This window comes from Phoca vitulina, unplaced genomic scaffold (assembly GCF_004348235.1).
Source record: "Phoca vitulina isolate PV1807 unplaced genomic scaffold, GSC_HSeal_1.0 scaffold73, whole genome shotgun sequence".
Classification (NCBI taxonomy): domain Eukaryota; kingdom Metazoa; phylum Chordata; class Mammalia; order Carnivora; family Phocidae; genus Phoca; species Phoca vitulina.
The window spans coordinates 2,964,207-3,108,385 of record NW_022589776.1 but is presented as its reverse complement, the minus strand read 5'-3'; the positions used below and the strand labels follow the sequence as shown (position 1 = coordinate 3,108,385).

At 47.0% G+C, this 144,179-nt stretch overlaps 2 protein-coding genes across 3 annotated transcripts; one reads left to right on the top strand and one right to left on the bottom strand.

Moving 5' to 3' along the window:
- Positions 1-42,764: 42,764 nt before the first annotated feature.
- On the top strand, positions 42,765-78,404 carry KIAA0040 (KIAA0040 ortholog). Of its 2 annotated transcripts, XM_032393479.1 has the most exons (3): positions 42,765-42,848; positions 43,121-43,409; positions 74,891-78,404. In XM_032393479.1, the coding sequence occupies exon 3, from the start codon at positions 75,024-75,026 to the stop codon at positions 75,321-75,323; it is 300 nt and encodes a 99-aa protein (XP_032249370.1). In that variant the 5' UTR covers positions 42,765-42,848; positions 43,121-43,409; positions 74,891-75,023; the 3' UTR covers positions 75,324-78,404. The 2 variants fall into 2 exon arrangements, with proteins under 2 accessions (XP_032249370.1, XP_032249371.1); XM_032393480.1 differs by lacking the exon at positions 42,765-42,848 and having other exon boundaries at positions 43,065-43,409.
- A 6,289-nt stretch (positions 78,405-84,693) lies between these two features.
- TNN (tenascin N) lies at positions 84,694-139,211 on the bottom strand. The gene is made up of 19 exons (XM_032393448.1): positions 139,130-139,211; positions 130,834-131,273; positions 129,218-129,592; positions 128,417-128,680; positions 124,713-124,898; positions 123,390-123,479; positions 114,541-114,804; positions 110,919-111,182; positions 109,982-110,245; positions 109,046-109,309; positions 107,345-107,608; positions 104,239-104,502; positions 101,962-102,092; positions 100,770-100,902; positions 100,186-100,337; positions 94,528-94,624; positions 93,455-93,622; positions 88,208-88,371; positions 84,694-85,869 (listed from the first exon to the last, which is right to left on the bottom strand). Exons 2-19 carry the CDS (start codon positions 131,237-131,239, stop codon positions 85,729-85,731), a joined length of 3,891 nt encoding a protein of 1,296 aa, XP_032249339.1. The 5' UTR covers positions 131,240-131,273; positions 139,130-139,211; the 3' UTR covers positions 84,694-85,728.
- Positions 139,212-144,179: the final 4,968 nt, after the last annotated feature.

Sequence of the window (144,179 nt, the reverse complement as noted above, 5' to 3'; positions counted from 1 at the left end):
CCTCAGTTTGCTTTGAGAAATCTTTGTGATTGGAAGAAGCTAAGGTATATGCAGGAAGTCTTAAGAATCTTAAAATGTATTGCTCAAAGACAAATGTTTCCCTATCTTGATTAACAGGTCAAGTAGGCAATTGCTTCTGTAATGTGGTCTCAAGACATTAATCAAAAAAAGGTCTGCCTACCTCATACATTTTCTTCTCTCTGACCTGAAATTCTGCCACTAATTTGCTGATGGAAGGGTCCTCCTTCTCTTTCTATGTTCAGGGATGGAGGGTACACAAGACAATACATCTAAATTCATGTATTCCACAGTTTTCCCAGGACTAAACTTGCTCTGAATTTTTCACATACGTTCAGGAGGGTAGAGGGGGTACCAGGTGGGTATTGGGGCCTCTGGGGAGGGTGGGTGGGAGGGGGAGAGTAAGCATCAGAGAGATAGAAACATTTTTAAACTGGAAAAGACTCCCATCCTAATGCAGTGCTCTGTAAATCAAGAAAGAGGCAAAGTTTGCAATGTCATTCAGCCTCCTCCAGCTTCGAGAATTTCCTTCTCTTAATGAGGCATCTCTCTTCCCCCAGCAACTGAGTGGGAGAATAAGGAGGTATAGGGAAAAAAAGAAAATCAGCGAACAACATCCTCTGTGATAGCCTAAAAGTAAACATAGCAGTTTATTTACATACATGTTAATTTTATACAAGTAATCCCAGAATTATATGCTGCTTTTATGATTTCCTACATGTATATCTGTGGAGAAATACTCCTATTATTCCAGCACCAAAGGAGTGACAAGCCAATTTGAGAATTACAATAGGATGTGAAATATGGGAACAGTGACAAGGTGGTCTCAGAGGTATCTGTAAGCACAGTTGTTAGTTCACTCCTCAAGTTCTGAGTCGAAGCTACAGAGGGAATCTACACAGACAGATTCAGGAGACTGAACTCCCTAGAGGATATGTTTATTCATCCATTTATTCACTCAACAAATATTAAGGAACCTGTACTATGTGCCAGGAATCCCTACTATTGGCTGGTCACTGGCAGCCCAGATATTAGTAAGACTGCTCTTGGCAGCCGTAAGACAGAACATTATAATGCAACGTGGTAAACTATAGTGGTAGAAATGGCAGAGTGTTATAGTACAATTAAGAAATGGCATCCAACTTACAGAATTAGCTAGGCAAAGGGCTGTGTGTGTGTGTTGAGAAATAACAAGGCATGCATATGGAACAAAAGAAACATTCTGTTGCTGGAGAATAAATCATGAGGTGGATGCCAGGAAATAACCTGTAGAAGCCAGCAGAGCAGCAGGGATCACTCATGAAGAACCCTGTGTGCTATGTTAAGGAGTGTGCACTTTGCTCTGTAAATAAAAACTGGGGAGCCATGAACAGAATTCAGTCAAGGGCATATTATAGCCAAACTTATTTATGAAGATGCAATTCTCTGCCAGCTATGTAGAGGATGAATTGGAGGAGGTATGCAATGAATTGGAGGAGGTAGGGAGAGCAATCAGGAAGTCACTGTTGTGGTTACAGGGTGATAAGGGTGATAGGTGGTTAAGGTTAAGAGGTGATAAGGGCCTGAACTAGGGGGGTTGCTGTGGGGATGAAGAGGCAGGAATAGGACTGAGAGCTATATAGGAGGCAAAACCAACCACATTTGGTAGTAGATTGAGTGGGGAGAAGGAAAAAAAAGGAGATGTTCAGGATGGCCCTCAAATGTCTTACTGAATTGATTAGTAAATGGTGGGGCCACCAATCTAGAAAGAGAATATAAGAGGGAGGAAGTTTGGACTCAGCATAGCCATGTTAGGTTGGGGAGGGGGGCACTGAGTGGCATCTAGGTGTAGATTTTTAGCCAGTCATTCAGCGGAAGGATCTGAAGGTCAGGCAGGGGGTTGAGATTTGGGAGTTAATAGCAGCAAGGTGATGATTTAAATCATAAATTTGGATCCAGAGAGAACATGTAGAATGAGAAGAGAGCTGAACTAATGGTATAACTTTATGGAACACCAAAATGTCAGAAGCATCAGGAGAGAAGACTGTCCAACCACAAGAGAACTAAAGGAAAAATCATAAAAAAGAACCAGGAAAGTGAGGCTATACGAGAGCCAAGATTCTAAAGAGATTCAATAACCCACATCAAATGCACCAAAGTACAGCAAAGTGTGAGATCTTAAACATCTCATTGGATATGGTGGTTAAGAAATCATTGGTAAATTTAACTAGACCATCTGAATGGAAATAATGGAGCCAAAAGCCAAGCTGAGTGACATGAAAAGAAATGGGAATGAAGAAGTAGAGACAGAAAGTATAGCCCACTCTAAAAAATTTGCATAAGAGGAGAAAAGAGATTTGTTGAGAGCTAGATGAGGATGTGGATTCAAGGAAATATTTTAACATTGGAGGAAACTTGAGCAAGTTGATAGACTTAGAGGGGTAGAAATAGAAGATACAGAATATAGGGTGATAAATCATGTGACAAATTCCAGAAAAGGCAGTAGGCAACAGGATCTAGGGCACAGGTGGAGAGATTGACCTTGAAATGAGAAGAGAAACTTTCGGGACTGGAAGGGTTAATAAAATATCTGGAATGCTTTTTGCTGCAAGCATCAGAAAATACAATCAAAAGAATCTTAAACAATAAGGAAACATTATTTTATTAAGATGTCAATGAACAGGATGGTTATGGGAAAGGTTGCTAATTCAGTGGCTTAACAATGTCATCAAGGACCCAAGTTCTTTCCAGGTTTCTGCATTGGCACCTTCAATACACCAGCTAACTCCCACCATGGTCAGAAGATTACCACAGTATCTCCAGACTACATTGTTCCATAGAACAATATCCAAAGGCCAGGAGAAAAGAACTATTCCTTAGGCTCCATTTTGAGAGGGAGAAAAACTTTCCCAGAAGCCCCTCCACAGACCTCCATTGAATGGCCAGAATTTTTTCACAATGCTAAGCCAAGACTAAAAAAGGAAGTGAAATAGTCAAAATTGGGTTAGGCTAACTATGATTCATCCACTTGGGCTAGACAAGAGCCCAGCCTCCCTGAAGATATTTGATAGCTATCAAATATCTGTACAAATCAGGGTTCTGTTATCAAGAAAGAATGGGTGAGCATGGCTGTTGGGTAGGCAACCGAAAGTGTCTGCCACAGTGGGGATAAATGTAGAAAAGTTGGTATCCAAGAATAGAAGTTATGCTTAATTTCCTTTATTTTCTTGACTGTCCGCTGACAGTGAGGGAACAGAAGTTAAGTATGAAGTTTGAAGGAATAGGTAGGATTTGAAAGTCATTGAAGGAAATGAGAAAAAGTGTTGACTAAAGACAAAAGCACTACGGGGCAAGCTGAGAAGAGAGCCCATGAAATTTTCAACATGCCAACCAACATCTGATTATTTTCCCAGTATATCCCCTTATTCAGGTATAAGAACAAAGAAGTTAGAGAGTAATAGTACCACTGGTTCTAGGTTGGGATTTTTGGGTGATAAGATAGAAAAATAAAGGATGGAAAGGAACCAAAGATGCTTATGAAAGAGTGGTTCGGTTCTCTGTATAACCCATGGAATCTTGGTTGTATAGAAGAAAAGAGGAGTCATAAAGGTTCAGATAAACAGTGAGAAAATGATGTGATGAAGAAAGAGGATCTGCATATGAGGTCAAAGTTTAATGGGAAAGATAGTGTGAAAACAGGAAATTGTGACCAGAGAATGGGATACGACAGTGTTGCCCAAGCAAGGTTGGTTGAAGAAGAGAGAAATAAAGGGCATTGGAGTTAACAATGTCCAGGAGTTTGGAGGCTGGGCTGCTGGACTGGATGTCTAACAAGTGCTACAATATCCTAAGATTGTGTCTGAAATAAATGAGAATAATGACTGGCAACCATCCCCAAATCATCAGTGAAGGAAGGAAAATAACCAGGAAATAGGCAGATGTCAGTAACCTGGAGGCAAACAACATGGTATGAGTGGGTGGTATGACCTGGAAGGGAAAAGAGCTTTTACCTGAAGACTGATGAGGATTGTCTGGAGGTGGATGTGAGAGTCAGGAGAACAGCCACATTTTTCTAGGAAGAATGCTGCATGGAATTTAGAAGTATGATCAGTTGCTATCAGTGGAAACTGCAGACAAAATTGAGACTTTGAGGAGATCCAAATCTCAGTTTAAAAAAAGAGGTTGAGGGGTCTTCTGAAAGGTCTTTGGGGATATAGAGGAGTGTATGTTAATAACAGAAGGGGGCAGATGTCACCAACACCCCCAAAGAAATCTCAGGTCCTTGATAGGAAGAGATGACAGCCTGACTCAAACTCCATATACATTTCAATAAGTCTAAGATTCCTCCATTTACTGAGGGGAGGATTTCAATGTGGCTTCTATACTTTATAAGACTTCTATACTTTATAAAACATTAACAGTATCATTACTAATGCAAGGAAACCTTCTTATGCCAGAGCAAATAAAAAATAAAGGTGTGAGTTTAGATATGAGAAAATGTGGCTCTGAGCAGGAATTTATATGTTTCTGCTAAGCTGGCTCCTGCTCACTCACTCTTTGTCTTTCTTCATTTGCAATTTTGGTTTCTTTTCTCATTATGGTCACTATTTACTTGACAGATGATAGAAGGCCAGCTGAGGGTGGAGTACCATTAGCATATAAACAAGATTTTAAAATAGCTGGAACAGAGAAGGACTTTAGAACCTGCTAATCCTCGGAGTCTTGACCTCAAAATAATCAGGAGAAAGTGTACTCGGGCAATTCTCAGCCAGCTTTAAGAATGTCCCTGCCTTGCCTTGGGTGACCTAGGGTGAGTCATCATTTAACTTGGCTGCAAGCTGCCACCAGGTCTTTTATTTAGCTCTATTATTCTAAAAAGATTTAGTAGCAAATACGTAGTACTTGAAGGAAATGTGGAACAGTGTAAAAAGTGAGGACTTTAAATTCAGACAAATCTAGATCTGAATTCCAGTTGCCAGACCCAACTTTATTTCCCTTAGCAAGTTACTTGAACTCTGAATAGGAAAAGTCTCCACTTAAGGTAAGTCAGCTGTGGGTCAATTTCTTTATGTACATCCCCAGATTATTACCAACTCTACCTGCCTCCTGGGGTCAGCCACCCCCAGTGGTATAGTCCAAGCCCCTACCTAACATACTAAATTAGAGAATTCTAGTATCCTTTCCAGGATTTCCAAGGTGGGCGCAAATGTTCTTCAAACCCCCGCTGTCAGCTCATTCCTTACCTCCCCTCACCACCTCCCTCCTGAGATGCTGTCCCCTCTCCCTCCAATGAGAAGTAGACAGGGCCCCTCCCCGTTAGGCCTCCACACAGCACCAACACAAAGCTTTTCCTGAAGGTTTAGTGCTAATGGAGGCAATTAAAGAAAAGGAAGCAGACTGAAGTAAAACATTACACACCAGACAAGATGGCATCCCTGCTAACCCCATTTTGAGCCTGTCCTATGGCGACCGTGGACCTGGGATCTCAACCTTCCATTGTGAGCTTTCCCTCATCCTCTCGGTTCTCTGAGTTCCAGAGCCAAAAAACAGACATTTTCTGTTACGTTATGATGCAGGGCACTTTCAGGTCTAGTTGGTCTCACCTCATCCCCCTGCACTTTGCCTTCAGCAACCATGAAGGCCACTTTAATGTGAGTTTCTACTCTGGGCTCCATCCCAAATAACACAAAGAGACATCAGAAGCTTTGAAATGGCAATTTTTCTTGCACATGTTCCAGATCACAGGTCTGGTCAGAGATCCCACTCCCATAAGTAGCTCCTGTAAGTGGAAAGGAAGGGAAAAATTATTATCCCCCCAATCCTTACAAACTTCTGGGTCCTAAGGTTCTGGGATTCTATCTTCCAATTACACATATATCACTTGAAACCTTCACAACCACATTCTAAGACATGTATTATTATCCCCATTTCACAGATAAGGAAATTTAAGCTTAGAGAATTAAAACTATTTTCCCAGTTTCACAAGCTAAAATGTAATTGAGTGAAGATTACACTCAGTGTTTGGACTGCTGCCGCCTCTTGGAAACCAGCTCTCATGCAAAAGTCCAATTAGCTTGAGGTGATCATGCTGTGAGGAAGCCCCGTTTGCCATGTGGAGAGAGAGAAAAGCCTCACAGAAGAGCATCAAGGAACCAGGCATGTGAACAAAGCCTTCTTGGACCTCCCAGTCCATTTTAGGCACCAGCTGAATGCAGACGAGTAAATGACCCCAACCAACATCACATGGAACAGAACTATCTGGCCAAACCCTAACTGAATTCCTTATCATTCCCATTTTTAAACCTAAAAGGTTAGAGGCCTTTGGGAGGCTCCACTAAGGAAGGTGGGTCACTCAGAAACCAAATTTGTTTCTCACAGACAAATTCTTCCTGAAGAATCTACTGGAGCAATGGCCAAAAATACATAGCCCTTGTAGGAATACCCAAATGTACAGCAGATTCTGGCTGAAAACTGCCCCAAACCATGGTTTTGAATTTCAGGGGTAAAACCCTAATTATGTCTCTATCCATTTCATAGTTACAGTGTATGTGTGTGTGTCTATGTACCTATGCTTAATATCTTCTACATGGACACTGCTAAGAACTTTAGAAGGTAGCCAAGAAATACTCTATAATGGGGAGACTACTGACTCCACATCAAAGAAAGCAATTTAACTACTTATGTTCCATTTCCATAAACTTGAGAAATGGCTTCATACATTCATTCATGTAAGATATGTTCATGAAGCATCCACTTTGTGTCAAGCGACTGTTCTAGGCCCAGTGGATTCCACCACAAAAAAGGGCAGCCGTGGCTCTGCTCTCAAGGAAGTTCAACTCTAATGCCAGGAAGACAAGCAACAAATAAGGAAATGATTCAATAAAACATAAAGGGGGGGGGTGAGGCAAGGTAATAATAAGAATTATGAAGAAAACAAAGTGTGAGCCAGGGGTAGAGCATGACAGGGGTTAGGCAGGGTATAGCAGGGAGCAGTATCTACTTTTAAGGTCCTCTCTGAAGAAGTGACTTGAGCAAAGACTTGAATAAATCAAGCAAAGGAACTGTGTGGAGAAATAGAGGAAGAATGTTCCAGGAGGAGGGGAAAGCATGTGTAAAGGCCCTGAGGAAGAAACAGGCTTGGGCTACTCAGGACAGAGCAAGTGGGCAGTGTGGCTGGAGGGAGGAGGGGAAGGAGGAGATTGGAGAGGTACATGGGTCACATGGTAGAGACCTTCATACCACAGAGGGGAGCATGGATTTTATTCTAGCATGTTGTGGGAAGGCATTGGAGGACTCTGAGCATTCATGCTGGCCTGCTGTATGACAAATAGACTCTGGAGGGAAAAGCGGGGAAGCAGAGGAACTGTTGGAAGGTTATTGTGATTGTCTGGAAGAGCAATGATAGTGGCCTGTGCCTCGGTGGGAAGAAGTGATAAGATTGTGTTTTGAATGTAGAGTACCTCAATTACACATACACAATTATTATTCAGATCGAGCTCCTCAGCTCTGAGATTTGGAAGCATTTCCATTTTTTAAACTGATGACTGAAAGAGCTGACCGGGTACTTCATCAATGCCCTGGAAGACAATGTTTGGCATGCCAAGCCTGCCCCCTGCGTGCAGAGACACCCAAATCACCCAGACAGCTTTAGGGCAAGGAGACAAGTGGATTTTATTTGATCCCAAAGGAAAGCTCCATATAACCATGTGCCAGTGATGACTGTTGCTTCTCGGCCTAGGCAGACAGATTGGGTAACTTTCCAACCAGTCACACAGCTGCCCAATGAATTTGTCCTATCTGCCATCTTGGAGAAGATCTCCAAGGACATGCTCCTTGGAGAACAACATAATTAAACTTTTCGTAGTCTCACCAATACTCCTTCACATGCAGAACTAGTTCCTGGGAAAGAGGAGGACCAATTTGCATCAGAAACCCAGTGTCTTCTGGGAAGTAACCTAGACTCCCACAACTTTCCCCCCAAGATTTAAAATGAGAGAGTGGCTCCTCAGTGTCACAGTCGGTTACGCATCTGATTCTTAGTTTCTGTTCAGGTCTTGATCTCAGGGTCTTGAGATGGAGCCCTGCATCAGGCTCCCGGAGTCTGCTTAAGACTCTCTCTCCTTTTCCCTCTGCCCCTCCCCCCCGGCGCGCTCTCTCCCTCAAATAAATAAATCTTAAAATAAAATAAAATAAGGGAAATGGCAGTAGCCCTGACCATGTTTCTTCGGCAGAAGAAGATTCCAAGTCCCCAAAGAAAACAAGGCAAAGGGACACCACGCTGGGGACCCAGGCTCATGCAGGAGCCCGAGGTTCATGGGGCTGGACCAGTTCTGGGATAGCACGTGGCTGTGGCAGAAGGAGTCTTGCAGCACAGCCTCCAAAGCCATGGTAGCACTTGGGAATGACACTTGGGAGTAGAATGTGAACTTAGAGAGCTGTGATTTTGGAGCTCAAGCATGGGGTTCCTTGACAGTAGTGACTATAGTCTAGACCTGTGAAGACATCAGAGCATTGGCAAATAGTTTTCAACAGTGGTGCCACATGGTAATGAGACAAACAAGCAGCATGGGACCGATCAGATGCTGCCTTATCACCTCCTATCTTTAAAGCATCTCTGGATCCCTTTGGACTGCATGAGCCCCTAGTCTTCGCAGACAAGAAAGAGGGAAAGGCCTCAAGATGAGATCCTGTACTTCTTGGAGGTGCCTGGGTGGCTCAGTCGGTTAAGCGGCTGCCTTCGGCTCAGGTCATGATCTTAGGTTCTTGGGATAGAGTCTGGCATTGGGCTCCTTGCTCAGCTGGAAGCCTGCTTCTGCCCCTCCCCCCTGCTCATTCTCTCTCTCTCTCTCTCTCTTTCTCTCTTAAATAAATAAATAAAATCTTTTTTTAAAAAAGAGATCCTGTACTTCTTAAAAATAAGAACAGATGAGGACCTTAGTGATTAACTGGGGAAATAAAAAGCACCATATATCTGGTAACAGACGTACATGTGGTATGGCGTGTGGTGTACCATGTATATGGTAAGGCATGCATATGTATACCTTACACATATGATTAGAACGTACTGACTAACAATCATAAAAAGGTGGCATTACTACATTTACTTGCAGGAAAATGGGTGCTTTTATTTACTTTTTTTACTTGTATTTATTTTCAAATTTTCTACAATGAGGATACATTACTTCCTCAAAAAAAAAAAAAAAGTAAAGCAAATATAAAGAAGAGAATATTTAGTCTACATCCCTCACCCTGCCAGACAAGTGTCCCCAGAGGTGACCCCAGGAACCTATAACCAATGATGACTTCTGGGTGCTTTTGTAGCCCCTATGGATGGCCAGAGGTGGTGATTCTTGGGCCAGAGAGTAGCCAGAGCCCACCATCCCCTCAGCAGAAACACTGGTCAGATTGTTTTCTGAGCTGAAGGGAACTTCCTCAGCCCAGAACAGGACAGGACGAGTGGCAGGCCCCTCCCCAACCTCCTGTCATGGGTCAGGGCTCCCTCAACAGTCCAGGTGGCCCCATGAGGTGACCGCTCAGGGATGTCAGGCGGGGATCTCCCACACAGATTCTCTGGTCCCACATGTGTACTTTACATAGAGTTTCACTTCAGGTACCAGGTATCACACCCAGAGAGCAACAATTAGACCTTCCCTCGTGTGATTTGCATGCTGCAGCCTGGCCTCCTGGGGCTACTCCACTGTCACAGACATTTATATATTCTGCCTTCACAGGGTCAGAGCTCTGAGCTGAAGGCTGAGGGGCACACAAAGATGATAACCTCAACCCTGTCTTCAATGACCCCCTGACCAGAGGGAGACAGGAAACCTAGAAGAGCCTCCGACACAGGTAGAACGCACTTAAAATAGAGATGAACAGGTAAACTTGTGACTGACTTCCTCCCATGCCAACAACTACTTCTTCCATCTGGTACCAGGTCCTTTCTTCAAGCTTCTCTCAGAGGAGCCCCCTTGCATCTGTTCCCACTACTTCTGCAACGGTTCCACTCTCACCAAGACTCACTCACCAGGCTCTAACAACCTTTCAATCCATTCGCCATGTGTTGCCAGAAGGATCTTTCAAAAATCCATGTTTTCCCCCCTCTCTTCATTAAAAACAGGCAACAGGACTCCACTTTCTGCTAGGGAGTCTTAACTCACTGGCATGGCATTCAGTGCCTTGCCTAAGATAACCTATTGTTCCAGGCTGAGCTCTCTCTTTTGCTTTCTCTTCCTGCCTCCAGCCCCCCAGCAAACCCCTATAGCCATCTCCCACCTGCCCCACCTCCCCCGTCCCAACACACACATCCAGAACAATAACACTAGACTTACCAACAATCCTCAAATACAGCACAGGAAGATCCCTTTCCTTCACTCTGCTTGTCAGTGTTCTATTCATTCTTCAAAGTGCAATTTAAATGTCTCCTTTTCCATAGAGCCCTCTTCAGACCTTGTCAGAATTAATCCTACCTGAGATCACAATAGCACTTTGCTTATATCTTCTTCATTGTACTCATCATATTATGCTTTGCCATTCTCCACTTAACCTTGGGCTCCCAGAAAACAACTATCACATGTCACTCCACTTTGTACCCCTCACAATAAAGGACCCAGCATACAGCAGATACTTGTTTGCTACTTATTGAATGAAGAACCAAGTCATTCTTTTCTGTTTGCAATACTATATATATATGTATTTAAGAAACATCATGGCTCAAGCAATGGTCCTCAGATCCTACAATGGTTATGAAGTACTAATTGGTCCAATAATTAATATCCTGATATAAATCTTTACAATTTAATTTTGTTCACTGAATTTACTTACATTGATAGCTCTCTCATTCTTCCTGTAAACACACACACACACACACACACACACACACACACACACACACACTACTGATTCTGTTGTTTCCCTAAAGAATCCTGACTAGTACACCAATCCACCCTCCACAGGCCAGAAAACTAAGCAATTCTTGCCAGTTCAGAGGGCCTGGCCCCAGTGGATAATGCACATCAATCCAGTACAGTTATTCATACAGGAACACTTTTTCCAAAAGCCCTTGCTGTGTCTTCCACCTGGAGGGACATCCATCAGTGTGACACTCCTGGCCCTCTCCACTCCCCACTCACCTGGTTGGTGAGCTAATGGAGGAACCATAGAGAGCCGCCCAGCCCCTTCCCCATCTTCTAGTTCCTCCTGCCTTTTTCCACTCTTAGTCTGACCTGGGAAAATGTCCAGCTATGTCTGTAACAGGGTAGGCAAGTCTGCGCAATTCTGTGCTCAATTTGTTTCTCGCTATAAGCTTCGTCGTCCAACTTAGCCTCTATCAGTAATGAAGGTAATACTTTCTCTCCATTCTTACTGTTCTGTTTACTATGCAGAGCCCTGAGCAGAGAGGAGGTCCCCAGCCAATGCACATAGCTTGACTTCATAGTTCACATAAAGTGTATCTACCTAGAGAGTAAGGCCTCACTGGGTCCTGGGACATCTCCTGAGGGGCCTGGAGTGACAGAGCTGAAGCAGCCTCGAGGTTGCTAGTCCAATCTCTCCTGGTACTGGGGGCGGGGGGGGGGGGTAGGGAGGATTACTATACTTGCTGCTGCCTGTGGGAGTTCTAAGGAGCAAATAAGAACATGTACGTGAATATTTCTGCAGTCCATCCTGGTATGTGAGTGCAAGGTGAAATTATTTTTGTGGCTGTTGTAGTCCTGCTGATGTAGGATCCCAAATGCCCACCCAGGTAAGTTCCATCAACTATTTCTAGACAACTATTTCGCGGGAGCTGTCTTGCCTGGGCTTTACCGACATTTGGATCAGCTACCACGTGGCCTCCACATCCCACCAGACGTTCAGGTACCTGTGGCTAGATATGGAAGAGAATGTTTCCCCTCCCCGCAGGGTGTTACAAAGTTTTTCAGGACTCCTGAAGCAGAAATGTTCCTGCCCAATGCCTTGTGCTGTTCATGTGAACTCTTCCCATTTGTTCTTCAAGCTAATTCCCTGCCTCCCTAAGGCAGGCGGGCCAGGGCTGGGACAGATTTGCATGACAGATGTTGGGCCCACACCGTACCCTTCAGAAGCATAAAACCCTGTTACCAGGTCAAAGTTGTGGTGCTTTGTTCCCACTTTTATAGGACAAGGAGTATTCTAGGAGGTTCCTGAGTCCCTGGCTGAATCACTGGACCAATTTTCCAGAGATGCCCAGACACGTCTGAATTCCAGTGGTGGACACAGCACACCCCTAAGGCAGTTATGTTGCTGCCTTCAATAAAAAGGGCCCTCCAAACCTCATTTCCTGGCCAAGCCACTTCCAAACCTGACCTCTGGGCTCCTCTCCTCTGTCTCTCTCTGCTTTACTCACCCAAGATGAGGGGGTAGTGTGCTAGGGCTGAGTTGTAAAGGAAGGCACAAGGATGAGTCAGCCTGGGGATGTTTTCCCTCTGTCATCCAAGCAGATGATGTATTTTATATTTTGCCCATCGTCAGCAGACTCGAGACCTTTATCCTGTGCCATGTGCACTCACCTCCCTTGTGAAGGAAACTTTCCAGCATAGAGCGATCCCCTGGCCGCGGGAAATCCTGCAGCCTTAACTTCATCCAGGTGGCCACCATGTCTGCGGGCTGGGGGACAGAGAGCGTGTGAGGTGGGTGGTGCACCTGCCCCCCTGCTCCGTACGTGGCGGCGGCAGCACCAGCTCCAGCTGCAGGCTCCACTTGGCGGGGAATTCCCTGCACAAAAGTCTCATCCTGTCTGCCAGTGCGAGCCAGCTCACTTCCTTCTGGGCAGCTCATTCTCTAGGGAAGGCACAGAGAAGGAAGGCTGCGGAGGAGAAGGGTGTTTAGGGCACGAAGAGTCAGGAAGGGTTTAGTTCTCTTCCAAAAAAGGACTGAGCCGGCAGAGCCTGGAAACTTCCCTTCCTAAGCCAGGGGTGGGGAGGACGTGGTGGTGGATGCTGTAAAGGTGGCGTGGATCGTCCCTCATCCAGACCGTAAGAGGCCTCTGATGCCTTAACCTCGTCCCCGCTGCTAGAACACATGTGGCAAAGGCTGTGGCCGTGGATTTCTAGGGAACGCAGCCTGGGAGTCAGCTGGACCCTCACCCTGGCTGGGCGTGCAGGGGCTGAAGCCAAGAGACGCATCTGGGAGGATGCTGCCAGAGGGACCCCAGAGAGGCCAAGGGGACCCTAGGATGAGGGGCCTGTGCTGGTGTGAGGTCTGGTGTTATCCTTTCCCCAACACCCTGCCCAGCTGTCTCCCCCGCTTTGACAAAAACAAAATGTCAAGTAATGGGGAAGATATTAGTCAGTAAACATGGTTGTATGAGAAATGTCACATAGCTTTATTTACTTCCAGTGAATCTGACTCCAGTCTGGTGGGAAATCCAACCGTTGTTACTGTAGCCCCCATACCCCCCAGAATTGTGCAAAGGGCCCCAGGATGCTTCTGCTGCCCCAAATATTCGAGAGGCCCCTGCAGCCCACACTGGTTATGGCACTGCGCCCTCTACAGGACCCCTTGAAATCTAACATCACTGTGACTAGAAGAGGGAGACTGAAAGCCTGATCCCCCTGGAGCCTGGGGTCTTGCCCCCTTAGGTGCGCCATTCCCTCCAAAACCTTGCCAGCTCCCCAGAGACACGGTCAGGGAATGGAGCAGGGGCTCCCACTCTTTGAGGGGCTCTCTGGCTACCACTGCTTTCCCAGAGAAAAGGAACCTCTCCCTCTGTCCCCTCACCTCTTTCCCTCAAAGGTCCTCGCCCCCAAGAAACCCCACATGGTGTCTGAGACCTCAGACTGGAAGCTGGCAGGACAAATAATCCCTCAGATAATGATTTATTTGCCTACCACAGTATTTTTAATTTTTTAAACTGTTGCCACATTAGAGGATGACACTCAAAATACGGATTTCTGACTCTTCTGGAAAAATCAGAAAATATGGCAAATGAGGCCCATTTGATGGGGTCCACCCATCCATTTCCTGAACACCTGTTAGGTTCCAGGTGATAATCTAGGTCCTGGAGCTACAAGGGTGAACAGAACAGATGAGGTTCCAGTTCCGGGGGAGTTTACATTCTATTTCATGGTGGGGACATAGAAACAAACATTGACTGGGGGCGATGAGAAACAAGCTACAAACCAGTGATAAACAAGATCCTTTCCAACAATAATGAGGACCGAGAAGAAGATATACCAAGGTGTTAGTGGGGAGACTAAGAGCTCATTTAGACTGAGAAGTCAGGGCAGCTTCTCCATGGAGGTGTCGTTTGAGCTAAGACCTAAATGACGAGAAGGAGTTTGGCACATGGAGATCTATAGGAAGAGCAAGCCAGGCAGGAGAGACACCAAGTACCAAAGCCCCATGCTGGGTATAAACTTGACTTCTAGGAGTGACAAACAAAAGGCCAGTGGGGCTGTTTGGCTGACATGAGAGTTGTGCTTTAGGGCTTGAGTTCAGGGAAAGAAGGACACTGAGGAAGGAAAGCCTTTGCAGAGGAGAGAAGGGAGTCCTGGAACAATGCAGCAGGTTGGGTCTAAGGAGGGAGGTGGCCAACTAGGGACACTCTCACCATGAAGAAGCATGGCCAGTGGATTCTAGAGGCATTAGCATTTGATACGGAGTTTTAAGCTTCCCTTTTATGGGTTATAATTTTCTTGTGGTAGCATCAAGTCCTTGGGAAAAATTATCTACTCCCTATCACCCTGAATTAGCTGTTTTAGGAGATACCGTCCAGGCTGTGTTCTTGTTTGGAGGGCTAGACCACAGGGAGCTCTAGGGCAGTGGTTAAAACTAGGCCAAGGTGATCAGCGGAGCAAGTCCAAGTCAGGAGGAGCTGAAAGAAACTAAAATGACTTCAGGGACATGGGAGCACTCTTTGGTGATTTTCGGAAACACTTGGGGGAACAAGAGTCTTGAGACACACAAGCTGGGGACTCCGACCATGGCATCTGGATACTAATGCTAGTGACCATTGATGGCTGGAAAGCGTCTTGACAGAGAAATAGAACTAGGCAGATGGATGAAATTAAGATCATACTTGGAAGACTTGAATTGGATCTCTGACCCTAAATGCAAACCCTTCTTTCAAGAACTCCCTTGGCTAAGTTATCTCAAAGCTGCAATAATTAGGCTCCTGAAAACAATGAGCAGAACAGCAGTGTGTCCCCGCTCCTACTTGGCTACATGGCTCTTCCTGCAGGCACCACCAAAGGAGGGTCCTCCTGTGGCCAAGCTTGCTTGGACGGCCTGACACGTCTCCCCGATACAATGCCGAGGGTGAAGAGGTGAAGGAAAGCACAGCCCATGGGCCCCCTGAAAGGCCCGGCATGGGAAGGGGGAGGGGCAGGACGATGTCCCATCTAGTAACGCATTCCATGGGCTATGGTCTAAGGGCTTGGGCTGCATCAGTGATTCCTGCCCTTGTGGAGCTGATATTCTAGCAGGTGAAAACAGGTAACAAATAATAAAAGCACAGCAAGTAAGTCAATTATACAGCATGGTGGGAAGAGAAAGGTGCTTTAGAAAGAAAATGTGGCACAAGACGAGGGAAATCAGGAGTATTAGGAAGAGGGGCCATTGCACGTTTAATGCGGTGGTCAGAATCAGGTGACATTTGGGTGCAAACTGAAAGAGGTGAGGGAGAAGAACATTCTTGGCCGAGTGAAGAGCCAGAGCTAAGGTCCTAAGATGGGGGTGTGCCTGATGTGTTTGGAGAATAGCAAAGAGGCCAGTGTGGCTGGGCTGTGGGAGGTAGCACAGGGTACTGTAGGAGGGGATGTGGTGAGGAGGTGACACAGGCCACGCCATGCGGGACTAAGCCACTGTTAGAACTTGGAACCCACCAGCTGAACAGAAAGTGCCGTAAGCGCCATTACAGTGGGGGCTGCGCATTGTCGTCTCTGAACACCTGGCATAGCCCCTGTCCCCAGCAAGTCCTTGTTGCGCGACTCACTGCATGTGAGATGCACCCTTTATGATGGCCCCGTGTGTGGGCCAGAGCTGAGTCATCACCACGGGCCCCTCTTCGCCCTGCCCCACACTTCCATGCCCCCTCCGGCCCTGCAAGCGTCCCTGATACAGTATCAGTCACTGCCCAAAGCCATGTCCTTATCTGCCCTAAAGGGACACATCACGTGTTTCCAGAGACCATATTACATAAAATTCTTGGAGAAAAAGGGCTGGGAATGCAGGTCCGTGTGACCTAATGAAAAGAGCCAGCCAGTCAACCTTACCTCTGGGCCCTCCATCTCTGATTCCACCTTTTATGGCTTTGCTCTCTGCAGCCTGCTCCCCTTCCTCCCTCCTCCCTGCTCCCTCCCTCATCCCTCTCCCTCCCCCTTCCCTTCTACCCCTTTTCCCCCCACCCTCCTCTCCCTTCTTCCTTTCTACCTCCTTTTCTCCCCCTTCCCTTCTATCCCCTCCATCCCCTGTCCCCCCTCCCCTTCCCACTGAGTCTATTCAGTGAGCCCTAAAGGTTTCCTTAGGAAGGAATTCGGGCACAGAGGCAAGACAGGTATGAGGCACACTAATAAGCATGGGAGGTGGGTATACTCGTTCCATTTTCACGTGATGCAGCACAAGCAGGCAGACCAAATGTTTCCCAGGGCCTGACTGTGTGGGGCCAGCAATGGAGGAAAGAAAGGAGGGACCACAGCCTGATCTGCCCCCACCCCCTACCCCACCACAACAGACCAGGGCAGCTCAGGTCAGCCTGTTCTTGGGGCACCTGTCTCTCAGGAAAGAGTAGAGTGACGGCTCTGGGCCTCAGGGCTGTCCACCAGGGAACCCGATAAGACTGCAAGGGGAACACTGTATTGAAGCTTTGCAAATGCTTCTCAAATTATCAGGCCCCGCCAAAATCTTGCTTTGACTCTCAGGGTTACAGTAACCACTCCCACCCATCACATTTACAAAAAGAGCTCTTGCACCCCCTCAGTTACTCTGTCTGTCCTTGGGCACTTGCCAGTCGCACAAAGCAATCGGACAGAAGCCTGCACCTGCCAGCCCTGCAAATGCTTGTGTCCCCCACCCCTCCCTCCACCCCTCCCTCCCCAGCCCCGAAGAGCACAAACAATGCCAATGAATATAAAGGTGCTCCAGAAAGGGAAACACTAGACGAATGACCTTGGCTCAGAGGTGAGCAGGGTCACCATGCTCCTTAGAATATACATCTGTCTGAATCAAACCCCGATTTTATATCCTGGGGGAAATCTAATACGTGCCTTGAGATCTCTGCAAATTGCAAGGGAATCTCTATTCTCCTCGCTCACCTCTGGCTCCAATTTCCTGCTGTCCCTGAATTCTCATTCTCCGCTCTCCATAATTCTGCACCTTCTTTGCCCAACCCTATCCTCTTGCCTAAAAGCAATTATTTTTACAAGCATTGCGCATTAGCCGAATTTTTACTGACGGTTTGTAGGTCACGAGGGATGGGTTACATTTGCTCACCGCTCAGCAAGCAACCTCCCATCTGATACTAGATGGCCCGTTTTTGGAACATTCTCTAGGGATTTCTCACCGGCCCTGCCTTCGTGGGCAGCACCAAGGCCTCTCTCGCCCTCTCTCCTCCAGGAATTCTTCCGACTCCTCCCTCAGAGCAGGGTGGCTCCCTCCTGGGCTCGACACATCCAGAGCCCATCTGTGTGCGCCAGGGACCTGAAACCTGCTGGCTCCTTTAGAAATGCCAGTTCTTGCAGACACTTGCTTTAAGTGGTGATCTTTTTTCTTTGTCTCGCCATGAAAATCATTATTTTAATTCCAACTCTTCAGCAAGCAAAGGAGAGGTCTTCTATTTCCCTTTATAAGGTCACTTCCTAATTTGTAGCATTCTCTGCCTCCTGTCCTTGAGGCCCAAGCCTCCAGTCCCATTCATGGCTAAATAGACTCTGCCACCTTGGAACTCCACTGCCTGCCCCAACAGCACCAGCACACAGTGCTTATAAATAATGTAAGTAATGTCTTGACGTTACCACGTCATAACCACTGCAGACGCCTATGTGGCATAAGCCAAGGGGCTTACCTTGGGTGCTAGGAGAGCCTTAGGAAGCCAGGCACAACTACAGATTGTCCATGAAGCCCCTAAAACTGTATGCAGCCACGTGCATTCTTCTGCAGACAGGGTTTATAACTTTAATAAGATATTACCCCCCCAAAATGTTTTAACCATCTCAGGTAGCCTGTGAACAAGACAGAGATCTTTATCAACAATGCAGGCTGAGGGGCTAATGTCACCTCAAACCAGGTCACTATTTAATTAGCAGTTAGGGAAAGAGGAGAAATCATTACGAAAAGACATACCTTTTCAAAAATCGTTGCTCTGAGAGTTGTTAAAAAAAAATCAGCAGGAGTTAAGGAGCAGGGAAAATAAAAATACAAATTGTTGTTTTTTTATGGAGAGTTTTTAAAGATGTGATTCAATAAGCTGATGCCTAACAGCTAATGCCTTTTCACAGACATCCACAAATTCTGAAACGGAGATGTTTACTTCTGTATTTCACATTTTGAAGAGTCTGGTTTTATAATCTTAAATATTAACCATAAAAACAAAGATGAAGCAGATACATAGATTTATTGTATTCATTGCGGAGCAACTTCGCTCAGATAAAACAACTGCAACAAATGAGCCCAAAGTTAAGGGTGGATGGAAGCCTAGAGCCAATTAAAACTAAATGGGAAAGAGATTTAAGTCTGAAAATTGAAGATAAGGGTTGGCAATTATCCTGCCATCTAACCAAACACATAACTGCTACTGTTCTGGATGGCTTGATGTATTTTTAATTATCATATCAAGCATTTGACTCTTGTTAGAAAAAATGAAATTGACCATAAAAAAAAAAAATCAGCTCTTTCCCCCCATAATTCAGACAGAGAAATAGCCCTTTCTGCCCACACGGTGTGTGTCTAAAGAGGCACAGTGGTGTGGTACCATTAAAATGGTACCATCAATTACAGAGTGCTCACCATCGCCTGATCTGTGTTTACCTCATATTAATTCTCAGTTGAATGTGGAAATGTTTAGTTTTGCCTCATTTACATTGTTAATAGTTATACACTAGATTATAAGGAAACAGATGAGACAGAAGGCCCTGAGAGAGTGACACAAAGCTGAAAAGGCTTCGCTGAACTTGCCCAATGGAAGACAATACTGCCCTTAGGTTCCAAGCAAGGGGGCCCCTGGCCTGGACCTGTGTGCTAAGGGGGCTCCCACACCTCACAGCACACACACACACACACACACACACACGCTTAGGAAGATCACGTGAATGCCTCTGGCACTTGGGATCTAGTGCTTGGGACAGACATGGAGCAACCCACAATCCCAAACATCTACTCTTCTTTCTAGCACCCTTCTGCCCCAGGGAAATATTTCACATCTCTTGCCCCTGTCCTCCAAACAAAAGGCAGCTGCATCTGAATGCCATGAAGGTTTGTGGGTTTCATCCTGCAGACACTGACCCAGGGGGAGAAGTTGAGGAACAGAGGCATTTAGGTGTAAGAGAAGAGACAAATTAACCTGTCAGATCCTTCCTCTTGGTATAAACGCAATACTTCTTGCATACTGAATGATTGTTTCCTAGTAAGTACCAGGTGTCTCTTATCTTCCTTCTCTTTGTATTCTAATTTGAGGTTCCAGATGTATTCACAAATGATCACAGTATTGGCAACAGATGCAGGTAGCAGCTGAGGAACATTTTGCAATATTAAACAAATCATATAACCCTTAAATTTGTGTGTATGAGTGAAGCGTGAAACCAATATTTTTACTGGTAACTAAAAGAATATTGAATATTAAAGCTATACATTGTTTTATTTTGGTAAAAATACTTTTAAATATTTAATTACATTTCAAAAATTCCAATTAAAATTCAACTTTATTGAAAATATTTACATTTGATATTTCTTCAGGGAACCTAGAGTAGACATACTTTGACATGCCCATTCCTTCCATTATGTACAGCTAAAACCCTGAATATTATATGTAAAATAAAGATCAGAAGACTCTGAAAGGCAAAGAGAAGGCAGACTGGCTAGAGACGTCAGAACCCAAGGAATGACAGTGGTCAGTGCCTTGGATTTTCTTTTTGCCTCATAAATTCCACACTTGGAGCTAAACAACCCAGCAACTCAGAAGCACCAACAGGCAGACAAAACAAGTCCCAACAGAAACCACCTCTCTGTCATCAAAGGAATAGGAAAGGAGCAGCCTAGCAGACTGGAAACTTGTTAGACTATCACCACTCTAACCCAGCCAAACTCCACAAATATCTGCGGCCCCATTCATGCCAGAAAAGTCCAAGTGGGAGCCTAGACTTTCCCTTCACAAGACCATAATGAGGTGCCCCCAACACACTGGGTGGTGTCAGAGAAAGTCAAGTATGGTGCCTGGACTCTCATCCTCAGTAGCCAGTAATGAACTCCCCCCACCCCATGGTGTCCATAGAGTTCACGCTGAGAGCCTGGACTTCCGCCCCCCTCCAACAGAAACAAGAAGCCCTTCTTCTTCCCCTCTGAAAGGCCTAGTGGAGAGTCAGGACTTTGACCAGCACCCAGTAGTAACAAATCCACCCTAACTGTAGTCTGTAGAGGCTGGAACTCCCACCTCCACCTGGTAGTAACAAAGAGTAGGCCCCTCGGAGGTCAGTTGTCCACAAAGGATAGGTGGGGAAACTTGACTTCTACCTCCACCTTACAGTCATGATGTGATGACTCCCCAAAAAAGCCAGCAAAAACAGGTTTAAATAAAATCTAGAATCTCAGAACATAACAGGAAAATGTTCAAGTTTCAACTGAAAATCATTTATCGTATCAACAACCAGGAAGATCTCAAACTGATAAAAGACAAATAACAAAGCCAACATTCAGATGAAAGAGCTGGTAGAGCTACTCGACAAAGACTTTAAGGCACAGCCATGATAAGGTGCTGCAGTGAGCAATTACAAACATGCATAAAGTAAATAAAAATATAAAAGTATATAAAAAGAGAAGATGTCCACAAAGAAATAAAATCAAAATGGAATTCTAAAATACATTCACATAACCCACAGGAAGGCAGGAAAAAGAAAACAGAAAAACAAGAAAAACAGAGAGAAGAGTGAGAAAACAAAAAAGACTTCAACCTATAAATAACCATACTAAATGTAGATGATCGATTCATCTTTCTCCGTCTGACTTACTTCACTCAGTTCACACTCTCTAGGTCCATCCATGTTGTTGCAAATGGCAAGATCTCATTCTTTTTTTTTCTTTTTATAGCTGAGTAATATTCCACTGTATATATATACCACATCTTCTTTATCCATTCATCTGTCGATGGACACTTGGGTTGCTTCCATATTTTGGCAGTTGTAAATAATGTTACAATAAACATAGGGTGCATGTATGTGTCTTTGAATTAGTGTTTTTGTTTTCTTTGGGTAAATACCCAGTAGTGGAATTACTGGATCATATGGTATTTCTATTTTTAATGTTTTGAGGAATTTCTGTACTGTTTTCCACAGTGGTTGCACTAATTTCATTCCCACCAACAGTGCACTAGGGTTCCTTTTTCTCCTGGCCAACACTTGTTACTTCTTATCTTTTTAACATTAGCCATCGTGACTGGAGCGAGGTGATAATATCACTGCAGTTTTGATTTGCATTTCCCTGAGGATTAGTGATGTTGAGCATCTTTTCATGTATCTGTTGACCATCCCAATGCCTTCTTTGGAAAAATGTCTATTTAGGTCCTCTGCCCATTTTTTAACTGGATCTAGTGCTAGGCAAAGAATTCTTAGACTAGACATCCAAAGCACCATCCAAAAAAGGAAAACAATAATAAATTTCCAGGGATTAAGGAGTGAATGGGGGAGAAGTATATGGTTATTAAAGGTCAACATGAGGGATTCTTGTAGTGATGGAAATGTTTAACTGTATCAGTGTTAATATCCTGGTTATGAAATTGTGCCATAGTCTTATGAGATAATACCATTGGAGGAAACTGGGTAAAGGGTACATGGGATGTCTCTATATTATTTTTTATAATTGCATGTGAATCTAAAATTATCTCAAAATAAAAAATTTAATTAAAGAATTACATTCAGGGGTACCTGGGTGGCTCAGTCGGTTAAGCATCCAACTCTTAATTTTGGCTCAAGTCATGATCTTAGGGTCGTGAGGTGGAGCCCCATGTCAGGCTCCATGCTCAGGGTGGAGTCTGCTTGAGAGTCTCTCTCTCCCTCTCCCTCTGCTTCTCCCCCCACTCATGCACTGTCTCTAAAATAAACGAATATATAAAATCTTTTAAAAATGTTAAAAACTACATTCATTATTTGCAATTTGGTTTTTTCTTTTAAATTTATTATGTAATTATAAATTCTTTAAAAAAAAAACTTTTCCAAAATGAAACAAGATCAAACCAGAGAGGGAGACAAACCATAAGAGACTCTTAATCTCAGGAAACAAACTGAGGGTTGCTGGAGTGGTGGGGGGTGGGAGGGATGGGGGAGCTGGGTGATGTGCTATGGTGAGTGTTGTGAATTGTGTAAGATTGAGGAATCACAGACCTGTACCTCTGAAACAAATAATACATCATATGTTTAAAAAAAAAAGAAGAAGAAGATCGTAGGAAGGGAAAAATGAAGGGGGGGAATCAGAGGGGGAGACGAACCATGACAGACTATGGACTCTGAGAAACAAACTGAGGGTTTTAGAGGGGCGGGTGTGGGGGGATGGATTAGCCCAGTGATGGGTATTAAGGAGAGCACGTATCGCATGGAGCACTGGGTGTTATACACAAGCAATGAATCATGGAACACTACATCAAAAGCAAATGATGTAATGTATGGTGACTAACATAACATAATAAAAAAAAACTTTTCCAGTAGCATATATGAAAAATAATATTAAATTTTCACTTTTAAATATTTACTTTCATTGATAACTTAGATAAAAACACACTCAAATGTCATTCCTCATTTAAAAATCTTTCCATGGCTTTCCAAGGTCTATAGGATAAGAACTCCTTAACTTGGCATTCAAGGCCATTTTTGTTCCATCAACCCTTGACCATCAACCTGGACTCATCCTCTACTGCTGCTCACCTGCCCCCACTCCTCTCTCCAACACTTGCCTGCTTAAACTTCCTTAATGTGCCTTGCTGTTTCATGTTTTTTGCTTACTCTGCCCCCCCAAACACCTTCATAGCTTTCAAAACATCAATACTTTATATCCTTCAAGATTCAGCTAAATCCACCTCCTCTAGGAATTCTTGCTTCTTCCTCCCTTAAGCCCAGGCCAGAGAGAATTTGCCCTCCTTCTGCAGTCACACTGTAATTTGTACATCTGTCTTGGTATCTAACTCTCAGTTGCTTACATGTCTTTTTCCCTCTTGTAGTCTGTGAGCTCCTTGAGGATAACCACCTTTGCAGTGCTTCAAATCATGCCTGACACATAGGAGATGATCAAGCACAGGTTTATGGAATGAATGGTTGAATACCTAGCTCACCTGACTCCCCTATTCTGTTGGTTTCCTTATTCTCCCTTTTTCTCATCTTTCCCCCAATAAAATTCATTTCTTTTTCTTCTGAAGTCCTTTAGACTTTGTTCACAAGACTAATATGGAATAGGGGCGCCTGAGTGGCTCAGTCATTAAGCGTCCGCCTTCAGCTCAGGTCATGGTCCCAGGGTCCTGGGATCGAGCCCCGCATCAGGCTCCCTGCTCTGTGGGAGGCCTGCTTCTCCCTCTCCCACTCCCCCTGATTGTGTTCCCTCTCTCGCTGTGTCTCTCTCTATCAAATAAATACATTAAATTAAATTTTAAAAAAGACTAATATGGAATAAATGCATGATCTTGTAGTCAACTGTGTGGATGCTCACCTAAGAGCTCCTCAAGGATGGGGATTTTTCAAACACACTTTAGACACATCAAAGAGCTCAAAATTGATTGGTAAACAAATTGTTCAACTGATTGAATGAAGAAATCAATGAATAACCTCGAAATATCTTGTAAATTACACAGTGTAGATTTTTGTTTTTTTGTTTTACTTTGCTCCAGGATGAATTACAGAGAGAAAGAGAGAGAGAGAGAGAGAACAGAAAGATACATGAAAATCGTATAAAAAGCACAAACAAAAAAGAATGACTATGTGGCTGGAATCAGGAACATCACTGTGCAGCTTTTGAGTTTGGGGTTAAGTCTTGTGAATTGTCCTTTGGAACTGATGGAAGGAGGGAGGGTGAGAAATCATCACATCATTTCCAGCTGCTTAGGAAGGAACCCCAGTTTGAGTCCTATTTTTCATGTATAGGGAAAAAAGAGACACAAAGACGTGTCAAAATCATCAAAAGGCACATTTTGGTTTTATGCACAGTCCCAGCCTTGAGGAATTTACAATTGTAATCATTCCAAATGTTTTCCTTTAGCGTAATTTAATGAAATAAGAAAATAATGCATAGGAAACAGTGTGGGCTTTAGCCCAGACAGGCCTGAATCCAAGCCCTGGATTGACCCTCTGCCAGTTACAGCTGCCTGTCCTCTGATTCTGTTTCCTTAGCCATAAAGTGCAGTATCAGACCACCTACACGTGGAACACATGTGGGATCAAATAAGATAATGTATGTAGACTGTGGAGCATAATTCCTGCCACGTAGTAGGCCAATAAATTATGACTGTCTCTTTCCCCATCAGAAGAACCAATCTCAAGATTATGAACTTCCCAACACCTTCAAGTGAAATATTTTTCTCATTTAGACTGTATTAGAAGCCAAAGTTGTAACACCAGGAGAATACTTAAGGAAAGTATGATGTGTGTTAAAAATGCTAGATACCCTGCAGGGCTCTCAATAAATACTTATTGACTGACAAATGTATTGTCAGAGAGCATAAAATCACAGAGATGGGAAGAGGTAACAGCATAAAAAGGTAATTTGGAATCAGCACAGGATAATGATTATACCTCAATAAGTATTTTATTTCTTAAAAGCAATAGTAAAGGAGACTGGAAATCATCTGAAAAAAAAAATCAGGTTTTCTTTTACAGCCTCAAGTTTATATGAATGCCTACGGGCACAGTACCCAAAATGCTGGTATCTTACAGGCAAAATTGGAAGCAGAAGTACTCCAGGTATCAAGGGGCATATGTATTCATGATATCCATTGTCATGTCTTTCTACATGACCCAAGGAACAGGAGACCCAGTTATCCTATGTACCTTGACGGAAGCACCTGCTAGAACACTTTCGAGAGTGTCATCACCTCGGAAGACAGGGTTTACGTAACCAATATTTACTGGGCTGTATTTTGTGCCAAGTACCATGCTGGGTTCAGGAACACCAAATGGATGGATCACAATCCCTGTCCTCAAGAAGAGAGGTGGAAGGGGTACCTGGGTGGCTCAGTCGTTAAGCATCTGCCTTCAGCTCAGGTCACGGTCCCAGGGTCCTGGGATCGAGTCCTGCAACAGGCTCCCTGCTCGGCGGGAAGCCTGCTTCTCCCTCTCTCACTCCTGCTTGTGTTCCCTCTCTCGCTGGGTCTCTCTCTGTCAAAAAAATAAAATCTTTTTAAAAAAGAAGAAGAAGAGAGGTAGACATATAAATAACTAATTTCAAGTAAAATGTGACCAGTTATCCTTGAGGTATGTCCAAGAACATATGATAGCACAAAGAAAGGAGTGGACCATTTAAGCTGAAGGATTAAGGAAGTGTTTCTCAGAGGCAATAACAATTGAGCTGGACCTTAAAGGATGAAATGTTTGCGATGCCAACAGAAGGTGAGGGCAGTCCAGGTAGTGGGATCTCTTGGACAAAGTCTCAAAGTCCAAATAAAGGGGTAAAATCAGGAAACTCAGGGTAGTTCCATAAGAACTGGGTCATTTATAAGCCATACATAATGTATGTATATATAATACCTCACATAAGATATCTTATCTTTGTAAAATTGGCAACAAATAATTATTCCCATTTTGTTGATGTGCATACCATGAACTTATATTCCCTAGTCCATGAACTCATCAGGTCCACCTAATATATATATATATTATTTATTTGTATTTATATTTATATATTTATATAATAAATATATATTTATTTATTCTTAGAGGGTGGGGGAGGGGCAGAAGGAGAGGGAGAGAGAGAATCCCAAGCAGGCTCCACGCCCAGCATAGAGCCCAATGCAGGACTCCATCTCACAACCCTGAGTTCATGATCTGAGCTGAAATCAAAAGTTGGACACCTAACTGCCTGAGCCACCCAGGTGCCAGGTTCACCTAATATTTTTAAATTGAATACCTGTACTTGTTCTTGGTTATAGATCATTAAATGGCCCTTAGACATTGATGCCTTGCTCCTCATAAGTTTTTGAATTTATACAAGACCAGCCGCCCACAATTATGAAGGTCCTAGGGAAGGATAGGAAGAGAGGAGGCTGAAGGATAAAGAGACACAACTTCCCAGTGTGGGCATCTCAATGACCCGACAAAATATCCCAACATCCTGGAGAAATAAATATTTCACAATGGTCAGAAATATGATAGGACTGTGAGTAGTAAATGCATCAACCATATACATTATGAAACCTAAGCCATAAGTCCTTGATTCTACAGTATGAAAATAGAAAAATTTTCATTGCAATAAACAATAAAAACAAAAAAATAAAATAACTAAAAACAAAGACAGGACATGCCAGTTTATTGCAAGACCCTTGACACCCAAGGCTTTTGTGCTACTACAGATCATCTTATTTATGCTACAGAAATAACCGATAATGCTGCCCACGGGCCTGCACTGCGGGAATCACTAAATGATCTCAGTATGTTTTCCCACTGAACCTGAGATGAGGGGATAAGGTGAGATCAATGAATAAAGTGAAAGTGTGTGTTGTGCTGTTGAAAACAGTGCTTTTTAGGCATCTTCAAAATGGCCCTCTGGTTACATTAAAATTGCCACTTCAAAATGTCATCTACCTAATTTCATGTCTCATGCCTGCCAGAAAAATGCTTATGTGACCTTTCCTAAGGTCACATAATTTCTCTGGGCTTCTAACTCCTCTCCTGTAAAATGAAGACTTGGACCAGATAACCTCCAAATCAGTTCCCGTGCTGACAGTTCATAATTCTGACTTTCTTTTTACCCCACATCTAGTTATCCCAAGCCTCTATCTGTACTCACAACCAATTGTCTTGGGCAGCAGAGATTTAACCCCAGCCCCCCAAGGCACGTGGGTGGATTCTTGGCCCAAACAGCACAGTTCAGTTGAAATGTCCCCATGGGCCCATCTGGGCAGTGTCTTTGCCCCCCACCTCGGACAAATGTGTGCTAGATGTAAAGCGGCCAGACGATGATGACACCTCTCATATTGCTAAGTTGAAGCTCAAGATACACCTTGCCCACTGTGGTTTCATTTCCTGCCAGGAAACAGAGCTCGGTGCTGCAGATGGGGCCTAAGATGACAAATGTTTCTGAGATAGGTTCTGCGTTCACCATGGTTTCCTTTGCTGTGACATATGGTAAACACCACAGAGCCTTCTTTTTGTGGGGTCAGGCAGAAAGCACAATTCGGATGAACATCACCTTGGATTTCCTACTTATGGATGAAGTGAGTGTGAAGTGTACCGTGGAGTTTTGGTGTTAGGTGGAGCCCCCCCCTCTGTCCAGCCTCGTGGAATTGACAGGTAGGGAGAGAACAGCCCCTTCAAGGGTTCCAGCCAGGAGGCGACAGGCCTGAGGAGCACAGGTGCACTGAACAACCCTCCAGGAGGAACACAGAGTTGCCCCAGGCAGAGCCCACCCCTAGCTCAGCAACACGGGGGACAGCCTTCCACGGGGGCAGGGAGCTCTGTCTGTATATTTGTAAGGGCATATAAGGCAATGTTTAAAAGCATGAATTATGAAGGGGGCACCTGGCTGGCTCAGTCGGTAGAGCACATGACTCTTGATCTCAAGGTTGTGAGTTCAAGCCCCACGTTGGGCGTGGAGCCTACTTTTAAAAAAAAGCATGAATTATGAAGCCCGAGACCCAAGTTCAAGTTCCATCTCTGCCCCTTAACCACCTCTGTGACTTGAGCGATCCAAGCCTCAGCTTCCTCATCCATAAAACGATGCTAATAGTGGAATCTAATAATCAGGGTCATTGTGGGGATTAAATAAGACAGTGAATGTAAAGCAGTAAGATGTGGTAGCTAACACACAGTGCTCTGCTGAGTCATACTTGAGCCTGAGATGGAAGGAAAAATCAATACGACTGAACCTGTCTTTATTTAAAATCTTGATAGCTTGTTCATCATGAAATCTTTGCATTTTTCAATTTTAAAAAATCGCATTAAAATATTACTTGATTGTTGAGGGTTTTTTGCCATCCCTTAAATCTTGCACATGCCTACAAATTCAGTAAATGTTGCTTGTTATCATTTTACTATCATCATACAGTGACTGCACAGCATAATTTATTACTTATCTCATGTCTTGTATTAGTCATTGTTTCAAGTGCTTTATGTCCTATTTTCCCAACTAATTTGTACCCTTAATAAGGGCAGAAGTTATGACATATGTCTTTTATGCCTAACACTGCTGAGTACATAAGAGATTCAAGAACGTACATGTCCAGCTCTAGCTTACAGCCTATGGTAGACAATCCACCTCTCTGTTGTGCTCAAATTGTGTCATGTGTTCGAAGGTTTTGTTCCGTGATCCTTACGGCAGGGATGACAGCGGCATTATCCTATGGCATGTCTGGCACAAAGATGGTGGAACAAAAATCAAAGAACAGGCAGGGACCTTTAAGTTTATCTCATCCCACCTGCTCACTTTACAGATAAAGTATTTGATGCCCAAAGAAGTTGGATGATGTGGCCAAACCAATCAATGATAGCACTGGGATGAAAATTCCGTTCTCCTGGGCTTTTTCCACTCCAGTGCTTTGTGAATTTTCTTTTCTCTCTCTATTCCTTTCAGCATCAAGTACAGAGCTCTGCATGTAGGAAAAATTCAGTAAATGATTTAGATTATTGATTTCCAGAACTTGAGTAATCTTTGCTTAAAGGGGGAGTATGGAGTCATTGACTGGGAAAGTGTACGTGTATTTAACAACTCTCAATAGCCCCTGGCTCAGTGCAGCAAGGAGGTTGAGAGAATACTGGATTCAGAGTTAGACAGCTCTGAGTTGAGTCCTGGCTTCGCTACTTCCTAGCTATGGCACTTTGGGTAAAATTAAGTTTCTTAACTTAATTTTCCTCATCCAAAGCATGAACATAATAATGGTACTTACCTCATAGAGTTGTGGAAAAATTACCCAAAACAAAAACACGTAAAGGGCATGGCAGACTGCCTAACCATAGTAAATGCTCAACAAATACTAGGGATTATCACTATTCCAAAAATAAGCCCAAGAGTTAGGTGGGCTATGGGCAGATGGATAGTGTTAAATGTACAGCTGTGTGATATACTCATATTTTTATATTATGGTGGATTAAAGATTGTGAGTGGGGAGCTAAATAATCATTGAGCACTTACGATTATGCTAGATCTATCCCATAAAGCCTCATAAATAACTCTAATACCCATTGTATTCTGTGGGATCTCAGTTCCATATATCCATGACAGACACTCCACCGCCTCCCCTCACCCCTACTAGCTGCCCAGCTCCTGAAATTTTACAGAGTTCCAAAAGCACCAGGAGCCCAGACCAGTAGACGATAAAAAGGGACCTGTCGTAGACTCAACAATACCTCACTATGATGCCCTTTTTGTTCCATTGCAAAAGAAAACAAACTATATTAGCAAGGATGCCTGATCAATAAGCAGAAGCCCAGATATAGTAAGACACTCCATGACTTGAAATCCTGCCAACACACGCCCGGTGCTGTGAACAGTGGACAGAATAACCCGGGGAAACCAATCGCACAGTTCACTTCACACAATACCTCACCTACGTTTCCTGTCTTTTCCCCTCAGGACATAACAAGACTCTGATCCCAAACTTACACGACTTCATGGGAAGATGTGAGGTAGAAGTCTGTATGAAAAGCAATTGGGTTTTAGTACTTAGAATTTGGGGGGAAGAAACAGACTTGGATATCCCAAATTTCCAATCAAAGACCACAATATTTTGCATCTTGGCAGCATCTTTATTCCGAAATCCTCACACTGCTTCGACTTGTCTGGCATTAACATCCCAAGGAAGCAACTAAGGGTTCATGGAAGCCACAAAACTCTAAAGAACACTTAATGTTCATGGCACTTTGGTAGGAAAAATGAGGGAAAATACAAAGAAAACCATTTCCATCCTGGGTCAAATCCTCCATGGGCACGCTGAAAGTTCTCTTAAAATTCAAGGTTTCCCCAAAGCAGTGTGGTATCCTAAATTGGATCCTAAAACAAACAAACAAACAAGGACATTAGTGGATAAACTGGTATTAAAATCCAAAGGTTCCATAGATCAATGAATAGTACACTATCCATGCTAATTTCTTAGTTTTGACAAATGCACCACAACCACATCAGATGTTCACATTCGGAGAAACTGAGTGAAAGGTATTTATCTTTGCGATGCTTCTGTAAATCTAAAATTATTCCAGAGTTTATTCAAAATTTTATTTTTGAAATAGCAAAAAAAACAATAATAATAGTAAGTCAAGATTTCTTTGCAGAAGAGATTTTGTTTGATGGGTGGGAAGGCTAGAGATTATTATTCTCTTTCCCCAGTGAAAAGTATATTAAAAAGACAAAACCTCCAGCCTTTGACTAGAGATCAACCAAATGATGGTGGCCAATTCCTTTTCCCCTCAAGTTAATACGTTGGGAAGATAAAGAGAGCTGGGCTACTCTAGGATTTGGGCTCTCCAGTCTGTAAAATGGAGAAAACGGTCTCTCTCAAGTGTCCCCGTTGGGAATACAGGATACAATGGATGCAGAGCCCTTGACATGTGTCAGGACTTGGGGGAGAGGCATTTAGTTCCCTTTGCTCCTTCTCCTTCTCAGGACAGTCCACAGGCAGTGCCTGTCAGCCTCCTCTGGGGGGAAGGAGGGCTCCTCTGTCTTGGTCAGCAGGGCTCCCTATGCCGCTGGCCTCTGGAGGAACTGCCAGATGGCTGAGCACCTGGACAGCGAGCTGCAGTCTCTCCCTCAGCCGTCCTTCTAGAGAGCAGCTCCTATCCAGCCCTCTGGGAGTAGTTCTGTCCTTGTCCCACTTTCTAAAGAACAGCCCACCCATCACTCTGTGGGGATAGAGAAACAGGACAGCCTATCCCTTACTTATCGATTTATTTTTTGGTAAGAGTGAGAAGGGAGACAATGATCCATGAGCTGAGGCTTGGAGGCCCAGCCCCTGCCCCCACAGAGTATCACCAAGCCAGGTCACATGGAGGCTCATTTCTACAGGTACCTTGCTCCCCTTGTCTTGACTCAACTTTAAGTCTATCCATATTGACTTACTGTCTCTTGTTTCCAGGAAAAACTCTTTTTTTTTTTTTTAAGATTTTATTTATTTATTTGACAGAGAGAGAGACAGCGAGAGAGGAACACAAGCAGGGCGAGTGGGAGAGGGAGAAGCAGGCTTCCCGCTGAGCAGGGAGCCCGATGCGGGGCTCGACCCCAGGACCCCGGGATCATGACCTGAGCCAAAGGCAGATGCCCAATGACTGAGCCACCCAGGAAACTCTTAAATTAACTAGACCTTACATTGTGTGACTGTGTAGAGCCCCTCCGTTCTTCCTGGCATTGTCTGCCCTTGCAGATCGAGATGTGGTGAAAGTCCCAAGCTTTTATGTTCTACTTCTATAGATTGTGAATTTCTTCAATAATCTCTATTCCAAATATTCGGCCTTATTATCCTAGCAACCATTCAAATGTCCCAGAAATTTATAATGTTTCAGTGTGTATTCCCTCCCGATAGCCTCATCTACCTAGAGGTGACCACACCTGCCAGCCCCTGGAGGGAATTCAGAAGCGTATCCAGTGGTCAATGTACCCGTTGGGTATTCCTGTATTATCAAGGACATTTCTCATGCTCTTTGGCCACGTTAGCGTCTGAGCCCCTTCTATGTTTGGGGAGTCTCTCTCCCTGTGGCAGAGCTGGTCTATGGAGGTGAGCGATGATAGGTATTTGCTTACTAACCTCCCCACGGCTAAAGGAATGACGGTGAACTAGACTCCACCAATCATCTCTAGTCCAGACTTTAAATTGGAAACTAATCATACGAAGGAGCAGAAGTCACCCAGAATCCGTCCTGGCAACGCAGACAGCTCCATCCAGTTTACTGATAGACCAGCGATACCAGCCCCGGGGGCAGTTTGCAGCTTTCACTGCGGCACAGGGACGGTGTGTGTGTGTGTGTGTGGCACGCTGTGTGTGGCACAGGGACAAGCCTCGGCATCTGGGCTCTGCAGGAGCAGCACGGGGTCCTCACCAGACCAGTTCTCCCGCACAGTCTGGGTATTTCCCCTGGCAGCAGAGCCCCTGAGTCTGGCCCTTTGACCTTCCTGGAAATTCTACGAGCCAGGGCCTATGAATTGGGATTCACAGGTCAGCACCCTGTGTCGTCACACAGGGCCCCAGGCTCAGCATGGTCTCGTGCCTGGTTTAATGCTCTGCTGTCCGTCTTCCAATTCTTAACATTTTGACCAAAAGGCCTCGTATTTTCTTTTGGTGCCAGGGCCCTGCAAGTTATGTAGCCAATCCTGCCGTAAGCCAGCTAACATGCTTTAGGTCAGGGAGTTCTTAACCTTTTGTGTGCCGGCTAAAGCCTATGAAGTATATGGAGAACGTTTTGGTTTTTTAAAGATTTTATTTATTTATTTGAGAGAGAGAGAGAGAGAGAGAGAGCACAGCAGGGGGAGGGGCAGAGGGAGAAGGAGAAAGAGACTCCCCGCTGAGCACAGAGCTGAGCCTCCCTGGAGCCACCAGCCTCCTCAGGGCTAGACCCTGAGTTCAGGACCTGAGCTGAAGTCAGAAGTGTAACCAACTGAGCCACCCAGGTGCCCCCAAGAGAGTTTTTAAATGCACAAAATATAATAGCCAACAATTCTGAAATATAATTAGAAATTTTTTAAAAACAAATATATGATAGCATAATATCTGTGTTTCTTTTATTAGTACATTAAATAAATCTAGTGGTAGGTCTAATAAACCGCTCTTATCCAGAAGTAGTAGTGAGCATAAACAATATTTTGAAATGTCTGCAACAACTGAAATTGACTTAAAAATATCTATGATTTCAAACAGTAATAAATTCACAGATCAGATACCTGGTTTGTTATCCGCATTCAAAACTTACAGAAATGCTAAACTCAGGGTTTTTTTAAGATTTTATTTATTTATTTGTTAGAGAGAGAGAACAAGCAGGAGGAGTAGCAGACAGAGGGAGAAGCAGGATCCCTGCTGAACAAGGAGCCCGATGCAGGACTAGATCCCAGGACCCTGGGATCATGCCCTGAGCTGAAGCCAGATGCTTAACCAACTGAACCACCCAGGCACTCCTGGAAATGCTAAATTCAGTTTAAGACTAACCAAAAGAAGTGATTCATCCAAGTCACAGAGCCCCTAAATTTTAATTACAATTTAATTTTAATTTAATTTTAAAACTAAATTAAAATTTAATTTAAATAAATTCTTTTTCTGCTTCAATCATCCAAAGTCATTACTTTGTTGCTTACAACAGAGAAGCCTGTAGGATAGAGGTGCCCAGTGTGACCCAGGCTCTAGGACCAACCCTGAGTTTGCCAGGCTTCTCCACAAAAAAAAAAAACAAAAAAAACAAGCAAATATAATAGTCACAGTGGCTCCAGATGAGTCAAAGATGCATCCAACACAGCCCTGCCCTCAGCTATTAGATCTTCGAGGAGAAAGTGTCACCCCAGGACACTGTCTGCAAATCAGGTGACAAGCTCCACATGTGCGGTATGAACCAAGTGATGTAGGTGGTCAAGCAAGTGGAGATCCCTTCTAGCTTGGAAGATAACTATTAATAATAGTTCTACATTATAAGAAGGGAGATAAGGACGCCTGGGTGGCTCAGATGGTTAAGCGTCTGCCTTTGGCTCAGGTCGTGATCCCAGGGTTCTGGGATCGAGCTCCACATCTTGCTCTCTGCTCCGTGGGAAGCCTGCTTCTCCCTCTCCCACTCCCCCTGCTTGTGTTTCCTCTCTCACTGTCTCTCTCTGTCAAATAAATAAAATCTTTAAAAAAAAAAAGGGAGATAAGACACATAGTAGGATAGTCGTCGCTCCAAAACCTCCAGCAAGCTAACAGAATGTGGGAGTTCCCTTCCTCAATTTCCTGAATCCTCACACAGGAGTCTCTGTTCTAGCCTAGATCACCCAGGCTTTTTGCCTCTTAGCCCAGTGTCCTTTCCTCTGCCCATACCTCTCCTGTCATAACTAAAGGGGAGGCTGTCTACGAGAGGGAAGTACATTCATGCAGATCATCTAAAAACCAAGATACCCACACCCCAAATTGTGTAGAGCAGGTGTCAGCTAAGAGAAGAGAGGCTCAAAAAATAAAACAGATCGCCAGATCCTCTGGCCCCCAAATAGGTTTCGAGATCTGAGCCCCCAGCCCAGGACAGAATTCATTTGGCTGGTGACCAGCACACAGAGTCCTTCCCATTCCTGCCTGGGAGTTATGCTCATAACAACAGCAACAGCCGGAAAAGGGCTTCACGAACATAAAAATAAACAAACTTTCTATTTTTAGCAGGGCTGCAGCTGTGAGAGCTTCATTATTTGCATTTTAGCAGCAGCATTCTGAGGGAGGAGAGGCAAGGGGAGAGGGGTGGGGGACGAGGACAACTGGGAACGAGGACAGCAGTCACTCTGGGAACCAGATTTTTCAATGCTGAGCCCAATTACACACAGGCCACAGAAACCAATGTCCAGCCTGGAAGTCTCTGGAGTCTGCAGGTCTGGAAAAACTGGATAGGGTCAACCAGGAAGCCGGCCCATGATTGGGCTCTTTTCTGGCCATATATAGAAATAAATAATCTTCTACCCACATGGTTTTTAGAGCCACAGAAAACTGTTGCCTAGTGACTCCATCAGAGGAGTAGAAGCTCACTTGTAAGCACAGACCTTTCTCGTCTTAACTCAGGCTCTCAGAACCTGTGGGACTCTCACAGGAACTCAGCTCCAGCGTGTTCCGGGTTTAAACACTGTGTCCAGAATTCTCGATGAGCCTGCAGCGTTTTCTCCTGCCCAGCCCTCACTGACAGCTGACAGCATCAGGAACTTGACAAAGGACAAGCCTAACACTGGAGGTGAGGAAGGATGGAAGCTATGGTTCTTCTTTTCTGTTTCCCTGGAACAGAACCAGGTGTTGTGAGAAGGAAGTGTTCCAAGGCCACCACAGAGGAGGGGTGGAAAGGTCCCTTCCTTACGATAAATGTCACAGCAGCTTTAAGAAAAGTGTATACCTGATCTGATTTCAGAAGAAAGTCTCTTTGCCCATGCTAATCCCTTTAGCCATGCCATACCTTGACCCCATGTCATCTTTAATTATGTTCTTTTCCCTTTTCGTGTCCCTTTTCGTGCATCGTCCCAGCTATATTTTCAGCCCATTGTGAGGAGATAGAATTGCAGACCCCAAAGCAGTCCTGAGGAAAGAAAGAACCCAGTGCTTCTTCAGCTGCTTACAAGGAGGTGAATTCTGAGGAATGCTTGGAGAATGACTCCACAACCTCCCAGATTTGTCCTTACAGCCAAGGGGCTTCCTTCACTGGCAAAGGATTTCCTGAGAGCTGTACCACCCGTGCTCATGCAGAGCTTGCAGCCCAGCATGGGGGAGAAATAAACAGGTAATTTCCTTACTGTGGGCAGGCTCTATGGTGGGTCAGCACAGAGTCCCTTGGGAATACAAAGGCCTGGCTTTTTCCTCAGTCTTGGAAGAGTCAAGATGTTTTCAGAGAAGATGGTGGCTAAGCTGGGACTCAGGCAAGGTAGAGATTGGGTAGGGGTAAGAATATCTCTTCAAAGGGTCCTCATCTAAGCGTAGCTCTCAAACAATATGGCAAGACATAGAGCAAGGCTAAAATAGACAAGAACCAACTCCAGCACTGCGAAGATAGTTGGTTTCTACCTGCCAGTAACATTTATCTTGTTACCCAATAACATTACTGAGCAAACCAATTGTGGTCCAATCATAAGAAAGAGTATCATTCTCTATTTGAACGTGGATGTCCACAGCTAACAATGTAAGCCCTAGAACTTGGGGTTGAAAGAGACTGTATGGACTAAATCTCCAGGGATAGCAATCCCTTCCACAGCATCCCTGACAGGTGGTCACCCAGCCTCTGCTTGAATTGTTCCAGGGACAGAGAGACCTCTGCACTGATCAAGGCAACTAGTTAGTTAGTTAGCTAGTTAGTCAGTCAGTTAGTTAGTTTGTTTGTTCATTTGTTCCTTTTAAAGGCAGGAGCTAGAGTATATAGTGGCCTCCTACCAGGCTGGAGTTTCTGACTCTAGTCCCTCAGTCTCTCTACACTGCATTAAATCCTACAAAACACCACCAACCTGACTTTTTTTGAGAGTGGTCTGTCCATTGTTCAAATCTGCAGTGACCCCCAACTACCACCATACAAATTCTAATCTCCTGCTTAAAGACTAGAACAGCTCATATCAAAATGTAACAATGGTTATCATTGGTAACCAGGTTTATAGATGATATTTTGTTTTTCTCCTTCATACTTTTGAGTCTTTCCCTAGTTTTCTGCATTAGAGAGAGAGAGAGATTGAGAAAGGTTTATCAAATAATTAATGTAATTTACAGAACAGTCCTACCATTTATTCCTTTTCTACACCTTTTTCTATGTTGGGTTCAACCTAGCAACCTTTCACTCTCTTTCCCCATCTTTAGATTCTTCTGCATCTCTTAAATTCTGCCCAACCCAGCTTTATCAGGAAGGTTTCCATGAATGCTCCAGCCCTTACTTCCCTTAAATCCAAATTTTAAAACATAGCACTTTGTTATAAGCAGTTTTCTGATATCTGCTAATCATTGCATAGGTCAGTTTCCCAGTAGAATGTAAATCCCTTAAGGGCCATATCACAGTGCCTACCTAGCACAACCCTGACATTACTGCAGATTCTCCCTAAACAGTTGGCTATGGCTGGCTGGATGGCTGAAATTCCACTAAGTTGCATTTATTAGCTCAGTTGGTTAGAAAACAGCTAATAATTGTCTTGTGTCATCTCTTCCTATGCTTCTCAAACTGGGGTGGGGGTGGGGGGCACATCCCTGGAGGTATAGGAAAAGTGTGTCAAGTGTATATAAAGCCACAAGATATCAAATAATGTCTTCCTAAAGCAACAATTTCCTACCCTTTAGGGCTACTTTGGTGGAAATTTTGAGAAGCACTTTGTAGCCTATGCTTTTCCAAGAGCAGGAATTTTCCAAGGCAGATATGCAGATTCTGCTTGAGTTTATCAGTTCAGGCCTTGCTTCTAGATACTTTCAGATGACCAATAGGTCTAACACTCCACCAAGAAAGGTTCCTGGAATGCATCATTCATCCTGCATACAACAGCATAGACACCACTGGCCTAGGAGCCAGAACACCTCGGTTCTTGTCCCATTATGCAACGAGGGTGGGCAACTAGCCTTTTCATGCCCCAGCTTCTCATCCACCCTGCCCTCCTAATAAAGGTCAGGTTAAATTAAACAATACATGTGAAATAATGTCTCTGTAAACTGAAACTTACGTATAAGCTCCAAGTATTATTACTATTGTTACCATCCCAGAATCAGTTCATTTGGTCCCACAGACACAGAGAGCCTGCTTCCCCAAACTGTCCAGTTGATTAAAGTGGGTAGCAGTGGAGTTCTGAATCCAGAAAGTTCTGGGTTGAAGTCTGACTCAAGAGTAAGCTCCACCACACTAGAGCCTGATCCGTTTTTGTATATCTCATGTTTTTCATTGTACTGGGAACATACATGTGCTGAATAAATGCATCTCTATTTCTTGGAATCTCTACTTACCATTTACCTGATCTTTGGAAAAATTTTGTTTTAATTTTCCAAATTCCAGTCTCCTCTTCTATTAGACTATTATAGTATCTCATAGTGTTATGAGAAATGTAAAGGCAATGGGCCTACACTGCTTAGCACATAGAAAACAATAAGTCAATGGTAGTAAAAATAGAGAGGGTGAGTGTATTTCTGCAACTTAGTAAATGAAGGCTATCCCATTATTTTGTGTTTTTGTCAGCCCTTCCGTTTACCTATTATGAAAGAGCCAGCCTAGGGAGAGGAAGTTTGTTGGTGGCAACGTTGAGGTTCTGAGTCACTGAACTAGTTAAGGAAGCAAACTTCAAAGGCACAGTTACTTTATGGGCCCTAGAGGCAAGAGGAATGAACAATTTCAGGCTTCACAAAAACTTCTGCCAGAATGAATGTGCTGGGCAGGGCAGGCTGGGGTTTCCCAGACGTCTCGCCGACAAAGTGGCAAGAAATGTTTTATCTCGTCTGTGTAAATGCTACATGAAACCCACACAGTGGGCTCACTCAATAAATCGATACATAAACCCGTCCCCAAGAGAAGAGCAGAAGACAAGGGGGAACCACAAAGAGAGGCAAAATGAGAACTCTGTGGGGCTCTCCTCTGGCCCTGAGACCCCTGCCAGAAAACTGGAATCCAGAGGCCTGCTGCTTCCATTTGAACAAAGCCAACGCTGAATCACAACAAAGAGTGCCGAACAGGCAGCCACAGGGCGGTAAACATAGCTTCCAAGACACAACTCTGGGGGACTATGCACCAGAAGCAGAAAAGGAAAACTGAGCTCCTTCACACCCCAGAGGCATAAACAAAGGGTTTTCTAAGCAAGCACTTGCCCCCCACCCCATCAGCCCTAGTTTTGGAAGCCATAGGGCAGGTGCTCTGGCTCTGGAATCTACAGGAACCCTACAGAAAGCGCAAAGCGCATGCAGTGGGGGACATGGATGCATGGGGAGACACGTGGATTATCAAAGGAGACATCCAAGAATTTCCGAAACTTTCCCCAGTGCCAAGATTTGGAGCTACCGCCATAATAGTATTTTTCCTGGCATCCCGGATACAGCATTGAAGGCATTTTGGATGTTGCATTAAAAAGAGTTCCTAAGAAAAGTATATCGTCACTGCTCTTTTTGGAGGAGCTTTCATAATCAGAGTAATTTCTGTCAGAATTCGACAGTTTAGAAGGGAAGATCTGAACAGAAATCTAATCACAAGAGGTAAATATAATAACTGGTATGAAAAAGGGCTCTCCGAAGTCCAAAGCCAAAATGAAAAAGCAATGCCTTTTAAAAGGGCTGTGAGGGAAGCTGGTGGGGAGCAGAGGAAATGCTTTCTTAGAATGGCTATAATTAAGCTGGAGAACTTGCTGGGTTTTGGATAACCTGCTAAAACTGAAACACGCACGAGACTAAAAATAAAAGACGGTATCTGCAGAAAATACTTGGCTAAGGTAAAAAGCACAGGGTTTTGCTGCCTTCGCGAGGCAAAGGCCCCTGAGACTGGAGACTGGACAGGTAACACTGGCACACTGCCAACTGGCTCAAAGCCCAGCTCTAGCGAGGCCGAGAGCCCTTCCACAAAGGGCTGTTGTCCACAACGACCCCATATATGCACAGTGAAGGGCCTCCTGGGCCACCCCGAACTCCCCACCACATGGAGTAGATCTTAGCTTCGGGAAGCTCTCCTTTATGGCTCTGCCATTCCCACGTCGGTCCAAACCCTTCTGGAATCCATTTTAGGTTGCCAGCTTGTGCCACCTCTGGGAGATAATCCATTCCATACATTCTTTACCTGCTATGTGGTGTAGTATTTCCGCTGACTTGTCTTGAACTTGCCCCTCTCGTGGTTCCAAGGTGCCGCTATATTTCAGGATCTGGTGAACAAGTCTGTGCTCATCTTATCCACACCATTTATAGGCGGATCATTCCCTCTTAACAGCCTGCACCTTGTCAGAAGCCCTTCTGACTTCCAGTCGGTTCCTCAGAGCGTCCGGGCTGCCATTTGGTGACTTTCTGGAGCCCTGTTTACACTTCTAGACCCTCACCCAAGTGTCACAGGTAAGAATATACCACAGTTTTAGGGGAGAGTAAGATTCTCAATGTAATATTTTCCATACCTGAAGAATATGCCCATTTGGGAGCAGCACTGTCCTGGGCGCACACACATTATCTTCGATGTGGCTTCTAGACTCAGGGCATTTGCAAACTGGTGGGAGAATGTGGATTGATGCAGCACAAGGTGGACTGATGTTGCCCAGTAGTGCAAGCTAACCTGGCTAAAACAGGGCATTGCCAAGAAAGAAAAGCAAGTGTAGTCAGTCCTCATCTTCCTAGCAGGCTATGGTTGGATACTAAATACCCTATTGATTTTCACAACACTGAAAGGGAAGCCTTTTGTCCCCAACATACTGATGTGAAACCAGGTGCTAAAATTAGTGGGGGATGATCACTCAAATTTCTAGTCTCAGTTCACATATCTGCTTATTTTGGCTTCTCTCTTTTTTTTTTAATTAGATGTTAATGCTCTGATTCACTCCATTTAGAGCCCACTAACCCCTTGACCACCTTCAAATATCTCTACTGAAAACATGAGAAATAATGAGGATTAAGCAAAATGTAACAGCACTGCGGTTGCCCAAGGCCATTTATGAGTTCATCGAAGTAAGGATTTAACTGCCAAGAGAATAAAATAGTAGGTGGGTGCTCTAACCTGCCTTTTAGTAAGGGATACATCATCTACCCAGTGTGAGAATATGTGGCCAGCTGCCCACTCCTTTTCTTCACCATAATTGCATCTTCTTAGTAGTGTTAGCCCCTCAGCAGACCTTGCAGCCTTAGCAACCGAGTATGAGCCAATCCGCCATCTTGCTCACCCATGAGTCACTGATTTCTCTGCCCCAGAAGCTGTTGGCTTTCCTTGCTTAACTGAGACATCACAGAGATACCACCTTATGGATAGGATTCTGATTTTCTTCCTACCATTTAAAACCATGTCCATGAAGCCCTCAGCTCAAGCCAATTGTCTCCTCTCTGGTTTGGTTTCTTCCTGTTTCCTTTCAAAGGCAACCCTAAATAACTGCCACTTAGGCCATAGCCAATCTGTAATGTTGCTCTAGATTTCCAGAAAAGTATTTTCTGCAGCCTTCCCTCAAAAGGACTCATTGCAGGGCTGAACATTACCCTTGTTCAAGCGTGGAATTCCTTCCCAGAAGGCGATTTCCCCCTCTACTTGATGGCATAGTAGTAAAAGGACAGAGTGGGGGTTCAGAAACACTGGAACTCAAATCTGAGCTTCACCATCTATTAGTTCTATGACACTGAGGAAGTTGCTTCACTTCTCTGAACCTGTTTCCTCATAAAAGGAGAATACTACATCTCATAAATGTGTTGTGAAAGATTCAATGATATGTGTAAAGCACCTGACACAGTATCTCGTGTCCTTTCTTAAGATGGAAGGAAATATCCATTCCCCAATCCTTTGACCAGCATTCAAGGCCTCACTGCCAGCCACCCCACCACCCCCGCCTGGCTTCCTCAGTGCCCTCAGGCTCTGCACCCTGGCTTTTAAGTTCCAGGGGTCTTAGAGAAACCAACTCTATGTAGGTAGACAGTTGCAGGCTCAGAGTGTGATCACAGATGGAGCTTTTGGGCAGCATGGTAAACCCATCGACTGAGGGAAGGTTCTCAGTCTGGACACTTCCAAGCAGCCTTACAAGCCCAATCTTCCCATTTCTGCTGGGACTACTTGTTAGCCCACTTGCTTCTAGAACCCACTTTCCCCCTTCTTGTCCAGATCTAGACTGAGTTCACTCCACCTGAATTTCTGGGAAAAGAGTCTCATCTAATCTCCTTCTGTTGTAAGAAAACATTTTTTTTTTCTTTCCCTAATCATTTTTGGTGTTTCTGACCGAAGGGCTGGGTTTTCTCTTTGGCCTTGCAACTCAGAGCCATTTGGCTTCTCCAGCACTAACAGAAAGGGGTCTCTTCTTCCTCAGTCGAAATAGTTGACTGCGGGGCGCCTGGGTGGCTCAGTCGTTAAGCGTTAAGCCTGGGATCCAGCCCCACATCAGGCTCCCTGCTCAGCGGGAAGACTGCTTCTCCCTCTTCCATTCCCCCTGCTTGTGTTCCCTCTCTTGTTGTGCCTCTCTCTGTCAAATAAATAAATAAAATCTCTAAAAAAAAAAAAATAGTTGACTGCAAGAGTCATTTTAATTCCCACCTGCAGAGGAGGGCAAGACCCTGCTCAGCACCTGGCACCTGGTCCCTGAGCACCTGGCAAATATAGTCAAGCAGGCAGCACCCCAGGTCTATGTCATGGAAGGACTTGCCCAGATGGCTCTGAAGAGGCCCCTCCAGGGCAAGATCCTGGCATCATCCTCCCCCCTAGCCTGCCCCCCAGTAACCTTGGAGACACTGAACAATCTCCCTGCCAAGGGTCATCAGAAGCTTCCTGTCTGGAGTCCTGCACCCAACCCTGGCACAGGCCCTTTCATTTTCTAGAGTTCCAGGTGCTCCAAACTGGACCCACAGAAATCAGAATAAAAAGTGAATGGGGGGCAACTGAGGATAACAAGGAAGAACCTCTGAGAACTTTGTCCAGGCAGTTTCCCCCTCCATCTCTGCTCTGACAGCTCAGGATGGTGCAGGGTTTTCCTTACAGCCTTCAGGGAGCAGCACCAACACTGTGTGCACCCCCCCCCCCCCAGGCATCCAGCGGGTGAATAAGGCAGCTGGTTGTTTTGTTCGTCCAGATAAGGCTTGGGAGCCTTCACCCAATCTGTCCCATGGTCCCCCTCCCAGATGCCTTCCACTCTCCTGCCAAAAGGCTGCTCTCTTAGGCAACGCTGGGCTGTCTTCACCTAAGCCGAGTTTCCCCGGAATTGTCTCAGGTCCCAGGAACTTGGTGCGTCCGTGAAATGGACTGGCGACGGGCGTGGCGGGCGGGGAGAGCGCGGGTCCCGCAGGAGGCGTGTTCCGGCACTGGTGGGGCACTAGCCCGGCGTGGCGGGGCGGGGGCGGGGGGGGGGCGGGAGACCCGGAGGAGGGCGCTTCGGGGCGAGTGCGCCGAGTCCAAGGGCACCGGCGGTCTGTGGGCCCGGGAGGGGAGCTGGGGCCGAGCCCAGGCGGCGGGAGAGAGGGCGAGTCTGATTCAGGAAGTTGTGTCTCTGACATCAGGAGCAGGACGGAGTTGGAGTGAAACCTCAAAAATGCGAGGCGTCGGCCCGAGGGAGGGCAGAGAACGCAGACGGTGCCTTCCTCCAGGAGAGCGGCAGGTACGCGCGGCGCCCGGCCCCCGCTGAGCCCCCGACTCGGCACCTGGCTCCACGAGGGGGAGGGGCGGGGGGGACGGGCTTCCGCACCGGGACCTTGACCTCACCCGGGACGCGCCGCTGTCAGACGGGCCGCGCGCGCGGGAGACCCCTGAGCCACCGCGCCTGCAGGAAGCCCTCCGGTGGACTGAAAGGTGAGTCTCAAGACTGTGTGTTTGTGTTAACATATCTTAAGCTGTGTGTGTGTGTGTTAATATATTTTAAGCTGCGTGTGTGTGTTTTAATACATTTTAAGGTGTGTGTGTGTGTGTGTGTGTGTGTGTGGTTTAAGTTGCCTTCTGTTGGGAAGGGAACTTCCAGCTCACTTTCGTTCTTTATAAGGATTGACCAGCCCCAGAGATAAGTGAGATTTAAGGATCGTTGGTCCTTCACGACTCTGGTTCTAGTTTGTTTCCCTTCTTTTCGAGGATTCTCAGCAGGCTGACATCTGCTTCTGGGCTGAGTCTACATGGGTTGGGGTTGGGGGATTGGGGTGGAGTTCTCTTAGTCCACTTGACAATGCTGCTGCCGGTAGGAGCTTCGAGATTCTACTTGTTACTGAAAAAGTCAAGGCCTGAGACCCACTACAAAGCACCTCAGTGGCTGATGTTTCTCAGTTGTTTTAAGGAAAGCCAAATTTTCAACAGGGCTAAGAAACCAGCCGAAAAGAAAATATGGCCTGGAGCCAGGAATGGGAACCTGTCTGCTAGCCTCTGAGCCTCCCAGGGATTTACTGTGACACAGATTGCTTCCTAATTTCTTTGAGTCTCTAAATGGTCCCACTCCCAGCCCCCCAGCTCACCCGTGAAGGTAGAGGACACAAAAAGACCCGTTTTCCTAGTATGTTTAAGAGCTTCCCAGCATACATTGTGTAATAATTAAATAAACTATATACGTTAGCTGGTAGGAACACATGTCCTGCCTAACCGAAAGGGAAACCAACCCACAGGAGCACTGCCCTAATTTCACAGAGACGGCCGGCAGCCGGCATGCTGGCTACCTTGCCCGACTGCTCCGTGGATTCTGTTCAGTGAGGACGGGGAGGGATGGTGCGCTTGAGAAGATCACTCCTTCCTCAGAAGCACCTTCCTTCAAAGCGGTTGCATTTCATTCACTCAGCTAAAGTTTGTAAGAATCTGAAGCTAATTTTAAGGAACCCTCATTTTGAAGTCCGGATGAATAATGGGAGAGCCTTGAGTTATAAGGAACAGGTCTGAAAAGTACCACTGATGTGTCATTTGTCAAGTTCCAAAGAATTTAGCAAGGGTCTTACCATCAATCTCCTACTCTGATGTGCCTCCCCTTTGCCCAGTGCTGGGCTAGCAAGGCAGCTGTGCAGGGAAATCTGATTGAGTCCTTCATTTCCTCTGAAATTCTGGCTCCCCAGTCCCACCCAAGATACAATCTAGGAAAGAAATACAGGACAAAACAAATGCTTCTCCAGCCTCCATATTTTGTCAATATTTAGCCGGTAGAATAAAGAGAGAATGACTTCTGCCCTTTTCTATGAATACTAAACTCAAGAGAATAATAAACACTCAAAAAGCTAAGTTACTGACTTCATCCATTCATACAATACTTACTATACCTACTGTGTGCCAGGCAGCATGCCAGGTCCTTGGAATCCAAAGATAATGAGATCGTTTCTGCTTTTGAGGACCCACAATCTGATAAATGACGCAAGATACAGAAACAAACTATAGTTCAGAATAATACACGTTATAGTTGGGGCGCCTGGGTGGCTCAGTCAGTTAAGTGGCTGGCCCTTGATTTTGGCTCATGTCATGATCTCAGGGTCCTGGGATGGAGCCCCGCATCGGGCTCCATGCTCAGCAGGGAGTCTGCTTCAGGATTCTCTCTCTCCCTCTGACCCTCCTCCCATTCTCTCTCTCTCTCTCAAATAAAGAAATAAATCTTTTTTAAAAAAAGAATAATACACATTATAGTTGTAGTAGCTATGGGACACTGAAATGATCCAAAGGAGAGAGTGATAAACTCCCCTAGGAATTATCTGGAAGTCAACACTGCAGGAATGATGGATGAGCAAGGTGTTGGAAATGATTAGGAAATGATTAGGGAAAGGGTATTTCAGGCAGAGGAAAGGGTATATGCAAAGTCAAGGGCACGTTGGAAGAACTGCAAGTAATGGGGGTAACTTAACTATCCCAAATGTTGTGCATAAAAGCAATGTTGAAGGTGGCTAAGGGAGCCTGTGAATAACACTATCAATGAGACCTTGTTAACACTGAAGAGTCTTGGATTTGGCCAATAGTGATTGGCCTAGAGATATTATTTTCATTCCATATGGTGAATCCCAGGTGACTCTCTCTAGACTTCCAAGGCCTTCCCAGGATGCCTTGCGAGATACCTAAAATGTCGGAGAGTATCTTGTGTTAATGGCACACAGGCAGTACAGATGCATTTAACCAAACAAGTGAATCCCTAGAAATCACTTCACCATATAAGAAATGCATACTTTAGTTCAACTCTAAGATCTGCCAAGACCTCTCCAGAACTCATACCCCAAGTCTAGTAATTGCATCTGTATGGGAGAGTCCTACCATCATTAGAAGAAGAAGGATGACTTTCTCAGATGAATTCTAAACCCTGATAGAATAGTACTTTAGGTCTGGCTGCCATGGCCCAGATCAGGAAATTATGTGACCCAGTATGGAAGGAAAAAACCTTGAACTTGGAACTAGACACACATGGGTTCAATTCTGGCCTTGACCACTTATTAGCTTTCCTTGGACAAGTCTTTGAATCTCTCAGCTTCATCTCCCTTACATGTAAAATGGGGATAACTGGGGGCATCTGCATGGCTCAGTTGGCTAAGCGTCTGTCTTTGGCTCAGGTCATGATCCCAGGAGTCCTGGGATCGAGCCCTGCATTGGCCTCCCTGCTCAGTGGGAGCCTGCTTCTCCCTCTGCCCCTCCCCATGCTCATGCTCTCTCTCAATCTCTCTCTCTCAAAGAAAAAAATAAAAATCTTTAAAAAAAAAAAAATGGGGATAATTGTTACTCTCCAGGGCAATAGTTAGAATCAGAACCAAATTGAAAAAGAAAGATACATTTACTGTGCTCCATAAACTGCAAGTTTCTATAAAAATGTAAGTTGTTTTATTATTATTACTAATCTTTCCTCTTGAAGCTACCAACTAGACAGATTGTGTACGTGTAGGATCTGGGGAGTATTGTAGGCCCAGACTTGCAGCTTTTTAACTATATTATAAAAGTCTCCTTCCGTCATACCAATGGCATGCATCTATTCCGGCCACTTCTTTTACTCCTTACCTCCAGTAGCCAGAGCCCAAAGAAGTGAGTGCTTTACTAATGTTTAGGCAATTCTTGCACAGCACGAGGACTCCTGGGAGCTCATGGCTGAAAGCAGCCAGGATTCCATTTGTCAGGCCGTGGACCCAACCCCAGTTGCACTGAGTCCACTCAGAGGGGATGCTTTTTTCCTGATGGTCACCAAGGTGCTGGTTAAACCAGCACTGGCCCTGAATCTGAGCATCAGGTGATGGCTTGAGTGGATCTGTGGTCTTCTTTTGTCCCAACCAAGGAAGCCTGACATGGTCCAACCCCTGTGAAGCTCAAATTTGATGCCAACATCCGAGCTTTCGACTAAACAGACTTCTGAGAAGGGCTGGCTGTTGATGAGCAAAAGGAAATAACCACAGGCTCAAAGACTTCAAGTGGAAAAACACTTAGAAATGAGCCAGCCCCACCCCTCACTTCACAGATGAACGAACTCATGTTCAGAGAGGTGAAGTGTGTTCCCGGCTCAGCAGCTGATGAAGGGGGGGTGGGGGGACCAGAACCCAAGCTCTGTCTCTCTCCACTCAGGAATAGCAGACACTCTCTAGGGTTTCTATCATCTGGACCTTCTGTACGTCGTGCACGAGGACACACACAGGCACTCAGACACTGGCAGCAATGTAAAATGAAAAGGCCGCACTTGAAGGCTGAGCCTTCCCCGACTGGCTTCCAGGGAAAACCAGGAGCAGATCTTCCAGAGTAGAGGGCAGGTCTCCTCTTTAAGGCAATCTCCATACCACACCCATCCCTTCTGTTTCCTCAACTTCTGTCCTTAAATTTCTCAAAAATTTCCAAATACCGGGGCACCTGGGTGGTTCAGTCGGTTAAGCGTCCGACTCTTGGTTTTGGCTCAGTTCACGATCTCAGGGTCGTGAGACCGAGCCCAGTGTCAGCCTCTGTGCTCAGCATGGAGTCTGCTTGAGATTCTCTTCCTCTCCCTCCTCCTCTGCCCCTCTTCCCTCTCTGTCTCTCAAATAAAATCTTAAAAAAATAAAAATTCCCAAATACCCCTCAAAAAGGGAGATAGCACTGGGTGCCTTAATTAACCGAAACCCCTTTAGTGTTTTATTAAACTTGTCATGAAGATGGTTTCGAGACCAGTAGGCAGGTCAGCATTAAACATCAAATACTGATTCACACTTTACTATTGCATGAGAAAGGCTCTGGGTGAATAATAGGAGCTCAGGAGACTCATCACAGGCACTGTAAGAGAGAGAAAACAGTGGCAGATAGACTTTTTTTCCCTCTCCATGCAGCAAGAGGAAAATCAACAGCCAGTTCTTTGAAGGGCAATCCCCAGGGCCACAGAACAGCTCAGGTTTCTGACTTTTCCACCCACATTGGCCTGAGCCATCTGAGCAGAGCACCACCTGGGGACGTGAGCGGGCCCCAACATAGCTGAGTTCCAAAAGGAACCTCACACAAACACGACATTTCTTTCTCGGGGCAACTCCCAAAGGGCCATGGCAGTGTCCAAACCAAATCCCGGCCCCTGGCAAGAGACTTGCTCCCACGATTGTAAGCAAGCTGCTCCATGGAGCTTGTTGCTAAGAAATGAAAGAAAACCTAATCGTTGCTGTATTTCTCGGTCAAAATTGCAGATTGTTTCTTGTAAGCCATCGCAGACTTGCCTTTGCTCTTAACTGTCTACAATTTCTTCCCTCTAGGATGTTTTTCAGTTGACTTTTATTCTCCTCAAATACACTCCTGATTTCAAAGCTGGATAGGCTTAAGGAAAGCCCATCAACAACTTCTTTAGTTTTCCAAGCAAATCATAAAAGAAAATTGGCAGAAGAGAGGGAAAAACTATAACAGCAATAAAGATAGTTGCATGTTAAAATACTTTTAGTCTTCAAATTGTCCTGAGAACATAGGACACAGGTTTAGAGGTAGGTGCAGAGGCTGGGGGTTAAGGTCAGTGGAAGAAGCAGTGGAAACTCTGAAGTTCCATTAGCTGTAGTGTTATGGGCACAGAATGACACACAGTGGACATGCTGTGTCTTAACCTGCATGACATGTGACTGTGGCCACCGTAAACAGAGAAGAGAATGCTTCAATGCAAGTCAGGAGCTTGCTTTTCTCTCCCCGACCCAAGTGAGGTCCTGAGTCTCTGTGCTTCTGGTCATGGTTTCCTAATTCTAGCACCTTCTGCAGCTCTACCAGGGGGACAAAGTATGGGCTTTCAGAAGCCCTTCAGCTTGAAAAGCCCTGGCCCTAGCCTAGAGGCTCCATCAGGCCATCCATGCACAGTGACCTAAAATCCCCCAGGCACTAACAGAGGGCAAAGTCACCTTCCCGATGATTTGGGACTGGGAGAGAACAAATGTTCAGCCAACCTTTGTTGGTTCCCTCACATTTTTAGTGTGCATGCTAGGCTCTCAATAGCCATTTGTTGAACAGTGGTGCTAAGAATTTGAGGCATGCAATCTGACAGCCCCCCGCCCCACCCGCCAGGTTGCTTTATGAGCACATCACAATTGTTTACTCAATGTTATGGGACAGAAAAGTGGCAAAGCTGAAAGGAAACACACCACTTTTAAGGCCAGCCCTGCAGACTTATCCCATCTGTCAAGCCCGTTTCTTGTAAATGACTGAGGTTTACACGCTCCCCTCTCTCTCTACCTTCCACTCGCGACCTGAAACTTTCCCTCCCGCCCAAGGCCCACCAACTGCTGAGTAGCAGTAGCCAGCCCTGCACGCCAGTGGTCTAGATTAAAACCTCCAGGCCCACTGCCTGGGTGACCCACACTATCCCATAATGAAACTGCCTCTGGGAGAGGGGACCCCATTTGCACACCACACCATCCAGACATGACCTGCTCTGAGCTCTCCTGGTTTCCAAAGGAGAAACTCAGTTCCTGCCCTGTGGGGAGATTTGGCCCAACGCCTTCTCTGGTTCAGACAAAAGGCAATGATGTGCCGAGTGGTCTCAGGAGACTTGGTGATTTCCAACTACTGTGCCCTTGGTAGATTCGCACAAGGATATTATTGACCCCTCTGAGGAAAAGCTGCTTTTTACTGTGTTTGCAATGGACGAGTGGCACAGATTTTCACAGCTGGCCACGGAAAGAATATCTCACTTCCAGACAGAGACACTGCATCTCCCCCACCCTCTCTGGGATAAAGGAAGGGGACACGGTCACAGAGCATGTGCCACATGAGGAAGGAGGTCTGATGTCCCTGACTGACATTTTCCAGGAATAAGTTTTCAGTGGTTTAAAAAATAGTATTCCTTCAATAACGAATACTTAAACCATTGAAATATGTGGTCATTCAACATTTGGTATTGTAATGAATGAATAAATATACACTAAAGACAACAATCAATGCCATTTTCTTAATTACTAATAGGAACTATACCATTTTTTTTCCATTTACCATCTATTAGCTTTCAAGAAATTTTGCATTATCTCTTCCCACTTTCTTTTGGAAGGTAAAGTTCACATTACATAGACTTAACTTTTTTTTGAGAGAGAGAGAGACTGAGTGCACGCAAGTGAAGGCAGGGGCAAAGGGAGAGGGAGAGAGAGAATCTTAAGCAGACTCCACACTGAGCACGGAGCCCAACGCAGGGCTCCATTTCAAGACCCTGAGATCATGACTAGAACCGAAATCAAGAGTCAGACGTTTAACCTACTGAGGTACCCAGATGCCCTGAACTTAACTATTTTAAAGTGAACAATTCAATGGCACTTAGTACATTTGTGATGTTGTGCAACCACCACCTCTATCTAGTTCCAGAACGTTTCCATCATTCCAAAATAAACCCCCATGCCCATTAAGCAGTTACTCCCTGTTACTCCCTCTTCCCAGCCCCTGGCAACCACAAACCTGCATCCTATGTCTATAGATATATCGATTCTAGATATTTCATATAAAAGAAATCCTACAGTATGCGGCCTTTTGTTTTTGGCTTCTTTCACTTAACATGTTTTCCAGATTCATCCACGTTGTAGCCTGTGTTGGTGCTTTGTGCTTTTTCGTGGCTGAATAATATTCCATCGTGTGTAGACATCAGTTTGTTTATTCATCTGTTGAGAGACATTTGGGTTGCTTCTGTCTTTTGGCTGTTGTGAACAAGCATGTACAAGGATTTGTTTGAGTACCTGTTTTCAGTTGTTTGGGATACATTCCCAGGAGTGGAATTGCTGGATCATCTGGTTATTTTATGTTCAACATTCTGAGGAACTGCCAAACTGTTTTTCCTTTTTCCCACATTTTTATCAGCGTCTTTTCTTGATGATAATATGCATATTAAGTAAGCATACTTTCCCATCCCTAGGCTTTTATTTGTGGCCTTTGATCTTATGCTTCAATGAGAGATAGAAAATCCTGCTCCTTGTTGTCCTAGAGATGAAGTTATTTGGATGCTTGAGAAAGAAAATATTTGGATAAACTATAAATTCTTCTTGGTATAGTTTAGTTAACGACCACACTGTCTCTGGAGCCTGGTCTGTATCGCGCTGGGCATTGTGGGAAGCACATCACCGACTTCCTCTCACTCAGTGGTCAGGACAGCTCAACTCTTAGGCCCATTTTACAGATGAGAAAACTGAGCTCTCTCCCAAGAGCGGAGTGCTCTTCCTGTGGCTCCAGAGTATTATCCATTGGCCTCTCCTACAAAGGAACTCTGCAGTTTTCCTGCCAATAATGAATCAGGAGCTCACGGTCTATTTCGGCAGATGGATAAAGAGGTGGTTATAGGGCGCCTGGGTGGCTCAGTTGGTTAAGCAACTGCCTTCGGCTCAGGTCATGATCCTGGAGTCCTGGGATCGAGTCCTGCATCGGGCTCCCTGCTCAGCAGGGAGTCTGCTTCTCCCTCTGACCCTGCCCCCTCTCATGCTCTCTCTATCTCATTCTCTCTCTCAAATAAATAAATAAAATCTTTAAAAAAAAAAAAAAGAGGTGGTTATAACACAGCATAAGAGATGCTATGAGAGGTGTCACAACAGGGACCCCGGGACCAGAGGAAGACCACTTAGCCCAGCTCCGGGAGACAGACTTCCCAGAGGAGATAAAATCGAAGTGTATTAGTTTATGTGTAAACTTTTGTGACCTTTGGTAAGATTTGACTCTCCCCCATCACCCTTTGGCAGCACCACTTGGTGATTACATTCCCAGTGCGTGGGGCCTGGCACACGGTAGCTGCTCATTGAACACAGGCTAATAGACACGTGTGCTTCTGCAGGAGGAATTTCCAGCCCCTGTCACACTTGCGTGACTCCAATACCTTGGGCCTACGTTCCAACTCATAGGCTTTCTCAATTCAAATATGGCCCAGGGACCAGGGGAACATGAGGAAAGGCCTAGAATGGCTTTTGTGGTTCTCTCTGCATCTGCACAGGCTCCATGTCCATGGGAAGAGCAGAGGAGAAGGAAAAGAAGGCAAGAGAGGGGGAGAGGGGCGGGAGGTCGTGCAAAGGGCATTATGAAGAGATCTTGGCATGCCCTGGTCAGGAGGCTCTAGGGTTGCATGGGGTCCTAAGGAAGAAATGAAATGAACTGGCAAACCACTTTGTAAAACCATAATTTCTCCATCCATCTCGAGATTGTATTGTTGCTTCAGTGCTTCCTAGCTGATGGCTGTGCTGTGTCTGAGGTGATTCACCTCAGCCCCAGGTACAAGGAGCAGTAGCTTCATGGGAAGCTCTGTCTCCCCAGCTGGTAATTCTTGCTCCTCTGTACCAGGGATCATCCGCGCGATCTGGCTGCCGTCACTAGCCTTCGGTCAGTCACCTCTGGCTCCTGTTTGCAAAAGGAGAACTATAAAAATCCTTCGGAGGCCTGGAGGCCTCGCTCTAGAATGCAGAAGCTGCCCCAGTGTGACTCCAGCTACATTTCCATACACGTTTCTTAAAAACTTGGTGTGTGCTTGACACGACGCTAGAAGCCCTAGGGAATTTATTTTTTTTAAAGATTTTATTTATTTATTTGACAGACAGAGACACAGTGGAAGAGGGAACACAAGCAGGGGGAGTGGGAGAGGGAGAAGCAGGCTTCCCGCTGAGCAGGGAGCCCGATGCGGGGCTCGATCCCAGGACCCCAGGATCACGACCTGAGCCGAAGGCAGACCCTTAATGACTGAGCCACCCAGGCGCCCCAAAGCCATGGAGAATTTAAAAAACAAAACCAAACAGCAAGCAGGCACAGATCCCACCTTCCACCTAGAAGGCTGTAAGCACCTGGGAGCAAATCCTGCCCCTCTCGTGCGTGGCTATGAGCAACAGCCTCTTCCCTGGGATGAGAGTCTGTCCCGGGATCTCTGCTCACCAGGGCCACCACCCAGGTTCTGAACTGTGCCACTGTCAACATCCCCGATACCCACTTCATTCCCTGGTCGGCCGCCTTTCCAGGCTCTGATCGACTCGCCTAAGCCATAAACTGCTGCTTTGGGCTCCACCCCAAGTGTGAAAGCACAACGCTTTACAAGACCTTCTTGTTCTGCACAGGGGGGTCCTGGACCCCTCCACCTGCTGCAGCCCAGCCTGTTATACCACCCGTGCCCTGGCCCAGCAGAGGCCTCTACAAAGCGCATATAAGATAGCAGGGCTCAGGGCTGAGCATCTACTGTGTGTAACACGAAGCAAGGGGGATTCCTGGAGGGAAACTCCAATAGCTTACAGATTGAGTGGGACCGTGGGCCTGGCACAGCTCTGTACCTGACGTACCCGGTCATCTCCTCCTCGTCAGGGAAGGGAGGCAGGAGAGGGGGGACGGAGTTTTCAACTATGGTGATCTCTCTATAAACCATGATTCTGGAGAAAGCCCCCAGGCCACCAAATCCTTCTCTCACCCCTAGCTCTAGGGGCTTCACACAGGCCCGTCTTCGCTACGGTTCCACAGGCCAGAGCATTCCTCCATGACTCTGCCAGAAGTAACAAGAGGCCTCTTTCCACGCTAAGCATGTCGCCTCTGCGTCCCTGCGCGCCCTTGAGCTCCTCACCGTCGGATCGTTGCAGGGCTCACAAGCCCGGACGCCCCGGGGGCCTGGTGGACGAAGCTAACATTTATTGAGCAACTACTTTGTGCCAGGCATGGTTTTGCCACATTATACAGATTATGTAGCTCATCTGATTTCCACAGCAGTCCTGTGCTGCCCCACGTCTCTTCTTACCTGCACTTTACTGTTGAGGAAACAGAACTTTCTGAGGTCAGGCAGCTAGTGAACGGAGGAGGGGGCAAGCTTCGACACCCCCCCCCAGCCAGTGTCCCTAAAAGAGTACCACAGGAGATGTGGGGGATGGGGACGATGTGCTGTGGAACTAGAAAGCCACAGATCAAACACAATCTGGCCGCTGGTCACTGGTCACATCTATCTCGTCGGCTTCCCGTTCGCAGCCTCTGACGTAGGATTTGCCCCTCTTGAGCAAACACCTCATTTGGTTTCACGGACCTTGTGCTAAACATTACCAGTATTGCTACATGGGTGGGCTAACTACTGAGGGTGTGTGTGTGTGTGTGTGTGTGTAGAGAGAGAGATCCCTTTGAACTTGTGCCAACTGGAACCGGCTTTGGTTACCCTTGTGACCCCGGATTTGAAATCGGGATTAGTACCACATTTAAGAATATAGAGAGGAATAAAGTGTGGCTGGAGTGGGGAGAGAAGGAGGCTGAAACTCACTAGCCTCCTCAAGTTTTCTTACACAATAATCTGCCTTTAAGGGCGAACATGGAAAACACCGTCTGAAGGGCCTTGGGCCCAGCACATCACCAGCCACTCCCAGCCCTGCCCTCGGGCCTTCAAGTCATAATAGGCGAGGAGGCCTGGGACAGGAGAGAAAGTTTCCCTGCCGAAGGCCTCCTCCTCAGGCCCCAACCCGGAGGGACCCTCGCCCTGGGGCCCTGGGCCAAGCGGCTCACTGGACTGGCAGGGTTAGAGCCCCGGGCTGGGAGACGTGCTAAGGGAGGGCGGGGCTGGAGCAAGTTGTTTGCGTGTTGCCATGGTAACAGCGGGAGGTTGGAAGGCTCCGAATCCGAGCCACCTTGATTGGATTCTTTCTCTGAGCCAGCTGTGCTTTCTCCAGTAGCTGGAATGCCTTTATCCCCATCCTCACTGCATTTAATCAACCTGCTCTCCCTGCAGATGCCAACCCCAATCACACCTTCCTTCAAGCCTTGCCTGGATCTCTCATGGAATTAACAGCTTCCTCCTTGCGGCTCCCTCCATAACCACTTGTTTGCCTTTCCCTTTGGACACTTAACTAGTCCTGCTTCGTGGTTCTTCTTCTGTGCTCCTCCATTTCCCCAACAAAAAAATAAATTCCTGGAGTTCACGGTCTACATCTTTAGTTCAGCTTGGAATTCCTTCTCCAGGAAGTTAGCAGGTTTCTGCTTCTTAGGAGGCAGCATTACCTGGAAAAGCCTAGAAAGGAGAGAAGGTCCTCATGCACAGGGTGGCTACTGAACATACGTGCACTGAATTGAATTGTCTGCTGCAGTCCTGCACAGTGGAGATGGTGGTTCTTGGCCCCAATTGTGTCAACAACGCAGGCTCGGGGAAGGAAGGAAAGAGCTAGCAAGGGGAGTCACTCCCTCTAGGAAGAAACAGGGAGAGGCTTTTGCAGGAATAACAGTGATGTACGTAGTGAGTGCTACACACACGCATACTTTCTAGTCAATCGGCTTGGCAACCAGAAATTACCAAACGAAATGATACCAATTCATGAACACCAAAGTGTGTCAGAAAGACACCTAACCAGGGCATTTCAAGAACACGGTGATAGGTCACAAGGTTCAATATGGCACCCTGTGAGGTCAAGTGCACTCTCCATCTGGCCCAACGGTCTTTAGAAGCAAGCTCTCACTGCTGTCATCTCAGTTTCTTGGCACTGATAGCCCAGCTGGAGATTCAGAAATAGCCATCCACCAAAAGAGGCCTGCAGAGTCTGCCGATACTCTGGAATGCCCAGGAGCATCTGGTATGTAAGCACACTCTGAGCTCAGGTTGAAAGCGTTCTCCAGACCCAGACTATGGAAAATCCAGTTGGTGGATTTTCTTCCAAGTATCTTCTTCCATCTGACCACAGTGTTGTGTGTGAACCCAGAAAACAGCATGGCAGAGAGGAACACGCCGTGGATATTTGGGGGAAGAAGAATTACCACATCATCCTTAATCATCTATGAGACCTTGGGTGTTTAACTTCAGTGAGTCTGTTTTCTCACCTATAAAAATGTCCATTCATTAATTCAGCAAATATTTTCCAAGAGCAAACATGTCCCAGATGCCACGATGGAAATAGATTCTGTCTAGAAAGGAAGAAAGATGATTAAATCAATAATTAGCCAAAAGCAGGTAGGGGCTATGCTTAGCAGTATGAGGACAGTGAGGGGTGCAGGGCGGGGACTCTCACCTTCATGAGGTCATGGAAGGCTTCCCAAGGGGCACCATATTTCTCCGAGACTTCAGTGAATAGAAACCAGGAGATTCGGTGGTAGTGGCTGGAGTGGGATTGGGGGAGGGCTGGGGGTTCCAGGGACAGAAGCTTGTGGAGGCCCCAAAGCGAGAGAGGGACCACAAATCTCAGGGAGTCTGAGAAAGTAAACTGCAGAAGGGACAGGTTGCCATCGTTTGCTCCTCTCTCGTGGCTTTGTAGGAGTTGGTGCAGTGAAGACAACATCCCACCGGGAAACCAGAAGACTGCAGCCCTGTCTGCTCTTGGTCGCTAACCGGCTTTTCAATTTCAACAAATTTTGACCAAATTCCTGCTCCTTAGTTCATTCATCTGTGAAATACGGCAAGAAATTCCTCCTCTCCTCACATTACTGTAGATTGAGTAAAGAGATGTTTGCAGAAGCCCTTAAGAAATTAAAATGAGCTCTAAGTGCAAGGTCTTTGATAGGACTTACCCAGTCATAAATAAATGCAAGCCCATTTGGGCATCAGTTCTCAGACTCGCATTAGGGTTTTATCCCCCCCCCCCCCCCCCCGCCCCACCGCATTCCCAAGGGATCACGAGATAAATAGTAGTTTCTTTCCGATGGGTTTGGTGATATTTCATTTCAGTTCATAATCGGATTTTGTGCAAGAAGGAAAGTAGGCTATTAATAAAACTTTTTTTTTTTAATTGTAATGTTTGTGATGACTGAGCCTGGCTGGTGAGGGCAGACTGCCCGCGAGCCCAGGGGTGGGGGCTGACTCCCGCATCATCCCCGGCTCCGGCCACGGCACACCTCCAATGATGAGAGGGACCGGGTTAAGAGCCTGTGACCTCTGAAACCCTGACACTGCTGTGTCTTCTCTGTTCCCCAACTTCAGGGCCTCCCTGGTACCCATTACAGCGAACCTATGATCAGCTTCAAAGCCCTCTGCAGTCCCACCAACCCTGCCTGTACCACCTCGTTCCCCCACTCTTCCCCAGGGGGGTTTCTGTATGTGCTGGCCTCTCACCTGCACTCTTGCTCCCCCTTCTAGCCAGCTCACCCCAACTTCTCTTTCCCCACCCAACCATCCGACCCTCCCTGTGACCAGGACATCCCATCCTCACAGGAGTCACCTCAGCCTCCGACTCCGGGGTGCAGGGGCCCCCCCCTTCAGACCCAAGCCAGCATTGATCCCTCTCCCTCCTAATGGTGTGTGCACTTTGGCATTTTCTGCTATTTACTTTAGCCTTTAACTGCCTTTATTATTTTTGAAAATTATACTTGGAAGAGCATTTTCAGTTTATAAAAGAGCTATGCATATTATTGTTTGGCTTTCATAGCAAGCGAGGCTGGGGGGGGGATGAAGTCAGTGGGATTATTACCTTCCCAACTGTGAAGGGAAGGGCCCACGGTTGGGGGGGGGGCAGGGACTTGCACGATCTCTGGTCCCTGACCTCTCCCAGGGTAGGAACCTCCATACACCTCTGTGCTCCCCCCAGCACCAAGTTGATCACATAGTAGTTACTTAACTAACATTTCTTGAAATGAAATCCATATGCAACTTCAGGAAAAGTAATTCAAATGGCAAATTTTATTGATGGCAACAGCTGCTGTAAGTTCTGTAGGCTGAACAATATGCCCGCAGCCTTGCTTTTATTATGGTGACCCCGTAAACAACCCAAGGGAGACTCGCACACATTCCATCCAAACCTCCCCACCCCCACCCGGGGTCAATCCGAGGGCAGTCACAGATACAGGTACCATTCCCTCTGCTCCCACCAAGCAGCTGGGGCCCCAGGGCCTCCTGGCAAAGGATGGAATGTGCTTGTCAGAACTTGCTCAGCAGGGCGGACATGCTCAGCCAGCCCTTGAAAACCAGGGGTCATTTGGGCAGAAAGGGGATCCCGGTTGCCCAGCACCAGTGCACAGCCAGGTGAAAGAGCCGCCCAGGTGCGAGTGGGGTGGGTGGGGGTCCATCCATCCAGGGTGGGGTGGAGGTGGGAAGACCTCCCAGCATGGGAGCCAATGTCCCAAGAATTTCAGGCCACTTTGACTACCTGGCAGAATTGAGGTGTGGTGTTTTTTGCTATGTCCCAACATCTGCCTGGAATGATACCGATTATGACTGTAAATATTTGTACAGTTCCCAACAGCCTAGGAGCACGCTCACATACATTGTCTGTTTTGACCTAAGGACCCTGTGAGGCAGGTGGTGACTACTAGCTATTTGTTTCCTTCAGAAGGTATGTTCATGCGATCAAACCTTCAGTACCAGAGGAATGAGAGAAAAGGCACTCTTCCAGCCTGTCCCCAGTGTCCTTCCATCGAGGCAACACATATTATCATTTTCTTGAGTATTTGTCTGGATTTTCCCCCATTTTAGAGATGGAGAAACTGAGGCCCAAAGTGACTGAATTACCTCCCAAGGATGCACACTAAGTCACAAGTGGGAATTTGAGCTGACTTCTCCTCCCACAGTCTATGAGCTTCCCCTCCACTCACGGCTCTCAGCCTGTCATTCTGCCAAGAATTCAGCTCCTATGAAAACCTACAGGAGCATAAACAAATAAAACCAGACAAAAGTCAAAGCCAGAACTGGGCAGAACTGCCTCCCCTGTGAGGACCCTACAAGGACACCTGCCTCCCTCTCTGGCTGCTCTAAGCCAACTCCCTCCCTGGGACCCCCCCCCCCCCCGCCCCCGGCCCAGTATCTTCTTACCAGCAGAGACAGGACCACACCCTCAGACCCTTTGCTGTATCAAAGTGTTTCCACACAATGTCCTACTTCTTCAAGACCCTGATACTGAGTTGGTCTGAGTTTAAAAAAAAAAAAAAAAATGTATTCTGGGCTGCTTATGGGAGATAAAGCTTAAAAGCTGGTGCAGAGCTGAAAGCAGCCCAGCCCCCGGGCCACCCATGGAGAGCTCAGCTCCACGGCCTCGCCCACCATGCCTGCACTCCCAGACGCCCCATGTGTTTTCTAGGGGGTCTTCCTGAAAGCTCTGAGGTCTCCAGGCAAGGATGGAGCAGAGGTGGTGGGTGGGGAAGAGCAAGAAGGGGGGTTGAGGGAAGAGGGGTGTGTGTGTGTGTGTGTGTGTGTGTGTGTATAGTAGTATCCACGCCTCCCTGCCCCCCGGACAATCCCCAGCTTAAGCAGTTTCTTGGACCCTTACTCCCAAATCGCATGTTTGCAGTACCTGTAGCCTCCTTTGGGAAGGGCATTCCAGGGGCCAAGAGGAAGACATTTGGGGGTGAGGGCAGGCAAACGGAGAAGGTTAGGGGTGGGGTGAAGCCACCGTCAGTTCTAGAATTTCTCTATAACAGGAGTTTAGGAATAACAATCTATCTGCACAAAAACACCTAAGCCGCATTTGATGAGACCGAAACAATGTCAACTGTGTCAAAAGAAGAGGGTGCTGTTTGCAGACTCCTGTGTCCTCCGCATTCACCGACAATCAAAACTGTTTTAGGGGCGCCTGGGTGGCTCAGTCGTTAAGCGGCTGCCTTCGGCTCAGGTCATGATCCCAGGGTCCTGGGATCGAGCCCCACATCGGGCTCCTGCTCAGCCGGAAGCCTGCTTCTCCCGCTTCCACTCCCCCTGCTTGTGTTCCCTCTCCCGCTGTCTCTCTCTCTCTATCAAATAAATAAATAAAATCTTTAAAAAAAAAATTAAAAAAAAAAAACTGTTTAAAAAAAAAAACCCACAAAACTCTCCATGTGACATTAGTGATGCAGATAAAAACCCATGCAGACAGGAAGTGAGGGTCCATCTTCCAGGAGCATGAACTCCTCTGCACACCTCGCCCTCCGGGCCGGAGCGTGTGGCCCAAAGCCTGCGAGTCTGAAATATTCCACACTGTGCATTCCGCAGGGGTGAGTTATGATTGGAATGAGAGTATTTCTGCTTACTCCCTCTATGATTCGGACTTTATGTTTCCAGCCTTAATATTATAGTAACGTAGCTTTTGGCTTGTAATTGCCCTGAACTTTTGTGAACATCAAATGGAAGGAGGAAATGGAAAAGAAAAGAAAATCATATCTGTATTGCTTTTAAGTTGCATAATTGTATATTTTTGCCACCCCATTAGTTTTCAACTATTCCAGCCTGTAAAATTCTCTTCCACCACCACTAAGAAAAATAAATCAGCCAGTCATTCAGGTCTGGCTGCGAAGTGTGAGAACGCGAAGTTCTCTAGTATTAAAGAGAATGACGCAACTTTCAGTTTAAGGCCTATTTTTTAATGACCACCTGTGTGGGAGACCCCGATTCACACAAGCACTTGATTGTCTTCTTGCTTTTCCAAAATTCACTCTTTCCCTCCGAGAGGAGATGATGTTTGAGGACTTAAGTGTCCGTGGGCCGGCTCAGCCACAGAGAAGTCACCGCCCCTCCGCAAGGGCTCCTAACTTAAAGATGACCTCAGACCCCAAGCTCACACTTTCCAAAAATAAAACGGCACCTACGCGCTTCACCACACCCACAAAAATTGGCTCCAAAATGTTTTACCAAATAGTTTTTTGAAAAGTGAAAATGAGAGCTGTTGTAAGCCAGGTAATTCACAGTAACCATGGCTACGGGTTTTATTAGCACTAATACCAGGATGTGGTCAGATCAGATACATACCGGCAGCGAACACGAATGTGACTGGTGTCAGTGTGTGTGCCCAGAAATTCTCCAAACTGGAAACCTAGCTCCTAATGACCGTGATTCATAGAGGACAGGGTGGGGGGTGGGGGTTTGGAGGGTGGAGGGCCGCATCCCTAAGCTTGGGGTTCTAATTTTAGCTTTAATTCAGCTCTCCAGCATAATCCTCTAACACCACTACCTTGCATTTCGATCGCAATTTTCCCTTCTCAGTGATCTTTCGTGTCTTGCTGTTCTTCACAAAAATCTTGAGAGAGATCTGGGACAGCGAATGGCCTTGTTCCTCAGACGAGGAGAGGGCTGGGAAAGCTTGCCTGGTTTGCCTGAGGTCAGAGGGTGAAGGACAACAGAACCGGGACTGGAACTGGATCCTCTGACTCCGAGCTTCATATTCTCTCTGCTGCACCCCTCTGCCAGCCTTTTGTATTGTGCTTGGGACATTTTGATCCACATTCATCTCTCTTGCAGACATCCTTCATCCTTATTATTTGTATGATTAGCCACAGATCAAGATCAGTCAATCAAAGTGGAAGTTACGGCTGGAGAGTACAGCTTGCCTTTTGCTTTTCGTCCTCATTTCTCCTTTCAAGCCCCCGGCCTTGCTCTCCCCGACATAAATTACAGCGCAAAGAATAGGGAATGTAGTCCCTTACTCCCCACAGCGTTTGTAACCCGGGGACGGCAGGCTTTCAATGTGTCCAGGTGCAAGGTAGGGGATAGGACTGGGTGAGGCTAGCAGGGTGGGACAGGGTGTCAGATGAGGGTTAAGGAGGGAACACAGGCCCTTTAAAGCCCCAGCAGACTGTGGCTAGGTAGGAGTTTAGGTTGGGGCCAAATTTGGGGGCTAGCTAAAAGTTGATAATTTTACATGAAGTTAGAGGAGAGAAAAAATAAAGTAGTAAAATAAAATAGAATAAAAGTGCCTATGGGTTGGATATAGCTCTTGGACCGCCCATGGGCACTCACAGGGATTTTATGCTTTGGGTCCCTGATACCTGCTGTCATATGTGATATTGTATTTCTCTTCTTACATTTTTGGTCCTATTAAAATGGGAGCTCCTTGAGGTCACAGAGGACACCTTCATCAGTCAAGAGTGTATCCCTAGGGTGTGGTACATGTGGCAGGCTTTCAGATGTCTGATGGGTGATGGATGTGGTCAACACCCCACATCATCTGAGAAGAGAAGGTCCAGAGATGGAGTCGTCAGCTTCCTGAGCGTGGCCGCTATGTAGCGAGCATAGTGGTCACGGCAGGATCCTCGAACTCAGATTGGACCAGAGTCAAACCTCTTCTGACTTTAGTAGTTCTGCAGCCTCAGGCAAATTACTTAATCGCCAATAGACTCAGTTTACTCCTCTGTGTAATGGGGATAAAAAAGACCACCTTCCGAGCTGTTGAACGAGGCCACGTTTATAAAGCCTTGACTACACACGCAGAGTTTCGGTGCTTAGAATGCAACAAATGGTGACTTTTTGATTGGGCAGATTATTCCCTGTGTCTGTGAAAGGTGATAAGACATTTTGCCAACCCTCTGTCTCAAGGCTTTGGCCTCCTGAAGTATCTGTGTCAAAAGAGGCCAAAGAAAACAAGTGAGCATTCTAGCTGAACGGAGAGGAGAAAGTTGATCGTAGCGGACAAAACAAGGCACCCCTGAGAAACTAGATCCTGGAGGTCAGAAGGGCTGAAAGAAGGAGACACAGCTGGAAAGGAACAGAAATTAAGTTAGCAAGAAAGCAGGAAGAAGGCAAATGCGTCTGCCCTGATTCCTTAGGAGTTGGCTAACTCACTTCTTAAACCAGTTGGGGGAAAAATTGATAAAACTCTGATTAGAACAGGGGCACCTTGTTGGTTTAGTCGGTTAAGCATCTGCCTTCAGCCCAAGTCATGATCCCAGGATCCTGGGATCGAGCCCCGCATCAGGCTCCCTGCTCATCAGGGAGCCTGCTTCTCCCTCTGCCTCTGCTGCGCTCTCTCTCCCCCTCTCTCTCCCCCCCCTCTCTCTCGCTTTCTCAAATAAATAAATAAAATCTTTAAGGTGCCTGCTGTGTGAAATGCACTTAGGTTACATGCTTGGTGCACATTATCTCTTATTGCCCCCAGCAAGGCATTCATTCACTCATTCACTCATTCATCCACCCCACAAGTACTACTTGCCAACCCACTTTCGACCAGGCACTGTGCTAGGTATTGAGGAGAAAATGATGTGGCACAGTGGATAAAAAACGCCTAACCCTCTGAGAAATGTGCTAATATCTCTATCTACAGAAGAGAAATTCTAAATTCAAAATGCTTAAGTGAATGCTGCCCAGACTCCACAACAGTGAGCAGAGGAGGCCAAGTTCTTCCCTGGACGTTTTCTAGTTTAGGGGTAGGAAAATCGGAAAATTTCCTTATGATCTCAAGGCCGTAAATAAGAGGAATTTGTCCGCCTGCTAACAGGCTGCAGATATGATATTCAGTCACATTTAGCACTGTTGGAATTTTCAGAGAATCAGAGAGACAGGATGTCTAATCCTAAGGGGTGACTGAAAGAGACTAATTATGAGTGTACAACACGGACACTTCGGAGGCAATGTAATTAAAGATGAGAAGAGAGAAAAAGAAGGAAAGAGGGAAGAGAAAGAGCAAAGGGGAATAAAGGGGCTAGCGATTCCAGGCATTCTGTCACAGAAAGCCAGAGAAAGCCCAGATGAAAACCTTTTTAAACTCTTTTCATTGTTCTTAAATTATTTTCTAATTATTTCCCTGGGATGATCTTTGAGTAGAGTGAGGATGTCTTCTACCTTCCCTCTATTTCCTGGCATAGCTTAATTAATACTTGATTGATTGAAAGATTGACTCACTTGAACCTGGAGTGAAATGGAGCTTTTTAGTTTTCTTTTCTGCTGAACCTGAAATAGAGCATATAGTAATTAGGAAACGATCCCTTGTTATCAGAAAGTCCCAGCTACAATGAGCTCTTTGTAACTGAGCAAAAGGAAGGTAGGTGATAATATAGGAGCTGATAAAGCACACCCCCACTCCCTACTGCTTTCAGTGATATGGAATTTTCTTGATCATTATTTCTTCCTGAAAAGAGTGAGTTGGCTGGAGGATATGGCTGGACCATGGGCTAAATGGTGGGTCATTGTCATCCAAGTCTGGCCACAAATATGACTGATGGTCACGTTTCTGTACTCTTCATTGCCCCAGCCCTCTCTCCCTAATGACCTGGGCTGACTGAACAACATTTTTTTCGAGATTTCTTTTCCTTCAGGACCCTTGGGTTAGCTGGCATAACTTCATTCATTGATCCAGCTACATGCCAGACTCTGGGCATCCAAACGGAACGAGACAGGCCAGGGCCGTGTTCTCATGGAGCTCAGCTCCAGTGCAGGAAGGCAGTCAATACACGTGTAAACTGAAGTTACCAGACCATTATATTCAAATGGGAAATTTAGGGGCAGAAAACACTACAAAAGTGGGTAAGATGGGATGATCGGGGAGGGGTTGGGCTTCTTAGTTAAAAATGCCTCTTGGTAAGGTTCCATGTGAGTGGGAATGCATTTGAGCTGAGCCCTGTTATGTAGTGGTCAGTCACACCAAGATCTGAGAATAAACGTACCAGAGGGACAAACAAGGTCCCGAGGGGGTGGACAGTCCTGAAGTCAGGTGTGTCCAGGACACGGTGAGTGAGAAAGGGGTACAAGATGAGATTAAAGGAGGTAGGGCCAGACGAAGGAGGTCACTTGTGGGATCTGTTAAGAGCTTAGACTTCACTCTACAGGCCTTGGGAAACCATGGGGGAGTGGTGGTGAGTGGGGGTGTGGGGGTAGGGGCAACATCGCCTGGCTTGTGGGGGAGAACAGCCTATAGAGAGGGAAGCAGGGAAGCAGATCCTGGGTAAGAAGCTATCTCAGTAATCTGGGTGAGAGATGATGGTGACCTAGCCTTGGAATGGAGAGACCTGAATGGATTGGGGATCTATTTTGGAGACAGAGCTGATAGAACCCGCTGATGAGGTGGGAGTAGGGGTGAAGCAAAAGGGAACTCTTAATTTCCTGGGGCTACCATAGCCAAGCACAAGCTGGGTGCCTAAAGAGCAGAAATGTATCTGTCTCACATTGTTCTGGAGGCTAGAAATCTGAAATCAAGAGGTTGGCAAGGTCAGTTGATTCTGAAGGCCATGAAGGAAGGACCTGTTCCAGGCCTCTCTCCTTGGCTTTTAAATGGCCATCTTCTCTCTCTGTCTCTTCCCATGGTCTTCCCTCTGTGCACATCTATCTCAATGTCCAAACTTCCCCTTTCTATGAAGGACATCAGTCATATTAGATTCTGGGCCCACTTCACTCCAGCATGACCTTGTCTTAACTAATCACATCTGCAACAGTGCTGTGTCCAAGTAAGGTCACATTCTGAGGTACTAGGGGTTAGGACTTCAACCTAAAAATGTGGGGGAGGTGACACCATTCCACCCTTAACTGGGGAAACCAAGGATACAGTCAGTCTTCTGCTTAGTCTGAGCACTGTAAGAAATCATCCGTTCATCAACTATGTATTAACACCTATTGTGTGACAGATGCTGAACGAGGGCGTCAGGTTCAACAGATGAGTAAGAATCACTGCCATGTAGGAGCTTGCAGCCGAGTGTGCGAGAAACAAGTCAACAAGTCCTATGTATATTAGTATATGTATATAAAATATTAATCTATATGACTTTGTACTTTTCTGTATTCTTATCATTTGTCAGAGAAAACAAATCATTGTAATACCGTAAGATAAGGACTGTGGGAGGTTATTGGCTCTATGAGAGCTCAGAAGAGGAAGAAATCGATGTGGGGGAGCTTGGGCCTGGGGGGCTGGGAGTCCCAGAAGACCTCTCAGAGGATGATGAGGGACAGTGTTCTCCCGTGAATGGGCCGAGGGAAGAAGGTGAGAAGACATTCCAGGCAGATGGAACAGCATGTGCCACAGCATGACAAAGGGAGAGAGCAGGGACATTCCGGAGAATTCTGGAAGATGTGGTCATAAGGGCAGTGCTGGTGGGAGATGAGGCTGGGATGATAGGAGGGACGAACTCATGAGTGATATGTCCTCCTTGCTAAGGAGTTGTGACTATCAGGTAAGTGATGAAGAGCCGAAGAGGGGCTGAGCAGGGGGATGTGACCACTTGCAGACTTTAGAAAGATGAATGGGAGGAAGGAGGAACTAGGAACCAGTTTGAGGGCTCGGACAAATATGAGCCAATGGGGACAAAAAAAAGGGCCTCTGTCCTACCCAGGCCCCTTTCTTTGCCTCTCCCTCCACCCTCTGCCCTCTGTACTCACGGCCAGAGCTGCCCAGGTTAAACCACGCTTCATCTTGGGGGCTCACAGGCTCCCGGGCCCTGGAGACCTCCTCTCCTAGGGTCAGCCGAGCTCTTTCCCCCTTCAGAGTCTTCACCCTGCTGTCTTGCCCCCTTGAAGGCCCTTCCCTAAGCTCTGCACACAACTAGGTCCTCGCCATTCCTTGGACCTCCATTCAAAGTCATCTCCACACAGGCCAGGCCAGTTAATTCCTTAGAGCACTAACAACATATCTTGGTTTATTTGTTTGTACCCTTGTTTGTTATCTACCTTCTCCCCGTAAGTAGCTTGACCACATCTGTATTATGCGTGACTGTGTCCTCAGTACCTAGGACAGGAATGACTCGTGCTGGGAGTTCATTAAGACACTGGCAGAAGGAAAGAAAGAGGGAGTGAGGAGAGGAAGGACGGTGTGGTGTGGGGGTGAGGGAGGAGGCTTGTGCCCCACTCTGCCCAGTGAGGTGGGATCTGTGGAGAAAGGGCAAATAGCCTGTATCCAAATCCTCATAATGCTGCTTCCCACTGATACCTGTACATATGTTAATTCTGAAATGGTTGCTTTGAAAAAGAATGACAAGTGGAATAATTTAGAAAGAATCTCCTTACTACAGGAAAACTAGAGAAAAGAGGGGGGAAAAAATGCCTTTTAAAGGAGACCTATATAGTCAAAGTCATGACTTCAGAACCATCCCAATTCTAAAATGGCAAACAAAATCATTATGAGCTCAGGAGCTGAGGGATGTTTCTTCGGGCCAGCCTGTTTGTTTGGGGTCAGATAATAAGGGCTCACATGTACGGCCAGGCTCGGGTCTGAGAAGCTCTACACATACTGACTCACTTAGTTTTCACAACCTCCTACTATTATCAAGTCCCATTTAACAGATGAGAAAACTGAGCCCCAGGGAGAGAGGGAAGTGACCTGCCCAGTGTGATGTAGTCAGTGAGTAGCAGAGCTGGGATTCCAATACAGGGTATTTGGTCCCAGACCCAGCACTCTGAAGCTCTTGCCTAAACCCCTTTCAGGTCGGAGCTGCAAACTCTAGGAGAGTTGTCGACCTCATTGTATATGTGTTATAATCATTACCAACAGTACCTTTTTGTCACTTGTATTAGTTAGGATGGGCTAACTGCTTTAGCAAATAATCCTCAAAATCAGTGGTTTTACCCACCAAAGGCTTATTTCTCACTCACGCCTGTTCACTGTGGTCTGTAGGGGTATCCTGCTAGCAGTCATTCAGGAACACCTTCTTCTCGGCCAACCCCGGGGGCCTTGGAGTCCTCCACTTGGTCCTCGGCGTCTGGCCAGCAGTGAGCAAGTGGAGCGAACGTGGAAGATCTTGGGACAGATTTCGGGAGCCAGGCCCACATTCCTGTGGACAGAACTTAGTCATATGGCCCCACAAAGATTTAAGGGGACTGAGAAAGGTAGTCTAGCCTATGCCCAGGATGAGGATACTGTGGGCATCTTGCCAAGAGCTGGCTCAATGCTTTATTTTTAAAGACTTTTATAAGGGATACCTTGGTGGAAGGGGGTGCTGGGAGTCAGAAGACATTGGTTCTGGCCCTGACCCCAGCAACTGTCAGCTGTGTGACCTCCAGCAAATAATAACCTCTTTTGGTCCCAGATTCCTTATCAATAAAGTGAGGGTACCCACCAAATGACCCATATCTGGATTCTTCCAATTCAGAATGTCTATATGATAATGCATCGTTTTCTTATTTTTAATAATCACGGTGCCTTAATCATTTTTATATTGATGACCTCTGTGTGCCTTTGTTCAAAATTGCAACCATAATTATAACATTGATTCTGAGGGAAAATCCTATCTATTTTCTTCTAATACTCAATATCTAGTTACACACCACAAATGTATACACTGGGGGAGGAAAAGAGCCTCCAACTTTGCGTCAGAACTAGTTACTTGAAGCAATTAATTACACTGGGGAAAATACAGATATCTATTTCATCATGCCTGGAACCACATTTAAGTTATAAACACAGTACTCCACAAGCAGATTACTGCTGTGATTTGGCCATTTTTGTACAAAACAGTACTTACGTCTATTAGAGGGCACCTGAGCATGCCAGGTAAGCAAGGTGAGAACCATCAAGAAAATATATATCCAGAACAGCAGAGTTAATGACTACTGACTGAGATTCCTCTCCGTGCCCCGACTGCCAGAACACCTTGATCTCTGAAGCGCATGATGTTATTGTCACCATAGGGATTTTGCAAGGCCTGCAGGGGCAAGGTTTGGGCCGGCAGGGTTGGAGAGGCCTGGGGCTGAATAAGATGCTCCAAACCTCCAGGAGAAAGGGCAGGGAGTCAGGTAGAGACTGATGAGATTCCTAGCCTAGAAAAAATAAAATATGCCAGACTTGGAGACCTGACCAGGGACCAGGGCTGGAAGAGGAAGAGCAGAGCACAGCCCAGGGACACCTCCTCATGCCCCTCTGCCCAAGAGCTCTCCCACCACATCCTCTGGAGAACACCCAAGTCTGGCCACTTGTCCCACCCTCCGCCCCCACCTTCACCCTCACCCCTGCTGCCATTTCCCCTGAACAACTGTAATCCTGCTTCCCACTCTTGCCCGCACCAACCTGTCCTCTCTCACCTCCGTGACACTGTTCTTTACAGAACACAGATCAATTATGTCCCCTTGTTGCTTATGGCTCCTGCAGCCCACACTGGCCATTAACAGGGCTTACAAGCCCTAGGGGGGTGGGGCCGCCTGCCTTGTGGGCCTCACATCACCCCACTGTCACCCCCACTCACTGCCACTGAGTTCAACCACACTGCCTTCACATCCTTTTCAGAAGAAGCAGTGGGTCCAACCGTTCATCTAAGAAAAAGCACAAAACACACATTTCCCTGTGTTTCTAGACTTTTGGGGGACACTTTATAATGTATTAGCAACTGAACTCATTGCTTTCAATTTAGAGGCACTTCAGCTGAAAAGGTATCTGAGCGTTGACGAATTTCAAGCAAATAATTTCAAGCAAATTACTTGAAAATGCTTTTAATAAGTTTATTCTATGTTTCGAGACTTTTCAGGCGCCCTTGACCATGTCTTTGTTTTTGTAATTGACCACGTTTTTGTAATTCAGATCTCAGTTAAGTCATCCCCACCCAGAGCCTGCCCCCACCTCCGTGGTGGGCATTACTCAGTAGCATCACTTCCGTCAGGCTTTCCATATTATAATTTCACACCTGTCTGTGGGATTCTCTGATGAGTCTGCTTCCCACACTAGACTTGGAGCACCAAAAGGACTGGGACCTGGTCTGCTTGTTCCTGGATACCCAGGACCCGACACCGTTCCCAGACTGTAAGAGGTGCTCCATAAAAAGTCACTGAAGGAGTGACTGAACAGAGACCTGTCCTGATTATAATTTCCTTTTCATTTCTTTCCTGTGACTCTCTCCAGGCCAAACTGCTTACTCTTTCCCCTAGGCTATTCTCATGTCCCTTTACACAGAACTTGACCACAGGACTCATCACACTATACTTCTGCTTTTTTTTTTTTTTCTCTCGTCTTCGCTCAACTGGAAAGTGCTCAGGGCTGGTGACATCATGGGTGTTCAGTGCATGTTTGCTGCATTGAATTGTGACCTCCAGGACAGTAGTCTTGGCCCAGATGCCCTGACCACACAAGAGCGAGAAGTAATGCCATCATGCTGCAGGGCACGAAGACAGACCTCTTCCCCACCTCCCCTCACCCATGAGCCATTCCCTCATTCAACACAAGGCTCCTATGCTTATTCAACAACTTGCTCATACCACGGTTTTTATACCTGACAATTGTCCAGAAACACTTGGGCTGTTTGTTACAAACATAAATTCCAGGGCCCACCCTAGACCTACTGCATCAGGGTCTCCAGGAGCGGGGCTCAGGAATCTGAATTTAACTAACTCCCTAGGTGACTTTTAGCAGCCAGCCTGGCCAGAAGTCCATCCTTGGGTGAAGGGATAAAGCAGCAGAGTGATAACCACAGCGTAAGGTAGAAAACTCAATGAAATCATTTGAGGAAAGGCCAAGGGAGGTCTTTGCTGCCAACTTTCAATTTTAAGATGCTGCCCCACCCCCCCCCACCGCCACCCATGCATAGCCTGGAGCCTGCAGCTGCAGCAGAGGAGTCTGAAGGGTCAAAGGGAGACCTGAACCTCCCACCTCAGCCCACCCCCCATTAGAAGGCAAAAGATTTAGACCATGTGGAGGTCACTATGGAGTTGCTCTTAGGGATTTTAACTGGGTACCATCATGATCTTTATCATTAGCCTTTCTAGAAAGCATTTACTATCCCACAGACTCGACTCTACAGCTTTACATGTATTATTTCATCAAATAAACAGGAACAAAGAGAGACAATGCAAAGTAGCACGCCCCGCCCCCTGCCGGGGGCTCCAGAAGGAAAACCAGTCCAAGGGCCAGCCTGGCCAACTCCTGCCAACTCTGGAGCAGCTCTTGGCTCTCAGGGCTGGATCAGACCTCTCTGGGGAAGGATGATCCATGCACACTTTCAGGGATTCCAAAGGCTGGGAGGGAGCCTAGGCCCACAGAAGGCTGAGTATTCTCCCCAGGCCTTACTTTATGAGCTCAACAATCCTCCAGACACCAACAGATGTCCCCAAGCAACTCTTCTCCATCCCTGTTGCTGGACGCCAGAGTCTAGAATTACAGCCACAGACCCTCAGACCAGCCATAAGCAGCAAGGTTACCTGTGAAGTTCTTTTCATTTGAATGGGGTGGGGGCCCATGGTTCTTTGGTGGTGAGGATTGGGCTTGGAGGTAAGGGAAGGAGAAAGAAAGCTCAAGGCTAGAATTAGTCCATTGTTATCTGGAGATAACTCACTATTTCATAGATTGTTTTATAGTATTTTACACTTTACAAAATGCATTAAATATATTGAGCTCTTTTAATCCTCACAACATCATTAAGAGGGAAGCTCATTAGCTTCATTTTGTAGCTGAGGTTCGGTAACTCACCAAGGTTACACAGATTGACCCAGGGCTCAAACCCAGGTCTTCTGGCTCTGCGATCATTATTACCAATCAACACCTTACATACGGACAGATTGAAGCCTCTTGGAAGAAAGAATGAATGAATGACTCTCTCCCCAGCGAGATACCACAGAGGATATAAGGATGAGTCATTTCTGGTTTTAAGGAAACTGAAAGTAACATTTTCCCTCCTCTTTCTCCACACACCCTCCTCCATAACAACAATCAAACAATCAAGTTTGTTGGCACCTATTGTCAGTTTTGGAGGAATAGACTAATTATCTTTCAAACAGTGTCAGCAATACTTGAGATCCAGCAAAATGATGGGGTCTCCCAGAGAGCATTCCTAAGGCCCAAAGTGTGGCTCCTTTTACAAAACATTCTGTGGAAGCTCTAACTTTTAATTCATACCACCAAGGAGATACTTGATTCTTTCCTGGAAATGCTAACAATGCGAGGCTCATAAATACTAATGAAACAGTACAGATTAGCAGAGCTCAGCAAGTAACCTGGGGGGCCTAGAAGAGAATTCTTAGATTTAAAAATATAAAGAATACTTTTTTAATTGAATTTTCCCCAGACTGGGCTCCCAAATGTTAATGAATACTCTCCTTGGCTATATGGAGAGTAGACTCAAATAAGTACCTTCAGGAATCCAAAAGTGAATTATTGACTTAGCTTTAGCTTGAAAAGAAATCTATTTATTCAAAGGCTATTTTAGGTGTCATGGGATAGATGAGTTTGAGACAAAGGTTGGGAGTGGTAGGAGGGCCTGGGACTCAAAACACATAATTCAAATGCATGCTTCTATTTCGGCCAACTAAGCAACCTAAGTTGAAATTTGCTTATTATATTTGTCTTTTACAACATGATCCCTCAATAATAATAACTCTCCTGGAAAATACAAGTCTCCGTGTCTTTGTCCTTCATCACTGAATCCTAACACCTAACACAGTGTGTGGCATGTATTAGGTGCTCAATAAGTGTTCATTAAATGGATAAAGAGCTCTCTTAAAACATTTTCCAGGGCTGTTCCCACCCTATTATCTTTTCTTGAAGGGCATCCTCCTATTACAAAGCCCCCAAATAAACACACACCCTACGGAGGCCCTCTCTACTCTGGCCACAACCTACAGTCCTCCTCTCTCACACTCTGAGCCCCAGGCTCACCAGAAGGCACCCTGTTCTCCTGCCATGTTCTAAAAGTTTCTCTGCCTAGAATCTGTGCACATCCTTTTACCCATGTTTCTCTGTCAAGATCTGGCTCCTCTTTCTGGGTCCTCCTCAGATGGTTCTATCTTCATGAAAAAATGCCCTGATATTCTCCAAGGGCTCAAAGCCCTTCCTCTTTCTCCCTGGTTGAACCCAAAAGTGGGCCTCTGATGCATGTACGCTCCCTGCAGGGACCAGTGTGACATCTGGCAAGAAGAGTTTGTCAACAAATGTGGTGGTGGTGTCTAATCTGAGTCATAGACATGCAGTACAAGGGGCATTTGGTCCCAGAAAAGTATACGTGTGGATCAAATTAGTGAAAACTACCCAGAGTCTTCCCTCAACAGAGCAGGACATTCCCTCCAGATGGGCCAAAAAACTCTGGGGCCAAACAAGGGCTGGAGTAAAAGCTAAGGTGATGGCAAAGCAAGAAGGAAAAGCCAGAGAGACAAGTGGGTGAGAAGGAGCAAGACCGTGGAGTGGACTTGATGGGGGAGGGGAGCAGTTAGAGGATGCTCAGGGTGTGTTTTCTCAACAAAGAGGCTGTGGGCTTGATGGTGTGTGGGCAGATCCATCGCATGTGATGTTCCCAGGGCCTCGAAGGGGCTCAGGCAGAGCCTCTGGCAAGGGGATGTGACTTCTCAGAACGTTTTTCTTTGTTGTATGTTGAGTTTAAGTTCAGGCAGTCATATGCTTTCCATAAACCTCCACTTGAGCAGGACTGGATTTTTATTGTATGTATCTTCATGCATTTGTGAAGTATCTGACAATGGGAAATAAATCACTCTGTCGTCTTTTTCCACAACAGATTGGGATAAACATTGAAGTCAATCCAGGGAATAGCCACATATTGTAAGATTCTATAAATCCTGGGCTACTTGCCAAAATGGGTTAATTCCACACAAAGGAATAGGAAGCTCAGAGCAACACCTGTGAGGAGCTCACCCCTCGGGGATTTGGAGCCAAACTTTCCAGAATCAGTAAGGCCAGCTCTGCCAGTCACTTGCTGTGTAATCTCTGCCTCTGCCTGTTCACCTGCAAGATGAGGGAAATAACTGTACCTCCTCCATTAAGTTGTGATGAAATGAAATGAGTCAGTTGGGGAGAAGTGCCTAGAATGGTGACTGGGATCTCAGTGCCATTGCTTAGCATTACTTCATTTTCATGGACCAGACGGCACGGGAGTAGGTACCAATTTATACAACTGAATGATTTGTATAGACAATGTGTGAGTCTAAATGCCAGCAGACTAGGACTGAGTTCAGGTGGACTTTGGAAGGACACACAGGTGCACGGGACACTTGCAGAGTGCTATCCAAGGAATCAGGCTTCTGAAGACAACCCCCAAGTATAACACACTACCCAAGAGGGGACACACATGTGTGTCCCAGTGCAGGACAACAGAATGAAGACTGGACTTCACGCTGATTGTGAACCCAGGTCCCCCAGCACTTTTCTCCATAGATAATGCACCATTCTGTTGCACTCTTTAAAAAATATAAATCATATGAAAGTGATTAGAAAAGTAGCAAGTAAAATGCAAATATAAAGTAATGTCATCGTCCCGAACTCTGGGTGTTCGGTGCATCTCTGTGTGGCCTTGGACATATCACCTCCCCCATACTGGGCCTCAGATTCTTAGTCTTTAAGTGAGAGCATTGGTTGGGATGATCTCTAAAGTCTCCAGCCTGAAAATCGATGAGTCTTTGATCTTTGGGTCCCAGGCCATGTCTGTACCAGAAGGTCTTTTGAATTTCCTTGAAACATGCTGCCCTCCAAGTCTTTAGACACAAGAATCTGTGGATTCCAGAACCAAAGGAGCCTGTTAAGACTTCATACTCGAGAGCTGAGGCCTAAGATGTATGTGGAGAGGTGAAGGGGGTACCAGTGGAAGAAAGGCCGCTCTGTACAAGCGACCAGAACAGCCCTGGCTGTAAGTTGAGCTCGGGATGGCAGTAGGGACCCCGACCCAGTTTCCAAACACCATTGCTGAGCAGCCTGCAAGGCTCCTTTTCCACTGCAAAGAACAGGAACAGGCAGAGAAAGAGACTTGGGAATATTTGGTTGAGGGACAGAAAGCAGGGATGAGGACAATGCGAGAGAGGACGGTAGAAACAGAGGGAACCAGCAAATGGTCTCCCACTGCAAAGCTCAGTGAGTCCTCTTTGGGCACAGGAGTGGGATGTAAGGAGGGAGGAGATGGAGCGGAGAAGAGAGCATGAAGGCAGAGGTGAGACAGGATGAGGACCACTGACCTCTTAGCCTGGTGGAGATCGAAGCCCCCTATGACAGGTAGCAAGATTTAGACATTTCACCTTGTGCTTAAGCTTTAGTAAGTACTGAAAATGGCAAGTTGTATTCATAGAAAGTCACATACAGCTCTCCCATGAGTAGTACGTGTTCGGAACCTATCAGGCGAGCTGCAGGGAGAAAAGATTGAGAACTGTTTTTGTACAGGCACCAACCCCTACCCAGAATGCTGAATCTGCACTTCACTCATTTATCCAGCAAATGCTGAGCACCTGCTACATGCCGGGTCTGATACACTATTAATTCTTGTACGCTAAGCCCTATATAGTGTGTATAAGAATTAGTTAGTACCTACTTAAATGCATGCATTTATTTTGTTTATTGTGTTTCAATACCATTTCAGTGAACTCTGGAAATCTCTGATTCCCTCCCTTTCCCCAAGCCTAAAAAATATGATGTTGTTAAAAATCATAGACCATTCCCACTGCATTTCTCTTGAATTGTCTGTTTTGCTCTCTTCAGCTGCTAACATTGGCATGCCCAAACCCAAAGCTGGAAGAGGAATAAGTTACAAGTGGACAAGGCTGCATCCTCTTGAGCCCAGGACTTGCTAGTGAGCTGAGAGTTTCCCTTGGCCCCAGTCTAGCCAAGCACCATGGAGAAAATCAGCTCCTTCTTCAGCCTCATTTGGGACACCATCTTGACCAAACACCAAGAGGGCCTCTTCAACACCATCTGCCTGGGCGTCCTACTGGGGCTGCCCCTGCTGGTGGTCATCACCTTCCTCTTCATCTGTTGTCATTGCTGCTGGAGCCGGCCAGGCAAGAATGGCCAACAGCCAGAGCGAAACAAGGGGAAGAAGAGGAAGAAGAAGAAGAAGGCTGAAGAAGACCTCTGGATCTCTGCTCAGCCCAAGCTTCTCCAGATGGAAAAGAGGCCATCACTGCCTGTCTAGTTAGGCAGGAAGCACAGGCGTCCTTCCTCGGGGGCTAAGCCACCTTCTAACTACACACAGGCTAGAGAGCAGCAATCCCTAAAGTGATGCGCTTATGTCCACAGAGGAACTAACCAAGGGACAAACCTCAGGCTGAGTGCCCCACCAGAGGACAGCCCAGGAAGAACACGGACAATTCTTGGGTACTGCCTTGGCAGCTATGTGTCCAATAGCAATGCTCTTTGCCACAGACTCAGGCATGCCTTCCACCTATCTCTAGCAAGCTCCATATGCAAAAGCACAAAGAACATTTGTCCATACATCTTGACATGTCTCCCAAATGCACACACATGCACACACATACACACACACACATTCAGGCAACGGGTACCTGGACAAATATATTCTGTTTATCAAATGGCCATTGAATATCTACTTTGTGCAAGTACATTATCTGCTCTCCCAAAAATGTCTCATAGGAAGGCCCGGCCAGATTCTAGCACACATGCACAATTATATAACCAGGCAAGGTACCTCTGCACTGTCTACCCATCTACCACTCAGGTTAGAGATATGTGCTTTCTTGTTCCTATCCCTCCATAACGTTTTACTGGAAATCCTCATATTTGGACATTCCAGCAACCTGGTACAGTTCCCATCCCTGTATAGTGATACAGACACACAAAGTTCCCATGTTTCTCATCTGGGAGGCAAAGTTTAAAGTGAGAAGGATCAAAATTCATTGAAAGCACCATCTTGCAGCTCATGACAAGGTCCCCATTTCCACTGATAGGTATCTAATGTTGTCTAAGACCTCTCTTTGAGACGCTACCCCCGGAACCACTCAACAAGGTGCCCTTCTCCAAGCACAAACAAACAACCCTTGGAAGTGACTTCTAGAATTCTCTGGAAACCAGGCATACTCCATCCACTTCAGTGAACTGCAGTTGTGGACCTGGGCAGTGTCTGTTTTACAGATAGGAAAGGGATGTTACACCTGAGCTAGGGATCTCCTGTGTAACCAAAGCTTTTCAGCAGGGAAGGAACTAAGACAATTTCTGGTACAGTCTCCCAGAAGGCACACTGGAAACACTTTCATAAGGTTGTAATAGCTGCGTGGTATGCTGCAGATGGGATATAGAAGTTATAGAGTGTAAACGAAAGTAGAAGGAAGCTATATAGAGGTTTAGTCATATTTATCTCGAAGCTCAGGCAAGTGCCTTGCACACAGTAGGTACTTAGAACTGTCTGTGGTTGCTGTTGGGTATGCAATGATGTTAAGGGTAAATGTGTAATACCTCGCTGATCCCCCCAAGTGACCTTCTTTTCTGAGCCCACTAATTGCTGCAAAGGATGGAAGGTGGGCATTAAATGCTCCCCGGAGGCTGCATGCAGAACCAACAGTCAGGTTGACGTGGGTGCCCTGAGACCCATGATGACAGGTAGACTAGGTCCACAGGGAGTTGAGGAGAGTGTCTCCCCAGCAGGCTGAGGTTGGGAGGCCGAGTTAATCCATTTACATGATGAACCGGTTGGTATTTTGATTGTATTGTGACCATATTACAAAGATGGAGACTTCCCAAATTGAGAGAAGGTTGTGCTCTGAAAGGTCACTTGCAAATCTGCTGGGTAGCTCTCTTGAAATATTTCCCCACAAAAGCTGTTCTAAATGGCAGTAAAATTGCAATTTAATTAACAATGTAACTAAACTTTGATAGCTGTTCTGCAAGATTGTGTTCATGGACAAATGTAGGCTGTTCGCTCTGCTAGGCTGCCTGGTGCTCACGTGCCCTGCAGGAAGACTCCAGGCTTGAGGAGGGCAGGCATCTGGTGGTGACCACTGCGCCAGGGTCTTCTAACGGGCCGCCCTGTGGGTCATAATTCAGGCCTTCGTGTATTTTAGAACCAGTCACACCCACCTTCTCATACCAAGGGGCCCCAAATGCCCTGGGCACTCAGACCCCCTACTCCTTAACCCCTTTGAGCAGAGAAAGAAGCACTCTCTGCTTCTCTGTCCCCTTGTACATGGACAGCCTGTCAGGGAGCATCTAGCTGTCCCCTTCCCATCACAGGATGACCGCTCATCACCCCACACCAAATGCATGTGCCTCCCCATGCCGGCCACTGCCCACTGGGACCAGCTACCCTTCCTGCCTCCAATTCTCAAGCCCCCTAAGATGGATGACTTGGGGAGACGCAGAGCTGATGGCTGAGGCTGGGTGTCAGATGTGATCTAGGAGAGAGGATCACTCAGATCAGGGACCACACAAGTAACACGGTTGCCATGGCAACTGGCTGCTAGTTTGAATTAAGACGGCAGTCGGTTGTCATTGCCATGACAAGGCCTCTGTCTCCAGGGGCACTGCCCTGCTGTCTCCTAATCAAATGGACTTGAACTACCTCCGGGCGCGAAACACCCAGAAACTCACTTCTCTGTTGCTTAGGACTCAGGAGACCCAGATGCTGAGCGAGGTTTATGTTTTCTCCTCCCCACCCTCCCCTGACAACCTCCACCAGGGTCTCTCCAACACTGCCCGGGGTGCCCTAGGCCCTCAAACTTCTGTTTAATACCTGGATCCGTGCGAGGGGCCCAAGGCAACCATCAGAGCCATTCCCTGTTCTCCCCACTCATCCTCGTCTTTCTCTCCCATGTTTTCTTCTCTTATTCCTGTTTCTCCCAGCACCACCATCCCAGGTCCGGCCCTTTCTTTATTCCTCTTCACTTTTACTCCTTCTCCCCAGCCTCTGCCCCAGAACTGCCACCGGCAGCCAGGGGTGCCTCGGGACCGGAGCCTGCTTGGCCCATCTTGGAGAGTTTAAGCTAATGGAGGCAAAAAGATTGATAAAGAACAGGTTTCCTAAACCGGCACAGGCTTGGGGAGGAGCCCCCAGGCCGAGATCGGAACAGCTCCTGCCAAACTCGGCCACCACCATCAGAGGAGGCCTTCCTCCCTCTGCTCAATGTATTTGCTTTTTATTTCTTGGGGGAAAGGAAGGGGGTGGGGAAAATGTAGAAAAAGGGCAGTCACCTTTTGGAAAAGAGTATAAATGGTCCAAGCTGTATAGTATTTGTCAGTATTTTTTTTTCTAGAAAATTCAAACACGTGCAAAAGAAAAATTTATTTAAATAAAAGACTTTGAAAATAAAAGGCCATGCCTGGTTTCCTTACCTGTTGTCATCAGTTACTTTCTTGACATCCAATATTGCCCTCTCCCAGACATCACTCAGAAATGACAAAGGCAGCGACTCCCACTAGGACACAAAAGACCCAGCTGTCCCGGGGCTCTGCCTTCCCCCTGACAGAGTTATAGCTCAAAGGACCAAGACCAGGCTCTTGCATCCCTGCCTGCAGAACAGACACCTCAGAGACCAGGCACCTGAGAGGCGCCAGCTGCAGGAAAAACACTGATTGATGCTCTCTGGTGACTCTTAGCATTCCCTTCAATGAGGTCAATCAAGGTCTTCTTAAAGGAGAAAGAGGAAAATAGCAAAAACCAAGTAAAAAATAGACCTCTAAGTTAAATCTGGTGTTGGGAAAGGGGGAGATCCAAAGTCTCTATAGTAGCTGCTGGGGAGATAGATACATACATAGTTAGATGCACAGATAGTTACATACATAGATACTACGTTCATAGTTAGAGACATAGGTACTTAGATACCTAGATAGCCAGCCAGACAGGAAGACACACATATGTATGTATAAATGCCCATCGTTTTTTCAAGGGAACCACACCTTTGCACTGGTTGTGAAATGGGATGATGTCGATGCTCCAAAGTCCTCCCTTGATGATGCTAAGCCAGCCATTAAGCAGAAGCCCTCTAGAGCAGTGCTGTCCAATGGAAGTAGAGAAGATGGAAATGTTCTCTGTCTACACTGTCCAATATGGTACCATTCGCTACATGTAGCTATTTAAATTAATTAAAATTAAATAAAATTAAAGGTCCGGTAGCTGAGTTATACCAGCCATAGTTCAAGTACCCGACAGCTATGCGTGCCTAGCAGCTACTAGATGCTTGGTGGGGACAAGGGTGGCAGAGTGGGCAAACAGGCTGACAAAACTCTGTGTTCATTACATTTCAGTTAAGGCTTAGGGAGACAGATCTATGGCACCGGCGCCCCCTATGTCCTCTTTCCCCCAAGGCAGGCTGACATTCCTGTAGTTTTAGTTGATTCCTAGGCTCCCTTCCCCATTGCCACACACTCCGCAACAGCCCAAGGAGACAGTCTTTATTCAGCTCTCTGTTCTTTCCTCCAGGACTTCCAAAACTTTCCAGGATAGAGCAGAGACTGTTGCCCAGAAACCACAGGTAGGGAACAGCTGCAGCATACCTGAGAGGACGCCAGGGCTAAACGCCACCAGCCCCACCTGCCCAGGCTCAGCCTTGCCCGCAGTGCTGAGCATATGGATCTGGACAATGCTTTGAGCGCTCTCAACTCACCAGAACTCTCTGTGCTGGCCCCTTGCCCTTTGATTTTAGCATTTTTCCCAAATTCAAAGTCACAGGATTACAGGACTAGAAAAAAAAAAAAAAGGAGTTCCTTCGATACAGCTGTCTGTCCCCATCATGGGGACAAATACCTGTGATCCTTCATTCGGGAATGGCCATGCATGCATGTATCTAACTCCCTCTTTGAGATTACTTATTCCATTACCATTTTTGGCTCTTTACTAGATGCCAGCGACACAGAGTGGTCCTGGAGGGGCTCACAGCCTGGCTGGGGGTGGGGAGTGGCAGACAAGCTAATCGATCATTACAGCCCAATGTGGTCACTGCTTCCACATTGGGCTAGGACTCAGGACTAAGGGTGTCCTGATTCTGATGCTAAGTCCACCTCCCACTGGCTATGGAATTTAGGCCATGACTTAATCTCTGTAAAGATTAACCTGTAGAGGAGAGTGAACGATAGTCCCTCTCTCACAGGGACAGAGCAATAGATAAGATAAAGCATATAAAGCATTCAGCATAGAGCCTCTGCAAACGTTAGTTGTTGTAATTAAGGGTAGAAGGAAGATAATGAGAGAGTTGTATCCTTGAAGCCAAAGGAGAAGAAACTTTCAAGAAAGCAAGTCCATAGAGTCAGATGATGCAGACAGATCAAATGAGATAGGGGATGAAAATAATGTGCATTTTCTATTCCTTTTGGCGTGATATGTTCCATAATTTCACCACACACTGCACAGCCTATAATATTACCGATACTGCCAATTTGCAGTATGTGATGGGTAGGGTACCTACTCACCCCTGCCTCAGCCCCTCCTGCGCACAACCAAACCACCCTGTGTGACAGTGCCCCCTGGTGGCCAGATCAAGAAAGACTTTGAGTCAACATCTTTACACTTCCTATGGTGTTTCCCTTAGAGCATCAGTCCAGCTAGATGGTTGGGCTTTGAACTAAATGTGCTAAAGACTCACTGGGTTTTATGTGATGTTCACAAATCCTTCAAGGTCAAGATTGCCATGCTCACCTGACAGATGAGGGATTTTCATAACCTTAAGTCTTAATTGTCATTACATATTTTTGGTGAAGTATTTCATGGTTTACATCACAGCCTCCAAGAAAGCTTCCCTAACCACACAAGTCTTCCGGATCACAGCAAAATCAGACTATGCAGCACTGTGTGTGTTCCTGTCTTCCCGCTCTCCCCTCCCATCCCATCCTCATTAGAAGTAGCTTTTGTGAGGCCTGAAGAGTAACTATCTTACCACCTTATTTCCAATAACTAGAATGGAGTTAAGTACATACCATACCCTAAATAATGTATTGATTAGGGGGAAAAAAGAAAAGAAAAGGGATGACTGGAGTGTTTCTTACATGTGCAGATTCCCCATCCCTCTGCCCTTCAGATAGATCTACTAAGTCTAGGGTGGGTCCGGACCACCTGCTCTTCTAACAAGCACTCTAGGTAATTGCCAGTGATCCCTGAACCACACCTTGAGAAATATTATCTACTCAGAAAACAACAACAACAAAAATTCTATGGTCAAATAAGTTTGCAAGATACTATATAACATGACTTCCCCTCTCTACCCCATGAGATCTGCAGTCGTGCCTCACATTAAAGGTTCTAACAGGTACTATAGTAAAGAAACTAGTGTAACTCCCCTTAACTCAGACTTCTCCCAAACTTATTTGGCCATGAAACCTTTTTTTTGGCAGATCTGGAGGGGCAAGTGTCCCAAGGAACACCCTTTGGGAAACGCTGCCATGGAGGGTTCATGTACAGCTCAATTCATATCATCCCCAAGGAATCCCAGTCTGATTCGTTCTCACTCTGCCTTTATCTTTCTTCCATTTGTGAGCTGTAACAATCCCATTGGTGGCTATCCATAGCACACACACCCTAGAGCTGGCTAGAGATACACCGCTGTCAAGGAAAAAAAAGAAGAGGAAAAAGAAGAAAGAAAATCCAAATGTTTTGATTGAAGTTATAAGCACTAAAGGTCCAAGCCCTCTTACCACCTATTACGTAAGAGTGTTTTCAGGATCTCATTTGATTCTTGCAGGGAGTACATCAGGGACTGAGGTCATTCCCATTTTATAAATGAAGAATATGAGGCCCAGAGAAGGTGAGCAACTCACCCAGACCTGGAATGGAAACCAAAGTCTTCAGGATCCTATCCTAGTGCCTTCCACACACCAGGCATTCGTGATCCAGGCTAATCTGCCGATCTGGGCTCCTCAAAGACTGTTAGCTTGCAGCACCTCCTTTGAGTCAGAACCTTTTGAATACACTAAGGGGCTCTGCCCATAAGACTTCAGAGTACTCAGATGCCTCCTTCAGATGTTCTATAAAAAGCCTCACCCACCTCCTTATCCTTGTCTAATTAAACCTAATTTTCTTCACTTACCCAAATAAAGAACCATTTCCACTCCATCTTGTTTCCTTCCTTTATTTAAATTACGATACTGCAATACCGTCATTTTCTATTTCTGTCATTATACATGCACTGCAATTTATGGGCATCAGAGAATAAACAGGCATTTATGGGCTAACCTGGACCTAACTTCTTTATATAACATTGGAAGTGGAATTCTACCCATTCCCCATTCCTACCCCCACCCCCCCCACCCCCAGTAGAAACAATCAACTAACAGAAGGACTTCGGGAAGTGGATTCATTGCACATTAGGAGCTGCCTAAAATCTCTTCTGGGGGTGACCCCTTCACCTTTCATCATGCCAGTGGACCCACCTTTCATCATGCCAGTGGACCCATCATGCCAGTGGACCCATCATGCCAGGGTCTCAGCACCAGCCCGGGAGACCAAGTGAGGGGGGTTAGAGTCCTGGTTTCACTAGGCAATCTCTTCAATGTATTTCCCAGTTTCCTGTTTTGTGCATTAGTCCAGCAGCAACACTACCTGCACCACCACCAAGCATGCGCTGGATGCTGAGCCATCCCTACTAAGCTGATTCTCCACGCCGTTACTCAGGAAGGGAGAAAAGTGAGGGCCCCCAGAACTCCCCTTTATAGAGGATTGGAAAGTGGCCTTGAAGGGAGATGCTCCCAATGGGACAACACTGCCATCTCCTGGCCTGTCTGGGTACAGCATGTCTACTCCGTGGGGTCTGCTGGCCCTGACCATATTGATCTGCACTCTTTATTGACAGAAACTCCTTCCTGATCCTCTTCACCGCCCCCGGAATGATTTGGAAATTTTGTTAGCAGAGGACCTCCTCCAGCAAACGACTATGTTTTGCCCAGAGCTTTTCATTACTTAGACTTGTTTTTCTTCCTGCCCTGCTGTAGGTCCGTTTGCATGTCTCCCCCGCCACGTATTCTCTTTTCCCACACCACACCTGGTGCTTGTCCTTCCTGACATCTCCTTGCTCACAATCCCTTGAGTCATTCTTACTCTTTCTCCCTGGCTCATTCAGCATGTTCCGGCTTTAATGATCCTTGAATCCCTGAGAATTCTAAGGTGAAAAGCAGAGCTTGTGATGTCATGTGACAAACATAAACTCTGGGGCCCTATTCCCAGAGGAAGCTGCTGTCAGGAACAACCAGCTTTAAAGTGTGCCATGAAAGGACCCTTCCCTTTACTACCCAGCCCCCTCAATTCCTGCTGATCCTTCCTCCTAAATATCTCCTTAATCTGTGCCATCTCCCCTTTCCCACCATTTCTGCCACAGACCCAGGAGCTGTGGTCTACTGCAATAGCCCTTAACCTGTCTGGGTATCTCCACCCTCTCCCCAAAACTCCCCTCAGCAGCTCCCCACCATTCTCTAACCTGCCACCAGACGGAGATTTCCAAAATGCAAGCCTGATGGCCAGTGTTACTGCAAGATTCAAACACCTGTGAGCGTCCTCTGCTGCCCAACTCGTCCATCCTGGCAGAGGTCCTCAGGGCTGGTTGCATGCTGGCTTTGAAAAGCTCCAAGGCACAGGACTCAGCTGAGACCCCTTGAGGCAGAGTCCCTGGAGGTGAAGCAGGTTCCATATACCTACAGCTGAGCTGATTCGGATGCACCGTGCGAGCCAAGAACGGTCCCTGCCCATCTCTCTGGCATGGCTCCCCACCAAGCACTCCTCATCCCACCAAGAAACCACGTTCCTCCCTCACCCACGCCACACTCCGCCCTTTCCCATCTTTGCCGCCACGTGCCCTTTCCCCGAGGTGCCCTCCCTCCCTGACAGACTCAGACTCTTCCTTCTGGACCTAATGCTGACCATCACGTCCATGACGCTTGCCCGCAGTGTCAGTCCACACCCCGGTTGACCCTCTCTCCCCGACGTGCTACCTGCTGTCACAGTTTGTGCCCACAGCTGTCCATCCGCACTGCATCCAAGGCCGCTCAAGGGCAGGGCCTGTGCTCTGTCCATGACTGCTTGGCTAGCATCTTGCGTGGAACAGAAAATGGCTCAGAACCTTCAGCAGTTGCTTGTGATGCTTCTATCCTTGCCTCTGCCCTCCTGCCTGGCTCACAGCCCATCCCTTCTGTGACACCTGTTGTTCTCTTTGGTCTGTCCTCACAGGGAGGGACTGCCCCCACAGCTTCAAACCCCCTATGGCTCATAATCTGACTCCCAGGAAAGTGGCCCTCTGAAAAGCAGGTTTGTCCAGACACCCATCCCCGGGGCCTACACTCAGCTACCGGGGTGGGGGTTGCCAGAGCTGGTCCCCTTACAGTGAGGTCTGGCACAGACATTTAGGGCTGGAATGTTCTCCTCAGTCAGATAAATACCCTTTAAAAATGAGCTTCTCTCCTGGTTCCAAACCCCATTGTTCGTCGTCTCCCAAGTGTGAGACCCCAGGCCGACCAAATTCCACTACAATGCACAAACTGTACCTTCGAGTGCACTTAGGTTAAATTCAGAATTCAAGTGCACTCATGTGAGTTCAATAACACAAGGCACATTTTTTTTTTTAGATCGGGTGGTTTATTATTTTTTCTTTCTTGAATAGGAATTTAAGTTACTTTAATAATGATCATGGACTTCACTACAGAAAAACCTTCCAGAGTCACAGGAAAATAAGCCCCAGGGATCCGACTGGCCAAGTGCCCATTCAAACAGTACACCTCCATCTCGGAGCAGCTTCAGGAAACCTAAGGGTCCGACCATGTGGGGGGCCAGGGAAGGGAGGGGGGCTGAGGACTGGAGGGCATGAACAGGAGTCACAGAAGAGTCTTTGGGAGGAATCAATCATCAAAACAGTCAAATTATTTAAAGTTGAAATGAGTGAGAATTTATTCACAACATATGCAGATCTATGCAAGTGAATATGCAGATGGGTGGGAAGGGGGCCCTCGAGAAGAGCAGTAACACAGAAGCTTGGTTTCCAGCATGCTGGACACTGGTCCTAACTTAGCTAGACAGGAATCCATCTCGGTCCCTCATGGTTCTTCCTTTGTTCTTCCTCCTAACACTAGCATTTTTTAAACGGGGAAAGATTTATAGCTTTTTTCTCAAAACCCAGTGGTTATGGGAGATAACAAGCATCAGACTTTAGCCCCTTGGCCATCAAAGCGAACCCTTCCTTGGTGCTTCTTTCTAAGGAAAAGATTTCTAGTAGCAGAGCTTTACATATATATATACCAATTTCCAGAGATTTCCAATTGGTGAAGTGCTAAATGATTTTTTTCCTTCCCCCCCCCAATCCTGTATATTTGTTACTGAAGATAGACGGAAAAACCTTGCAGTCAGGAGTCGTCTTTCTCATATTCTACCATTGGTTGATTTTCGGGACCCCAGTATATAGATGGGCAAAAACGCAGGTAACCAAGGGAAGTAACCTGTATGGTCTGAAGCTTGGTCACGTGCTTTGTCCTGAAGGTTATCCAGCCATCTCAGAAACCAGAGGCCAGGAGCATCCCCCAAACTTCCATGAACCAGTCACCACCACCCACCCTGCCCCAAGCCTACACAGCCCCAACCCCGGGCCGGTCTTGTCTCGTGTGACGACTGCTCCGATAGGCCATCAGAACGTTCTCGAATTTTCTCCTAGTGTCCGCTTCTTTCTGTCCAGGACATGCTCCCCACTGTAGCCATGAGGGCGGATTTTCAACTCCACATAAGGAATGGAGAATTCATGTCCTTTCCACGGCTCCCAGTTCACCCCCTACCAAAAAAAAAGCCAGCATCAAGAAGAGGCAACTTGGGAGGAAGGAGTGGTGGGTTATGGTACAAAGGAATGCTTCTCTGCCAGGAAAACCACTCCCTCTCTGCTTAGGGGAGAGAAAAAGTGAGACCAGCGGTGACCGGGGTCCTTATGATATGGGAAGTAGGGCCGAAGCTAGAAACATGCGCCCTCTGCTGGGCAGCTGAGGTTTGACAGGCTGGTGACTTGGAAGACACCCCCCCACCCACCCCCATCCCCATCCCAGTGGTTGGAAGGATGGGGTGTGAGCCCAGGGCAACAGGGGAGACCACAGAAGCAGCAAAGCTAACACAGGGTCAACCTGGCCAGCAACACACACATTATCCTTGCCTCGCTCTTTTCCTTTCCGAAAAATTAAAGGCAAAAATAAACGTATTAATTGGTCAATCGTGTAAAATCATTTTCAATTTAGACTGTTTAGATACTAGCTCTGGGGTAACGAATAGCCTGCTGAAAACTAAATTTCATTTTATGTCTTTTGACTGGTGAGCGCAATAATATTTAATTCACTTAATAACCTTGCAACCTGCAATAAAGAGCCCAAGTGACCAATTTTATATATTTTAATTTGTGAGGTAAATAATAAACAAGAAGCTAAATGCCTTGCAGACTGTGAAAAGCACATTAACCAGATGAATGTCTTTTATTAGCAAATATGGGGATGGTTTAGGGCATGCTGGCTGCTCATTTCAAATATTTGATCTCTGATCACAGGCTTCCCTGCGTCAGCCCACATGCTGCCACCATGATTCATGGACCCACCCTCCTTGGCCTCCCTGGGGGGAAATTTCTTCTTCCCTTTGAAACATCACATAAGGACTGGGAGTCCCCGCTGCCTGGTCAGGGCCAAAGTAATCAAACTGTACCAGGACTTGAGATGTGCTAATATTTCTGGTACTATCAGTGATGAGGTGAGTTCTGGGTAGCGGTGGCTTCCTGAAGGCTAGAATAGACCCAGGATGGGAAATCAGAAACCCAAGATGGGGAGGAGCTGGTGGAGGGGATGGATTCATGATGAGCAGGAATAAAGATGCCACGTTCAAGGAGCTGTGTGGGAGCAGCCAGGAGATGCCCCACAGCTGGCAAGGAGTCAAGATGATGCCCACAGGTCAGAGAGGTTTGAGAAATCATCGGTAGCAAAGTTTCAGAGCAAGGAAGGGGAGAGGAGCCATCGAGAACTCTCAGCCCTGTGTGTACCTCCTGAAATAGCGCTTAGCATAACACTCTGGGTAGACCCTGAGCGGCTTTGGAGAAAGTGGATCCAAAGGTGGGTCTGATCAAAGGCAGAAAAGACTTTGTTTTCCTGGTGATCAAAGGATTTGAGAGAAATAGCTCTGGTTTCATTGGGAGATCAACTAGAAGGAATTATGAAGTGTCTGTTATGAATGGAATGTTTGCACACCGTCCCCAATGTATATGTTGAAACCCTAACCCCCAGTGTGATAGCAGCTGGGGGTGGGACCTTGGGGAGGTAATTAGGGTTAGTGAGATCATAAGGGTGGGTCCCCCAAGATGGGATTAGTGCTTTTTTAAAGATTTTATTTAATTTGTTTATTAATTAATTAATTTATTTATTTATTCATTGAGAGAGAGGGAGAATGAGCAGGAGGAGGAGCAGAGGGAGAGGGCGAATCTCAAGCAGACTCCGTGCTGAGTGCACAGAGCCCGACACGGGGTTCAATCTCACGACCCCGAGATTATGACCTGAGCTGAAACCAAGAGTCGGACACACAACCACTGAGCCACCCAGGCGCCCCGGGATCAGTACCATTATAAGAAAAGGAAAAGAGACCAGAGCTCTCTCTCTCTCCACTACATGAGGACACAGTGAAAAGGCCGCCATCCACAAGACAGAAAGAGAGCTTCCACCAGGAACTGAATCTGCTGATAACTTGATCCTGGACCTCCTAGCCTCCAGAACTATGAGAAATAAATGTGTGTTGTTCAAGTCAGCCAATCTACGGTATTTCGTTACTAAGACAGTGTCCATATGTGAACCAGTAAACAGAGATGGTGCATAATCCATGTTATCTGTCTCTATCCAGCAGTGGACAGCCTGAGTTCCCACCCACCTAAGCTAAGTAAGTGTGCAGTCCTGGTGGGAATGCAGGCGGGGGGGAATGGGGCTACAGCAGATGGGCAGGGAAGACCTTGACCTCAAGGCCATAGAACCTGGAGAAGAAGCCCTCCTGTCCTGACCAGAGGCATCAGAAGGAGAGGGGTAGCCAAACCAGCTTGGAGAGTGTTCCCTGAAAGCTTTGAGCAGAACGTGGGACAGAAAAGTTCACCCGTCACATACCTCACTGTGTTTGGTCTCCCCGTATCTGCCATTGGGGTTGGCCAAGTGGCAGTTCTTGTACCACCAGCCACCATGATGGGTCAGGGCACAGTTGCTAAGGGCAATATCATTGTCTCTGTCAAAAGTTGTGAACTTCCATCCATTGTGGTAAGTAAGAGCATCCCCTGCGGGAGAGGAAAGATGAGAGGTGAGCATCTAAGTTTTGCCACTGAGATGGTGATTGTGCTCTGGACTCAGCAGGACAATCTTTGGGCATGAAAATGCCAAGGATCCGGCCAGTTACGTCACAGGGAATCACTCGTCTCTCAAAACGGCCAAGATGAGAACATGATACAGATGAACAGATTCTCCTTCCCGGCCTGTCACCCAAACTTCGGGCCTGTCTCTCCAATAGCCTGAAAAGCCTTGACAGCATTCTCACTTTGAGGCCCTGCAGTCATGTGAAGTAACCAAATATCCAAAACCAAACCCATCGGCTCTCCTCACAGTACCTGACCACCCCTCGCACGAGGTAACCCCTTGCCCATCTTCCCTGTCTTTGCTCAACCATCCTCCCAGCCACCCCACCTGGAACCCCGAGACAAACCCGTTGTACCCCTTTATGGAGCCCTTCCTCCTGCAGATCACTCACAGATGCCCTCACCCCAGCCTATGCTCCTCTCTGCACCTGTCTCAACACAACAGCCCTCCCGGCCTTCCCTGAAGCACACGCACCCACTTCCACGTTCTCAGACTCAATGTCCTCCTTCCCAGCACCTGGAGGGAGCTGGTCCTCCTTGCTTGGCTCTGCAGGCCTAGAGCTTGGCTGTAGCCTTCACACAATCTCTGAGCCCACTGTCCCCACAGGCACGCGCTGCTTGTGCAGTGGATGGGTCTGCCCCCGTGCTTCTGCTCCCGGAGTCTCTCTGCCCGCCTCGGTCCAAATCCTAACCGTTCCTCAAAGGCCAGCTGGGCCCCAGTCCTGAGGAAGCACCAGTCTCCTTAATAATCCTCGCACACACACTCCTCGCACACACACTTGAGTTTCCTGAGCCTTCCTGGCACATAGGTACGGTTTGAGCTTCATGACATCCTGTCTGGAAATCCACTCACATCATTTGACCTGTATCTCTCCTATTTCCCCACCGTCCTTGTCATCTTTTTATCAGTTTATTTCTTAATTCAGCTCATAAGAGGCGATAACCCCAAGCTAAATCAAGTCATGTTCCTACAATAACATTTAGTTTTCTTCGGATCTCTGAGCTACCAACTCTCTTCACCCTGGGTACCCTCCTCTGACTCCCTCATGATAGCCTACGAGGTGGGGCGGGCAGCTCTCAGTCCCAGGAGGAAACGGACTCACAAAGGTTAGACTCTGGGAACTTGTCAATGCCCCACTGGCCACAAACAGCAGGGCCGGGGGACTCAAACCTCAGGCCTCAGATTCCAAGTCCAGGGCTCTTCCCTCTGGTGGCTTCCCCCTTTCCACAGGTGAGTTACGCTAACAAGAGCAAGCCAGCTCTGGTTCTACAAGTGTGGTCCCTGGACCAGCAGCAGCAGCAGCTGAGAACTTGTGAGGAATGCACATTCTCGGGCCCCATCCCGGATCTACAGAAGCAGAAACCCCCAAGGTAGTACCCACCTGCAATCTGTGTTTTCACAAGTCCTTGGGATGACAAGCCCCTGAGGTGCAAGCTGAAGTCGGAGAACTGTAGTCTGCAACTTCATTTATTCAGGAAATCTCAGACCCCCCTCCCCCGCCCGCCAGGGCCCAGCACTAGGCTAGGCTCTGGGAATACAGACAGAGGGGGCCCCTGCTCTCAAGGACTTCGCTGGGGGTGGTATGGAAAGAGCTATGGAAAGAGTTAACAACATGGTGTGAAAAGGGAAGGTCCCAGATTGTCCCTCTGACCTGGCAGCTCAAACAATGGGTTCTGCCCCGCCTTACCCAGCAAATGGGGGGGAGGCAGGGCAGCAGGTGGGAGGAGGCAAGGCAGCCACTCCTGCTGAGACAGCCGACGGGCTCCGCCCCCATTCGTTTCCTCCAGTCGAGGAAAGGCATACGGTGGCTCTCACACACATCTCTCCCCTTCGGCTTTCTGGCAGTTAACTACAGTTTAAAATAACACGCCATGGCCCCCTGGTGACCCTTCTAATGAGCACAGCTTACCTAACTTGCAACTAAAGTTCCCAGAGCTGTTTTCTAAGAGTGTGTGCAAAGGCTCTTTCTTTAACGATTTGTCTGTGGTTCTCTAACCTTGGGCGCTGGGATCACGAGAAGTGAAGCAGGTTCTGGGCTAAGTGTGGCAGTTTATTCCACAGATGAATTTTCTCGCTTCCAGAAACTGAAGGCGTGCTGACGTTCAGAGCACAGACAGTGGGTGTACCCATGAATCAAAAAATCACTTTTCTCTGGTTGTCAGGCCCCCAGCCAACTCGGCATTCTGATTTATTAAGCTTATCTCCCTAAGTAAGATAGAGTAGAAAAGCCGGTGGTGGTCAGACCCTCTCTCTTCTCTCAGGGTTGTAGGAGAAAACCCCGGATGAGAAATAAGCACCCCTAACTTCTGGTATAATGGCTTTGGGTGGGCAACTGGCTCTCCTCGGCTGGTGGGTTGGAGGGGTTGGCGGCAGGCCCAGAAAAGCCCAGGGTGGGGCCACTGAGCTGCTCATCTCCTATTTCATCTACCACTACTCCAGCATCACCTCCTGAGGCAGGAAGGCAGGCCCAGGCGGCTGAGCCCCCTCAGACCCGAGGGAGCCATCCACATCATATCCCCCAGGAGTCACAAAGGACCATGTGTCTGGACCGTGAACCCTGGGACCAGAACGGGCCAATGGAAGAGTGATGTGTGCCATTTGGGGCTTTCCCTCTTGTCCATGGACCCAACAATTTTTTTCCCCTTCCTTTTAAGCACCAGTATTTAAAAATCCATTTCAAAGCGAGGAAGGCACTTTTGCGTAGAGCAGTCTGTGCTGTGGATATTTGGCCTCCCTGGCCCCAGCCCACCAAACGCTGGTGGAGTTCCTCAGTTGCGCTTCCAAGTGTCCCCAGGGTGTGGATCTGGCCCTGGTTGGGCGTCACTGAGTCTCCTGGAGGTGGGCCTTGAAACCAGCTGTAAATGGTCGGTTAGCCCATAGAAGCCACTCTGCACCACTCCAAACAGCTGTTTATGTTTTCATGATAACTTCTCAAGAGATGAATAGCGTCTTGAAGGTAGAGCTCATTTGATGTCCTCCCTGCCCCACTCCAAGATTCAGAATCAGAAACTAAATTTACCCAGCACTGCCTTGCTGGGGTTTCTTCGTGAGGAACCAGAAGCTTCCTAAATTGCAAAACCCTCCTGGGGACCAATCAGCATATATAAGGAAAGCTAAAACGCCATGAAGCCCACCATGCAATGTCAGAGTTTCCCAGTAGGAACGCCGGCACATACGGGGAGACCAGATCACTGGCTAGATGTGGTGTGATCTGAAGGTCTCCCGAGGCTTCCTATGAAAAAACACATGCTCCACTGACCAGCACTGCGGGCCTGAACAAACTCAGAATGGGAATTATCCCCTAATCACGGTTAAAATGCAAATAGAGTCCCTGGGAGGAGAATCCCATTAATTAGTGAATACATTGACTTCTTTTCACTCATTTTCCCATTAGCATCAGTTCATTTCCCGGTTATTTTAAGACAGGCCTCGGAACAAGTACATGCGCACAAGAGAAGAGAGGAGGATGGGTGGCCCTAGCGGGTCCCCCACCAGCAGGCCGGGAGGTCACTGGGCTTCAGGGAGAGAGGCAGGACATTGTCTCTTGTCCGCATGTCACCAAGCTCACGCCTTCACTGACCCCGATGCAAGCTACCTGGGTCTCAGGGACTATCCTTTACGATATAGAACATCTGTAAGACTGCACAGAAAGCTCTTGCTAGCAACATCATGTGTGAAACTCACCTACCCTGCCGGGCTCCATGCTAAGCACTGTGAAACGAGCAAATGCAAAATTCATGTAATTTTTTTTAAACAATTAAAAGACCTACAAGAAACTGCCTTAGCAGTTGGCCACTTCGGATCATGGCCCCAGACACTAAGAGGCATCTGTTCATAGTCCTCTGCCATTAGGGGGTCCTAGAGTGGCCTCAGGCTTCATGACCCCACCCCACTTTCCTTGCCTCTGCTCAGTCCTTGCTCACCGTGGACTCCCCAGGCCTGGGGACCCCTTCCTTGTTTCCCATCTGAGGCTCACCCTTGCAGACCCAGCTCCAGCCCACTGCCCTGCAGGGAGCTTCCTTCAACAGCCTCGGGCCTCAATGTCGCCACCTTCTCACACCCTATAGCTCTTCATTCTCCTCACCCCTTATGTGGCTCTTTACAAAAGTCACTCTCTATTATGACTTATCTGCTTACATGGCAGACAAGGGGAGAGACCACGGCCCATACAGTCAGCGGATCTGGCTGGTAACACATTCCTGCATAGTTACCCCCAAGTCAAAAACACGCAGAATCAAACAACACACTTACTTGTTAGGGTTTAAAAACTATAAATCCAGGCGTAAGATATGATATTAAAACAGTAACTACCCCGTCCGTCTGAAACAGAATATCCAATGGTATAATCCCAGTGTTTCAGTCACGTTGCTTGGTTTTGTTCTCTTCCTTCACAACTGAACACACCGTCAGCCGGCTTGAGTGCACTGAGCCGCTAATCGAGGTTAGATATTCTCTGCTTTCAGCTGAACGGCTCATCTCTGGGTCCTCACACTCTGCACAGAGTTAATGAGACCTACACTGCTTGTTGTTTGAATCAGAATTTTCATTTTTCCCTTTACTTATGGCAAAGCGCTGCGAAATATTTAAATAATCACACACACACACACACACACACACACACACACACTCCTGGGCAAGGCCTGCAGCCACGTGGCTGGAGCCCAGCGACAGGTGGGCAGGCACCATGAATCACTCCGGATGCAGGCTCCTTGGCTGATGCACAGCAGCCGGAACCAGGGAAGCATAAGAAGAGCGTTTTTACGGGTGGGGGGTGGGGATCAACGCATAACGTACAAAAGTTCCAACTTTAAGATTGTCAAGGACTGCTTTCACACTTCTGGTGAGCCCCCGCCCCCTGCAGGGAGCAGGGCCTGGACCATCAGTGAGGACAGTTCCCCTCCACGGAGCAACATGCCATCCCCCGCTCCCCTCGCGCCCCAGTCCGCGGCACGCGGCAGTCCGATCCGCAGACCCCAGCCGGGAGGAAATGTGTTCTCGTTCTCCTACCTGCTGTGCCTCTGTATTTCCCAACCGTGAGCCTGTACCGCTCCTTGCTGGAGGCCACCTGGAAGGAATCATACACGGCATAGGCAGATTCGTTCGCAGTCTGCAGGTCCACTCTCACCTCGTAGCGGGTAGGGGAGCCAGTAGTGAGATTGTGTAGCTTGTCAAGTCCTGAAAATAAGGAAGGGAATTCCAATAACCGGTTGACTGGCGTGTGTAGGCACACGCCACTAGCATCTGCGATTTCCAGCACCGAAAGTCACCGTGGCCTTTACCTCCTCTGCTAATGGGGGCTCTCCTCACACTGTCTCTGTTGGGGGGGGGGTGCCCGTTTTCTCATCCTATTATTTCTTTGGCACGGCCGTGTTTATGAGTGTGGAAACCGTGTCCTCTGGGAAGGGGCCATGGAGGGCAATGGGGCAGTGAACCTGCCCTCGACTCCTTCTGTCCAAAGCGGAAGCCCCTCCCCCTCTCACCCCCGTATCTCGCCAAGGAGAAGAGGACATCAACCACCACTCCGAGGTCTCTGAAGGAATTCTGCGCCACGCGCAGACCACAACCATCATCCACTCTATCAGACAATGAGACTCCAGATTATGCTTTTTTAATTCTTCGTTTCCCTGTGGATGCTTTTGGCTATTTCACTCTTCATGAATATCTGCTCCCGATTAGAACAGAAGGAAAAGGGAAAACACCATCCCCATGATGGCTGGCATTACTAGAAGAGCTGCAAAGGGATTCCGGACATGACCTCCTAGGAAGAGCCCTGAACCCCAATGGGTCAACTACTTTTCTAAGACGTGCCAGCTCCAGGTGGATCCTGTGGGGCTCACATACAGCATGAAGACCCCCTGTGACGGGCCCACCCTGTCACAAGCCCAGCACATGGCCCCCATGAGAACCTTCCCAGCAACATGGCCCCACCAACACCCTGGTGGGCTGGCTCCTCAGAGTGTCCTGTCCCTGCCACTGGGACGTCTTCCTGAATGTGGGGAGCCTTCTCAAGCTGCCCAGGCAGCCTCTGAGGATGAAATAGCCCCTCTCCCACAGCCCTCCTGGAATCTCAGAGATCATACCAAGCCAGAACTCCTTCATGGGATCCCCAAAGCCTTCCACGTAGGTCCGCCAGCGCTTGAAGAAGTCCAGCTGTCCAGTGTTGCGTCTCTGGAAGACCTGCAAAGGAGATGGACCTTTCACTCTGACACACTTGAACAGACATGACTGAGTGAAAGAGCACAGTAGCCTGGACTGGGGGCTGCCCTGAGGTTAGACAGAAGCAGAGAGAAGGTCAAAATGACCGATGTGGTGACAGACTGAAAGTGGGACTGAAAGAGAGGGTGAGGTCGGGAGCGATTCTTGTGATTTGGGTTTGCGGCGCTGGACAGCTATTCACTCGGCTCTTCACTGAGACGGGGGCTCTGAGAGAAGACAGGGGCTGCCAGTGTGAGCTCACCTGGGACAAGGGAAGTGCGAGTCACTCCTGAGGTCCCCTGGCCAATGAAGATGCCATAGCAGCAGCTGAGCATAAGGGCTAGGGTTCTGAAGAGAGATCTGGGCCAGACTTGCAAAGGTAAGGGTGTGTCTGAGACGATGCTCAGTGTTCGCCCATTTTAGTCTCTTGTCCCCAGGAACACAGGCAGGAATGCTGCTTTTTCGGGCTCCCTGGCAGTTAAGCTGGAACCAAAGGGCTGTAAGTGGGAGTGCAGGAGGGCCGGGGGGCTCTCTCTCTCCATGCTTTGTCTTCCACTGCCCTGTGCCTCGGGGCCTCAGTGAAGGCCACGTGTCCACAGGGCACAGCCACAAGTTGGAATCAGCCCAAATCCCTGAGTCACCACTGATGATGGCTACCCACAGAAGCTTTGCACACATGAGAAGAGACTGTTCATGTCTTCAGTCATTTTGGGGTTTGGTGTTGGCGTGTTACCACCGCGTAGCCCACTCCATCCTAAGGAATGTAGAAAGCCACTGGGACACAGAGAGTAAAGCAAAGCCACTGGAGAGGATGAGACCACCTGGGAAGAGAGTGGGAACTAAAAAGAGAAAATGGCCTAGAATCAAGACTCAGGGACCTGCACTATACAACAGCCAGGCGCAGAAGGATGTGCTCATGAAGGAGAAGGAGGAGGACCTGGGCATGTAGGAGGACAACCAGGAAAAGACCATAAAGAGAAAGGTGTGGCCAATAGCGTCAAAGACAGGTCAGCATCAAGGAACACAAGGCGTAAGGAATGTGTCCATAGAATTTAGTGACACGGAAGTCACGAGTGACTCCAGCAAAGGCTGCGTTGGAGAGAGACGGGGGCAGAAGCCAACATGGAATGGCCTGAAGAGTGAGTGAGAAGTGAGAAAACAGACACAGACTTGGGTACCACTATTTCATGAAAGTATGCGCTGCTTCCTTTTCAAAAGCTCCTCTATTTGGGGAAGGAAGGCAGTGCCAGTCAGAGTAAATTGGATTCTTTCACATGAAGTAAACCTGAAGAGCACCTACAAGCTAAACACACCTGTGTATGCTACTGGAATGGATAGTAATGGCTGTCATTCCCCGTGACCTTGAAAGCCACACTAAACACCGTCCTGGCTAATCACAGAAATGACTCTGGGATTCTGGAAGGCTGGGATGGCATCTTTGTCTCTACTTTCCTTGGTACTCGTTCAATGCAGAAGGCCCACCACAAAACCCCATCTCCCTCCTTTCTACCATGCTTCACAGCAGGTGCTTTGAAGTAAAACACGTTATCTCAAATTTGGTAAGGTAAACCTCCCAATATTTGTGCGTTCTTTCTATTTTTTCTGGGAAGAGACAGGGAGGGAGGGGAGAACAGGTTGCCTGCAACAATGCTGAGAGCCTCACATGGGAACTCACATGTCACTCCTTTTGAAGCACCAACCCACCTTTGCTGGCCCAGGAAGCCCTGGACTGGGGCATCGATCTACGGCGGGTGGGGAGAGCCCGGGGCTCTAAGGCTGACCGGGGCCACTTGCCTGGCCAGTGGCTGGTGAGCCAGTCATCTCTGTTACTGAGCCTCTGTCAGCTGCGTGACACATGGGGTTAGAAGCAGGAAGGAAGCGTCCATCTCAGAGGTGCTAGGAGAACTCAAGGAGAGGGTAAGTGTAAAAATGTTCTCCAAAGCTACTGAGCTGCCAAGCAGAACTGAGAGAATGATCGGGCAAATCATTCCATACTGCATTAACACTGTGGTTTCTTTCCCCTTTGTCCTTCATTTCAGAGACTCTCACTCCTCTCTTGGCTTCCTTCATTTCTTTGTTGGCTTATCCACTCATGTAACCACTGTTAACTGAGCAGCATGTTCAGTGCCGGCTGCAGGGCAAGGACTTATGATGCCATTTTACAGACGGGAAAGTTCAAGTAATCGCTTGATTAGCCAGATTAAATCATAGTCCGCTGATTATCTAGTGGCGGATGCAAGGATAAAACACAGATCTCTTCACCTTTTCATCAGAAAGTTTGAAAATACCAGTTTCACTGAGTTTATTTTCCAAAACCCATTTCTTTAGATTCTAGGGTTAACTGTTCATTTCCTAGCATGCTGCCCATTCCGGTCCCTTCCCCAGGACTCTTCCTGTGCCGTGGACAGTGGGATCCCAGGGCAGACGCCGTACCAGTGTTCCTCGTACATCAAGTCCAATTACATTCGCACTAACATAATTAGTTACAGTACAAGGTCAGCCTCAAATCTGATCCTGTCCTCCTGGGACAGGCGCATTACAAAGGCATTCTCCAATCAATGAACAGAGTGCCCAAGCATGGTAGGGGTTTGTCCACCTGATTTTTTTTTTAAAGATTTATTTATTTATTTTGGAGAGAGCGCACAAGCAGGGTGAGGGGCAGAGGGAGAGGGAGAAGCAGACTCCCCGCTGAACACAGAGCCTGACATGAGGCTCGATCCCAGGACCCCCAGATCATGACCTGAGCTGAAACCAAGAGTCGGAAGCTTAACCGAATGAGCCACCCAGGTGCCCCTCCCAGATTTTTTTTTAAATGCTTCAGCTCAGCCAGGAAAACTCTGAACAATGGTTCTGATGCTCTCTGCATCACTACTGAGACCCAGCTCCACACTTACTAGCTGTGTCCTTGGGCAAGTTAGTTAACCTTGACAAGCCTTGCTTTTCTAAACTATGAGATCAAGAGGTTAATAGCCCATTTGTCATGCTCTTAAATCCAGGCTTTAGCAAGATCATTAATCATGATAAATCATAAAAGTGTGAAGGCCAGAGACTGGCACATTCACATATAATAAGTTATTATTATATCTCAATAAATGTTAGTTTGCACTTTATTATGTCAGATTCCAAATGAACTGACCCACTGTGACCATCTGTATCTCTCGATCAGGGAGCCTGATTTGACTACCTCGGAATCTAGCCCATTCCCATTCTATGGTGTGAAAACACCTTATAATGAATTGTTTGGGGTAACAGAAGCCCCTTAGCAGGTCCGTCTCAAGGAGGGCAGAGTTCTACACTCCAGAGCTGTCACTGCACTCTAGAACTTACTCAGTGGTCTGATTCCCTGGGGAGAAAAAAATGAAAATGTCATTTAAATGTCTGTGGAAAGAACTTCTAATGCAGTCCTTAAGGCTTGCAAGACGGAAAACAAAGATGGAAATGCTTGAGGCACGGAAGTGTTCCCGTCTGGTCCTCAATCCAGCCTGCCTCCTGTGAGACCAATTTCCTCAGGGTAGGGTTTTCCTGGCCTCTTAATCACATTGGGCTCCTGCCACCCCATGGAGAAAAATTTCCTTAAAAGGATTTTGGAAGCTCCATTTAAAAGAGCAATGTACTGGGGCACCTGGGTGACTCAGTCAAGTGTCTGACTCTTGGTTTCAGCTCAGGTCATGATCTCAGGGTTGTGAGACTGAGCCCCTCTCATGGGACTCCGTGCTCAGTGGGGTGTCTGCTTAAGATTCTCCCCCTCTGCCCCTCCCCCACTCATGTGCGCGCGCTCTCTCTCTCTCTCTCTCTCTTTAAATAAATAAAATCTTTTTAGAAAATAAAAGAGTAGTGTACTAAGGTCATCTCTCAGTGACAAAGATTCTCGAGCCCAAAACCATGGAAACTGTCAGTAAAAGATCTGGTGTAGAAGTTTTCAGGACTCAGGTGTTTTGGGGACTGTGGCAGCTTTGAGGAGACCCCTATAGAATCTCAGTTCCTGTATTACCTTCAGGAGTTTGGGTCAGAAAACAAGACTTGGGAGGGGGTGAGGGGCTGGTGTTGGTTAGAATGCAGAGTGATTCGATTATTTCTGGAACTGACCTCGGCATCCTGGTAAGTAAGGGTCATTTGCATGAGCAGACTGTAGAAGGCAAGCTCCTTGAGGGCAGGGATTTGGGTCTGTTTGGTTCACGGCTGGTTCTTGAGTATATAAAACAGTGCTTGACACATAGTAGGCACTCAATAAATACTTGTGGAAAAAATCGGGGGTATTCCCAGGCAGACAGACTGGCAGGTATCTTTCTAGAGGTTGCCCTGGACAAATGTCTCCTTCCCCAGGGAAGGCTGGTTTTCAAAAAGGCCACAGGAAACAACACAAACATTCTGCCAGTGGTCAATTATGGGCACAAGGCAGGAAACTGGCTTCGAGCCTGCAGAGACTGAACGCTTACAACGGTGCTGATGAAAAGCAGCAGGTATAGCCCTGTGGGTCTGCTCAGGTGCAAGACCCTCCCACGTTCCATTCTGTTTGGTTATTTGTATAAATCAATCAGGAATTTCCCTCCACCCATCCAATCCGGTTACTGCCTTTCAGCCACCAGATGCAGCTGTGTGGATAATAAGTTTTCTTCACTGCTGCTTCTCTGATGGGATCATTTTATCCGCGGCTGCTCAAGTGTCTTTGCTTTCGCAGACCCCTGAGCGAACGTGTAAATGAATGTAGTTTGAGCACTAGGGGCTCATGATTTCTCCTCGCGACAGTGAGCTGCGGATGCACAGCAGTAAGGTCTCACGCTGGTTTGAGGTGGTGAGAGCCTCTATCTGTTCAGGCGTGGGAAGGAAGGGCGGGGGGGCGGGGGCATCAGATGGCAACCCTCAGAGGCAGCTCATCATGTAACTGGATCAGGCCACAGCAATCAAAGCAGGTGCCACAGGCTGTAAGCAGACAATGGCCCAAGGGAATAAAACCTCCACACGGAAGCAGGGCCATCGGCACATTGCCAAGTTTCCCTCTTTCAGGCTTCAGCCCTTCAAACCAAAGTTTTGCTTCTGATCCTCAGAGCAGGATGAAGAACCTGGACAAAGGACTTCAGCTCAGAGGCCCGAGGCCCAAAGACGTCATGTGTTTCCATCTTGGATGGCCAGAGAAGACCCACAGGGAAAACCAATGATCTGGGAGGCGGGGGTCCTGAAATCTGGTCCCACCTTTTGTCATTAACTCTTGTAACGTGCCAAGGCACTTCTCCCTCGTGGGCCTCAATTTACCTATCTATAAAAGCGAAAGAATAACCTCTGTCACTTACTTGAAAGCTTCTATGGGAGAGTCATGTTTATGACAGGGCTTGGAAGAGAAGAAAATGGAGGTGATGCATACACAGAGGGCATTATTAGATGCTGATTAACCCACAGCCTCCACAAATCATTAACCTTCGTTCCACGAAGCCTGCTCTATCCCAGGTGTGAAGTACTTCCAGCGAGGGTGGGGTGGGGGTGGGGCTAGGGCTGGGGCTGGGATCTCTCTGAAAACAAGTACGAGCCACCAATGCTCCTAGACTCACAATCCAGCCGCCTCCGTCCGTGTCCATGTCACAGTACACCTGCAGGGGCAGGCTGGTGTCACCGTGCAGGTAGATGGTGTAGAGACCACTGGCAACATTGCTGTTCTGCTGAACTTGACTGCAGTCCGAAGGGTGTGGAAAACGCACACCAACTAGGAGTCAAGCAGAGAGATGGTGTCGTTAGGAGAAGGGCAAGGAAGAAGGAGGGGGCTATTTAAGACAATTTATTTTGTTTCGAAACTATTTCATAACCTCCTACTACGTTGCTTCTTCCAACTCTTCACTAAGATCTTATTTTTCTCATGCACCTGCTCTCATCAAACCCTTCAAATGTACTAGAAATAAGGTCAAGTTCACATCACCTCCTGCCCTAAGTCCCACAAAATAACATTCTGTTCTGCTCCCCTCTTTAGTCTTTCTACCACGAGATGGATTTCATCTGAACCTATAACCGTATTTCAATTGCCCCATTTCCAGAGAAATCCATCACTCTGTCCACTCGCTCCTCCTCGGACACCTCTTCTGAGCTCTCCGACGCTTGTCCTCTACCATGTTCTCGTTCAGCGTGCAGGAGTCCACATTACCTGTGGAAAGGGTGGTAGATACATTCCTGCTCCGGCGATCACCCTTAAAGGCCATCAAGGAGACAGGGTAGGTGATGCCCTGCTCAAGGCCTCGCAACTCAAGCCTCTCATCCCCTCTTCCAAGTTGTACCTCCTACCAAACAAAGGAGACAAGAGACAGGAGACAGTCAGTCCGTGTGTCATCCCCCCATGCCTGAGGTATCAACAGCATTCCCTGGTGCTAGTGACAGGAGTTCTCTGAGAAGACAATGTTTGGTTTCTTTGAGGGCTTGGTGGCCCCCAGAGTCCCGGTGGGTCCCAGCAGCTTCCCTGGAGGGTGGTGCCATGAAGACTCAGCCCTGCTGGGAGCCCTCGCAGAGAGCCGGCACCAGGTCCTGCCCCTGGGGGAACACCCTCCAGGTCTCCTGGTCAACTCGGCCTCTAGACATATGCCAGGACACCAACTACAGCCACCGAGGCTGGCGACACTGGGCTGACAAGCTATTAAGGGGGAAAAAAAGTGACCACTGATATCTGTGAGGTGGAGCCATAGTTGGCCTTTCAATACTTCCTTCTGAACCTATCTTATTTCCTCTATGAACGGAGGGCTAACTTCCCTTGAAGGGCTATCGTAAGCAATCATTGAGATCATGAATAAATCAAAGTGCCCTCCCTTTTCCCCTTTCTCCCTCTTTCTTGCCAAGAAGAAAGAAGAATTTTCCATCATAACAAGTTACCAAATTTGTTGGTCCTCAGATTCCAGGTGGGAGGTATAACTCTTGAAGTCAGGGTTAATCGATTCATTCAATAAATATTTACTGAGCACCCCTCGTGTGCCAGGTTCTAAGCACTTTAGATACAGTGATAGTAACACAGACAAAAAGTCCCTGTCCTCATGGGGCTAGCACGAATTGGGAAAGACAAACAATAAACACAATAACATGGAACAGATGTGTGGCCAGCGAATACACAGTGGTCAGCTAGGAACAGACATACAAGTGAGTCCTATGAAATGAGGCCACATGTAGGATGATGTCGACAAATAACCTTGCGTAGCACCTTTCCTTACCACAGCAGATGATCACTAAAGATCAACTCATTTCTCAGCAGGTCACCGTCATACCAGCAATCAAGCTGGTGGGCCCAAGTCAGGTGCTTCATATGGAGGGGCGGGGCATGGGCACCAAGAGAACAAACAAGAAGTTTCCAATACCTTAACAGTGCCATCTGGGAACTGGTAGGTGAGAATGTAGCCATCAATCTGAGCAGAGGGGGCTGTCCAGGTCAACACCCCTCCGGACTGGGTGACAGCAAATGGACGAAGGTTTCTGGGAGGGTCGATGTCTGTATATAAAGTCAAGTAATTATGATTACTAAGTATTATTGCAAGCGGGGCAAGATAATTTTTGACGTGTTAACATATTTCTTCCCACTTCTCCTCCCATTTCTTTTCCTCCCTTCCAGCAAGTAGCAGTCTCTGCTCTTCCTTGCCACCAGCTCCTTATGACCTCTGTTTCCAAAAGCACCCACCTACCGAGGACAAGGGGACTAAGGAAGTTGGGGGTTGAGTGGGTGGCAGACAGAGTGAATCTGTGCTCCCACACCCGCCCCCCAACACAGATTCTCCAAGAGTGGTGGGTATAAGCAATCTAGATTAGCAGACGGGTTCTCAGGGATGGCAGGGCTCCCAAGGTGGCGTGGGATGCTGAGACAGTGCAGATCTGAGAAGGCCCTGTGTGCAGAAACCAGGGGCTCAGCAAACACCTACCTGGAAAGATGACTGAACCCCTGGATGCCCATCTTCCCCTGCCCGGCAACTGGGAAATTAACGAAGACATCACATAAAGCCCGGGAGAGGGAGCGTGACCCTAAATTTACTGAGATTCTGACCAACAAGCAGAATGTGATAAACATTAAGTTGGCATAGAAATATAAAGTTCTATCTCTTACATCACGAAATATGTGGCCTTAGATGCTTACCCTGTACAGAAAGCCTGGGAAAGCAGGGGGGTGCTTGTGTGAAGGAGAGAAAGAAAGAAAGGGAAGAAGAGGTGGAGGGAAAGCAGAGCATTTCCTCTGACTCTGAACACGGGGCTGTGTACGTGCACACGGGAGACCAGGGAAACTCAATCTCAGCAAAAATTCCAGTCAACACCATATTAATTGGTCAGATGGCTCATTTTTTTTAAACCAAATAAGATATTAAATGAAAATTTCCATTTTGAAAAATCATCACAGAAGATGATTTTAATTTAGAGGTTCCCAAAAAAGATGTCTCCAGGCTATTTTCTCCCCAGTAGCATTTCAGCTGAGAACGGAATTGCGATATTTTAATAGAAATCAGGCAGCTGTTGTTTTGAATTAGAATGTTTTGACAAATTTTGAGTTTCGGTAATATCAGCTTGGTCTGACTCTCTAAAGTGTAACATCTGGTACGGATTTTATTCTTTCCATCCACTGCAAAACTGAATTTCCTGCTTTCAGAAATTAAAGCAAAAACCTTAACTATTTAAATATCTTAAGCTGGTCTCTGCTACTTCTCTGCCCACCAATCCCCTGGTTACAGGCTTGAGAGGTCTGTCTTGGTTACTGCCACATTTCTGTGAAGCAAAAAGGTGGTAATACGGTTGTCTTTAAAAATGGCAAGAGTGAAGCAAAGAGAAGATAATGAAGGAACAGAGGAAGAAAGGAACAAGGGAGACAAACAGAGAGAGGGAGGGAAAGAGGGACTGGTTGTCTCTGGAGAAACTCACTGGGCATTACGGAGTTTTTCTTTCTATATACTTTTGTTTAGTTTGAAAATTTTTACTGTAAGTATACTTTACTTTTTTTTATTTAAAAACCCCACTCAGCAGGAAGCCTGCTTCTCCCTCTCCCGCTCCCCCTGCTTGTGATCCCTCTCTCGCTGTGTCTCTCTCCGTCAAGTAAATAAATAAAATCTTTAAAAAAATAAAAAATAAAAACCCCTGCTATTTGTAACTGATAAAGAAATTCAAGCCACCTCTAAGTCCAGGGGCCACACACGGTGTACCGGCCACAGAGGGGACGGCCAGGCCTTGCCCAGACTGTCCACAGAGGCTCGAGGATGTCAGAGAACCCAGTGACCTTCCCAGGTCCCAGTGAGGGAGATGGAGACAGAAGGGCTTCCTTGCCTCTCTCTTCTCCGAACTGGAGCTGAGGCCAAGCAGGTTCAAACACCCAGGCGGAGAGCCTGGGAGCTGAGCGGGGTGGACGGTGAGGGAGGCTACGTTTGCACAAGCACCTGGAAGAGCCACACGGGTCTACTTTCACACTGTCTCCTCTACACTCTTCCTAAGCAGAGCAGTCACGCCTGCATAGTACCTCAGAAAGGGAAAGAGGGAACCCCTCTGAGGAATGGCCTCAGGCGAAACAGCTGCCCTCCCTGCCCCCCTGTGCACCCCCAGGTATGGATGGAGGAAGACTGTCCTGATGGATGTACATGATTCCTTGTCCCAGGCCCTCACAGTACCTGTCAGGGCCTTGGTGTCGGCCTTCTTGCTCTCCTGGGCCCCCTTCTGGGCCCACACCTGGACAGTGTACTCCACACCTGGCCTCAGGCCCATCAGGACGGTGCTGTTCTGCTGCTTCCCCACAGACACCTCCCTGGTGTCCCCATCAGCAGAGGTGTAGCGCACCATGTACTTGTCGATGACAGCTTGTACCGGGTCCCAGGAGATGGTGGCTGTGTCCTCTGTCACCCGGTTGGTCACCAGGTTTTGGGGGCTGTCAATTTCTTTTTAAAAAGGAAAGGCCAAATTTTAGAGCTAAGGGAGGCCATCCCACCACCCCACCACCAGGAGCCTTCCCTTCAAGTTATCTTTAATAATGATATAATTCCATTGAACACAGGAGTGAAAGGTCCCTGCTTTCCATTTTCCAGGGAAACAAGCCATTGGATATTACAACTGGGAGGAATTAGATCTTCTGCAAGCTCATCAATATGGAAATTTTCTGTCTCTCTAGTTTCCACAGAAGTAACAAAAAAAAAGTCTCCTGAGCAACAAGATAAGCCGCCCCACTGGCTGTTGAAATGACCTCTTCATTATCTCTGTGGTATCTGGTTATTTTGTTCACAGAATCTCAGAGCTGAGAAGTCAGATCTTCCAACCTTCTAGTCTTTTATCAAAGGGGAGCATGGAGGCCCAGAAAAATGAAAAGTCTTGCCCAAGATCCTGCCGTTTTCTTGTGTTAAAACCCAGACGGGCCCCTCTTTGCTCTGATTTGTGAAGCCTCCCACCTTCTAAAGGACTTGTCTCCTTTTCTTCTGTGCTCTCTCCGGCATCCCTGGTCTCTCCTTCTCTACCGTCATCGTTCCCAGACTACAAGCTCTAGGACCTCCTGCCTCTCTGCACCCCTTAGCTGACAGACTTCTCAAGAGAACAGGGTTCACCTTCACTTCACTCCTCCCCTCCCATTCACTCCTCGATTCAATGAAGTTTGGCACTTTTCCATTAGCACGCCACTAAAACCGCTAGGATACGGCACCCCCAACTTCGCCAAATCCGATAGACACTAGCCATCCTCACCTTACTGGACTTTTGAGCAGCATTTGGCAGAGCTGATCCACTCCCTCTGTCTTAAAACACTCTCAGCTCTTAACTTCCATGACCACACCCTCCCCTGGTTTTTTCCTAATGGCCTGACCCTTCCTCAGTCTCCTCTGTCAGCAACCTGGAAATGTTGGGGCACCGGAGGCTCCCCCTTTTCCTCTCTCTACACTCCTCCCTTAGTGACCTCATCCATGTCCATGGCTTTGAATACCAACCAATGCTCTCTGCTCCCCAACCTGTGAGCCCCCCGGCTTGCACCTACAACTGCATATCCACCACGGTGCCTTGCATGCACTTGACACTGGACCTATATTTGTGGAATCAATAAGTAAATCACTCAATCAACCAAGGAATCTCACAAGGTTCTCCAGTTTAAATGTCTAAAAGTCTTCACCTTCTTCCCCGAGGCTATTTATCTCAGTCTCCCCTCTCAGACAATGCTGCCCCAACCTTCCACATTGCTCCCCCTCTTTCCCAATGGCCGTCGCCCCCCTCTCCCGGATTTTAGAACTAGACTCTTCACTAACCCTCCTAATGCTACTCCTGTCATGTCCTCCGTGGATCCTCCTCACTGTGTCCTGAACTACCTTTTTTAAACAAACACCACATCACATTGCTCTTCTTCTGATAAATGTAACATGCTCCCTCTTGCAGGCACCGCGTGGTCCCGTGTGAGTGACCCTGCCTCCTTCCCACCTCACCCCATGCCACTTCCCTCTCTCCCCCTCTGTGCTCCAGCCACACCAGCCCCCCTCACAGTTCAGCAACCATCTTAGCTGTGCCATCTGAGGGCCGTCACGCACACCCTTCCCTCTGCCACAAATGGCGAGTTTCCCCCACTAACCATTCTCCCCTTCTTCCATGAGCATATTGTCCAATGGATCTCTCTATAATGATGGTAATATTCTACAGTGTCCAATACAGTAGTCACTAACCAATGTGGCTGTTGACCGCTTGAAATGCACAACTTTGAAAATCATTTAATTACTTCTAATTAGTTAACATTTAAGGAGTCCCATGCAGCCAGTGGCCACTCTGTTGGATGGGACAGTAGATCAGAAGTGTTGGCTAGGCATGTGATCATCCAGCTGAAGAATTCATTCCCCAGCCTTTCCTGTCGTGAGGTCTGGCACTGTGTCTTGGATCTAGCCAGTGGAACGGGAGAAGAAGTGAAGAACGTGTGCAATGTTTCAGCCCTGCCCTGCCCTTTCCACTGCTGGAATGAGGGTGGAGGATGACTATAGAGATGGAGGCAACTCCCTAGGGATGACTGAACAACAATACAGAAGCAGCCTGGCTCTCCCGTGCCATGGAACAACCGTACCAGCCTGGCCCACCTACCCTCTGACCATCCCACAAGACAAGAATAAACTTCTTTCTTGTGTAAGCAAGTGCTATGTGGATGTTTCTGTCAATGTGGATCTTAACTATTACTCATCCTATCCCTTCTAAGAAACATCCCTACCCTGTTATTCTTTATACCTGCACCATGTTCATCTCCTTCATAGAACTGACCATAGTTTACAGTTATAATTTGTTTGCTCGTTGATTATCTATCTTTCCCACCGGACTTTAAGAGAGCAGGAATCATATTTGTTTTTGCCACTGTATCCCAGGCCTGGCCTTTAGAAGATGCTCATCAAAACTTAACTGTGTGTTGAAATGAACACAGAGCTGCAACCTGCCAAGGTAACACTTGCTCCTTTAAACTACACACCACTTATTAAGTCAAACCTACGTAAAACAGCCTGTCACAAAACAGTTCCCTAACCCACGGTTTTTCACTGAGAGGCAGAGCGGTTAAAACCGCAAGGCTTGGGGAAAGGGTTTTAAGACCGTCACAGGACTGCTCAGTACTGAGTCCATGACTACACTTTGATTTTTCTTTAGGTAAATGAAGTTTTTTACAGCAAACTTTCCTAACACAGTCCCTGGTCACAGACCCCAAAAGCAGCAGTGGTATAATTCAGCAACAGGTCAGCCCACAGTGATGACCTGAGTTTATTTTCTCCTCCCTCCTGTTACCTGTTGGGGCCTTGGTGTCGGCCTTCTTGCTCTCCCGGGCCCCCTTCTGGGCCCACACCTGGACCATGTACTCCACACCTGGCCTCAGGCCCATCAGGACGGCGCTGCTCTGCTCCTTCCCCACGGACACCTCCCTGGTGTCCCCATCGGCAGAGGTGTAGCGCACCATGTACTTGTCGATGACAGCTTGCACCGGGTCCCACGAGATGGTGGCCGTGTTCTCTGTCACCTGGTTGGTCACCAGGTTTTTGGGGCTGTCAATATCTAGAAGGAAAAGTACTGCTCAACATAAACTATTAATAGGCCTCAGAGTACAGAATCTCAGGGTCATTTTGCTTGGGGTGAGATCCTTTCATGTTTTGTGGTTCCTCCCTCACCTATGCTCTAACTGCTTCATTGAGATGCATCTTCTCTCCCCAGACAGACTTTGACTCCCCAAGAAGAAAGCACAGTAGACCAAAAGCTACAAATCTACACTATTGCCTCCACTAAGAGTTTAATAAAACAAATCTCATTATTTACTTAGTAAGCGAACGTCAAACTCCCACTAGGTACAAGGCATGGTGTTAGGTAGCACGCGGGGCCCAGTTGAAGACACAGCCCGTGCTCACAAGCAGTAACAATTTTGTTTCTAGCATCATGTCAACAAAGACCTCTGATTACATGCAAGATGATTCTAATAGCCAGATGCAAATGTCAGCTCCTAGAGGCAGAGGGCTACCTCCTAACCCTCCAGGGTTCCCACAGCCTCGTAGAGAACAGAGCACACGGTAAATGCTGAACATACGTTGTTAAATGAATCAGCCAATTAAAAACCAGTTTTAACAAATAATACAGTATATGTTAAAAAAAAAAAAAGAAGATAGTAGGAAGGGAAAAATGAAGGGGGGGAATCGGAGGGGGAGATGAACCATGAGAGACTATGGACTCTGAGAAACAAACTGAGGGTTTTAGAGGGGAGTGGGGTGGGGGGAATGGGTTAGCTTGGTGATGGATATTAAAGAGTGCACGTATTGAATGGAGCACTGGGTGTTATATGCAAACAATGAATCATGGAACACTACATCAAAAACTAATGATGTAATGTATGGTGATTAACATAACAAAATAAAATTTTTAAAAAATACAGTTTTAGCATGCTTTACATACTATAGATGCACTTGTAATGCTGGTTAGCTGGTTAAATCACTAGAGAAATATGGCCATATAGCTCTTTCACAATCAAACTAGAATAGAACATAAAAGTTATCCTTATCCTTAAAACCAGAATTACCATGATTCATACATGCTAAAGCACACCACATATATCTTCTTGCTCTGGTAGATGTAAAGTCTATTTTTCAAAGCTGAATTTTCAACATGTTATTATTAACAACATTTGATTTTCACTTTCTGTTCCCACTCAAAACACAATGAGAGACCCTTAATACTGTCCACAATGAAATATTCATGCACTCAGAGAAGGAGTCGCTGGGCATGACCATCCAATCATGGCAAAATTGTAGCTTAGAACTGCCACTTGGACCTGACTTGTAAGGAAACGAGTTAAAGGGAGGTGAGGGACAGTGTGTGCAGTCTCTTATGAAGGGACACTATCGTGCTCCTCCAGAGCTCATCTAGTCTGCCAGTGTCAGAGCAAGAAAATAAACTGGACCAGCCATAGGCTTAGGTTTACATTCTCAAAGAACAATGCTCCCTTACCTGTCAGGGCCTTGGTGTCGGCCTTCTTGCTCTCCCGGGCCCCCTTCTGGGCCCACACCTGGACCGTGTACTCCACACCTGGCCTCAGGCCCGTCAGGACGGCGCTGCTCTGCTCCTTCCCCACGGACACCTCCCTGGTGTCCCCATCAGCAGAGGTGTAGCGCACCATGTACTTGTCGATGACAGCTTGCACCGGGTCCCASGAGATGGTGGCCGTGTCCTCTGTCACCTGGTCGGTCACCAGGTTTTKGGGGCTGTCAATTTCTTTTWAAAAAAAWAATTTGGAAAAGCCTAAGCYTTGAAGCCATGAAGAGATACCCACCACCCCATCACTGTCATTTTCATCTTCTAGGTCTCTCTCTGCACAAGGCAATGGTCTTCCCATCCAGAGTCTGCTGGGAATCAAGGGAGAAAGTAACCCCTGGCTCCCAATTTCAAAGACTACTCATTGCAAACTTAACATATTTTCTTGGCTTTCAGCTCTCCGGAATGTGGGAGAAATGACATCTTCTTAGCAATATTATGGCACATCAAAACAATCATTAAACACCTGCCACGATGTTCAGGGTACCGAATTTATCATTTTCTCAAGGGCTACTTCAGGGGCAATCATTCTAAAAGCATTATCACCAGCATTGCAATGGTCAGGGCCTCTAACGTCTTTGCTGAGTCTGCTGAAAATATGGCCACTGCACAACTTTACTTCTCCCTTCTAGTAGTGGGTTGAGTGGTTTTGTGAGCAGCTCATCACTATCAGGCAGAGTGATGGCTACCAGCTATGAGCCCACTGAGATCACTACTAGAACTCACTGTCTTTTTTGATCTTTAGGGCTTTCTTTACAAAGTCTCTCATCTCGGACCTTTTCTTTCATACCATGCACACTCAAATCCACATGTTCAAAATTCAATTCCGACTGACCATCTTTCTCTTGTTACCTGTTGGGGCCTTGGTGTCGGCCTTCTTGCTCTCCCGGGCCCCCTTCTGGGCCCACACCTGGACCGTGTACTCCACACCTGGCCGCAGGCCCATCAGGACGGCGCTGCTCTGCTCCTTCCCCACGGACACCTCCCTGGTGTCCCCATCAGCAGAGGTGTAGCGCACCATGTACTTGTCGATGACAGCTTGCACCGGGTCCCAGGAGATGGTGGCCGTGTCTTCTGTCACCTGGTCGGTCACCAGGTTTTTGGGGCTGTCAATTTCTTTTAAAAAAAATATTTGGAAAAAAATAAGCTTTGAAGCCATGGAGAGATACCCACCACCCCATCACTGTCATTTTCATCTTCTAGGTCTCTCTCTGCACAAGGCAATGGTCTTCCCATCCAGAGTCTGCTGGGAATCAAGGGAGAAAGTGACCACTGGCTCCCAATTTCAAAAGACTACTCATTGCAAACTTAACATATTTTCTTGGCTTTCAGCTCTCTGGAATGTGGGAGAAATGACATCTTCTTAGCAACATTATGGCACGTCAAAAAAAACAATCATTAAACACCTGCCACGATGTTCAGGGTACCCAATTTATCGTTTTCTCAAGGGCTACTTCAGGGGCAATCATTCTAAAAGCATTATCACCAGCATTGCAATGGTCAGGGCCTATAACGTCTTTGCTGAGTCTGCTGAAAACATGGCCACTGCACAACTTTACTTCTCCCTTCTAGTGGGTTGAGTGGTTTTGTGAGCAGCTCATCACTATCAGGCAGAGTAATGGCTACCAGCTATGAGCCCACTGAGATCACTACTAGAACTCACTGTCTTTTTTGATCTTGAGGACTTTCTTTACAAAGTCTCTCATCTCAGACCATATCTTTCGTACCATGCACACTCAAATCCACATGTTCAAAATTCAATTCCGATTGACCATCTCTCTCTTGTTACCTGTTGGGGCCTTGGTGTCGGCCTTCTTGCTCTCCCGGGCCCCCTTCTGGGCCCACACCTGGACCTTGTACTCCACACCTGGCCTCAGGCCCGTCAGGACGGTGCTGTTCTGCTGCTTCCCCACGGACACCTCCCTGGTGTCCCCATCAGCAGAGGTATAGCGCACCATGTACTTGTCGATGACAGCTTGCACCGGGTCCCAGGAGACGGTGGCCGTGTCCTCTGTCACCCGGTCGGTGGCCAGGTTTGTTGGGCTGTCAATTTCTTTCAGAGAGATGAAAGAATGTAGCATTTACTAACTCTCTAGTTCCTGAAAGGCCAGCACATACATAGACAAAATGATGATCTTGACAAATTTCACAGTCTGTTCTATGCCAGTGATTGGGATAACTTAAGGGTTTAATTAAGCAAGTGGTCTGAAATTCCAAGAATGAGCTAACAGCATTTAATGAGATGTAGGGTTTTCAGACAAGCGAAAATAGTCTCAGCTCTATAAACTTTACCCAAAAGTAGTCTTTGGATTTGGTTTTCATACGCAAATTTCTCCTTTACCCTGTATTTATACAATATACTCTTTCAGTTCCTGACTCCTTGTACCTGAAAGCAATTATACTTCAATAAATCTCTGCATCAGCTCTAATATTTTCTTTGGGAAGAAAAATATCCTGGAAGTAGGGAGCTGTCAGTTCTTTCCACATAAAACATTATGTCTGCGGCCAGAGAACCAGAAGACTTAAATTGATGGTATTTGAGGTCTGGGCGGATAAAAATAATCCGCCTTGCAGAATCTGTCTGGGTTTCTATGCAGTTAAATTGGGTTGGAATCTGGGTTCCACTGTTTCCTAGTTGCTAACTTAGGCAGACTGTAAACCTTAACTCTAGGTCCCCTCACCTCCAGGAAGGAGGAAAGAGCGGTACCTACCTCACAGGTTAGGGCAAATCACAAGTGAGATATTCACATGGTAAATGCTTAAATATAAGCTCTTTGTTATTACAAGTGCCATTTGAGGCATGAAATACCCCTTTCTCCTTAAAATGTGGACCCCTCGAGTCAGAAATCCAAGTAGTGGTGGTGCATGACTAACATGCCTTTATATTCCTGTTTCAAAAACCAAGTCCTCAAACGTCTGAGCTTTCTGTGACAGCAACTGCATTTCCAACCTAGGCACCACTGCTGGACATCACAGCCAGGCCAGGGGGGCGGAACACGCACCCAAGGGAGACAGCTCACCTAGGGGAGCACAGAGTTCCGAAAGCACTAGGGACAGAGGACATAGAAGGAGGAGTTTCACTCTGGGATTCTCATCCTTCACTACTCCACTCTCATAGACCTGGCCACCATCAACACCACTTAAGATTATTAAGATAATTGCATATTAAGATAAGACAGAAAAAAACCCCTGTCCTATTCTTATACCCCACACCTTTGCATATGCTGCTGCCACAGCTAATGCCCACCCAAGGCATTAGCTGGGCCCACACCTGGACCTTGTACTCCATTGTCACCTCCTCCTACAGCCTGCCATGACTCCCTCTCCCATCCCAGTCTGTGCTAAGTACCCTTTTTTCTGGTTCCCACAGTTTCCAGGGACATTTGTTGACTCTAGAAATAACATAACTCACTGCACTTTATCTTTTTTCCTTGTCTTCTCTACCCACACGGGTGTGAATGCCGTGAGCACGGACTATGTCTTCCATCTCTGTACCCCCAGGGCCTAGCTCTGTGCCTGACAGCACCAGCAATGCCACATCCCGGTGGCCCCCAGTAATTCTGGGGTGCTAACTCACACCACCCCTACCTGACAGAGGGGAAGATTCTTCTCTATTCCAACCTCTACCATCTTAAAAAGACTGACCCACGTGCTTCCTTTTCACAACACTCAAAATCCTACTAAATGGAAAGCCTTGTGTAATATAAACCAGGAGGTGGCAACCTACAGCCCATGGGCCAAATCTGACCTGCTGCCTTCTTTTATAAAGTTTTACTGAACACAGTCCTACCGGTTCATTTACATATTATCTGTGGCTGTTTTCACATCTCAATGGCAGACCTGAATAGTTGCAACACAGACTACATGGCTGGAAACCTGAAAATATGCACTCTCTGGCCCCTCACAGAAAGTGCTGACCCTGCCTTAAAACCAATCTAGATCTCACCATCCTTACTGGCAGCTTCTCCCTCCCCTGGAGGAGATAAGGCCCACCCTGGCCCAGGAAGCTCCATGCTGTGAAATCCATCAAGGGCTGAATGCTGATTAACATTTGCTATGGACTGAATGTTTGTGTGTCCCACCCCCCACCCCCCAACTCCTATGTTGGAGCCCTAACTCCCAATTTGATGGTATTTGGAGGTGAGACCTTTGGGAGATAATTAGGTTTGATGAGGTCATGAGGGTAGGTCTCCGTGATGGCATCCATGCCTAATAAGAGACCTGAGCTTCCTCTCTTTGCCACATAAGGGTGTAGGAAGAAGGTGGCCACCTAAAAGCCAAGAAGAGGGCTCTCACCAGGAACCAAATCAGCCAGCGCCCAGATCATGGGGCTTTCCAGCCTCCAGAATTGTGAGAACTAAATTTCTTTTGTTGAAGGCCCCCAGTCTATGGTATTCTGTTAGAGCAGCCCAAGCTGACTGAGACACCTTGTAAGAAATAATCACGACTGTCACCTACATAGCGCTTGGCTATGTGTCAGGCACTTCCATGAATTAACTCATGTAACCCTCCCAATAACCCTATGAATCAAATACTCATATAACCTCTTTTATAGACTGAGGAACAGAGGCGAAGTGACTTACCCAAAGCCACTCCGCTAGTAAACGGCAGAGCTGGGATTAAAACGTGGACAGTCAAGCTTCTGAAACCACATTCCTAACTAATTATCAGCTTCTCTGAGTGTCTCTATACTAACTGACTGTCCAGAACAGAGACCAATCTATAAGTGAATCCTTTTCTATGATTTCCTGTCAAGTGTCTGGAACCTCAAGTGGGCTCCGGGATGAGATTGCTCTGAATTCAGGGACAGGAGCAGAGGAAGCTTTAAGCAGAAACAATGTCTGGGATGTGCCCCTCCCAGCCCCCCCCCCCCCCAGCCATCTCAGGACATCTACAAGCCCAAGCTGAGCAGAACAGCTAGGTGAAGTCTGGGGACGGACCCTTCTGGTTTCTGGAAGCTTCGAGGCAGAATCGGTACATTTGATGACTGTTGACTCAGGATGCAGACCATTTCTGTGGTCTGAAAGAGAGTTCCTGATTATAAGCCAAGTGCCTGTGCAGCCTCTGCAAACGGAGATAAGCATTCAAATTCACTGTCAGCCAAATGTTTTGAGTTTTAACGTCCAAAAAAATGAAAATTAGGAAGTGTTACTCTGCTCTGAGAGAGTTGCACATGGAATTCTAACCCAAACAAGTATGACTTTCTATGTAAAATAAAAAGGCCGGTTTCTTTTGTTCAAGGTTAAAATGGGAAAAATCATAATTGTGAAATTTTAAATTGCTTTTGCAACCCCCTTCCCCACCTCTGCAAGCAGAAGAGCTGACGTTGGGTGGGCATCGGCCTCCTGATTCACGAATCCGCCTTCTCCCTGCCATGAGGAAACCCGTTTAGGCTCCCATCCCTCTGTTACCTGTGAGGGCGTTGGTGTCGGCCTTCTTGCTCTCCTGGTTGCCCCTTTCAGCCCACACATAGACTTTGTACGCCTCTCCTGGCTTTAGTCCCGTCAGGACGGTGCTGCTCTGCTCCCTGGGGACCGCCGCGTCCTTTGTGTCCCCTTCAGTGGAGGTGTAGCGCACCACGTACTTATCTATGACAGCCTGGACGGGGACCCAGGAGACCACTGCTGTGTCTTCTGTCACTCGATCAGTGACCACGTTGGTTGGGCTATCAATTTCTTCATGAAAATATGAGAAAAAAAATTAGAGAAAGACATTTGGTTGGTCAAGATCACAGCAGCTTCAAGCTCTAGTTCATCCAGGTGACCTAGTTCCACAGTCCACACAGTGCAAGAGGGTCTCTCTGTCCTCTGTGACAGGTGGACAACTGGCCTCTGCTTGAACCCTCGGCTGAGGAACCACCCCCATCCTGAGGGACCAAACAATCCCTTCCATTTTGAGACCGCTGAGCACACTAGACATTAGTTCCCACAAATGTAGCCACTTAAGTGGAAGTCCTTCCGGAGGCACATAGAATACACCTCATGCTCTTCTGGGAGACCCTCCAGCAGGTGTTCAAGAATAGCTACCACTCTCTTTCCTAATTCTCCTATGATCAAAACACCTTCATCTCTCCAAGTATGCACTTGCAAGTTACTAGTTTTTACATTGTTCTATCATATCCTGCCATACCGTATCATATCATATTATACTTCCAAATTGTAGTTTCTAGAACTGGCACATTTAGATTGGCCCCCTTTCTTTCCCTGATCAGGGAAAAAAATCCCCAAAACTCAGTCCATTCATTCAGCAATTCGCTGAGCATCCATTCCATGCCAGGGAATATAATGGCACTCAGGAGTCACCAATGAACAAAACCAGCAGAAATCCCTGCCTATGCAAGACTGATGTTCTAGAAGGACCAACCCAGAACAACATGTCCTCTGTGTCCTGGACACCGTGCTCCTCAATAACATATCCTCAGACCACAGCCTCAGAAAATCCCTATGCTTTTTCACACGTGTCCCTGTTAACCCAGGGGTTCTCGACCTTTGTCAACACTGGGCACCTACTAGGTACCACCTCCAGAGAGTTCATTTCAGAAGGTCTCAGATATGCGCTGGCATCTCTGCTAAAAAAAAAAAAAAAAATATGCAAAACTCAGCAGGTGATTCTGATGTACATCAAAGGTTGAGAAACTCCACGTTAAACCACATCTTTCCCACTTCTGCATATAAAATATATTTCCTGAACCCAATGTTTATTCTTGTTATGTTTTATCTTATGGACTTCATTCATAATTTAGTCTTTCACTTAACATGCTGATTTTCCTTTCTAGCTTATCATTTACAAACCTAATAAGTAAGCCATCTGAGCTCAGCAGCCATCAAGGTCACCTACGAACGTGCTTCACGGAACAAAGCTGAGGCACGCCCCGAGAACCCTGCCTACGTGCAGATCTATATCCTTTTGGGTAAAGACACACAAAACAGCTTCTTACTCTCAGAAATTCAAGCAGTTTTGCTTCTCACCATCCTGTTCTAGTTCTCCTGGCCCAGGATTCTCCAGCAGAGAAGATACAACTTTACATAGCTGCGTTTTTTCACATCAACTAGAATCACCCTCCTGGAGCACAATGGCAGCGTCTTATGTGTGTGCAAAGAAATATGTTCCATCACCAGAGGCTGTGCATGTTTTATTTAATAAATCAACTGTCATTGATTGAGCATATACTAAATTCAAGGTGCTTTTCACACATTACTTTATCAAACCTCATAGTAATAACTCAAGGCATTTATCAGATTCCCCACGTACTAGTTTGGAAAATTAACAATAGTGATCATTTTTTGAGCACTAATTGTATACCAGGCTCAGAGAGGTTAGATGACTTAGCCAAGGTCACTTTGCTAGTAAATGATAGTCACTTACACATTCTACACATCTTCCCTGAATGCCTAGTTGGAGCCGGGAATTCAGTTTAACTCAGTTATAAATTAAAGTGTGCCCCCCCCAAAAAAAAGATACGTCAAAATGCTAACCCTCAGTATCTCAGAATGTGACCTTATTTGGAAATAGGGTCTTTCTAGAGATGAGCAGGTTAAAATGAGGTCATTAGAGTGAGCTTAATCCAATATGCCTGGTTTCCTGATGGAAGAGGGAATTTGGACACAGAGCCAGACACACACACACAGGGAAGAAGATATGAAGACACACGGGGAGAAGCCAGCCATGTGGCTGGAATGCTGCATCTATAGGGCAAAGAATCCAAGGATTACCAACAAATCGCAGAAGCTAGAAGAGGTGAGGAATGATTTTCCCCTAAAACCGTCAGAGAGAGCACGGCCCTGCAGGCACCTTGATTTCAGGCTTCCAGCCTCCACAACTGGGAGACAATAAATTTCTACGGTTTTAAACCACCCAGTCTTTGGTACTTTGCTACAGCAGCCCTAGGACACTAATACAGTTGACCCCTGAACAATGCAGGAATTAGGCCCCTCGATTTTGCTCAGTTGAAAATCCACCTGTAACTTTTGACTCGCTAAAAACTTGACTGATAACCTACCGTCGACCAGAAGCCTCACCAATAATAAACATTCGAGTGACACATATCTTGTATGTTATATGTGTCATAGACTGTATTCTTACCATACCTCCTTTTTCTTAGTTTTTTCAGGATTTCTAAGCTATGCGGTTTGTCTGTGAGTTCTTCCCAATTATCACGAATCTCAAAAAAATTCCAGTGTATTTATTGAGAACAATCTGCACATGAGTGGACCTGGCAGTTCCAACCCATGTTGGGTAAGGGTTAACTGTATAAGCCATGAACAGAATAGACTCTCTGCTATAGAATTTACATTTTCCTGAAGGAGACAGACAATAAACAAGTAGTGATGGTATTAGGAAGCTCAATAAGGCAAGATAGAGGAATAGAAAATGCTGAACAAAAGACATCTGTGAGCTTAGACAGGGAGGTCAGGAAAGAACTGGCTCACCAGGAAGGGAACATCTGAACAGAGACTGAAATGAAATGAGGCAGTGGACCACATAGTCTGGGAACCTCATTCCAGACAGAAGGAGCAGCATATGTAAAGGCCCTGCTCCACATATTCCGGGAACAGCAAGAGGCCAGAACATCTGGACAGAGTCAGTGAGGGAGCTGAGTGCTGGAGGTGAGACCAGGGAGGTGAGGGGTGAGTGGACTGTGGGTGGCCTCCAACAACCGTGGCTTTTGCCCTGAATGAGATAAGAAGCTTCTAGGGGTTGGCACAGAAGAATGGCATGACCTGCGCTATCAAAAGATCCCTCTGGCTGCCAGAGAGAGTAGGGGTGTAGTGGGTCGAGAGTAGAGGTCACCTGGGAGGCTGCCCCAACAGTGGGAGAAGACAGGAATGTGGACCAGTGTGGCAGGGATGAAAGTCATGAGAAAGGTTGGATTGGGGAGATTTCAAATGTATAGTTGTCAGAATCTGCTGATGGAGTTCATGTGTGACACAAATCCATCCTTCCATCCATCCATGTTATTTTGAGGCCTGAGCGATTTGCAGAAGGGGGTGACCCTTTACAGAGATGATGGAGAGATCTGAGGGAGGGCAGAGTTGGCAAAAGAAGGTGGGGAGAATGGGACCAAGAATTTGCACCTGGACACTTAAAAGTGCTAGAGCCAAGATGTGAACCATTCCTATCTGTCAATGCACCTCCACTTTCTATGTCCCCCGAGCAGCACTATCACCAGCCTTTTCTTATGGAAATAAGAACTATAAATAAATAAAATCAAGTGTGATCTGAAAGCTTCCTGCAATCTGAATCCAGCAGCAGCAGGGAACTGGAGCTTGTCGTGACAACTGGAACAGGGAAACAGTCTTACACTGTTGCTTTTGGGAGACAGGCTGGGCCGAGTGAGCAGTACAATCAGGAGCAAACAACAACAGGGCCACGTCCTGGGCCTCTGGAGGCTGGAGCAGGCTCTCAGAGGATGCTCAGGGGCCGGTGTACACAGGAGAAAGAACTCTTTCCCCACCCTGCTCCCCTTTCTGTGCAAAGCATGATTCTGCAGAGGACAGGGAGGGAATGAAGACAGCCTCCAAAGGTAACAATGTCAATCTGGGAAACCAGTGCTGACTTGGGAATGGGGACATTTAGAATGGGAAGTGAGGATGGGGAAAAAGAGGGCAAGAACACCCCACAGTCCTGCCTCTTAAAGTCCCTGGTCCTCATCCTCTCCAAAGCGAACCACGTCTGTACAACCCATGGTCCCAGCAGTGCCCCTCACCACCCCTCCCTGGCCCAGATCAGCGCTTGGCACCGTAGCTGCAGGACCCCCAGCACAAGCCTCTGCCTTGTGGGGTCAGGGACCTCTGTGTGTGCAGCCCTCTCAGGATCCACCAAGCCCACGGGAGTGTAACCAGCCCTGATGCATCTTGTTCCCTCAACAGTCCCAGAGCACTTGAGGGATGGAGAGCCAGGAAAGGCATCTTGGCCATGAAGAGTAAGAAGGTAGGAAGGAAAAACAGAATCCTCCCATGCCAGGGTTCTAGAGACCTAGCCCAGAGAGATACGACTTCTCCAAGGTCATAAAGCCAGTTAGAGGCCTGGCTAGCCTGGAACTCAGGACTCTGCCCTTTCCCTCAATCCCCTAACCACACCACCCTGAGCCAGAAGGAGGGTCTTCGTGAAGCACTCCTCTCTGTGATAAATCTAAGGATGGGAACCAGACACCAAGACACAGGACAGCCTCAGTGATGGGATCCTGATGATGGGCCACATGGCTGGAAGAAGCCAGCTGAGCAAGACCAAAGCCTCTCTGTCTGCCAAGAAGGGGTACGGGGATCATAAACAGTTTTTCCAAGGAACACAGCAGTAGCTGCAGACGGCTGGCTGAATCACAGATGAGTCACAGCGGGAACCTCAATGAGGAGACAGGCTCTCCTTCCCAGTCCTCAACTTCCTTCCCACCTGCTGGACACTAGCAGCCCTGATGGGACCTTTCTCAGGGCCATTCAAGGTCAAAGACTTAAGACAAGACTTGGTAAGTAGACCTTTGAGTTGCATGTGTTAGAGTAAAGGGCATCCCCACTTCAGAAGATCTACTTTACAAAACTGAGTGGACAGAAGAGGCTAATTAAGGGCTCTGGGCACATCGGGAAAGTTTATTCCACTTTATAATGAGATTTGCCACCGGGCTGGGTAGGGCACTGCTGTCTTAGGTCTGCTGGAACACCAGCCTCACATGTCCCTGTTCCAGCCCATGGCCTCAGGCATTCAGAATAGCTTTCTCCATTCCCAGTGGCTACTTCTGAATCACCCAGTTGGCATAGTGGAAAATGGCACAGCCAGGATCTAAAATCTACAGGGATATGGGCTTGGGGGCAAAGACGGAGGATAGGGCCTTATGCCCCTAGTTTGAAAGTGAGTTCCTGGAAGGTGAGGCCTTCCTTCGGACTACAGCAGCCATGCGTCCCCTCACCTTGCTTCCTCAGGCCTCCCCTACTGCTTTCACTGTGGCAATAAAATTATCCCAAAGACCTCACTTGTAGAGAATGTGCTCAGAGATCAACCTCTCTTCCTGCTCTCCTCTAGCTTTGCTTCTGGAAAGGTTGTGATTTGACCTCAAGCAAACCTCCGTTCAAACGCCGCCGTTCACTAGTTCACCCTGATCTCCTAAACTGTGTGGGCTTCCATTTTTCTCATCTGTAAAATGGGAATAATAATGCCTGTAATGCTATTATAATGACAAAGATAATGTGTACGGAGCCCTGAGTACCTAGAATATAGGGGATACTCAAATGATGAAGATCATTATTATTTTTCAGCCACTGGGTGTACGTGGGTGGCTGTGTGGGAGGCAGGAGCTCTGAATGTTGACAGGAGTTCATCTTGCAACATGAAGGAGTTTAAGAAGGAAAGTTTTACGGGCTGGGCCATTGCAAATGGAGCAGTATGTTTGGAAGGCAGTAAAAAGAGAAAAAGATCCAAAGAGAGGCAAAACTGCTATTTCACGGCACTGTCAAAGGGAAAAGTTCTAAGAAAATTGTTAACACGTGACTATGCGAGGCTGTATGTTCTGCTGGGCATGGGAGCTGGTGGGATTATAACAAAGCAAGCAGGCCTTTGTTCTGGACTCACCACAGAAATGCATGAATCATAGAAGTTATGAAAACACTTATAATAATGTAAAAAAAAAAAAAAAGAAAGAGGGACTTTAAGCTCATTTAGTCCAACCTTTCCTTTTACAGATGAAGAAACTGAGGACAAAGGAGTAGCATCACCTCTTAGTGGCCTGCCCCTCCTGTCGTTGGATGTGGGGTAGCTGGGAGGGTCTGGCAGCGAAGTTCAGGGCCCTTTCCCCCGAAGACACTGGCCTGGCAGATGCTCGCTGCTCTGAAGTTGACCTGCTTCTGGAAGTCGCTTCAGTGCACTCTGAGTGTCTTAACAGGGTGAGAATTTTCAATTGACCCCTTCCCTTTCGTGGATTAGTTCCACTGAGTGACTTGTTAAATGGAAAATACCTGAACTGTGTCATTTCTTCCCTGCACATGGTTATGCTGTTCTTAGATTCCAATGTCTTTTTCCATCTCAGGCAATGCAAAATATTTGGAGAAAAGAGAGATTCTTTCCTCCCCCCTTAAATGAATGAACAGTCTAGCCAGGTTTGAGAGTGTTTCCTGACCTCAGAAATGATTGTGTCTTTTTTTTTATGTTCGTTGGACACATGACACAAATTTATTTGCTACCCAATAAAATATCCCATCCCACTTTTAGAATATAATTGACAATAAAAATGCTTCTTGAGTGTTCACATTCTAGTTGGGATAACATATTTGAAAGGTTAACTAGCAATTCAAGGCCATGTGTGATTAAATGCTCTAAAAACTCAGAGGCAAAAACGGTTGCTCTTTAATGTGGTCCCACAAGGCCTCGGTGGAGAGGCTAAGGTTGGAGCTGAGCCTGGAAGGATGAGTGATCTTATTGCTATGAGCCTCTGAAGGGCAAGGACCAGGACTTTTCTTCTTTGGAAGAATCTAAAGGGATGATGTCTCTAGTGCCCAGCAGTACTCTGCAATTAGTTTTTGTTTAATTAATTAATAGCTTGAATTAACTGAATTCCTGATTGAATTAATGGATAGCTAGAGATAACCGTAGAGGGTTTCCTAGGCTGGCATAACATGAAAAACCCATAATGCAGAGATAAGCCTTCTGTGTTAAGAAACCCCGAAACAGAGACACCTGGGTGGCTCAGTTGGTTAAGCACCCGACTCTTGATCTCAGCTCAGGTCTTGATCTCAAGGTTGTGAGGTCAAACCCTGTGTCGGGCTCCATGCTGAGTGTGGAGTCTACTAAAAAAAAAAAAGAAAAGAAAAGAAACCCCAAGAACAGTCCAGCATCAGGGAGGTTTTCCATTGGGAAGTAGGAGTGAGGAGAACAACAGCCCAGGATGGTCAGATCCAGTCCGAAATCAATGAGGAGTCACAGAAATTTTTCTAGTTAGGAGGTAAACAGTAGGAGAATTAGCCAGAAACAATGGGTAAAAAGGTAAAAGTGGGAGAAACTTTAGTTTTGTGTCCATCAAAGCGGATATCCTAGGTTCAAAGGCCAGCTCTGTCATTTCTTAGCTAGGCAATTCTGAGTTTAACTTCCCAGGTTTTTTTGTTGTTGCTTTTTTTTTTAAGTGACTTAGAAATAATACTAGGACCTACCACACAGTTACAGTGAAAACTAAATGAGATCATTTATGAGAAGTACTCAGTTAGCATAATGCCTGATGCATAGGAGGCTCTCAATGAATTCACAGCTAACAAGAAAGCCACCGGAAACAAGGAAGTCCTTGCCATTTTCCACCCCACTAAAAGTTTTTACCAGTCCACCACTCAGGCAGGCTGCACAGTCTGTATTGTCTCATTCCTAAATGAAGTTATAGCTTTACTGTTACAACTGTCTGACTCTAACTTTCACACTACAGATAATGCGATCTGTTAGGCAACCGAAATAGCGAATTCCATTCCTGCACCATCTCACCACCCTGGCTAGCTCCTGCCAGGACAGAATCGTGTAAAGAACTGAAACACGTTTCAAGGAAGTCTCGAAATTCAAAGATCCCTTCTTGGCCAGCTTCAAGGACTAGCCTTCCCCCAGTGGCATTATAGTCTAGCTCACCGGTTCCCAACTTGGGTTGGCAAGATCTCCACCATTGCAGGAGATGCACCATTCCACACGGACTCAAGCATTGGCTCAAAACTCAAAGCTACGTGGACTAGCTTGCACATATGACTACAGGGATTTCAAATTATTTTCTGATTCATAAATTATAAATCTATCGTCAAGTGTTACTGATTTATAACGTCTGTCATTATATATGTTTTCGCAGTCCACAGATGTTCAATATACCACTGCTCCCATGTGAGAGTCTTTAAAATCTTTTGACATTTTAAAGCAGAGTGCTTGAGTGTGATCATCAGGGAAAAAACACAAGAATAATGGGGAAAAAATTACAGATCACCTGTCTTAGGTAATAGGGAGTTGTGTGCCTAGGTCCAAAATAATGAATAAAAATAATACAGTGATAAGAGCTAATAAAATAAGAAGAAAGATGTCAGAAATGGCCTTTCCCCTTGACTCCGAGATCCTAGGGGAAATTTTCAATGGTAAAACACATTTCAAATAGGAAAAGTTTCCTTCCCTTCCCCAGCCCTACAACATAGATGTCAGTACACAAAGAGAATCTCTCTACATACAAATCCCAGAGTTTTTATCCAGAGAGGAGTCAGCCAAGAAAAATATCAGAAAGCAAACTGGAGAAATGTTCATAGTGCTTCTAAATAGCTCCTACCTGTCTTGCCATTCAGGAGAATCGGTTTGCCCTCCAGTTCCCCTTTCATGGGAACAACGGTGATCTTATATTCTGTCCCGGGCTGCAGACCTGCCAACAAGCAGCCAGGGCTCAGTGAGTTCGGGCTCCAGACCCTCGCCCCCAACCCTGCTCTCCCCCAGGATTTCCCTCATGAGGGGAGGTGAGGGGCTATTCTTCTCACCCGAAGATAAATCTAAGGCAGAGGAAGAGTGGTGGGGCCAGTGGAATACAAGGCATCATCGAGGGGCTTACGGGGGTGCGGGGGGCCAGAGTGGATGAGGTGAAGGTAACAGAGTTCCTTTTTTGGGCTGCCAAGCACTGATTTCCCAATTTTATTTATAGCCCAAGTGGTTTTCTGCCCCCAACAATCCTATTCCCTCAAAAGTTTCTTTCCACCTCATTGTAATAATTAGCCTAATTGTATTCCATTATTTTCTTCTTTGCTTTGCCCTTTTTTGTTTGTTATTTCTCTGCAGCAGTGGTTTGAATAACTGTTCTCTGTGGCACAGAAATCCAGACTGTGGCAAAGTACGGGCAGAGAGCAGCGTGTGGGAGGCACACACACTGCCCTCCGCTCCGCGGACCCTGGGAACCCCAAGATGTCCTTCCAAGATGGAGCTCACAGAGTGGACAGCGGAGGAGGACTTACCCATGGAGCTAATAAGGCTCAGGGCCCCCCTTCCCTGCACGGGCCACCTCCAAGGATATTCACTTAGGTATTCATGATTGTGTATTATTTTCCTTAAAGAGAGCCCTGAAAATTCTCTAAGCTTCAGGAGTCACAAAATGTGATCCAGCCCTGCATGGCCCTGTTTCCTTAGTGGCCATCAGATTTCCAGCTCTCAGCAGATAAACTAGGTCAGTTGGGACAAGGACCTCCCCACCCAGGCCTCCCAGCATCACTCCTTCCATGCAGCATGCCTAATAAACCAATCTCTCTCTCTCTCTCTCTCTCACTTCCTCTCTCTCTCTCTCACACACACAGTTCACACAGACACACACACACACATACACACAGTTCTTCCAAAAGGAATGTCTGTACCAGCATATCCACCCTGAGACACAGACAGGGTTTTCAAGAGGACATTGGGCCTATAATCTGTCAACCAGGTGCTCTGAGATTCCAGAGTCAGCTCTGGGACCCTAGAGCACAGGTCTGCAGGCCTACAGACTGGGCTCTTATCTGGGAGTTTCCAGGGTCAGAGTTCAAAGTGATTCCTAGGGCCCCAGGACCCTCTGTGCACACTGTCCCCACCTCATCATCCACAGCAAATGTCCCACATCCCCAGTGTTGGCTCTTACCCGTGATGTCATATCGGCTCTTGGGGTCACTGCTCTTGGGCACGGTGACCTCAGCCACCTCCTGCCCTGTCAGGGGGCCATACTGCAGCTTGTAGTAGTCCACCTCGGTCGGGGGGTTCTCCCACTCCACATCAAGCGAGTTCTCAGTCTCATCTGTCACCCACGCAGTGCCAAGCACGGCAAGATCTAGGGCAGGGGTCAGGGAAGGCAGGAGAGAGCAGTGAAGAGCAGAGCTCGGGCAGGTCTGGAGCAGAACGTTGGCTACCGGGTCAGTGCCCTTCCTTGACACACTGAGAGCATGCTTCAGCCCAGGACATAATCCTTAACAGGTGTCTTAAAACCACCAAAGTAGCAAATAAACTGTTGGCTCTCACATTTTCCATGGAGGACAGACTATCTACTGGGAAAGCCTCCTCTCTCCCATCCCATCAGATGCCATGCTGCCTTCCCTATCCAAGCCACCATGGGCCAAGCCCTGGACCACACTTCTCCAACCAGCCATCCAAACCACCGGACCCAGGGGTCAGGCTGCCCTGAATGAAACACACCCTTTAGCTGCAGAACCCTGCCCTCAAAGACTCAATCCCAGGAGGAGAAGCTCAGCTTCTCCCATGTAAAGTGTGGGGAATGCATTTGAAATTTTCTGGAGTATAATACTGATAATACAACCAGTGTCTTCCTCCATCTCCCAAATTACAGCTCCTTCCTTGCCACTCAAATTCTCCTACGAAGACTAACCCTAGGGAAAACTATAAAATAGGTGAATTTTAACTTGGTCCTTCTGAGTATCTTTCCTGCACCTTCTACCACAGTTTATTTTTTTTTTAAGATTTTATTCATTTATTTATTTGAGAGAGAGAATGAGAGAGAGAGAGAGAGAGAGCACATGAGAGGGGGGAGGGTCAGAGGGAGAAGCAGACTCCCTGCCGAGCAGGGAGCCCGATGCGGGACTCGATCCCGGGACTCCAGGACCATGACCTGAGCCGAAGGCAGTCACTTAACCAACTGAGCCACCCAGGCGCCCTCTACCACAGTTTAGACCTGGTGACCTCAGCTGTCCAACCTGTCCAACCTGCAGAGGAGAGTTATTCATAGTCAAGTAATAATGGCTAAATGTTTATCCCTCCACTTGGAAAAAAATGAAATTATAATGATTCATGCAAAGGAATGGATCGCTGATGTGGCTCCAAGGGAAGAACTTTTGGGTGGTGGCTGCGGAGGGGACTGGTTTTTTGAGAGCACTGTGAGTTCCAAGGGCCGTATCCAACGGCCATACCCACTGGATGTCATCTGACCCGAAGTTTGAAGCCACCAGGCTCTCAGCCTTGCCCCTTCCTTGGTCACATGCCCACCTTCACCACCTTGGTGGTGCTCCCTAGATGCTCCCTAGGCTGGCTGACCACTTGTCAAGGACATGGGATAGAGAATTTATGTATCAGGCAGGGGGTGAACTTGGTGCTCTTAAGGTCCCTCGGGTCTGAATGTTTCTGATTCACTCTCTTATGAACAGAGAACCTCACAGAGCCTTTTCTCTGAAGAATTTCCTCCCACCTACTGGCTTCCATCTGCCAGCCTCCAGGTTCTTTCTTCAAAGATGGGAATTCCTTAAGGGAACAGGTCAAGAGGTCAGTAATGAAAGTGACTCAAGGACCATAGAAGGGTCCTCTACAGCTCACAAGTGAAAAAGCAGAGACTTAATGAAAATATTCAAGATTATTATGGGGATAAGTGTCTCTTGGACCCAGGCTCCCCTGAGGAGCAAACAGAATGGGTTTAACATGAATCAGATTAGATAGAAAGACAAGTTTTACAGTTGCAAGATTTTCCAAGCCCCTAGCGCAGAAGCCAAGAGGGGTTACTAAGACTTTCAGAACAGCTGTCTCTGCTCTTCATTGGGAGGCTTTGGGCACTGGCCTGTCTAGAGACAGAGGCAGCCACAGACAAAAAGGGGGAGCTGGCCTGGTTCTCACAGGTAAGCTTGGGTGTGCTCCCATTGAGCATAAACAATTTCACAGAACATCAACATCAGGCAAGCCACTGAGTGGCCATGATAGCTGACGACAAAACAAGGCCATTCCATAATCATGTCTGAATACAGACAAAAACAAGAACACTGTACAAACCACAAAAACTACCCAATATTCTCTCCCCTGACTAATATGAGTGACTACCCTTCACTGATGATGGCTTTAGCCTCTCTCTAGTCTGCTCTTTCTAGATAAGGTTCACTAAGTTACCAGTCATGGAGTTAATTCCCCTTGATGACAGCATGCAAGCCAAAGCAAACCCCTGCTGCCTTCAACTTCCCCCAAATCACCCAACACAAGCCCCAATTCTATCCCAGTCCTTCCTAATGCTCTTACTGAGATACCCACAACCCCTGTGTTGTGTTGTCCCACATGCCAACAGTCAATAAACCCAACTTGCTTGACTCCAGCGGTGTCCTGAGGGGTCTATGGCTGGAGGGGATTGATAAAGGCAATCACAAATTATACTCCCAGGATGACAGGTCTCTCATGGCCCTTTCCAACATGGAGCCATCCCTATCCTCACCACTGAATAGGACAGGCAGCCTGATGTTTCTGCAGAGACAACCATGTGCCCAAAAGCCCAGCCATCTGGGTGTCCCTGGATCTCTCCCCAGGAGTTTAGTGAAGGGTGGAGGCAGCTGATTTTTATCAGCATCTAGAATAGTGCCTGGTACACAGTAGATGTTCAGTAAAATAAAATGAGTGAATGAGGGATCAGAATCACTCACATAACTAGGTTTTTCCAAGCTCTTGAAGATCTAAGTTGCTTTAAGAACTTTCATGAGAAAACAAGAATTTCTAAACAGTAAGCAGTGAGGCTTGTCTCTCCAAACATTTTGGTAACATTTGGTGGTACACTGAAGACTCTGTCCCTCCAGATCCATCTTTTGTCCTGCTGTGTATCCCAGATTATGACCTGTGTGAATTGTGTTAGTCAGATCCCCTTGCCCTCTGGCTTCTTGTTACGTTCAGCCAGTAAGTTACCAGAATATCAGAGGGCAGGATAGAGAATTTAGGCAACTGATCTCCTTCCCTCCCTCCCAGTGAGGCTATGGTGGACCGCCTGCATCTCTACCCAAAGTGCCTCCCCAGGCAACCCTCTCCTACAGCTCTTTTTGGGTGCCACTACCAATTTCCATCCCTCCCCCTTCAGAATGAGGTGGATCCCCACTGATGCTAGTCCTAGAGTACTTCACCAGCCAAATCCTACCCATCCGTGCCTCTTCACTAAACTGTCTTCAATTATGCTGTTTAGTCTCTCTCTTTCCTGCTAAGATGAATCTGATACAGGTGGCTTCAGCAAATCTCCAGCCATCACCCCACCTCCAACTTGCTGAATGGCCTCAAAGCCTCAGTGAGGGCCTGGGTGTACAGGTATACTCCTTGGCTGCTTGTGTGTGGCTGCAGGGCAATCAGACCTTACTAATCTTAGGCGCGGAGAAGACCCCTTGAGCCCCAATCCAGCAGGCTCTATTACTGACTTGCAGGAGCCGAGAAAAGGGAGCAAGAACTGAGATTTTTCTCCAGAAACCAGGATTGCAACAGCTACGTTTTTCAACTGCCAAATGAGGGCAATGTTCTGCGTAGTAGAAGGGTATTTGTGGGAACAATGGAAGAAAACATTTAAAATGGGGCCTTTCCTGGGAAACCTGAGGCATCCCACTGCTTCCTCACCTGTGGTAGCAAGTAGATGCTGTGGGCCGCTGGAAACCTCTTTCTTCACATTGCGCAGGGTAACTATGTACTTGGTTCCAGGCTGCAAACCAACGATGTCATAGGTGTGCTGCTCCTTGGGCACTTGGATCTGCTTCCCAGAGAGCTCCTGCCCCAGAGGGTAGTAGCTGAGGAGGTAGTGGTCCACCTCGCTAGAGGGCTCCCAGCTCACCAGTAGGGAATCCTCCGTGCTCTTGAGCAGCTGTAGGCCCTGGGGAGCCACCACTATGCAGAACAGGAAGAGGAGAGGAGAGGGTGAGGAAACAGAGGTGGAAATGCATAACCAACGTGTGGTCACCGAGCACCTACTATATCCTTAATACTGGCGGCAGGTTAGAGCACACAGCGCCTGTGTAGAGCACCACTCTGGCCCCCCCCCCCCCGCCCCCGCCACCACCACCACCCCCGCGGGAAGTTACGTGGTTGGGAGTTAACACCGACTCACACACCCCCAGACACACACACTCACACACTCACACACACACACACACACAGCGCCATTAGATCACAGAAGACCACTGGTTCTCAAACCAGCAGCATCAGGATCACCTGGAACTGGTTATTGATGCAAATCTTCGGGCCTCACCCCAGACCCCCTGCCTCAGAAACTTCGGCTGACCCAGCAATCTGTGTTTCACAAGCCCCCCTGGGCTTCCGAGGTGGACTAGAGGCCGCGTCCCCGCGCCGGACCGGGTGTCACGATGGCTAAATGGCGAAAGCGCGGGGCAGGGAAAGGAGGGAGTCAGGCCTCTCGGCTCTCACCCTGGGCGCAGTCGAGGCCTCTGAAGCCCTCCTCGCAGTAACACTCGCCCGTGTCGCAGAAGCCGTGGCCGCTGCAGTCACCCGGGCAGCGGCGCTCGCTGCAGTCCTCGGACGTGAAGTCCTCGTGGCACCGGCAGACGCCGCGCACGCACACGCCGTGCCCGCTGCAGTCGTCGGGGCAGGCGGGGTAGGCGCAGTCGGCGCCCACGTAGGGCGGCTCGCACTCGCAGAGGCCGGCGGCGCAACGCCCGTGGCCACTGCACGCCCCGGGGCAGGCGGGCCGCTCGCACGCGGCACCCTCCCAGGCCTGCTCGCAGCGGCAGGTGCAGGTCTCCGGCGAGAAGGTTCCGTGGCCGCTGCAGTGGAGGCTCCCACCTACCAGCAAGAGGAAAGCAGGCTGGGGGGGGAGGGCCGGCGAGCGGGCTGGCCCGGCCTGGGCCCCGCACAGCGCGTTCTTCGGAGGGCAGGGCCCAGGACGAAGATAGAAGTCTGCCCTTTCCAACCTGGGCCAGACTCTGACCTGTGACAGCTACAAACGTGTCCTGCTTTTACGCCCCCAAACGCCACGTGAAGTCCCTCCCCTTTCCCGTCTCATCCAAGCGCTCAGGCGAATTCTGGTTCCCTCCGTTCTAAATGGTGGTAAGTATTTAGGACCTAACTCTGAAGACGTCTGGACTGCTGCAGCCCCGGGTCAGCGCGCCAGCTTATGCTGAGGGGCAGGGCTCCGGGGTGGGGGGTGGGGGGCGGCTGGCAGGTGAGATCCAGGCTGCCTGGGAGCAGGCTGGACCTTAGCAAGGCTGGGTCCTTGGGAAATGAGCCCAAACCGATTCCTGGAAAAGTGGGCCTGCAGAAGCTACCCAATAGCCCAGTCACACTATGGGGTTGAGGGGTGGGAAAAGGGATCCCCCAGGCTCCCCTCTCTAACCCCCTGGCCGGCAGCAGCCCAGCTCCTGCTTCTCAGAACACCCTCTTTCCTTCCTAGACATTTTTGCCCTGGAGGCTCCTCCGCAGCAGTCCGTGCTGTGTCATTCATGGCCGTGGCCCTGGTGCCCAGTTGTCCCTCTGGTGTACAGGAAATGCTCTCAACGGTAGCACTTCCTCCAGCATAAACAGGTATGCCAACCTACCCCTCGTTATGATTTGGATCCGCTTTGCTAAATATCTACTATGGGCCTGGAAACTTCTGTACAGCACCTGTAGTCCTCAGAACTGGACAAGTTGATAGAATTATCCTAACTGGGCGATTTAGAAAACTTCAGGATTTTACCCAGAGTCACACCACTAAATAGTGACGAAACTGGGGCATTTGTACCCAGTCTCGTCTAGCTCCAAGGCCATCTTTCCTCTCCTTCCCACTGCTCCCTCTTCTGGTGGAGATTGGATTCACAGGTCAAAGAGCACCCAGGAGCATAAACCCAGGAGTCCGGACTCATGGTAAGCGTTGCCGGGCCCTGTCTACCGAGGCTTGCAGATACTGCCTGGAGCTAGTGCCAAGGACGAGACCCCCCACCCGCCCCAAGAGTGAGGTGGGAGCGCACCAGACTCACAGAGAGCGCCTGACACGTAGCAGGTGCCCGTTCATGGTTTGTTGAATGAATACCAAGTGGCAAACTCACCAGCAGCTCCTTGGCAGCAGCGCTGGACATCACACTTGTCCTTCATCTCCGCCATCTCCTCCTCCAGCTTCTTCACCCGGGCCAGGAGCTCTTGGACGCTGCTTGCTAGCTCACAGTCCTTCTGTGGCGTCTGCAGGCGGATGTTGTGCCTGAAGATGATGTTCTGTTCCTCAGCCTCCCCTGGGGCCAGGAGTGAGGCCCCGTCATCACTAAGGGGCTGAGGGTCAGTCTCCACATGGACCAGGGCGGACTTGGGCACGTCAATCTTATAGGTGTGGCTGACAGTGACCTGTTGCTCCTTGTCACTGCAGCCGTGAGGTTCAAGGGTGGCTGGGGCTGATGCCACCAAAAGCACAGAGCCCAATAGGAGCCCCAGGGGGAAGCACAATGTCCCCTGGAGACCCATCTCGGAGAGACAGGGAGCAGAACCTGTAGGAGACCTGTATCCAGAAAAGATGCAAAAGACAAGCCATGGGGATTTGCTGATGGAAGCTGGCCTTTTGAATGGATTCTAGGAGCCCACAAGAGGCTGAGAAACCAGCAGAAATATTTCATCCTGTAGGTCCTGAGGATCCAAACCAAATGTTTTGTTCCTTCTCACACATTGCCCATTCCTGCCTCCTGTCTTTGCTTACACCGTTCAGTACCTGGGAGACCCGCCTCTTCACCTCTTATTCTATACTCACCTGACTAATAATAACAAGGAAAACAACTGTCTCCTATGAAAGGCCTACTGCGACCGAGCTTCAATCCCCCCATCCCTAATCTATACCACACTCCTAATACTATCCCATCAAGACCACCTAGAGAACAACTGCACATAGAGACCTCCCCACTGTGAGAGGCAGCGACAATGTGCTGGAAAGACAAGTCAGGTCCTAGGTGTCTAGCCTTGCGAAGGCTCGTTATCCTGGCGTTAGCCTCCTCTCGTCAAGTGGGAATGGTCACACCTGTTTCACCGCATTATATGTGGACAGCACTTCATACCATGCCAGGCACACAGGAGGTGCTCACTGAATGCTTGAGGTTTTGGTTTTAATCAACTACTGAGTATGCTTTCCTTTTCCTTCTCATTTTTTTTATCGTGAAGGATGACATTTATCCTGAAAAGAGCACATGACAAAAATGGTATCATTTTAACGAATTGTTATAAAGGCAACCACCATGGAACCACCACCCAGCTTCAGAACTAGAATGTTGCCAACATCCTAGAAGCCTCCACAGGCCCTCATCTGATGCTGCCTCTTTTCCAACTCGGTAGTCAGAGTCAGCAGAACACCATCAAAAGGAGTGGACCCGAGCAAATAACTCTGTTGGTCATGAAAAGGAAGAAAGCATCATTAAACCCAGTTTTAATATTTTGTAAAATCTTTGATTTCTAAGAGTCAAGGTTTATTTAGTATGAAGAAGTAGAGGATGAAGGTCCCTGGCAGAATTATCATTAAAGATAACAATAATAATATTATTATAACATTACCTGTTATTTATCAAGTTGCTGCTTTGTGCCAGGCATTGCCCAGGGGCGTTAACCCTCATAATTAATCTTCATCACTGCCAAGTGAGATAGATTAGTGCTACTTTGCTTATCCTGGGTGAGCAACCAGATGTGCAAGGCAAAGTCACTTACCAGGGTCTGTCCAACTAGTAAGTGTCACAGTCGGGATTTAAAACTAGGTCCGACTGATTGCAAGCCTGTGCTGGCTCTGCATCCATATGACCTTCTGATACAAATAACACATGAGCACAGTATATATAGCTTTCCTATGTCATTCCCTCCTTTGGGCAGACGCCCTGGGTGTTTTACCCAAGGGATGTGCTACCACTCTGAACTAAACCATGCAGCACCTAAGGAGAATTCTTCTTCAGGTTACCCCTTTGCCCCACTCACTCCTTCTTAGTTCTTCCTATAATCCAAAGCATGCATTATTGATGATAATAACTGGGGCTCCTGGGTGGCTCAGTCTGTTAAGCAGCTGAGCCTTAATTTTGGGTCAGGTCATGATCTCAGAGTCATGAGAAGGAGCCCCAGGTCAGCCTCCACACTCAGTGTGGAGTCGGCTCGAGGTTCTTTCCTTCTCCCTCCCCCCTGTCCCTCCCCACCGTTCATGCACAATAGATAGATAGATAGATCAATAAATCAATCTTTTTTAAAAAAATTATAATATCTCACCTTTTCTGAGCACTTACTATGCCCCAGGAACTGGACTCAACATCTTGCAGATATAATGGAATGGTCAGTGAGCCATTTCTTGTCATGGGATTTGGACAGTGGGTAATGAGGGCCCACACATTCTAAAGAGAGATGCTTTACTGAAGCTTTTCTGGGAGCAGGTTGGTTTGAATAGAAGGTGGAAGGCAAAGAGACCAGTACCTGCCTCTTGCCCAGAGGAATTCAGAGGTGGGAGTTTGCCTGGAACAGCCTGCATAGCAGAGATTGGAGGGAGGGTATGGTGCACCCCAGAGTTTGGGGAGACGAGAATATGGAAGTCCTGCCACATATATAAGGCAGCTGGGGGCCAGAGCTGAGGTGCAGCCCCGTGGCTCCGCAGGAGTGTGCTTCCCCAGTGGGCAACCCACGGGAGGAAGTGCCCAGGGGGTAGAAAGCAGACTGTCTGAAAAACCCACAACAGATTCCCACAAGAGGGGATGGGTGGAGCCAGCAATGGGAGCAGCTAATGAAACAAGGGCATCCGATAACTAGAAGGAACTGTAATAGCACTAACTAGATAAAAATCCCTTTTCCCTTCCCTTCTGACTCCCCTCCCTGCCTCAGTCAACAACCTGGGGAAGCCAGAAGCAGCCAGGCAAGTTGAGGGAGGCAGTGGGGGGAAGGAAGGCACCAGGCCCACTAGGGCCCCTGCCCTCCCGCTCACCTGCAGATCCCTGATCCCAGATCAGGTCTGAGCTGGGTGGGAAGAAAACATGGGGCCGGGATAGAAGACTGAGGCTCTCCTATTGGGATAGAAATGCCCTTCACAGAAGGGTTCTCTTCCAATACTAAAAGTGACCAGGAAGCTCTAGAATCTGCTTGGGATTTTTGTCAAAGGAGTGGGGGGCATCTGGGGGGGGGAGATTGAGGAGGGCCAGTAGAGCGAGTTGGAAGACAGGTGTAGGGTAAAAATAATGATAGTTCACAGTTGCTGTCCTCAGAAGTTCAACCCCATGATAACACAGTCACACATAGCTCTGTTCCTTCCCCAAAGCGGGAACTGAGACTCAGGGGCATCAAGCAATATGTCCTTGGTTATGCAGCAAAAGTACAAAGCTGCAAACTCAGTCTGCACAGTGTCCACTAACTGAGCCCTTAACCTCCCCCACTCCAGCACTTCTGTCACCCCCAATAGCCACACACACGGATCTCAAAGGCAACCTCTTTGTATGGAGTTTTCACTGTCCCAAATCCCCTTCCCAGGCAACAGCGGAGCTAGGAAAATGGGCTCGGACTTCTCTGCCCATTCCTGCCATCCAAACCCCGCCCCCACCCTATGGCTCCCTCTCTTCTGAGACGCAAATGGAGTACAGATGGCTTTTTGAAGAAGTTCTGCACGAATGCAAAACAGCCGCAGACTCCTGCCATAAACTGCAGCAAGGCTGCACGAAGCCCAGTCTCACTGTGTTTGTTTTTGGAAGCCTAGAATATGAGAAACCCCAGAAGCCCTCGTAGGAGCCCTCAGGGTCGCCCGTCCTTCTGCCGCCTGTCGCTCGTAACAAGATGTCCTAGCTAATTGCAGCCTCTTGGATTACCCGAGTTGAGCTCAGATTTCCCTGGGCAGGGTGATTGTTCGAAAGAAGATGGGAGGGAGGCATCCTCCACCTAGCACTTCTGTCAAGTGTAATGAGCGAGAGGAGAAGCCTGCTGGCTTTCCTTCCAACACCTGGCAGGAGAGACTTGCCTGGTGGAAGAGCATAGGGAAGGGATGACCTCAGCAACGCCACTGGGACGCACAGCCGTCTGACCACAGACAGAGTCCGTCACAGAGGGGGCGGACAGGGCAATAAATGTCACCCAGGAAAATGCAGGAGAACTTCCCAAGTGGGCATGATTTTTCTGTTGAGGAATCACTTAGTAAATGCTGTAGGAATGTTTGAGATGAAGGGTATTTACTGGTGTGGAATGTGCCTTTGGGAAGCCACAGGAAACCAGGTGTCCCCCAGAAGCAGTCTCATTAACTCCGATCTTGTCTTTAATTCTGACTGCAGGAAGGGGATGTGGGGAGGTGGGGGGCAGAGGCATATTAAGACTCAGGACAAAGGCTGCCTGGCATGGCCTTTTCAAGAAAGGCTCTTTGAGGTGTGTGCTCCTGATCATCAGCTGGACGGCTGGTCCCCCTAGTTCTGCCCTGAGAGACACACTGATGTCAGAGGGCTCTACATCAGTGCTCCATTCATTCTCTCTTGATGGCCACATCCACCCTTGTGGCTTCAATTTCCAGCCACACAATGATAGCCCCAGAATCTATGTGGGTTCCTCACCCAGACATCCCTGTCATCTCAGGCATGGCAGCGGCCGTGAATATGTGGATCCTCTCTGTGTCTTCAGTCTCATAGCACAATCCTGGCCAAGGTAATATTTGGGACATTAATAATAGCACCTAGGTTTTTCACGTGTGTTTATCAGATGATGGGGACTGTGCCAGGCACTTTATAAATGTTATTCTCCATTAGTTCTCACAATCCTGAGAGTCCATTGATATCATTAGTTGTTACAGGTGTTCAGAGAGGTTAAGGAGCTTGCCCAAGGGCACACAGTTAATAAGCAGCAGAGCTGAGACCAAACACCAGGTCTGTCCACTCTCCTTATCTGTGTTCTTCATCTCTCTGCTATATGTACTGCCCCAGATAAAAAAAAAGCCAGTGAGATTACAACATGTGAAGAAGAAACCAACGTCTTCTTGCCTATCATATTTAAGAGAGGGGTTCTCCTGAAAATAAAAGAAACTCAAGGCTTACTGGGTGCTCAATTCAATCTGAATTGCTCTATAACTAAATCCTATGCCTATACTTCCTCTGAGCAGTGCCAAGTATGATCTCCTAGAAAGATAATTAGTTTTCCCCCAACAAGGAGGTTAAATCCTGCTCGCTTCTCATGAGATGTGGAGAAGTGCCTTCCCAAGAGACACAAAGCAGACCAAGACTTCTGTCTGGAGGGGCAGATATCAACCAAGGCTGGGCCAGAGGAGAAGGGTGGACCCTGAGTCCCAGATAGTCCTCTCCTATCCTAGGGCAGATGGTCTCCACGTCACCTCATTTTCCCCAAAGAAGGACACACACCCTGGTCAGAAATAAAAAACACCACTTACAACAAAGAGAGTGGCAGCCAATTTCTAGCCACCATTACAGATCTTTCTACTTAAATTCAGGGCTTTCTTTGGTTCCCTCATTACCTCATCCTGCCTTTACAATTAACCACAAGCAAATGAGAACACTGCTTTGGGTTTTAGAAAAAATGTATCATCCATTTCCAGTACAGTTAAAAAGATATTTTTTAATATTCTGCCCCCAAATGACAGGGTGGACGTCACTGAGCTATGAAGGAAAGTGGGGCAGATGGTGGCTAGGGATGCAATGATGTCACAAATATCACCTGGCAAACTTGTCACTCCTTCCCCAAACTCTCTTGGGCATATTCTGTCAGTGATCTACAACCTAGGCCCTGGGTGACCCTAAGGTTTTCTGACCCAAGTACTTGGTCCAGGAGAGCAAGTTCTTGGGTGCCTGGCTCAACTCTTCCTGGGTTGGACACCTCAGCCTGCCGATTTTGCCTCTGGATCTCTTTCTCTTGTAGTAATGCAAGCATGGGAGATGCACAAACCAGTCGTCTTTCAGCTAGGTCACACTCCAGACAAAACAAATACATAGGAAGACTCTTATTTCTGGTCCCTGTGACACTGAACCCTCCGCACAGGTATACCATACAGGATATGCGATACCAAGGGTGGGTGAGAATGAAAAATTGGCTTCATGTGATAAGACTTAATACAGGGGCATCCCAGGCATCATTCAGTCCCCTCCTCTTCTAGGTCTAGCGGACCACACCCAGTGAGTACCCAAGAAGACCTTATAGATGACTCACACTGCCATGCAAGACCCCTTTTCCTGAAGAGCTCTTTCTACCACATCCGCCCACGCACCACAAGCTAGAAAAGCTAACACATGGTGTCTCTTGTCCAGCCTCAGCACTCAATCACCTTTTCATGGGTGGTAACAAGCTGGTGTGGCTGTTTTGTCCCATCAACCAAATATTGATCTACATTATGGGGGCTCAAATGGGCGATGACGATGGTAGTTCCCATTTTCTCAGCTCTTATGATGTGCCAGGCTCTGTGCTAAGCTCTTTTAAAGATTTTCCTGAGCATCAGGCAAAGATGTCCGTTTACACCATGGGAATGAAACCCCTTCTCACAAAAAGCCCTTCCTTTTGCTTTCATGGGAATACATGGGCTCATGCACCGTAAGAAGATAAAACAGGCACAGGGCATAAATTCGGGACCTGCCTCCCCCACATCCAACCACATACCCAATCTCCAGAATGACTTCAAAGCATCACTTTAGACACACAGGTGTGGGGGGCTTCTGATGACAACCTCTGTTTCAGCTGAATGATAATGAAGAGAGGCATATGATGAAAATGTTGCATTTCCTTTCCTTAGTTTAATGTGTGGTTTTCCACATATTGAAATAATTTTAAAGTTCCAGCCTTCTTCCAAAGAGGCTGGGTCCCATCCGCACTCTCTGGGTCTCTTCTTGAGACCAACAGTACATATTCAGATGGTGGCTGGTTGACATTAGCAGTGAGTCTAACTGTGGTGACACCCTACAAAGCCCCTACCCATTCAGGGGCCAGGCTTGACATCTTAGAGTCATCAGTTCAGAGACTGGGGGCTCCAGATGCTGCTCCAGAACCTAAACCACGATCTCATGTCTGTATCCAGACCCTACAGGAGCCAAGGCTCTGGAATGAGCAGTGGATGGACAAGAGTTTCCACTGGCATGATTTCTACAGGCATCTTCTCAGTCTACCCTACATTTCAAACCACAGAACAGTGCTGGAATAGAAACCAGAAGCCACAAGATGATTTGAAGTCATCCTGCCCAATTTTCCCTCCTTAAAGACTCAGCTATCGCCACAAACTTGGGGACATAGCAGGACTCCAAGTTGCATGAAAGAATGTCTGGTTTGGGGGAGAAGGGGAGTTCCCTCCTCCCCTGGGAAAAATGGTAACTGCTGTTAATACTTTCTATTCCCTCCAGAGTCTGCCCAGCATCATCACCTTGACTCTGAGTCTCCAACACACACCTAAATGCCAAAAACACCGATTCTTCCCATGCAGATCCTGTGCTCAGCTGGTCATCAGTCTGTAGTCCTTGCTGAGCGGTGTTGCCTGCTACCTCGGTGATACTCTGGCTCCTCAAAGAGCCCATGGACATTAGGCACTGCAGCTAGCCTAGTTTGTTATTTTCACACTAGGATTTGTTCTTTTTTTAATGCTTATATCAGCAACTCCTGTTTCGTGTTTTTAGGTGACTGTTCTCACTCATTCTTTCTCTCTCCATTCCCTCAGCTCTCTCCCGACCACAAAAATAAATAGATAAGTAAATAAAAAGACGCCCAAGAACTAGTCCACAACATCGTTTCTTGAAATGTTTCCCAGTGGGTGTTCTTGAGGCATTACAAGGGTCGTGGCTGGGACTTTTGGGGAAAGAAGTTGTTCTCTTACAAGTAAAAGACAGAACCTATGAAATTAAATGTTTGAAAAAACTTCAAAGCTCTTTAAGCGCATTTGCAAACATCATCTGACTTGGCATATGCAAAATCCAGAAAAGGGGAAAGTTAGAACAGTTTCCTGATCACATCTAAAATCAAAGTTTCATTTTAGGATTTTTTTTAAAGTGAGATGTAAGAAAAATTACCAAAAAAAAAAAAGGAGGACTTTGACATTGTAATAATAATTTTTAAAAGCCAACAAAGAAATAGCCCTGAAGGACATGCCAAACTTAAAGGAAACATCATATGTAAAAATCTATTTTACTCCAGGCAGAAATTTCCTACAACACAGACTGAGTGTGGCCAAGTAAGAAGATGATTGCACTCAGTCCCGTCGGAGTGTCGAGGATATTGCTAGCTAAGGACATGTTACTTGGGTCCTGGGAAATATTTCCTAATTAGGTTTTCCCTCCTGCTGGAGGTGATAGGACACCGGTTACACTGCCTGGATTTTCAGGCTCAGGAGCTTATTCCCACCTGGCCACCTTCCTCCCTGTCGCAGGTAAAGCCTTCAGAGACTGGTGCTCTTACCTCAGAGGCTGCTGGGCAGCACTTCCAACACTTCTGTCACCCAGGAACTGGGCCCCTTGGGCTGCAGAACACGGTGCTGCTCTGTCCAGCCTTCTCTCCTCTCCTCAGCTTCCCTCCCTGGGTTTAAATCCAGTCCAGGCCAGAGGAGGAGCCAATGGGGACTCTTGGGTGTTTCCCTCTTCCCGGCAGAGACTCAGTTAAGAGATAATGAGCGATTCCTTCTTATTCTAACTAGGGAAGAAAAACCGTACACATTTCCCCCTTCTTTTTTACATCCATTATGTAGCAGCTAAAAATACTGGAGACTGTTTCCATTTAAGTGGATCCAGAATAAGGTTATTAAAAGAGTTTGCATGTCTCCTGGCCAGGAGCTGGGTCTTTGGGTTTGAAAGAGATTTTATAAAGTCTCTTTCTCTTTTTTCTGTCTCAAGCACCCTGGGGCTTAATTGCCTACCATTTTTTAAATAGGAGAAGACCTTTGGCACCGAAAGAAATGAGCAGAGACCCTCAGCGGCAGAACCTCTTGCAACCTCCTATCTCCTCCTTTCATCAATTCACAGCTCTGAATGGCAGGGCTCTGAGGACTCCAGGAGCAAGAACAGTAGGTCCAGGGCATTCAACTCCACTGCCGGCTCTGGCCCACCCCTTTCCAGAAGCCTCCCCCACACGAGCCACAGAAGAGCTCCATCACCAGGAAGGCAAAGTGGTGGTCCTTTCCTGCCGCCCCTTCCTCTTCTGCCATCAGATGGACAGATCTTAATTCTTTCTGTGAACCAGAGCTATTCCAATGGGTCATGGCTGACACTCACTGTCCTTTCTACCCTCTACCCCACTTCTGCCCTGCCTGAAGAAGGTTCTAGAATGCAGATCTACAACACAGTGGAAGGAGCTGATATGTTTCAGCTTACCTGTGTTGGCATTGAATGTTGCTGGAAGGAAAGAAGGAGAACAGGAGAGACAGGGGATGGAGGAGTTGCCTCAGAAGTGTGAGGGTGTGTCCAGAATCAGGTTGCCTGTATCTGAAGTTTGTGTCTGCTACCTGCAAGTGACCTTTGACTTAACCTCTTCCTGCCTGGGTTTACTCATCTCTAAAAGAAGAAGAATATGGTCATGGTGAGGATTAAAGGAATGAATATGTGTAGAGAATTTTGACTAAGTCCCAGGGACAAAATGAGGACTCAATAAATGTTAGTTGTTATTATTGTTGTCGTTATTATCATTTTAAAGATTCTTCTTGCATACCTCACTAAGTAGTCTTTGATAATCCCCACCTCAGTCTAGATGGGTTCAGAGTTCTCTGAACTTCCTTACTCAAAACCATAAGTAGCCCTACTCTCTGCCCCTGGAATCGAGACCAGCAATACACAGAGGTGGTATATTCATTGTGGTGTGATTTAGGGGTCACCAGTAAATCCCCTTGCCCCCAAACACTTCTCTTCTCCCCTGGATATTTTTTCTCTGCTTCTTAAATAGCGAAGTATCCCCTAGAGGCTCCTAAGACCCTGCAGTCTGCTCACATTGCTCTCCTAGCCTCTTAATTTCCTTTTGTTAATTCTCCTCAAATGAGTGATCTTCACCAACTCTCTCCATTACCCCATCTTCCATGCCTTAAATAGGAATAACTAAACCAATGCAACAGGCTCCTAAGAGGCCACCTTCCTCCAGCCTTTCCCTCCTCTAGCTTATATGAGTTAGATGCAGGATGAGTAGCTATAACAAAGAGCTCTCCCACCCAATGCAAATAGCTCAACAAGATGCAAGATGATTTCCCTCTCACATAACAGAGGCCACCTGGGGCTGGTAGGGCAGCACCACCATCCACAGTGCAGGCCACCTCTCTCCAGGACTATCTCCCAGCCAGAGGGAAGAGTAAAGAAATGAAGACAGAAGAAGTGCATGCCCATTCCTTAAAAACAAAAACAAAACCTTTTTATTCTATAATTGTTTCAGACTTGCTGAAAAATTGCAAAAGTATTACAAAGAATCTACAATAAACTTTCACCCACATTTTCCAAATGTTAACGTTTAACCATTTTGGTTTAATCACTCATTCTTCCTATATATTTTTTTTTCTAAAACATTTGAGAGTCAAAGACACGATTTACCTCTTTACCCCCTTACCACTTTGTCTCCCCTAACTTCCACATTTCCCCCAAACTGGGATATATTCTTATATAAGCTCAATACAATGATCAAAATAAGGAAATTAACATGGTATAATACTACTGTCTAATTTGTGGACTGTATTCAAAGTCCATCATTTATCTCTCTAATGTCATTTATAGCAAAATAAAAATTGTTTTCTTGATCCAGGATCCAATCCAGTATAACTCATTGCATCTAATTGTCCTGCCTTTTGAGTCTCTTTAAACCTGGGACACTTCTTCAGTCTTTGTCTTTCATGACCCTGACATTTTTGAAGAATAAAGGTCAGTTATTTTGTAGAACATCCTCAGTTTGAGTTTGTCTGATGCTTCTACACAACTAGACTTAGGTTATGCATTCTGGGCAGGAATACAGCAGAAGTGGTGTGTCCTCATCATATCTTATCAGGAGGCACTTGATATCCAACTGCCCCAATGTCGGTGATGTGACCTTGGATCATTTGGTTAAGGTGGGGTCTGCCAGGTTTCTCCACTGAAATAGGTGTCCCCTTTGTAATTGATAGGTGTCTTGTGGGAAGATGTTTTGAGACCATGTATATATCCTGCTTGGTTTTCTACTTTCACCCACTAGTTGAGCACCCATTGTTGAATCTTGCCTAAAACACTTACTACAATGGTGGCTGTCAAACGGTGATTTTTCTAATTCCATCACTCCTTCCATGTTGATAGATGGAATACTACTATAGGGATTTTCCTTCCCCTCCTCCCACTTTATTATTTTATTTATCTATATTCAAACTGATTCATGTATTCTTTTTATTCTATGTGTTATATTTCCTATACTCTCATTATTTATTTTATTGCTCAAATTATTCCAGATTTGACCAGGGAGAGCCCTTTCAGCTGATTCCTGTGTCCTTTTAACATACCCCTGCCACTCTTAGAGCATTTCCTTACTTTCTGGATAGCAAAATGGTCAGGCTCGCCTTGCACTTCTCCTGCCCCAAACTTAGAATCAGTTATTTTTCCAAAAAGCCCTGTTTCCTTCTAATGGAGAATGATGTACATTTTTGGATAAGGGCACAGCCTGGAGGGGCACACATTTTTTCCGTAGCATCCCTTTGGGCATAATTTGGTCACATGATCACACACAGCTGCCAGAGAGCCTGGCATATCTTCAGGTAAGTGGTCATGTGTCCAATGAAAGCTCAGAAGCAGTGTTAGTTTAAAAAGGGAGAATGGACATTGATGGACAGCTTGACTTCTGCCACAGAGCCCATCCAAACACCACTGGTAAATGCTCTCTCTGAACCATAAGCTCTCATGTCACTCATCTGCCCGAATCTTTCAGAAGCTCTTATTACCTACAGAGCCAAGCTTCTGAAGCTCTCTGTAATGGCCCCATCACATCCTCAATTCCAAATTCATCTCCCACTGTTTGCAAATACAAATGGTCAGCTTCAACCACTCAGCCTTCCCTGGTCCTGGTACACATGATGCTCCTCTCACCTGTGCCCCCTCTTTTTGAGGCCAAGATCATCTCCACTCCATGAGTCTTCTCTGATTTCCCTACTATAATCGCCTGAACCAAGGTGAAATCTTTACTTTTCTAACAGCTGGCCCCAGAGTTTCTCTTAGGGAGGTAACCCTCTTCATGTAGGAAAATACTTGGGATCCTAAGGTCAGGCTTACAATGAAACTAAGAAACAAACCAATAAAGGCCAAACTGCTCTTCATGGGATGAATAGGTGTTGGCAAGGGGAAACAGAAAAGATTATGGAAATGGTGAGGCATGAGGGCAGAGGCTGGGGCTTAGGGAGGACTGGAACCAGTGAGATAATCCTTAGAAGATGAATTACTTTTAAGAACAAGAATGTCTATTCAATATTAAAGTGTTTGCTTTGCCTTATATCAACCCCCCTGCATGGTCCCCCAAGACTCAATCTAAGGTTGAGTCTTCCACACACAGAGATGTTTTTTTGACTAGTTTGAAAGGTGAGAAGGAAAACCAAAGGAAAGGACTGGGTCACACATCTGGGTCAGTGCTGCACAAAAGGAAACAGCCAGAAGATTAAGACACCATGCAACGGAGTTCAGAGGAAGCAAGAATCCAGAGCCAGACATGTCCATAGGCCATAAACCCCTGTACCCTGTCCAGGACAGAATTCACAGAAATTGATGATGGGAATAGAGGTGCTTTGGATTTTCCACAAGTTGGAGGCTGGACCTAACTGTGTTTAACTCCCTAAGAAAGGTGACTTCACTTGGCACCTGAGTTACAGAATGTCTTCCCTGTACCCCTCATTTCAAGACCAGTAGTGCTGGTTGGCTTTCCTATGTATCCACACAGAGGCTCCATTATTTTTTAAGATTTATTTATTTATTTGAGAGAGAGTGAGCACAAGTGGGAGGGGCAGAGGGAGAGGAGAGAGAATCTGCAGCAGATTCCCCACTGAGTGCAGAGCCCAACACCGGGCTCGATCTCATGATCCTGGGATCACGACCCAAGCCAAAACCAAGAGTCGGTTGCTCAACCAACTGTGCCACCCAGGCATCCCCACGCAGAGTTCAGTATGAACTTCTGGAGAATGAGGACTTTGTTTTCTTTTTTTCCCCTCACCACCTATAGTATTGCAAGTACATAATACATTACCGGAAATTCTATCATGACAGATTTATTCCTCAAAATGCCCAAGAACAAAGCAAATTCCCCAAACATATCAGGCTTACACTGTGCTATCAGGTACTGTTTTATCTGCCTCCCAACAGCCTCATCCTTCCTCTTTCCCAAGAGAACCCTACTTTTATTTAGATATGATCTTAGGCTTCAGGGAAGTCTGGGCCCATTCCCTGCTCCATGAGGTGGGTTCTGACTGATCTAAGCCAACCCAGGTAATTCCATTGCCACTGACTGATCCAGACAAGATCATGCAATACATTTGGTG

Excerpts from the sequence above, each read along its gene's own strand:
- KIAA0040 (XM_032393479.1), top strand. The coding sequence starts at position 75,024 with ATGGAGAAAATCAGCTCCTTCTTCAGCCTCATTTGGGACACCATCTTG.